Below are 116261 nucleotides of genomic sequence, written 5' to 3' on the forward strand. Positions count from 1 at the left end.
GCCGCCATTTTGAAAAACTATTTCAAACTTAAAGTAAAGTTCTACTTGGCCGATTGAACTGAAACTTTGTAGGAATGATCGAATCATGGTCCTGACAAAGTGTTGTTATTTTTCAGGTCAATCAGAAATACAATTTGGCTGCCATGGCCGCTATTTTGTAAATACCTATTTCAAACTTAAAAACAAGTTCTAAAATAGGCCGATCGCACTTAAAATCGGTCTAGGAATGATCAGCTCATGGTCCTGACAAAGTTAAGTTAACATTATACTTAACTATTTTTTACTCAAATTGGTACATATTTCAACAATAAAAATAAATACTGTAGGACTCAGGTGACCGTTAAGGCCCATGGGCCTCTTGTTATGTATCAAAATAACTCCAAAAACATTCCTTTGATTCACAAAACAACTGCTATCGTCATAACAACCACCCTGCAGTTACTTGGAGATCATTTGACCACATGATGTATATTTTGAGTTTGTGTGAGTTTGGACTTGAATGAGGGAATTGGAGATTGGTAAATTTTGGTCCAAATGAGGGAGGCTTGACAGCTATGCTTTTTGTCGTATGCACTTGAATGCCAAACCTCCCTCATTGCTGACTTAAACCAATGACCCTGATCTTTTCTTAAAAGTAATTCCGTGTTCATTATACAATCAAAATTACACAAGGTTCTAAGTTATCAGCCATGTCTCTGGTCAAGGGTAACTGGAGTTTGACCACTGTAATATGCTTTATCAAAACAACAAAGACACGTTACCAAGGTTATGGTGTGCAAATACTTACTGCCATTTTCTATTTCAATATTTTTGTATCAATTCAGCGAAAAGACAGCCGGTGTATGAGGTTTTAGAGTGGGTGATGACACCTCAGTCCATGGTTGCATGAATGGCAGACATGTGTTTCCGGTTTGTTGTCGTAAAAAACAAATCTGAAAATTATTTGTTCAAAGCATTTTATATGCAATCTTGGTGAATGCATAATTATCTTACTCGAAAGAAATCATGAACATGGCAAACCTTTGTGATTTTACATGTCGTAATATGCTCATTTATGATAATCAAAATGGCGCTGCCCATGAGGAACACGGTTTTCAGAATCTTTTGGAGAAAAGGGTTATCATGTTGTAGGTTTTCGACTGGAAGCAGTTACTTTCAGCACGATTTAGTGAGGGTACGCTTCGCCCCAAGTCCTACAGGATATCTTCATTTGGGATCATTAAGAACAGCCTTTTACAATTATTGCCAAGCGAAATCCCGCAAAGGAGTCTTTATTTTGAGGATAGAAGACACAGATCAGGTATAAATGTACATAAATAGTTCGAGAATTAAAGTAAATACAAACGAAGTTAAGCAACAAGCTAGACCACGCGTCTAAATGAGGAAAGAACAAATACAGAGGAATGTCGTTACTGTAAAAACTACTCGGTTGTTAACGACAATTAGAAGTTTTGTTAGCTTAACTTTGGTAATGGGTTGTTTAGGCCTAAATTCCGTTCGCGCTAAGGGTTGTTTCGCCTTAAATCCCGTTCGCTCTAGGTTGTTTCACCCTAAATATTTTTTTTAAAATTTATACGCTAATATAATAATTAATATTTAAATATGTCAACTAAACTTATCAATTACTTTCTACATTGGTGTTAGATATATTTCATGTAGAGAATGTGAGAGCTGAGTCAGGTTTTCACAGCTGCTGAATCACTGGTTGACATTGAGTTAAGTCAATGGCTTCTGTAAGATGTATGATCCTTGTCAATAAATTTCTCCTGGACACAACCTCCTTCCGGTTGTGCAATCAGGTTAATTTTCAATAATTGTAATTAACTATTAACATTATATATGTACTTTTTTATACAGTTCTTCGTGATCATATAAATTCCCCTTGGTATTATAGCGGTTCTTAGACTTATTTATGTAACGCTTAGGTTAGAGTCATATTTTCTGTATAGATCTACAATACAGTTATAAAAAAGAACACACACATCAGAAGCGAGTCAGAAACTATTAATGTCATTGACTGCCCGCGAACTGATACGGCTCGAATTTCCGTGGATGGTTTTTCCAATGCTTGTTTAACCTGTCTTTAAAACAGTTAACACATGGAGCCGAGGTCACATGTTCGGGTAGCGAATTCCATGGTTGAAATTTGAATAACTCTGTTACTGAAATAATTAATTGGCAGTTTGATGCTTTCTACTGCGTTTTTTTTAACAGCTTTTAAGAATGTCCCCTTGTTGCTCTGTAGTTTGAACAGCTTGTCCTTATCAAGGCAGTCTATGTTGTTCAGAATTTTTAAGACCTGGATCATATCTGCATGCCCTTTCCATTCTGTATTCTAGTATTGGTAATCCAAGAGTACGAAGTCTATCCGGATATGATCTATCCTTAAGTGATGATACACGCTTAGTAGCTCGGCGTTGAATACTTTCTATAGCCCTTTGGTCCTTGATTTACATTGATGACCAAATTACAGAGGCGTACTCAAAATGTGAGATTTGAATAGTCTGGTAAAGATTTATTCTGGTCTAAACTTGATTTGTTTTTGGCGTTTGTCAGATTGGTCTTATATACTGTACAGGTATGTTCTTGTCAATAATCATAAAAAGGAAATCTGTAAGACTTTTCCACGCCTGGTTTACATCACGTTTATTTACCATTTCCTCTAAGTCTACCTTGATGAGTTCTTCACGGGTGGAGTTGTAGTCGTCCCTGCCGTTTGTCACATTAGCTTAAAAACAAGACAAACACTTTTTTGGTGTGTAATTTTAATGATATGGAAGACCATGCCAAGAAGACTTAATTTGTGACCTAAAACTACTAAAATTAAAAAAAAATACCAAACAATTTTTTGCCCTGATATTTTTGTTTTAGGGTGAAACCAACCTAGTGCGAAACAACCTAGGGCGAATGGGATTTCGGGCCGAACCCTTAACTTTATAACTTGTACAATAAAGGATTCTGATTCCAAAGATTTCAGCATTTCTCAAATACATATCAGTACAACGCCATCATCGACAGTCAAATGGTCATGTTGTGGAAGGAGCTTTCAGATTCTTTGGTAATGTTGTACGTTGGGATGCGTAGCCCAAGTTTCCTCTGGCCCTGACATATGTACACCTGAGACTTAAAAGACATTTTGACAGATAAATTCCACACCAGATATATGGTTCATGGTGGTCAGCGTCTTTGTAAACATAATTCATTGCTTCTGTTGACGCTTCTTCATAGACATTCACTTATTTAGAGATTGCACAGAGGAGGTGTATACCACTTAATATTATATATTAGTAGCACGATGGTAAAAACTGGATTGGATGTTTGACCCAATGCTTATTGAGTCTAGATTTAAAAACATTTAACGTTGAGGAATCTACCACAATTGTAGGGAGTTGATTCCAAATATTTACAATTCTATTTGTGAAGCATATCCCCTAATGTTGGTCGTATACCAAATTTTAGCTCACCTGGCACAAAGTGCCAAGTGAGCTTATGCCGTGGCGCGTCGTCAGTCCGGTGTCCGGCATCAATATTTTACTTTAAACGACTTCTTCTTAATAACCAAAAGGCCTAGGGTGATGATATTTGGCCAGAAGCAAACTGGGATGAAGGGCTACAAAGTTTGTTAAAATTAATGACCTTCACCCATTTTCAAGGTCACTGTGGTCAAATATGTTAAAAACTTTAAACATCTTCTTCTCGATAACCAAACTGCCCAGGGAGATGATATTTGGCCAGTAGCATCCTTGGGTGAAGGGCTACCAAGTTTGTTCAAATGAATGACCTTAAATTATATTCAAGGTCACAGGGGTCAATTGTCTTAAAAACACTTTAAACAACTTCTTCTCAATAACCAAAATGCCCTGGATAATGATATTTGGCCAGTAGCATGCTTAGATAAAGGGCTACAAATTTGTTCAAATAAATGACCTTCACCCATATTCAAGGTCACAGGGATCAAATATGTTAAAATTTTTAAACAACTTCTTCTCAAAAACCAAAATGCCCAGGGTGATGCTATTTGGCCAGTAGCATGCTGGGGTAAAGGGCTATCAAATTTGTTCAAATGAATGACATTCACCTATATTCAAGGTCACAGGGGTCAAATATATGAAAAACATTAAACAACTTCTTCTGAATAACCAAAATGCACAGGGTGATGATATTTGGCCAGTAGCATGCTGAGATGAAGGGCTACAAAGTTTGTTTAAATGAATGACCTTCACCAATATTCAAGGTCACAGGGGTCAAATATGTTAAAAACTTTAAACAACTTCTTCTGAATAACCAAAATGCCCAGGGTGATGATATTTAGTCAGTAGCATACTAGGATCAAGGGCTACCAAGTTTGTTTAAATGGATGACCTTGAATCATATTCAAGGTCACAAGGAGCAAATATGTTCAAAATATTTAAACAATTTGTTCTGAATAACCAAAAGGCTCAGGATGTTGATATTTAGTCAGTAGCATGTTGGGATCAAGGACTACCATGTTTGTTAAAGTGAATGACTTTGACTTATATTCAAGGTCACAGGGGTCAAATTTGTTTAAAATCTTTAAACGACCTCTTCTGAATTACCATGGGTCCCAGGATGTTGATACTTTGCAAGTTGCATCCTGAGATGAAAGGCTATAAAATTTGTTCAACATAATGACTTTGTTCGACTTTCAATCACTGGGGTGAACTGTTTTAAAAAAAAAATAACAGGTTCTTTTGAATGAATTTTAATCATTAATACTGATATTTTGCCTGTAGCTTTAGTTTAGATCACTTTTAAGGTTACAAGTGTGAGATTTATACCAGGTGAGCGATGTAGGCCCATTGGGCCTCTTGTTTTTTCAGTTTTTTCGAGTTCCCCCTCCTATTGAGATTGTCGAGGGCTCCCTGCTTTGTTGGTTAGTTATATCTATGGTGTTTTTATCAGCTTATAGATTTCTACCATATCATGCTCTTAGTCTTCTATATTCAAGTGATGCCAACAAAAATGTTCAGGGTAAGAGAGATCTTTTAGGGATGGAACTAGTTTGGACGTACCAAAGATTTGTAAAGGTTGAGAAACATTTCTTTATTAATTAATACAACTATATAATATATATCTGTCAAAATGTCTAAGTCTGGTATCAGGGCCAGAGAAAACTCGAGCTAAGTGAATAAAGTGCCAGTAGCCAGGGCAGGTAGACGGCGAACATTGGTAGAGCATCTGTCACGAGCTAGGAGGGTCCTACAATGTAGGTTTAAATGGCGGTCTGGCTCTGCATTTCCCTTTCTCATGTTATACATGTATATATTTGATGTAACAATATTTAATTCTTTGTATTGTTTATTATAGACCAGGAAAGTTGAGGGAGCAACAGAGAGTATAATGGATGACCTCGACTGGGCAGGAATACCTCCAGACGAAGGTACACACAATTAAGCCAAAATAAACGTTAGTCTGTCACAAGACAAAAAAAAAGGTCAGTCAGCTAGCCAAATAATTTCATTATATTTTTTCTGTTTTAAAAGGATGCCATTAATGAATTGGCAAATGACATTGGTGGCAAAATCTTGCTGAAAATTCAATTGATAGGATGTTATCATTAATGTCTGTATTTTCTATTGATATTATATGTATATCAAAAAGATGAATGACAAAACCAGCGATGGGTAAAACTCATGTTGCTGTTCCCGAATGCCAATAGTACGGCCACTGCTATTTTGTTTTCTGCTGAGTCTATTCTAATCTTTGGCTAAATTTTTTTTTTTTTTTTTACTAAAATGACCGACAACAGATTCAGTTTCAGAAACATGTGGTTGTTGAGGCAGCAGGAAACCAACATATAGAGTATATATGTGTGAAACTTCAAGTTCAGTAACATATGTAGTGTTCAGCCTTAAACCAGTGTTGGGAACTAGTTGTCAAACAATATGCAATTAATCTATTCTTAGTCTGTCAATGTTTTATTCCCACATCAGGGGAAGGTTTGGGGTAAATTTCAAGTTTGTTTAAATAATTAGCCCTGACCTTCTTTCAAAGTCTCCCAGGTCAAATGTATTGATAGATCATACAAATAACTTCTTCTACAGAACTGTAAGACCTATAGTTATGTTACTTTGCATGTACATTGTTTGGATGAAGGATGTTAATGTTTGTTCTGTTAAATAACCTACTTGGCCTGCTTTCAAAGTTTCCAAGGTCAATTGTGTTAAAAAGAACCTTTATGCTAAACAGTTTAATAGACAACTAACGTGCATATAGTTAAGTTAATGTAATGTATACCCTACCTCTTGACTTAACCAGGTTAATAGACCCCATGGGTCTCTTGTTTTTCAAAACCCTCAATGTTAATGATCTTACAGGGTTTCTGGTAGCTAGCTTCTAAACAAGGGCTTTGTCATCTGAGATTTCTGTTTCTACCACAGGCCCACTGGTAGGAGGCAATTATGGACCCTACATCCAGGTGAGATCAGTATAAATTATAACAATCTTGATTATGTTTAATAAAGTATAATTATAGATAATAAGAACATCTGTTTTATTCAATTGATTTATCTAAGTTTCCAGTTTCTTTTTATAACGTGTATGATATTTTAAATCAGTTTTCAATTCCCAGTAAATTAATTGCAATAATGATACAAAGTGGGTAGGAAAAATATGATATCTAACTAATAAAATTGTGCACTATGTTAATTAACATACAGTTATAGATATTTGGACAAAATAATTTGAGTTTCGTAAGATTTCCACTATCTATCTTGCCTTTACACTCTCAACAATCGAGAATCAATGAAGCAAGACTGACTATACCAGTAGTTTACCTAATAATATTATCCTTTCACTTTGTCTTGTGTGCTAATACAGATGTAGAATGTTAAAAGAACAAACAGTCTCATCATTATTTTCATATTTTTTTTATTGATTTCCCATGTAATACCTGCAGTCAAAACTGACCTAGAGTCCATTGACACCTGTCTATACCGACTACCTTTATATTAGTCTCACCTGTCTATATCATCTACCTGTCTTTTACTCCATCCTGTCTATATCAGCTACCTGTCTATTACTCCCACCTGTCTATATCAGCTACCTGTATATCACTCCCACCTGTCTATTACTCTTACATGTCTCTATCATCTACCTGTCTATTACTCCCACCTGTCTATTACTCCTGCCTGTCTATATCAGCTACCTGTCTATTCCTCCCACCTGTCTATATCAGCTACCTGTCTATGACCCCCACCTGTATATCACTCCCACCTGTCTATTCCTCTCACATGTCTCTATCATCTACCTGTCTATTCCCCCCCCCTGTCTATTACCCCTGCCTGTCTATATCAGCTACCTGTCTATTACTCCCACCTGTCTATATCAGCTACCTGTCTATGACTCCCACCTGTATATCACTCCCACCTGTACCTGTCTATTCCCCCCCCCTGTCTATTACCTGTCTATTACTCCCACCTGTCTATATCAGCTACCTGTCTATTACTCCCACCTGCCTATTACTCCTGCCTGTCTATATCAACTACCTGTCTATTACTCCCACCTGTATATATCAACTACCTGTATATCACTCCGACCTGTCTATTACTCTCACATGTCTCTATCATCTACCTGTCTATTGCACCCACCTGTCTATTACTCCTGCCTGTCTATATCAACTACCTGTCTATTACTCCCACCTGTCTATTACTCCCAACTGTCTCTATCATCTCCCTGTCTATTCCCCCCCCCTGTCTATTACTCTCACATGTCCCTATCATCTACTTGTCTATTACTCCCAACTGTCTCTATCATGTCCCTGTCTATTCCTCCCAACTGTCTCTATCATGTACCTGTCTATTACCCCCAACTGTCTCTATCATGTACCTGTCTATTACCCCCAACTGTCTCTATCATGTACCTGTCTATTACTCCCAACTGTCTCTATAATCTACCTGTCTATTACTCCCGCCTGTCTATATCAACTATCTGTCTATTACTCTGTCCTGTCTATTACTCTTACATGTCTTTATCAACTACCTGTCTATTACTCCCACCTGTCTATTACTCTCACATGTCTTTATCAACTACCTGTCTATAACTCTCAAATGTCTCTATCATCTACCTGTCTATTACTCCCACCTGTCTATTACTCCCACCTGCCTATAACAGCTACCTGTCTATTACTCCCAACTGTCTCTATCATGTACTTGTCTATTACTCCCAACTGTCTCTATAATCTACCTGTCTATTACTTCTGCCTGTCTATATCAACTATCTGTCTATTACTCTGTCCTGTCTATTACTCTCACATGTCTCTATCATCTACCTGTCTGTTACTCCCACCTGTCTATTATTCCCACCTGCCTATAACAGCTACCTGTCTATTTCTCTCACATGTCTTTATCAACTACCTGTCTATAACTCTCAAATGTCTCTATCTGTCTATTACTCTCACATGTCTCTATCATTCACCTATCTATTACTCCCACCTGTCTATATCAACTACCTCTCTATTACTCCCACCTGTCTATATCATCTACCTGTATATCACTCCCACCTGTCTATTACTCTCACATCTGTCTATTACTCCATCTTGTCTATATTGACTACCTGTCTATAACTCCCACCTGTCTATATTGACTACCTGTCTATTACTCCCACCTGTCTATATCAACTACCTCTCTATTACTCCCACCTGTCTATATCATCTACCTGTATATCACTCCCACCTGTCTATTACTCCCAACTGTCTCTATCATTTACTTGTCTATTACTCCCAACTGTCTCTATCATTTACTTGTCTATTACTCCCAACTGTCTCTATCATCTACCTGCATATTACTCCCACCTGTCTATTCCTCCCACCTGCCTATAACAGCTACCTGTCTATTACTCTCATATGTCTTTATCAACTACCTGTCTATTACTCCCAACTGTCCCTATCATGTACTTGTCTATTACTCCCAACTGTCTCTATAATCTACCTGTCTATTACTCCCGCCTGTCGATATCAACTATCTGTCTATTACTCTGTCGTGTCTATTACTCTCACATGTCTCTATCATTCCCCTGTCTATTACTCCCACCTGTCTATATCAACTACCTGTCTATTACTCTCACATGTCTCTATCATTCACCTGTCTATTACTCCCACCTGTCTATATCAACTACCTATCTATTACTCCCACCTGTCTATATCATTACCTGTCTATTACTCCCACCTGCCTATATTAACTACCTGTCTATTACTCCCACCTGTCTATATGATCTACCTGTCTATTACTCCCAACTGTCTCTATCATCTACCTGCGTATTACTCCCACCTGTCTATTACTCCCACCTGCCTATAACATCTACCTGTCTATTACTCCCACCTGTCTATATCAACTACCTGTATATCACTCCCACCTGTCTATTACTCTCACATGTCTCTATCATCTACTTGTCTATTACTCCCACCTGTCTATTATTCCCCCCTGCCTATAACAGCTACCTGTCTATTACTCTCACATGTCTTTATCAACTACCTGTCTTCTACTCCCAACTGTCTCTATCATCTACCTGTCTATTACTCCCACCTGTCTATTACTCCTGCCTGTCTATATCAACTACCTGTCTATTACTCCCACCTGTCTCTATCATGTACCTGTCTATTACTCCCAAATGTCTCTATAATCTGCCTGTCTATATCAACTATCTGTCTATTACTCTGTCCTGTCTATTACTCTTACATGTCTTTATCAACTACCTGTCTATAACTCTCAAATGTCTCTATCATCTACCTGTCTATTCCTCCCCCCTGCCTATAACAGCTACCTGTCTATTACTCCGTCCTGTCTTTTACTCTTACATGTCTATATCATCTACCTGTCTATTACTCTCACATGTCTTTATCAACTACCTGTCTATTACTCCCAACTGTCTCTATCATCTACCTGTCTATTACTCCCACCTGTCTATATCAACTACCTGTCTATTACTCTGTCCTGTCTATTACTCTTACATGTCTTTATCAACTACCTGTCTATTACTCCCACCTGTCTATTACTCTCACATGTCTTTATTAACTACCTGTCTATTACTCCCAACTGTCTCTATCATCTACCTGTCTATTACTCCCAACTGTCTATATCAACTACCTGTCTATTACTCCCACCTGTCTATTACTCCATCTTGTCTATACCAGCTACTTGTCTATTACTTCATCTTGTCTATATTCACTACCTGTCTAGTCTATTCCTCCCCCTATATTGACTACCTGTCTATTACTTCCACCTGTCTATTACTTCCACCTGTCTATTACTCCATCTTGTCTATATTGACTACCTGTCTATTACTCCCACCTGCCTTTTACTCCATCTTGTCTATACCAGCTACCTGTCTATTACTTCATCTTGTCTATATTGACTACCTGTCTATTACTCCCACCTGTCTATTACTATCAACTACCTGTCTATTACTCCGACCTGTCTATATCATCTACCTGTATATTACTCCCACCTGTCTATTACTATCAACTACCTGTCTATTACTCCGACCTGTCTATATCATCTACCTGTCTATTACTCCCAACTGTCTCTATAATCTACCTGTCTATTACTTCTGCCTGTCTATATCAACTATCTGTCTATTACTCTGTCCTGTCTATTACTCTTACATGTCTTTATCAACTACCTGTCTATTACTCTCACATGTCTCTATCATCCACCTGTCTATTACTCCAACCTGTCTATATCAACTACCTGTCTATTCCTCCCACCTGTCTATATCATCTACCTGTATATCACTCCCACCTGTCTATTACTCTCACATGTCTATATCATCCACCTGTCTATTACTCCCACCTGTCTATATCAACTACCTGTCTATTACTCCCACCTGTCTATATCATCTACCTGTATATCACTCCCACCTGTCTATTACTCTCACATGTCTATATCATCCCCCTGTCTATTACTCCCACCTGTCTATATGATCTACCTGTCTATTACTCCCAACTGTCTCTATCATCTCCCTGCATATTCCTCCCACCTGTCTATTACTCCCCCCTGCCTATAACATCTACATTGTACCTGTCTATCACTCCCACCTGTCTATATCAACTACATGTCTATTACTCCCACCTGTCTATATCAACTACCTGTCTATTACTCCCACCTTTTATATCAACTACCTGTCTATTACTCCCACCTGTCTATATCAACTACCTGTCTATTTCATCTACCTGTCTATTACTCCCACCTGCCTATAACATCTACATTGTACCTGTCTATCCCTCCCACCTGTCTATATCAACTACATGTCTATTACTCCCCCCTGTCTATATCAACTACCTGTCTATAACACCCCCCAATCTCTATCAATTACCTGGCTATTACTCCCACACATCTATATCAACTACCTGTCTATTATACCCACCAATCTCTATCAACTTCCTGTCTTTTCCTCCCGCCTGTCTATATCATTTACTTGTCTATGACTCCCACCTGTCTATTACTCTAACATGTCTTTATCAACTACCTGTCTATTACACCCACCTGTCTATATCAACTACCTGTCTATTACACCCACCAATCTCTATCAACTTCCTGTCTTTTCCTCCCGCCTGTCTATTACTTTAACATGTCTTTATCAACTACCTGTCTGTTACTCTGTCCTGTCTATTACACCCACCTGTCTATATCAACTACCTGTCTATTTCATCTACCTGTCTATTACTCCCACCTGTCTATATCAACTCCCTGTCTATTACACCCACCAATCTCTATCAACTTCCTGTCTTTTCCTCCCGCCTGTCTATATCATTTACTTGTCTATGACTCCCACCTGTCTATTACTTTAACATGTCTTTATCAACTACCTGTCTATTACTCTGTCCTGTCTATTACACCCACCTGTCTATATCAACTACCTGTCTATTACTCCCACACATCTTTATCAACTACCTGTCTATTACACCCACCAAACTCTATCAACTACCTGTCTTTTACTCCCACCTGTCTACATCATCTACCTGTCTATGACTCCCACCTGTCTATTACTCTAACATGTCTTTATCAACTACCTGTCTATTACACCCACCAAACTCTATCAACTACCTGTCTTTTACTCCCACCTGTTTACATCATCTACCTGTCTATTACTCCCACCTGTCTATTACTCCCAACTGTCTCTATCATCTACCTGTCTATTACTCCCACCTGTCTATATCAACTACCTGTCTATTACTCTGTCCTGTCTATTACTTTTACATGTCTTTATCAACTATCTGTCTATTACTCCCACCTGCCTATTACTCTCGCATATCTTTATCAACTACCTGTCTATTACTCTCACATGTCTCTATCATCTACCTGTCTATTACTCCCACCTGTCTCTATCATCTACCTGACTATTACTCCCACCTGTCTATATCAACTACCTGTCTATTACTCCCACCTGTCTATATCAACTACCTGTCTATTTCATCTACCTGTCTATTACTCCCACCTGTCTATATCATCTGCCTGTCTATTACTCCCACCTGTCTATATCAACTACCTGTCTATTACTCCCACCTGTCTCTATCAACTACCTGTCTTTTTTGCCTACCTGTCTATATCAACTACCTGCCTATTACTCCCACCTGTCTGTTTATATCTACTTGTCTATGATAAATTGTTATGAAGTTTTACCTGTGTGGTAATGCTGTCTTTTGATTAAAATGAAATAAACAACTGTTAATATGTAAAATTTTTACTCTGTATTTCCAGTCAGAGAGGAAACATATTTACCTGGATGCCATAGAAACACTGCTCAAGGTAAGACGACTATTATAATCGTTACAGGTAAGATATGTTATACTGCTGAAGGTAAGGCTGACTATTATAATCGTTACAGGAAAGATATGTTATACTGCTGAAGGTAAGGCTGATCAATTGTTACAGGTAAGATATGTTGTACTGCTTAAGGTAAGACTGACTATTATAATCATTACAGGTAAGATATGTTATACTGCTGAAGGTAAGACTGACTATTATAATCGTTACAGGTAAGATATGTTATACTGCTGAAGGTAAGACTGACTATTATAATTGTTACAGGTAAGATATGTTATACTGCTGAAGGTATATCGCGTAAGACTGACTATTATAATCGTTACAGGTAAGATATGTTATACTGCTAAAGGTAAGGCTGATCAATTGTTACAGGTAAGATATGTTATACTGCTGAAGGTAAGGCTGACTACTATAATCATTACAGGTAAGATATGTTATACTGCTTAAGGTAAGGCTGACTATTATAATCGTTACAGGTAAAATATAATTTACATTATGGGTGTATTGACAGATGAGGCTAGTACCTGTTCTATGTTAGTGTGTACACTACTTAAGCCTGAATTTGTGAGATAAACAGGACCGTATTTTGTTTCTGCTGTAGAAAGGTGCTGCCTACCCTTGTTTCTGCTCAGAGAATCGACTGAAATTACTGAGGAAAGAAGCTACAAGAAGGAAAGAGATTCCAAAATATGACAACAAATGTAGAAGTTTATCAACGGATGAAATTGAAGAAAAAAAGTCCCAAGGTATTCCATGGGTGGTACGATTGAGGGTAAGTCTAATTAGATAAAAGTACAGTCCTCACGCTGTAGAGTTCATTATGAAACAATACCGTATTACAGTTGTTACCTGTTGTAAAATGATGCTACTCTTAGTCTCCACATGGTGATCTGATCTCTATGTCTGTCCCTAAATCTTCTGGTTGTGATTTCTCAAACCAGATAAATGGCTGAGGCATACACAAAACAAACATATTCTGTAGTCACTACAATATTTAATGAGTGTATTAACCTGTAGTTAATACATGTATGTGTACAAATGTACTTCAGCGCTAACATTTTGTCAGGTTAAATTTCATTGATTTGTTCCATGAACAAAATTGTATTTAAATCCAGTATAACACTGTTAATAGTCAATACATATATAGCACTACCTACCCTGATAGCTTATTAACTGATAAGAAGAGTAACAAATGTGGTTATTTTTTCTTTACATTTTCCTTAGGTCATGAATGTAATGAAATTGAACCCTTGAATTGCCTTATATATAAATTGTGTTTCTTGAAGTTTAGCACCCATATTTGACATTCTAATCCTAATGACATGGTCAAAGTCCACACTAATATATACTGAATGTGAATAAAATGCCTTCTCCTATTTTGGGGTATGTTGGCAGGTTGATGACTGGAGCCAGTCGTGGGACGACAAAGTGTATGGACACATAGTCATTAACCATAATGAAGGAGATCCGGTGAGTAGGATGTGTACCACTTCTCTGTGACCTCCTTCACCTACACACATACACTGTACTGTGTACCACTTCTCTGTGACCACCTACACCTACACACATACACTATACTGTGTACCACTTCTCTGTGACCTCCTACACACATACACTATACTGTGTACCATTTCTCTGTGACCTCCTACACACATACACTATACTGTGTACCATTTCTCTGTGACCTCCTACACACATACACTATACTGTGTTCCATTTCTCTGTGACCTCCTACACACATACACTATACTGTGTACCATTTCTCTGTGCCCTCCTACACACATACACTATACTGTGTACCACTTCTCTGTGACCTCCTACACCTACACACATACACTATACTGTGTACCATTTCTCTGTGACCACCTACACCTACACACATACACTATACTGTCTACCACTTCTCTGTGACCCCCTACACACATACATTATACTGTGTACACCTTCTCTGTGACCACCTACACACATACACTATACTGTGTACCACTTCTCTGTGACCTCCTACAGACATACACTATACTGTGTACCACTTCTCTGTGACCTCCTACAGACATACACTATACTGTGTACCACTTCTCTGTGACCTCCTACAGACATACACTATACTGTGTACCACTTCTCTGTGACCTCCTACACCTACGCACATACACTATACTGTGTACAACTTCTCTGTGACCACCTACAGCTACACACATACACTATACTGTCTACCACTTCTCTGTGACCACCTACACACATACACTATACTGTCTACCACTTCTCTGTGACCTCCTACACCTACACACATACACCCTACTGTGTACCACTTCTCTGTGACCTCCTTCACCTACACACATACACTATACTGTGTACCATTTCTCTGTGACCTCCTACACCTACAGACATACACTATACTGTGTACCACTTCTCTGTGACCTCCTACAGACATACACTATACTGTGTACCACTTCTCTGTGACCTCCTACACCTACGCACATACACTATACTGTGTACAACTTCTCTGTGACCACCTACAGCTACACACATACACTATACTGTCTACCACTTCTCTGTGACCTCCTACACCTACACACATACACCCTACTGTGTACCACTTCTCTGTGACCTTCTACACCTACACACATACACTATACTGTGTACTGGTCCCACACCACCTACACACATACACTATACTGTCTACCACTTCTCTGTGACCCCCTACACGCATACATTATACTGTGTACCATTTCTCTGTGACCACCCACACACATACGCTATACTGTGTACTGGTCCCACAGATCCACTATACTGTGTACTGGTCCCACAGATCCACTATACTGTGTACTGGTCCCACAGATCCACTATACTGTGTACTGGTCCCACACCACCTACACACATACACTATACTGTCTACCACTTCTCTGTGACCCCCTACACACATACATTATACTGTGTACCATTTCTCTGTGACCACCCACACACATACACTATACTGTGTACCACTTCTCTGTGACCTCCTACACCTACACACATACACCCTACTGTGTACCACTTCTCTGTGACCTCCTTCACCTACACACATACACTATACTGTGTACTGGTCCCACAGATACACTATACTGTGTACTGGTCCCACACATACACTATACTGTGTACTGGTCCCACACATACACTATACTGTGTACTGGTCCCACACATACACTATACTGTGTACTGGTCCCACACATACACTATACTGTGTACTGGTCCCACACATACACTATACTGTGTACTGGTCCCACACATACACTATACTGTGTACTGGTCCCACACATACACTATACTGTGTACTGGTCCCACACATACACTATACTGTGTACTGGTCCCACACATACACTATACTGTGTACTGGTCCCACACATACACTATACTGTGTACTGGTCCCACACATACACTATACTGTGTACTGGTCCCACACATACACTATACTGTGTACTGGTCCCACACATACACTATACTGTGTACTGGTCCCACACATACACTATACTGTGTACTGGTCCCACACATACACTATACTGTGTACTGGTCCCACACATACACTATACTGTGTACTGGTCCCACACATACACTATACTGTGTACTGGTCCCACACATACACTATACTGTGTACTGGTCCCACACATACACTATACTGTGTACTGGTCCCACACATACACTATACTGTGTACTGGTCCCACACATACACTATACTGTGTACTGGTCCCACACATACACTATACTGTGTACTGGTCCCACACATACACTATACTGTGTACTGGTCCCACACATACACTATACTGTGTACTGGTCCCACACATACACTATACTGTGTACTGGTCCCACACATACACTATACTGTGTACTGGTCCCACACATACACTATACTGTGTACTGGTCCCACACATACACTATACTGTGTACTGGTCCCACACATACACTATACTGTGTACTGGTCCCACACATACACTATACTGTATACTGGTCCCACACATACACTATACTGTGTACTGGTCCAACACATACACTATACTGTGTACTGGTCCCACACAATCAATATATGTAGTCCCTTAGAATTTCACCATTACCCTGTGTAACTGAATTCAAGTTAAATCTGTGGTCAGTTTATATATTGTAATTTTATTAATAAAATATTTCTAGAGTTATGATCTACTGCATTTTACTACAATTTTTTATCTCCTATACCTATACACAAGCTTACAACCGTTATGTATGTATATTGATTACTAGCCTGATATTGGCTTAAAACTATAGTAAAACACGTCAATGGTATAACAAACCCTTAGAATTAGCTTGCTGTTGATATCATGAGAATCTCATATATATTTATACTTCGACCTCTTTACTTGCAAAGGTCCCTCCATCATGTGTTTGGCCCATGCAGTTTTTATTTTTGATATTCAGAGTTATTTTTCCAGGTACTGCTGAAGGCAGATGGGTATCCCACCTACCACTTTGCAAACGTTGTGGACGATCATCACATGAAGATTACACATGTGCTGCGAGGAGAAGTAGGTCAATAGTTCATAGGTCAAAAAGGGTTGATCAGATGTCATAAAGTAGGGCACAGAAGTGAGTCATGTGATTAATGGAGTATTTGGTCATTAGATGATAGATCAACATCATCATTATTTTAATAAATTTTATTTACATTTTTTAAGGAAGAAATTTAAAGTTATTTATATAAAGAAATGAAATATGTAATTTTATTGTCTTTTATTTTGTGTTACTGTTTATACATGAACCTTGCTGAAATACAGTGTAAAATCAAATGACAAAAAACATGATTAGGGGTTTCAAAGAACTTGGTCAAAACAAATATTTTGCTTACTAATCATGAGTGATGTCAGATACACTCTGTTCTGTCCTGAGCACAACAAAAGTGTCATTACCATAAATTCATTTCGTGGAATGTCTACTACATTTCAGCTATAAAATAATAGGAAATTTTGATCATTTGATTGGCCGTTTTGTTGAGTTTAACTTAAGAACTATGATGCACATCTCTATTATTTTCAACTTTCTAAAGATATTTATTACAACAGGAATGGCATTCCTCGACCCCTAAACACCTGGCCTTATACCAGGCCTTCGGCTGGGACCCACCCGCATTAGCTCACCTTCCTCTCATATTGAATCCGTGAGTATGACCCCTCTTCGTACGGAAATATTGCATAATCACCTAAGTCCAGATTGTCTATAAGATAAAATGCAGAAATATTCACATAGTCTTATTGTTTACAGAAATGGGACTAAGTTATCAAAGCGGCAGGGAGATATCGGTGTGGACTATTTCAAGGTAATACTGGATACAGACTGGACTTTGATGAGTGTTTTTTCTACATTACCTAAACATTTCAAACACATTTTTAAATCTATGGTTTTGATACTGTATGGTTCATGGTCCTGTAAAAGTAGAAATTTTAGCTATGTGAAAATATTTAGTGGGGCCGTGGTGGCCGAGTGGTTAAGGTGTCTGACCATCTTGATCACTATAACCCTCTACCATTTGGTTGTGCGTTCCAGGCCTACATGGGGCAGTCGCCAGATACTGGCCGCAGGTCTGTGGTGGAACTCTGGCTTTCCTACACCACCAAAACACAGCATGTCCTTAAATGACCATAGATGTTATTAAGGCGTAAAATGCAAACAAACCAAACCACACCAAGTGAAAATATTTTTGTTTCATGTTGTGTTTATCATATGAGCAAGAAAAGTTCTCCACACGCGAAAATCTATTCATGTTTCATATAGATTATACATTTCTAGAATATATAGGCTTCTGAAGCATTGCCAATGCAAACATTTCCACATTGCGATCAGTTTAAAGAGTCATAATGTGGAAATTTCCACAGTGCGATCAGTTTAAAGAGTCATAATGCAAAAGTGTCCACATGGTTATTCAGAAAAAAGATGTACACCTTTTATAGAGTATGTATACAGAAACAGGTTTATGACTGAGATACTGGACACATACCATCAGAGGTCCTTTTACCCTTGTTTTAATGTAACTGGTTCCTTCTGAAAACGCAACAATCTATTTCTACAGCCAGGATGGATTAGATTTCACCTCACATAAATTGAAGTGCCAGTTAACTTAGGCCATGGCATGGTGTTCAACCATCTTTCTCTCATTCCTGTGCATGATAGAACTATTCAGGACAAGAAAGGGGTGTAACAAATGTCTATCTTGCACCCATTTAACATGGTTGACAATGGGACAATGGATGTGGAAATAATAATGCTGCTTTGTGGTTTTTGAGCTTTTTCTGGTGATTGAAATGAGAGAAAGCTACTTATTCATGCCCATGGGTGAAGGGTAGGGTAATTCCAGCCTCAGGATTTTCAAATTGGTGCTAAACCCTCGACAAACCTCTGGTTTTACACAATATAAGTAAAACCCTTGGGTAAAATTTCCCGATCCTGCACCACTGGGCATGAAAGAGTCTTGTGGTATCTATTCAGTATTATGATTTTTGTCCTTTGGATTTCCATGTTGAAAGGCTATCAAGTTTGTTTCAAATCTTGAACCTTTTTAAGGATACAAATGTCAGACATGTTAAAACTTAATTAGTCATTAATATAAAAATGTTCTTATTCCTGCACTCATAAAGTTTAGTGCATTTTCGAATTTAAATGGATTAGCACTTTTATACATCAACACACTCACAATATATCCAATATCAAACAATAAACAGAAATTTCAATTAGCAAAGTCTTATTTTATTGCAATTGATTTAGTCAGAAAAGCACATATTCTTCGTCCTCTTTTTAATAGTTCCCTTAAAATTGAAATTTGAAGTTGTTAGCTAACTTTGTTGTCTGTTACAGAGGAAAGGATACGCTCCATTGGTGCTGTTAAATTACCTCACTTTGACAGGAGGGGGGTTCAAAACGTCCGCCACATATCCAGTCTGTTTCCCTCTGGAACAGCTCATACAGAAGGTAACATGCTGCATCTGATAATAGCTTCTGCTTAGTGTTACTACCTGTATGTGGATAAATATTATAGCCGTACTGTTTTGGTTGTTTACAGTCTCAGATAATAAATATGTGTTTGCACGTCAAACACCTATTAACTGTTGAAAGTTATGTTATGGATATAAACCTCAAACTGTCCAATAAGTGAGAGAAAGGACAAGTGTTGAGGCTCGTTCCTTCTCTCACTTATTAGACAGTTTGGGGCTGATATTTAACTTAAAAAATAGTCCCCTCTGAGTGCCTCTTTTGCTGATTCTTTATTGGGGTTCACTGACCCAATTAACTTATTGGACAGCATAAGGTGAACCTATTGTCACACTCATGCAAACCTCATGTATGATTTCAGATGACATCACAACTGTATTTTAAGAGTGTCATATATATATACCTGCTGATAAATAAATGAAATAAATACAGCTTTTGTACTGAAGACAGCTTTCATAAATTCGGCTTCTTTTGAATCATTCAGGAAATATGTCTACATTATTTATATGTGTTTAGTGTAGACTAGGTTTGACTTATTACTGAGTGTGAGCTAGTCCTTATATAGAGGATATACCACGTATACTTTTCATCATAAAAGCAATCACACCGTCTAATGTTGTACATGATTCAAATAAAAAAATATTTCATTCTTTTAACAGTTCCATTTAAAGAATGTGACTTCCCATTCTGGTCGACTAGGCCCACATAATTTAGAAATATTGAGCAGACAGTATTTACTGGCAAAGCTTGAGACAAAGGAAGGTGAAAAGGAGCTTGTTCAACATACTATAGGGCTGATCAGAGACCACTACAAAAACAGGTACCTATCTCTATGTAGGGACTTTCCATCTTCCCTGGCTTATGTAAAGTCCACTGCAGTCATAGCAGTATAAATGGGACTAGGATTCCCATGGTTGTGACACAATCTGTATTGTGATGTCATAATGTAACATTGGAGATCACAAGCTGGTATCTGTTACATTTGTAGCTCAATGAGCTTATGCCACGGCGCAGTGTCTGTCGTCAACTTTTTACTTTAAACAAAATCTGCTGAATAACCAAGAGGCCTAGGATGATGACATCTGGCCAGTAGCATGCTGAGATGAAGGGCTACCAAGTTTGTTCACATGAATGACCTTTACCCACTTTCAAGGTCACTGGGGTCAAATGAATAAAAAACCCTTTAAACAACTTTTTTCTGAATAACCATTATGCCCAGGGGATAATGTCTTACCATAGCATGCTGGGAGGAAGGGCTACAGAGTTTATTCAAACAAACAACATTAATCGACTTTCAAGGTCACAGGGATCCAATGGTAAAACAATTTTCAAACAATTTTTTCATAATAACCAAAAGGCCCAGGATGGTGGTAGATGGACTGTTGGGGTCAATATTGTATGTTATGGATCATTGTATCTTTGAAACAGTTGAGATCCCTACCCCATAACCATATATAGTATTGCTGAGCATCAAGAGATAAACACAATCATGATGTAAAAATAGGCCCTGGGGTATTTCCTTACCCCTAGGGACTCAGATTCTGAGTTATATCTTTGAAACAGTTGAGATCCCCACCCAATAGGCATTGATATCATCGCTGGGCATTGAGAGATAAACACGCGATTGATGTAAAAATAGGCCCTGGGGACTTTCTCCACCCCTAAGGAGTTAGTTTCCGGGTAATATCTTTGAAACAATTGAGATCCCTACCCCATAACCATATATAGTATTGCTGAGCATCAAGAGATAAACACAATCATGATGTAAAAATAGGCCCTGGGGTATTTCCTTACCCCTAGGGACTCAGATTCTGAGTTATATCTTTGAAACAGTTGAGATCCCCACCCAATAAGCATAGATATCATCGCTGGGCATTGAGAGATAAACACAAGATTGATGTAAAAATAGGCCCTGGGGACTTTCTCCACCCCTAAGGAGTTAGTTTCCGGGTAATATCTTTGAAACAGTTGAGATCCCCACTCCATAACCATACAAAAAATTGCTTGGCATGAAAAATCTAATACAGATATGCTACAAGAATTGGCTTTGGGGTCTGGCATATTCCCTTGGATCTCATTTTGGAGAATATTTTTCCATTATTGCTTAGATATTCAAGTGAACGATACAGGCCCTCTGGGCCTCTTGTTTTTAACACTCAGAACACTTTCGTTGATTATATGTTGTTAATTTTATCTTTATCATTTCTCATAAAAGACCCACTAGGTATGGTTTTCTTTCAGAAAGGAGTTATCAAAGCTATAATCATGCTGTAACAGTTTCCTATACTTAGTTACAGTGTACACTTAGTTGGCAGTGGTACAGGGAACCTTAACCCTTTCACCACTGTGGAGCACAATGGACTCATCCAGATAGAGCAATGGTAGAGTCTAGTAAAGTTACCTGGGGTGAAAGGGTTAAATAACCTTGATGTATTATTTTTCATGTAAACTGTAGTGGTGTTTTAATGAGCATGTCATTTATGAATATTCATGTCAATGATTTCCCCTGTTTCAATTGGCTAAAAAGTAAATATGTACCTTAGGGGGCTTGAAAAAAGTTAATTCTGTGATAGAATACATGATGTTTTCATGACTAATTCTTTTTCAGATTGTCAGATGAAGAACTGGGGAAGCATATTTATGATGAGGAACACATCTGTTATGTGCTGAAATGGGCCTTACCGGTAACTATTAAACAGTTTCTATGTTATAGCAGAGAAAGCAATCAATAAGCAAAGCCAACAGCACCGTAGGTGTCATAAGGTGGTCAATTGTATATCTGGACGAACAAATGTTTACAAATCTGTTTAAAGCACTGTATCTAGAGCATCTAGAGTATGCTGGAAGTGTTTGGAGTCCACACAAGATTATAAACATAAAAAAAGATAGAAAATATCCAAAGAAGATCTACAAAACTGCTCCCTGTTTTTAAGAATATTAGCTATAACGAGAGACTACACTGGATCCAAATTTGGGGAAGAGTCTAATCGATTTCGCTGCACTTGGAAAACCTCTGGGACGCAGTAAAAAATTACTCAAACAACATTACCATTGAAATGTTAGAAGACATTACTTTACTCAGAGAGGCCTGGAAAAGTCTCCCTCAGGATGTTATTTCATTTCATATTATGTTTAATGTTGAGAAAAAATTCTGGAAAGATCTCGAGATGAAATTTATCATACACCATTTTATAAATAGACTAAATTTTTCTTTTACAACAATGTATTTCACATTATATTGATGTGGATATAGAGGCAGTGATGCCTGGTTATGCAAAAATCCTATTAAATCCTATTAAATCCTATTAAACAAGCTCTACAATAAAGCAGATCCTGTATATACCCTTTGTGTATATGGTCTGAATCGTAGTAACAAGTCCCAGTAGTCTGGTACACTGTCTGCTGTCAGCCATTTAAACATTGAACCAGTTCACTCATTACATTTCAAACCAGGTAAATCCAACACAATTTATACTCTAATTTCACTTCCTTCCTTGCTGTTTCTTAGCCTCTTTTTCCTTGCTGATTATCTACCCTTCTCACTCATTGTTGAAAATTTCTGTCAGATTGCATTGAATATTCTCATAGAGTGTACCTGCCCTAGTTTATTTTCTATTTTTTTTATTTATTTTTTCATTTTAAGTTGATATGTCTGCATCTTGGTAAAATGATATAAGTGCTACATTTTGTTTTCAATTGCAGGAAAGAATCACAAGGCCTGAGGATCTCCTTGGAGAACAATTCATCTTTCTGTGGGAAATGCCTGATAAAACTGATATCGCCGACTTCTTAGAAAAGACTGGTGCAGACTGTGGCATAATTTTAAACGCTGGCTTGGAAGTTGTTAAAACCATGGAACAGGTTGACGTTGAAAGTATTCATACAGCACTTATCAAGAAAGCAAAAAGTTCAAAAATTGGAGTGAACAAGTTTATGCCGGTGCTGAGATATGTCCTGTTTTCTACAGTGGTAAGCATTTTTTCCCCCATTCATCATCAAAGTTTTCAATCCTGATGAAACCTCTGGCTAAGTTTGTTGTTAGTATGTCGGACACAGGAAGAAACTATGTATACTGGTGATGGGTATGCATGCTACAAGTACTACCCCTTACCTTATTAACCCTGGGCAGACTGTACAGCAGATAGTATAAGGCATCATTTACTTTGTTAGGTAAAACACTCTTACATTGGTGACAAAAATCATTTTCTTTATTTATCCATGATTTTGCCTGAAGATCAGCGTTTCTTAAAAAATGTCATACATGTAAAAAAAAATAATCAAATTTTCTTTCATGTAACAATAACCATTACTAGTTTGTAATATAAGCACACACATGTACTGTAATACATACTGTTATTTTAAATGAATCTAAAAAGAGAGTAATCTGGACTGTCTGTTATTTTAAATGAATCTAAAAGGAGAGTAATCTGGACTGTTTTTTAACCCCCATTGCAAGTCTTAACGATTTTTTTGTGTGTTTACTTAAAATTGTCAGAATTTAGAAATTTATCAATTGAAGCTTGCATTGTCCCCTATTCCTGCAGTACATGCATTACTGTGGAAATATTTTACTACTCTACAGCTGATCATGTGATGTGGAATTCAATTGTCCCCATGCATGCATGAGTATCCAATATTGAATTTTTGTATTTGTATATCGGTAATTGTTTCATTTTGCATTACAGGAAGGACCAAGAGTTGGTGAAATAATTTCTGCTTTGGGAAGGAAACAAAGTTTGTACCGTCTACAGCGGGCTTTAGACCTCATTGATACCAGTGCTGTACAGGGATAACAGATGTTATTGATACCACATCTTGATCATATTAACCCGACTCCTGTTCATCATAGTTGTTTACGCCTGTAACACTCACTGTGAAGTCGTAATGCTTCTTGGCTGTTCATTGACTACATACAAATCATTGTGACGTTGCTCCCATAGTCAGGATGGGTACATTTGCCGTGTGTCTGCATCCTTTTCTTTAAGAAGCCATCATAATCAAATTTACTAAAGTGTCTGTCGATTTCTAGAGTCATGATATTTGCCTTTAAGCTTTCAGTGGTAGATGGCTATCAAGTCTGTCCTCAATTTCAAAGTCACATGGAGTCATATGTGTAAAATAAACACAATGACTTCTCAACAGAACTATAAAGCTGTATATAGACATGCTATTTGTTCCAGGGATGAGTGTAGTTGGTCTGGGATGTCTAGACAACCCTTCTCATTTCACATATAAGAATAAGAGAATGAAACCCTCCCTCCCACCACCACCACCACCCACCCCTTAAAAAAGGACTACCATTTATCAGCTTTCTAGGAGGTCACATGGAGTCAATATGTAAAACAAAAATCAAAGCAACTAATGCAGAACTCTGAGGCTTGGAGAGACATTTTTTTTGCCTTGTAAGTTGGGTGGAAGATTACCTTTGATACAGGTCACAGATCTGTTAAATGCATTAAAGTAACAAAAAAGGGAAGAAAAGAGGGTTATTTTTTGAGAATTTGAGTCTTTTTCATGTTAAGTTTTGATGAAAAATAAAATATACAATGACAGTTTCAAGTCTTCATGTATTTTTTTCTTGATATTTAAAAATCATTCAGTCACAGTTATCATAATGCACTTTATATGTGATTAATCAGTATAAAGCACATAGGTGAGTTTATGCTGTGTTGCTTATGTCATGGTGCAGCATCTGTCGTGCTTAAAGCCCAACAAAGATTAAGAACGAAAATGACTGATCTTCTTTCAAGGTCACAGGGGTCAAAAGTGTCAAATAATTCAAACAACTTCTGAAGAAGAACTGAAAGTTATAGAATCTTAATATGTGACAGGTAAGAGTCCAACAAAGTTTGAGAACGGAAATGACCTTGACCTTCTTTCAAGGTCACAAGGGTCAAAAGTGTCAAATAATTAAAACAACTTCTTCTGAAGAACTGAAAGGTATAGAATCTTAATATGTGACTGGTAAGAGTCCAACAAAGTTTGAGAACGAAAATTCCCTTGACCCACTTTCAAGGTCACAGGGGTCAAAAGTGTCAAATACTTAAAAACAACTTTTTAAGAACTGAAAGGTATAGAATCATATTATTTGATTGGTTGCTTCTTGCTTGGCTTGCGAAGATGAATTGTACCTGAAAAGGAATACCTTGGTATTTTGGTTAACATTGATGAATAAACTAAGCAGAAAATTACAGATATTTCAAATATTTAAGAGTCATATGAGGTTCAGAATAAGTTTCTACTCCAAACCAGCAGTAGTTTCTAGTTTCTAGCTTAGAAGAAATATATTTTAAAATTGACCAGGTCATGATGATCATTTTGGGCATCTGATCCTGCCGTTAGTACGCCCCAGAAACAGGAGTTGGCAAACAAACAACATATGGCTGTTGGTGATTTGATTTTGGCCGCTTAATGATTTTGATACTAAATATTAAACGTCATTATTTACTGTCTCGGGACGTTTTATTTGTAAATATTATCAACTTAGCTGATTGAACAAGATTAGCCTTTCCGTTCACTTAACCTGTCGTTCCGGGATTTAGTAAGTCCCCATCACGAGTTCCACGTCAATATATGGACTTCCTGTTTCACTTTCGGCAAGATTTGACATTACTCGCAAGTGGACAGTACTAGGCCTATCGTGGAAATCTGGAAACGTTGAGAAGTTGGACATGTCAGCGATAACAAAGGCGAGAATCCGGGTTGATGTGGTTAGTGACATCATCTGACCATGGTGTTGGGTCGGGAAAAGAAAAATGGAGCAAGCGATGGAAATTTTGAAAGATAAGTACGAATTTACCATTCGCTGGGAGCCGTTTTTCCTCCGATCCGATACACCTCCCGAGGGTAGACCCAAACCGGCAGCCTACATGGACCCTTCCAACCCAAGGTATTTCATTCAGTGTCTGAATCGTGTCTGTATGATGAACATATATCTAACCCACATATTCAGTCAATAGCAGATGGTAGAACTTATGAAATAAACATACAAACAAATAACTATTGCACTGCAATCCATATTTTAAAGCTTACTTACGTTATAAGTCAACATAGGCTATAAAAAAAGTATAATGGGTAAAATATTTTTTCAACACTTGTCATGCCGTATTGTCATGATGTTTCGTCAGTAATTTTCCTCAAATAAATGACATTGGCATGATTCAAGCATGATTTTGTGAAAGTTAATTTCTATTACTGTAAAAGGTAATATAATTAACCATATGAGCATTACCATAGTCTACTCTGTATTAGCCCAAGATTTCCATATCAGCCTGAGGGGTTGAAGGCCTGAGGGCTGATATGGGTCGAGGGCTAATATGGAGTAGGATATGGAAATGATCTTATGTTAAACTTTCATCATATACTGCTCTAGTGTATACGATAAATTTATATTTCATGAGCTTAACTATGATCACATTCTACCATAAACAGAATAGCAAATACAGACAGATATGCAGTGTGTACACTACCAGTTTGAGGTGGGATATTTTCAGAAAGGTGTTGAACTGGAAGTTTAACCGATACGTTATACTGTTGGGTAGATATGGTGCATAACGGGCAGATATTGGTAAGTGCCAGATGTGGCCTATGCACAGCTATCATCACACATACAAAACAACCCACACCATGCATACAAATTGATAATTAATTTCATCTCATAATGACAAAATGAAAAAGTTATTTCTGTGTAAAATTTTAAAACTTGTCTTCCAGACTTCAAGGCCTGATAAAGGCTGGAGCTGCTGTAGGACTGATATTTGCGAATAAGAGCCCGATTTTTCCGAGCACCCTAAAACCTCATGCATTGATGGAGTTTGCCAAAGAAAAAAATGATGGAGTCTATCAAAATGACGTTGCAGAAAAACTGTTCAAGGTTTGACATTTTAAAAATTTAAAGCAAGAACAATCTTGATTTGATAAATACTTCAAATTAAATAAAGTCAAATTAACAATACAGACTTCAAATTGGGTGATGAATCTGGAGATGTAAGTTGCACTAAGGCCTGCATCCTTCTAGAAACTTAGCCTTCTTACAGGTCTTTTTATAGAAATTGAAATGCTGGTCATGTTCATCCAGTGTGTCTGATGAAAATGTTAGATATAAAGTGTGCTACAACATTTTGAAGGATGAAAATGTACAATGAGAACATTCATATATAAATTAATTGATGACCAAATTGCTTTCATACAGCAATTGTCACATACCAGTACTTAAGGAGGCTCCACCCTTTCACAATTAACCAGCGGAATTGATTGAAGCTTTCACATAATGGTTATGCAACTATGTAGAGGTGACTTTGTGAAAATCTAAGCATTCTGATAGACTAAGGATTTTTTGGGAAAAAGTATGAAAAAAATGGAGTTTTCGTCAGTTTTAATATTTTCCATTTTTAGCTCACCTGGCCCTTATGGCATGGTGCGGCGTCCGGCCAGCTTCAACTTTTTACTTTAAACAACTTCTTCTCAATAACCAAAAGGCCCAGGGAACTGATATTAGGCCTGTAGCATGCTGGGATGAAGGGCTACCAAGTTTATTCAAATGAATGACCTTGACCCATTTCAAGGTCACAGGGGTCAAATGTCGTAAAATCTTCAAACCACTTCTCAATAACCAACAGGCCAAGGGTAATGAAATTGGGCCTGTAGCATGCTGGGATGAAAGGCTACAAAGTTTGTTCAAATGAATGACCTTAACCCACTTGCAAGGTCACAGTGGTCAAATGTCGTAAAATCTTCAAACCACTTCTCAATAACCAAAAGGCCAAGGGTAATGAAATTGGGCCTGTAGCATGAAGGGATGAAGGGCTACCAAGTTTGTTCAAATGAATGACCTTGACCCACTATCAACCTAATGGCTTTGTTCGACATTCAAGGTCACATGCGTCATATGTTTAAATCTTTTAATAGGTTCTTATGAATCAAACACTGATATTCTGCCTGTAGGTGTATTTTAGTACACTTTTAAGATTACAAGTGAGATTAATACCAGGTGAGTGATGCAGGCCCATTGGGCCTCTTGTTTTGGTGTGTGGCATCGTTCAGAAAAATAACAACAATAAGATAATGAAAAGAAGCATTGCTAATTAACCCTACAAATATTTTATTTATCACAAAATTCATAAAACATGTCAACAAAGAGTTTTTTATTGAAACTGTGTGGAAAAAAGTGATAATCTGCTAAAAGCAAACAGGACGCAAAGATTCATAAAATAATCAGTGGAAAGTACAACAAAATATACACAATGGCTTAATAATTAATTTAATTTGCATTTTACTATCACTTTGATCATGGCGAGAGTTGTCTCCCTTGAAAAAAGTTGGAACTTTTTGCAGAGGGATACAATTTACACAGTGACAGTTATCTCTTTAAAAAAATATCATTGATGGGAAAAAAATAAAAATAAAATATCAAAAGTGACAATTTATTGTTCTTTTATGGAACCAAGTTACTCTCAATCATTTACACTTTGGACATCATTCCACAGCCTGGAGCGCATGGTATTTTTACATATCGGGCACAGATATGTAATCTGAGGCTGTTGCATGGTATGGTATGCCATCCCAGGTGCACCCACACATGCATTTTCATAGGGATCTTAATATTTTTACAAAAAACACTATTTCAACAGAGTCAGTGCACGACAGTTATAAAAACAATTTAATTGACAGAGCGTTACTCAATTGACAGCGAAAATCAGAACCACCCCGAGCTTGTGAACCTGTGTTAGCATGTGATATACACATGTGAGGTCGGTACACAAAACGTTTGCATTACATGTGCTTCATAGATAACCTTCTGAAAGTCGTCTGGTCTCACGTCACTGTCTTTCCGTGAGTCAGTTTATGTCTTTGTATCAGAATCTATGTGTTTTTTGAAGTACCTGTGATTACACTTTTCCCAGTTGAATAAGTCTCGATATCGGGTGTTGACATATCATCGTCATGCACATATACTATTGTTTACCCGGTATAAGTATAATTCACACTACCCATTGAAATGCCCGATACGCAATACGGAAACAACGACACAATGATAAGACAAGAAAAACATGCGTATTGCGAAGGGTGGGAAGTCCTTAGGTAATTTAATAATTGATGGTCAATTCATATTTTTATAAATTATATTCAGATGAATATTTTATTGCACTTTATAATTACAAAGGTAATTTTATGACAAATAACAACAAGAAGTTGACTATAACAATAAATTGAAAATTAAAAATGTGGCAACTGCCTTCGAAGTTCAAGCACGGCCGAGATACCTTTGCTCAAGGGAAACAACTCTTCATTACACTATACACAAACACTAGAGCTAAATACCGCATCTGGGCAGAGATGATATTTGATATAACTATATTGTCCTGTGTTACAGAAATACTTCACAGATGGAGATATTCTGGGGGAGGAGACACTGCTGGGTGTGGCCGAGGAGGTTGGCTTTGAAAGGTCAGAGGTCAACACTTACTTAAATGATAAAGATGCTCTGGAGAAGGTGTTCACATCAGCTTTAAAATGGTCTGCACAAGGGATATCAGGTAAACAAATCTTATTTCTTATTTAGTTTTAAAATGATAAGAAGTAATACATTGTTGTACTAGGTTAAGTGATGGTTTGTTTTATGTCGTCAAAAAAGTGTAGCAGGACTGGGCCTGGTGACGGCTAGTGATTAGGTAGCTCAATGATTAGAGTGTCTGTCTAGAGTTCGCCAGTCCTGTCAGTGACCAGGAAGATCATTTCGTAAGAGTGCAGAGGTACCTGGTTCAAATCCTGGTCTGATCTTGTTTCATTGGCCATTACTCATATGACAACTTATATCAACAGAGATACCGGGGAAATGATATCATTAACAAGAGAAAGGGGTACTTACAAAACCTGAACCTAGAATCGATATAGATTTGAAAAGTGGAATTTGAAATGTACTGTGGTACATATCAACTTCTCAATTAGTGAGTTATTTGAACATCTGTATTACCCATTATTGATTTTTTTCAACTCAACAATGTCATATTTCATTTACTTTATTAAAATCCTAATCTGTTTAAATGTTTACTTCTGTTCAGGTGTGCCAACATTCTACTTCAATGGGAAACAAGTGTTTTCTGGAGCCCAGGAGACTGACACCTTTGTGAAAATGTTTGACACTGTTAATGAAAGGTTTCCGCTACAAACCAACAGTAAGAAGTAGGCTATGTGCAGAACAGGAAGAAATATAAAACACTACTAACATTGATTTACCATTATAATCAAAGGATAAATTTACCATTATAATCAGTACAGAAGGTCAGTAACCAATGCTTAAGTTCTCTGTTCATTAATTACTGTGGAACATGACTTTCTCAATCGACGGGAATTGCATTATTTGGTCCAACATGACAGTGTGTTAATAAACCTAGTCTTATTGTGGTCAATGGAACCTAAATCATTTCGTCAGACAGTAGAACTACTCATTCATGATATACATGAGGGAGTGAACTTTAAAGTCAAATGTTGGTCAAGATTTAGTTTTTGCTGATGATGAAACATTTATGACACATTCATTACCACCTTTGCCAGTTGACTACATTCTTGGTTAGATGGAAGACACTGCAATGCCATGCTACTAAATATTGATGTACTTTTGTGTCATATTGTCAATGTTGTAGATAAATACAAGGTTGGTATAAAGTTGATGTGGTAGACACATGACGGGCGATACACTCAAGTTAGTCAGTTATTGCCTTGATGACATACATACCCCTTACCTTTCATTCTTACTCTGTATTTATCACACGAATACCGTGCTTTGCAATGATTGTACCCATGTTATTCATCACACATTTTCAAAATTAAGACAATAAACATAATGGTAACAAAACATCACAATTGAGACGTTCGGCTTGAAAAGAGATGGAAACAATGACAAAAGGATTGTTGAGAGAGAAATAAATCGTGACATTATTATAGAATACGAACATGTATTAATGGAAATCATGTCTTATCTTGAGTTTACCAAAAATAATGATGATGGATTGGAAGCTTGCTGTGATAACGGTTTATTGTAGAATGTACCTAATATTATTTTGTAATTTTAAAATAAATTATTGTATATATCTGGTTGTTTGGTGTTTAACTAAATTATTTAACCTGTTGTCTCAGTAACAGGTTGATGTAAAATGTATATACAACCAAGGACAGCTCATCATTAGATCAACACCATACCCTCATACATGTGTTCATTTTGAATTGCTGAAAAAAAAGAAAAAAAACAACAACAAGGGAATACCATAGTGTCATTAAAACATTAAATTGAACTCAAAATTGATGAAGGAAAAATATTAAGAAAGGAAAGATTTACATCGAGGCCCTTGAGGACCTAGAAGAAGAATATAAGACCAGGCGTTCTGGTAGAATCTTGTGCTTCATCGACCACATCCGCCATTTCAAACTAGGTCAAATCAAAAGTTATTTCACATCCTCAAAGTGAGAACCAAGGTAGTGACGACAAAACAATAAGGCAGTCTAATGAAAATAGTCTCGGTAGTCTCCACCAACCTGCATCTCAAAAGCCCTGTGTTGTACGGTTGTCTATCAGAGGAAATGCTTCTACGCCTCCTTCCTTGTCTTCAATTAGCATTTTGAAACATCGACGTTTACTCACCGCTGTCGACGTCATACCATTAGTCTACGACTACTATTGACGCATCTACTTGTGTTATTGGTACACACTCCCGCTCTGTAGCATGCGGGCGTTGTCTATCCATCAGTGTTTCAATCTCTACCTGAGAACACAGTGGATTATATTGGGGCCAACATTGGTGATTAATCACTTTTCACCAATGGTTGGCTTACAATGTACTGTCCTCCCTCTTCATTCACACCCAGCTTGATGTTGTCAAGCTTTCCTGGTGGAGCCGTGATATTGCACTCTTACACGACCTTATAACTGAACAAATTCTTAACAGACTGAAGGTAATCATCTGGACCCTTAATCTCTGTTTAGTTCTACGTCGTCCCTCTGTGTATCCCGAGTTTCCTCTGGCCCTGACACAAGACTAAGACATTTTGACAGATAGATATATGGTGTTTGGGCCCCACACCAGACATCTATCTGTCAAAATGTCGTAAGTCTGTAGTCCGACCCAGAGGAAACTCAGGCTACCCTCCATGCTCTCTAACTCTTCCAACAATTCTTAGTTTGGTACATCTCCATTACTTTAGTACTTTTAGATTCTCTACCACCGTAGTCCAAGCTACCGTGTCCTCTGGCGCTGTTAGGAAGTCATGCAGCTAATTGATGTCAGACCATTTTTGGGTCCACTAGTCTGCTTCTGTGGTAATGTTCATTCCCATCAGAGAGTGACCGACATAATGTAGCGTGTCCCGATGTCTTTCTCTAGGAAAAGAAAGGCAAGGGAATACGCTACTTTGTGTGATATGAAGGTCAATATTTTTGATTATGCTGATTAGAAATGGTGTCACTACCCGAGTTCTTGATACGAAGACGCGACATTACTTGAATTCGAACTAGATTTAAATGGCGGGTGTCATAGATGAAGCAGAAGGCTCTTGTCCTTCCGGAACACCTAGTGTTATTTTCATCGTGCTTTTTCAAGGATCTCGATGTAAATCCTTTCTTTGTTCATATTTTGCTCTAGGTTTATCGATTTCAAGTTCGAATGGTTTTGTTAACACTTGGGTATTCTCTTTGCGCTGCTATTTCCCCTAGCCTCTTCTGTGATGTTGTATAGTCACCCACTAACAATCATAGCTGCATTCGGTTGAAGTAGACTCTTGGCATCAACTGGAAATGCTCTGGGATGTGGCAGGCTGTAAGATCTAACAATGTAATTGAATGATTCCCTTTCTTGACATATGTTTCACTAATGAGTTGGCAAATGATGCTTGTTTGAGCTAACCACCAGGAGAAGCCTGTGATCGCTCTGGAATCGAAGTCGACATATTTGTTGGCCACCGTTTACATAAGCAATCGTTCTCTCAACATTCAAAAGAAACAAAGACATTCTGAACTGTTCGAATTATTGTATTCGTCTTCTTTCTCAATCAATGGTAATGTCCTCATCTAGATTATAATTATTCATCGAGTACAAAAGTCGTCATAGCAAATGTTGGAACTTCTTATATAACTATGAAGTTTGTCTCCGGCGTAATGAAGCTCATGTCCTCCTGATACACACACAGGTGCTTGAGGTTGGAAAATATGTGATATGTTATCTGTGGATACAAATTAGGCTGAACGGAGGCATTATACATCTATATAATGGGTGATATTGACAGGCGCTTACTGTTTCCGGGCGTATTCCACACATCTGCGTCCATGATGAGGTGGTTATATGGTTCGTCAATTTTTGACAGATTATTGTGACAAGAGTGCAGTTCCCTTAATAATAAGAAGAATCCTACATTTACCGAAAGTGTATTGACAATAAGATTTGATGAAAGAACATCATAACCAAAAGTTCCGAATTGAGAAGATGAAGAATCTTTTTGCAGTTATCTTTAATGCAATCTAGTGGACCTGTTGAAAAAGAGCCAACTCCCAGAAGTCAAAGAGTGATTGTGTCGAAAACAGATTTAAACAAACACTTTAGCGACCAAGTACAGGTATAAGAACGCCTGCCTGCATCATGCCAACGCTTAACTAAGATCAATGGTCCAGGAATCTTTGAATTAAGAAACTGACACCCAACTTCCCAATCCGACATACTCCTGACATTTTCAGGAAAAATGAACATTTGCTGTCTGGGAGACGGTTAGGTTCTTTAGATTTCAAAGTCAGTGCAACCTTTCATTGTCTTGTACAATAGTGTTACGGTGGACGTGTTTCAGACGTAGCGTATAGCTTAACACGTTTTAAAAAATAGAAATGAATAACGATTTGAAGTGCTATTACGTCTACACGTTACTGACGAAGTCGGTGTTCGATCGACGTGAGGGGGTAAGTGGGCGCTTACCAGGCCCTCGGAAATTCTTAATCCTGCAAAGTCGCAGCGGCTGTGGTCCACGGAACGGCGTTCTTAGTGTACTCCCCGCTGCCCTCCTATGATGCTGATATTGAATTATTAATGATTATCAGTCATTCAATGAAAACAATGGCCACTTTTTTCCATTTCTTCTAAAATTGCCTCACGTATCATAGTTACCTGTAGATACGTTATTCATCTACAGCTCATATATCATATGTCCATGGAGTGAGCAGATATTGTTTATGCATGAAAACTCCGCAAAAATCCAATACACATACGTGTCTGGTACAAGTTCGTGTTTTTTTTTTGGTACAGATAAAGAAGTATAAGTTTTGTCATTATCACTTTTATTTATTTATTGTAGACGTTTTAAATCAGTACACGTGTGTCTTCATACAAATGTTCTCAAACGTCAACTTAAATTACATCGTATTTCATACAATTCAATTCTAATCCAGTATTTCTTGTGTGTGACAACATTACACCGTACTAAGTATTTCATACACTGGCAGTAAAGCACCCTAGAAGCCAACGTTAACGGCGTGTAACAAGAACAAGAGGTATACACAAAATGGCACACGATGTTTGTACCAATTTCATTCCTAATACAAATATGTATGCAAACATGGAATTTAGTATAAACAAATTATATAACTGTTACATAACATCACTATATACGGGGTGCGTTATTGATCACCTTGTTAAACATGTTTGCAATGGGGAAACAAATCTAATAGAAGAAACAAATGATTTCGGTATCGTCTGAAAACCTTGCAAATGATAAAAGGTAAATTATCGAAACTCATGTCTTGTTGATTATCATAATCTGACTTAGTTTTTTTTTTATATAAGAAATGTTAAGTACTTAGAAGACGTACAGACGCCATGTCACGACATAAATTAACATTCACGTTGGTTGATGTATCGACTGATTACAATAAACTCATCACTATAATAACAGTAGAACCACGTTAGACTGGATACCTCATTACATGGATTATACAACAGAAATTGTCCCTGAATGCAATGGTTCGGATAGCTTGTCCGATTTACAAGGTTCTATTGTACACAAGGTTTATATAGTATATTAACGATATACATGTGCCAATGTTATATACATTTGAACATTTTACGTATAAATACTATAACATAAGTGATGTCAGTATATACATATAAGCTTAAAACATATTCACTTCATGTACTCAATTTTTCATTACCCTTCTTAATATACACAACAAAAGAAGCTAATCATACGATATCTTAGCTTCAAACAAATAAGAAGGAATGCATAATACTTCTGTTTTCATAGAACATACTATAGATATAAACATTTATTTAACACATATTATACATAATTATGTTTAATAAGTTCAAATGAATGTTAGTTAATTTGTATGCATATTCAATATATTTTGTATATATTAACAAACGACTAGTAGGGTTATTAATTAAGCGACGCTAGTAAATATGCAGGTCCTCCAAAACTATTCATTGCATGTATAACATTTTTCATAACAATTCATAAACGACAGAAACAGCTAAACCATACGATGAGTTAGCGTCCAGCAACAAGTGGCAATACTTCAGCGTACATAACATGAATAAACGTTTGACTGACGGAACGGCAACATAACTTAACCCTTTCAACACTATAGACCATAATGGACTCATCCAGATCAATGCATGGTAGAGTCTAGTCCGAATTATTCTGACGTTTTATCGACTTTTTTCATATCGGTCTGTCGTCGATTAACGACGTTAATCGACGACAGACCGATATGAAAAAAGTCGATAAAACGTCAGAATAATTCGGACTAGGTAGAGTCTACTAAAGTTACATAGGGGTGAAAGGGTTAATATGTAATTATAAATGGAATGGTTTATATTCAATTATGCTATTCTTTAATGACGGAAAGCAATAAAATGATGGATGGGGCACAGATTCTCATAACGTATTAGGTCCTCTTCCGAGATCTATACAAATGATATTAAACAATTAAACAAAAATAAAATATATGGGAATGGATAAAGAAATGAAAAACAAAAATGTCGTCTTTTCTCTGAATAATGACAAAGCACAACACTTCTGAAACTAATTTCATGTAAACATGATTATGATAACATTAAGTACAAAATTAGTGTATACTGTATAGTAACAAGGTCAGTGTTGATCAGATTTTATATATATAATTTACATTTACATTCACAAAAGCCGTACATAATTGATAAATTTTATAAAGCGACAATAAGTATACACAACTTGGTTGTCACTTGATAGGTCAATACTCAAATCAGGTTTTATGTCTTAAAACTAATTACCAGATCATTATTTATCCGGATGAATAATACTTTCTTACATTAATGTGTTACTGAATCAAACTAATGCAGTTACAAAGTAAAATAGAAAATGATTGAATTAATGATTGAACTTTTCGAAATGCTTAAATTATTCATAAATAATATCAATTATGATTTTTAAAAGCCATATTACATGTCTTCATCAGTTTTCAATGAATGGTTTTGTGATTATTCGTTGACTAATTTAATGATCCATCGAAATAACACTTTGTTAATCCGGACACTTCGGTAACAGAATTAAAGATTAAAGAAACGGCACTGGAAGTTACAAATACTTATTAAAATATAAGAATAACAATAAAATGTGGATTATTGAGATTCGGATAACGAGGTTCTACTGTGTCATGTCACGAAAATATAATAAATTAACATTGAAACTATAGCGCATTAACATAGAAAAACAATCATTTACACTGATAATATAACTCCGTATTGATAATATTACATTAACATGATTTTTTCTATGAACATTTATAATGTTACAATAAAATGCATTCAATTAACATTTATAATGTTATAACGAACCATAATCCATTAATATTAACATTAACATCACTATAAAAATAATCTGTTAACATTTACAATGTCACTATATAATCTAATCTGCTCAAACGAAATGTACTAAATTAAACTGTCTTTGTCGGCTTGCAACTTGACTCAACATATTATCGTTCCATCATTGTTATCACATATGTTTTTACTGACGAAGAACACCGTGGACCCTGGACAAGGGAACATATAGGTGGTACCGAAGGAACACACGTAGAAGCTGTGACAATCCCCAGGGACGGGGAAGTACTCATTGTGTCGACCGGGTTTACAAGGGTCGGCGTAGATTTGGGGCGTTGTCATGCCAGCTTGCGTGATCGGCGGCGAGAGTGTCGTTCCGTCTGCAAAGTGAAGTACATATCATGTTTTAACTGAGATGCACAGTACAATATGAAGAGAAACATTGTACAAATAAAGTACTTACCAACAAGTATTGGTCTCTAACCAAACAGATATGTCGTCCTTGTCTATTGATGTGTTTTTGCAACATGCAATGTGTCTTTCCTTGTTGGTTTGCTATCAAAAGCAAGTAGTGTCGTCCTTAACTATTTGTCTGCTATTACAAAAATGTCGTCCCTCACCTTTGGTCTACTGTAACCAACAAGTTACTTCGTTCTTGATTTATCGCATACACTTACAGTGTTGTTGATGTTTGTTTTCGGGCGTTTCAGTCATCAGGAACTTGTATAACGTAATATAAGCTCTACTGAGATTTTTTTAAGTACACAATCATAGCACGGGATTTGGACTATATCGTTGTAAAGTTACATTCAAGTTCAAGCACAATCTACTTACTTCATCCGATGCTGATACAAATCTCTTTGAGGATGAGGGAGCAGAAATCGTGATGTTGATTAACTTGAATGGCCCCGTGGTTTTGAAGTTTGAATTTGAAATGCTGTAGTAGTAACTGTATAATTACATATTGTACCTTTTGATGTGACCATTATAATGACTAAAAGGCGGCCCAATGTCATGTGATCTATATACATGCACACTATTAAGTAGAAATTATATGTTTTAAATTACAATACCTGTCCATCAGAGTCTCGACCACGTGTTCCGTGTCCCGAAAAGGAAGAGACTTTCATGCTTTATATACTCATAAAATACTGTAAAAATGGAATTTCTCACGTTTTAAAATGTTCATGTTTATGTTGTGATCCTTTAAACTGACCTCGATGTGGACGTTTCTTTGTTGGCAACTGTTCCGAAATCTACATTCAATATACTGTAATCTGTATATTGTGTTTCTTCTATTTTAATCAACGCGAAAAACTCGTGCATTTCCACACCACCATAATTTCCATTTTATATATGAATGATGGCCTGAATGCTCTGGTCACATTATTTTAAGTTTTTCTTAAATCACGCTAAAGAGGAACACTGTTATTATTTTATAGCTAGGATAATGACGTTACAATCATCAACTATTTTAAGTCTCTTTCGCATCGTAAAGGACATTTAAAAGGCTAACACGGCATCAATATCACTTAATACTTAAACGCATTGGTGTATCAGTGGCATTCCTATACTTGTGTTGTACCATTGCGATGTTATTCTTCCTTCGCCACCAGCTTCATCTCACCCTTTTCTTCAATAGCGTTCGGGATTATAAAGCAGTAGTTATAATAGCATGTGTCTCAGTTCCGGAGATCTTTACTTCTGTTGGAGATATTTCACACTGTCATGTGGATCCCGAGACTAATCTGCTCGGGACTCCAATGTAACCGTAAATGAGAAAATGTGCAAAACGCCTTCAGACAAAACACAATATTGCTATCAAATGTAAACACTGCTATTAATATACTACTGAGGATAATATCGTTGCACGAAAACATTGTAGGGTTTTAGCTTTAGTCTGCAAGTTTATTTTGCTTTAGAAACCTACCTGGATACTAGTATGTAATGTTAAACGTAATACACAAAGCAACATAAAAAATTCTATGACAGAAATTCCCAAAACGTTTTGTTATGTACAGTAAATTTTAATGTAAGTTGTTAACATTTTATTAATAATAAGATTTTATTCTCTTTGATTAGCACCACTTCTCACTCATACCGATAACCTACATCTGCTGATTTGTAGATATTATGGAGTAAAATCACCACAGAATTACCCCTCCTGTAACAATTGTATACTACAGAGTGTTATACAAAATTACCTTATTTCAGAGTTATCCCAGTACTTCTCGGTCCGCTGATATATAACGTTTAATAATGATAACAGTGACCTATCCAACCTCAGTGTTACTTCCTGTAATAGATACTTATAGATCTAAACTATGACGTTCATAATTCAAAAACTATCGACGATGCGCGGTAATTCGTGTGCACTAACGTAACATTAACATTAAAAGTGTCTGGTTTTTTTTTAAACCTTGTCACCAAACTGCGGACAATGGAGTACATGTTTGGTTGTACTACTTATATCATTTTAAAATCACCCAAACAAAATGTTGTTATTCAATCCAACTTTTCGCGAATGCATCAAACACACACACGATCAAATCTGTCTGAAATAATAAATCCTGCCAAGATTAGAATGACATTTTGTTGATTAGATTTTGTCTCGTGCCATTAACATACGATTATTATCGTGGTTCAATTTTATACATATATCATATGTTAAAATTTACCATTATAATTATCTTATGGAAAAACAATAAAAATGATAAATAATGATGAATCAATATAAACGGTTTGAATAAGTCGATTGAACTTGGACATTTAAGCATGGCAGTGTATACGGAACAGAAGTGAATACGTTTGCTAGCTACTCAGTCAGAGATAGCCAAATTTGATAAATATATGTATGCACATATTAAACTATCGATAAACAAATATTGTAACAGCGATAATGACCGAACGTTAGTGTTTCTCTGTCTAATTGGAAATGCCATCCAATATCTATAAGTCGGCTAACATTGCCTCATTTTTGGAAATGCCATCCAATATCTATAAGTCGGCTAACATTGCCTCATTTTTCACAAACTGTGTCTTTGTATTTAACACATGTAGTCCTGCCCAGAAGTTTTGTTACAAACGTTTAATCGACAGAATCCGTCGACAAGAGAACATATGTAGCATAACACGTCTCGAGAACAGTTTTTATCGATGGAATAAAAAGGATTGTTAAATGTTTCTCTCTGTCGGAGACTATGCGGTACAGCTTGGGTCTTCAATACACTTTTCCTGAACAGAATTGAAGGACATTCCAGCGGGACAATTGAGCGGCACTGCTTCCTCCAGCATACACACGACGAAATCTCTACACGTGGGGCCGCGGAAGTAATCCTGACCAATCGTCGTGAGTCCCTTGCATGGATCTGTAATCAAGGTCACACGAAGGTAAGCCGACGATTAATCAAACTCATATAGGAATTTGTCCGCCATGCATAATGCTTTGAGTATACCAGCCATGTCCAGCGTATATGATGATCTCCAATATTCGGATAAAGCTGCATTCATGCTCCTGTTGTTTCTTCTTCACCATGTATGTATGTTTATATGATGTTATTATAAATATAATTGCTACAATCGTTAGAAAGCCATGCTTATATATGATCCAATGAATCAAATCTTGTAATACTTTATAGTCATCACTTTCTGCTTCCTTTGACATATATTTGATGTTACTCCATTCATGCAATTAATGTGCTTATATAGCCTTTTGATATATTCTTCTATAGCACATTCAACAAAATTCTTCCATTACAATTCCAAATTGTAGTCTTCAATTGTGATTCACTTTTTTCCTAATTCGAGTATATCCTCTATAATTGTATATTGCATTTTTAGGCAAACCATTCCGTAGAATTCGTAGTAGCTGACATCACCGACAACCATTCCATGAAAGTGACCCCCTCAGCAAAAACTGAGTATCATTGTTTGACATTACTTGTTTACAACTTCACGGCATCACACACGTACCACTGGCCGGAGTAAGGCCACATACAGTGGTACAGACATTGTGGATAGGTATACTGTACATGTTATGTCTACTATCCGTTCAGCCTCGCCAGAATTTGTAAGGATGATCCACTTAATATGTCTCATTATTGACCAAATATACAGTCATTAAGGAAACGGTAATTTCTGCATTCTCTTACTGTCCATACAACCAAGCCACGTATTAATGAATATAAAGAGGCTTTAAAGTATATATGTTAGTATATCATACATATGTATTAAGTTAAAGTTGAAGCAGCATATTTATGACATATAATCGCAGCGGAAATATGTCAAGATTACCTGTAGGAAACCACAACAGGTTCCTTTTTATGTTTCCTGGAGAACACTTGATGCCATTCATGTATCTTGTTTATGCAGATAAGCCATGCTGTTTTTTTCCTTATTATAAATACGCTTTGTCATTCATGGGTATAAATAAGCTTTGTCATTCATGGGTATAAATAAGCTATGTCATTCATGGGTATAAATAAGCTATGTCATTCATGGGTATAAATAAGCCATGTCATTCATGGGTATACATAAGCTATGTCATTCATGGGTATAAATAAGCTATGTCATTCATGGGTATAAATAAGCTATGTCATTCATGGGTATAAATAAGTTGTGTCATTCATGGGTATACATAAGCTATGTCATTCACACATGTTAATTTCAGATATTAACCTATGTCAGTAATAAATATCAAAAAGCCATCGCATTGGATATACATCTTTTGGTATACAGTGTATACGATATATTCGTAAAAAAATAAATATAGATGAACATTATTTATGAAAATAAGACAAAAAGTGTATTCTTTAGCAAACTTTAAAATGTAAATTAAAGTGTCAAAGCTTTTATTTTATTTTCAACAAGTACATTTCTTAGAAATGGTGATCAAACGCGCAACGAATTAAACTTATTAAAATATAATCTCAAATATGAGAGATGAAAGTTAAAATAAGAATTTTAATTTGGAAACGCATACAAATTAATAAGGAATAATTGTCGAATGCATGTACTTACTAGATGACGGCGCCCCTGGTGTCTGTTCAGCCGAAACTGTTTGCTGCTGGAAGATCAAGGACTCTTCGAATACCGCCAGCGGCCCCACCACGATGGCGATTTGACCATTCACTGTTGTCCTAGGAGCGTTTTCTATCAGTATCCCGAATATAAAGTCCTTCAACGTCTGATCTTGATCACCTCGGAATTGCAGAAGGAAATTTATTTTGTCTGGAGAATTTCTGAAATGCATTGAAGTCATTTTTATTATCATCGCATCTTACGCATCCGTAGCTTTGAAAAAGTATGTTACTACAGTGAAACCATCGTTAGTTCTTACATATATATACCCAGTGATGGGTTTGTTGAACAAATTATCATTTCTTGTTATTTAACTACAAAGTCAAAAGAGCTACTATATAGCCTTATCAATCCAACCACCCTCGTTTCCAGACAAAATAGCAGCATGTATAGGACATTTTGAATAGAAAAACAGAAGTGAAGTGTTCAAACACCGCTGTGACTGGATATTGGGGCCATCAAGTAAGGTATTGCTGATATACCATCATATTCCTTGATATTGAATCTTCAACAGCTTTACTTTATTCCTGTCAATAATGAGATATGTACATTTTTAATATTTTCCAATTATTTTCCAATTAAACACGCATATGTATTATTTAACGCGTGCGATTTACATGGTCCTGTGTTTTTAGTATCAAGACTTACGTGAACGATTCCACGCTGCAGCGATAGTATTGTTCGAATCTGTCTCGGTTTTGATAAAGATTATTCAGCTGTAAAAAACCCCACATGTTTACATAGATTAAATGTAAATACAATGATAACAATTCTATATCATATATCTGTACATGATAGTAGTATGCTATGTTTTGTTAAAATTAACGTGTGGTTTGTAAAATGTATCTTGATAACGGGCATCACATTTAAAGTAAGATATTTCTGGTAATCTTCCTGATGATGGGTTACATTTGTGCCTTAAAAGTAAAATGTTGTTCACTTTTGCAAATTGACTTTAACATGACCGGGTAGTTGATTGTATCACTATTCAGATGCTATTGTCACGGCACTCCTATAGTCACAAACGGTACAAGAGAATATCCGAACCTATTTTTATCTTATCTTCTTTTGCGAAGAAATAAATGAAATCAATAATTCCAGCGGATGTCTACTTACGTAATCACAGAACGGGCCTGACAGAGCCTGAAATTCTCCCGAATTCTTATTCTTCAGTTGTTCAGAGTAGGTCAAGTTCAGCAGTACGAACGAAATGTTCACAATGGTGTTTACTGCAAGCAAAAGTATTAATTTGAACAAATTCCTTATGTGCAATGAACATAGGCACTATTTATAAGATATAATTCACGTCTCCTAATCTTTTTTAATATCTCATTCTAGATTTCTAAATAGCTTTTTCATATTCACCTTTAATTACGAAAACATCATTAAAGAAATACATCTAAACGTTTTGTTTTTATATAGAAGGTGGAAGTAACACACACAGTTGAAGAATATATAGAATATTTATCATTGATCATTGAATTGTTTAATATGTGAATATCTGTATACCAGTTATGTTTTGCTTTATCTTTTCTTACTCATAACTGTAACATAGGTGTTTAAATAAATCTGACATTAACAGTCTTAAACCTACAGTGTCATGAGTTCAATGTGCTTTTCAATATTCATGTTTTTTCTATAAGGCAATGTTTAACCGGTACTTGACATAAATTTCGACTAAAATTTACTCTTACAGCATGTTAGACGTCGTTGTATGTCTGAAGGAATGAATGGTGACCAACGTGTATTTTAAACTTACTATACAAACCATACAAAATCGTTCTTCAAATACGTTCCTTAAGTTCTGTTTTTCATCTTATTTACCTGGACTCTCCGTTGTCGGCGGTATCATTGTGGTGAGATAGTCGGAGATGTTGATGGCAATATTTTCCCAGCCTCCACCTAAGTAAACGAGCTGTTGACCAATGAACATCATGTCCTTGTTCTCAATCAGGAAGTGCTGCGCCTGGTCACTTATAGTCTTTAGCAGTAGGCTCTGTGGAATCTCGGCCGTGCCATTGAACACGGTCTTAAACGTGAGAGTGTGAGGGTCCGTCCCACTGTGAGTAAAATAGGAAAACTGTGTCTGATGGTTTTTTTCTATGATTCGCCAAATTGAAATGAAAAGAAATCGAGGAGATACAAAACCAAAATACATAACATGAGCCCCAGCAAACATATCGGGAATGGAATGCGATGTAAAATGAATGACTGATTTGGACAACGGGAATGTTGGATATATGTTCTATATCATGTGAATTTTGGGATGCTAGATCGGAATAAATGTAGTCAATATGCAACAAACGCAGGAACCGGTAGCAGTATCGAGAGAAAAAATATACAAAGCCACCTGGTAGCGACGCTAGTGGGTTATGATGGTTGTAATGGACTGAAAACGTACCCAATATTTTCAATGAAACATCGGTAATATCTGTCCCGCAAACTGCTCTGGCGGAAGAAATTGTCAATCTGAAAAAGGCATCACAGAAAAAACTTAATATATTTCAAAAGGTATCGATACAAGATACAGAGCGATTTTCAGCAAATTGCAAAATAAACGTCATTCGACCACGATCACAAACACTTATTTTCAGTTTACATTCAGATGGCTTTATTTTCACCGGAAGTAAATAACCACGTCTAAAATCTGTTAAAATTTTATATTTAAAGAACTTACGTCATCGCAGAACACATCCTGGAAGTTCACGAAGAGATCTGACTGTGGATTACTGTATTCATTGGAGTATCCGAACTTGTGGATGTAAAATGTGGTGTTGGACAGCCATGCATCTGCAACAATGAGTTTTACATAGGTCTGAGACAACACAGTCAACTGCTTTTTATTTCTTTAAATTGTTTACCTCAATTTCCTATATCAGACCTTTATCACGTCTTAGAGATTTTGTATATCCGTCTTGTCATTGTATAACACTTGCAAGCGTAGATACAAATATCTTGTTGTCAATAAAAATAAGACTATTTTATGAAACAACATCCGTATGGCTCTATTTCTCTGCAACTAGTGATAAGGGAAAAAGGTCAATTATTTATAGATGAACTAGTACACGGAAACCACTGATCAATCAGATTGAGGTATGATTCAATACCAAGAGGAAGATTTCCGATTTTATCAATCTCCAATTTGATATTTCAATTTGATAATTGTTACCGGTTTACATTAGGTTAACACAACCTGGACACTCACCGTGTAAGATATACTCCCAGCTATCGTAGTAGACCAATAGATCGCCCACCAGATGGCCAATGGCGTCAAAGTACCGGAAACGGGGTGCGTCTTCGAAAACAATTCCTGCTACATTCTGCTGATAGTTTGGTACGGACAAGGTTCCGCCGAATTGAAGGACTGCCGTGATAGTGACAGGGTTTTGGCTGTAAAAGTTAATTTCGTATATTATTATCTGAAGCTAAACGAGGACAAAATCTGCACTCAACGTCGAAACGAAAAAACCATTTAGAGGAACCAAAGATACACGGAAATTATAAACAACGAAGGCGAAAGCAAGTGCTTTGGAAGTTTCAATGTTTACTGTATCATAAGCACTGGCTATCTTATTTTCTTCCAAATTATCGAGGAAAGTAGTAAGGTCAGTTATCATATTCAAACACAACCAAATAAATCTTAAATCACAGAAGTTGGAGTTCTGGTCAAAGTGAGCACTGAGAGTGCTAATACATCTTTAATTTTCTCAATTGTCAAAGTTAGTTCGAAATTCCACTCACCCGAATGACTCTATCGCACATGACTCATAAGTAGGGAACAGATTCGGGTGCATCTTAATCAGCTGTTCTATCTGCAAAATACACAAATCGACAAGGAATTGTCAGTTACATACATTTATTTTTTATAATAAATTCCACTACAAGGCCATCTATTAAACGGCAAAAGTGCTTGTTAAACGTAAGAGATAATTAACCAGACTTCTTGGTTTAACCGTTTCAGTGTAAAGATTGGCGTTGTTTGGATATGTGCTCATGTATTACTATCATTCATTAGCGATGTAGTAGCACACTGGGTGCTTCCAGTTTTACTACAAGTGTTTGCCTTTACGAACAATCCAAGCTTATAAAATATTCATACTATGCCAAAATATCATAATAGAATTACAGAGCAAAATANGGGGGTGGGGTTGCATATCAATCGCCAAATATATCACCACCATTAATTCCTATGACTAACCACTTGATTAACATTTCATTACAAATCATGGTTAAAAAGAGCCGCAACTCGTGACGGTTTCTTATCAAGAGTATCTAAGTCTCTTGGTTTTTCATTTCAAATGTTAAAAAAGAAGAAAGAAATTGCACAGATTCTGTTTATTCCTTCATTTCAAGAAAATCCAAATAATGTATAGGACGACAAAAGTGACCACAACATTATACACAAAGCATCTGACAGATAATTGTACACTTACATCTCTACAGAATAATTCTGCGTGACCCCTAAATGCGAATGAGTTTGAGTCGGCGAGGTCGGAGGTCCAGGTTCGGTTGAGGACCCGGAAGGTGAGAGGAACTCGGGTAAAGTCCGTGTAGTCCTGGTAGTATACCATGTAGTCTCCAATGAGGTATCCGAGGTAGTTTCCGAATCGGGTCAAAGGTCGCTCACGTAGGAGAATCTCGTAAAACATAGCGTGCAGTACCTGTGAAGGTCTTTCGCCTTCGAAAGTAAGGTCAACACTGGCTCTAACGGGGTTGTTCCTGTTCGGGAAATCATTATAACATAATTGCTTTAATTATTATGTGAATTTACAAACTGTATGTTAACTATCTGACATGGCTATGGTACAATGCATCATGCTATCGTGGATCATTGCAAGGAAACATTGGTCTTGTGAATATACCAGCGTGGTTATAAAATGTCAACTGTTACACGGTATGGTCTGAAGTGCGGAATCAATTATACTGAAATGTAATGAGTTGATACAGATGTAACATATATATTTACATATGTTTCGGAAATCTTTTGACATACATTTTCACTGTTTTGACCTCTAGTACCACTTGATGAGTCTTGAATGGACGAAATTGCCAGATGTTTCAGTAAAAATGGTCGCTTTATTTTTATTTTTACACTTTTTACACGACTTACAATTTTATTTTAAATAGGTGTGACATTACTTCGTACTCGTAGTGGTAATTTTACTTACGAAAATCGGCGAACTTTACATTTGACGTATTGTGGGAAATCAAACGGACGCCTCTTCATGAACCTGTCAATCTGGATAATAAGTTAAATTCTCTTTAACCCCTATGATAAGTTGAAGTTCAAAGAAGCATTTTTCTTGACATTTTAATACAATTTGCGCATAACACAAATAGAGAAACTGCTAATAAATTATGATAAACCAATAACCATCAAACACAATTCATTTTTTGGTAGCCGAAAGTATTTGCTTGTTTCCTAATACTTTTTATTGATTAGCGGGAAAAGGTTCCAACATTAGTAAGAAAAGATGTATAGACAATGAAAAAAAAAAAAAAAAGTAAACATCTATGAAACAAAACTTACATCACCACAAATACTCCGTTCGACCATTTGGTATTCAAACGAGTTCGGATCTGCAAGATTTTGTGAATATGTGAGATTAAGGAATCGAAGATCAAGGTTCACACCAGTAGTAGTGTAATTGTCAAAGAAAAGGAAGAGGTCTCCAATCTCTACTCCTAGGGAGTCTCCGAACACTACCGGGGTCTGACCCTGCATAATGTAGGTCCATACGTCATCACGGGTCGCACGCGGCTCGTTACCTCTGAACACCAGGTCCCAGGCGATTGACACCGGGTTGTTACTGAAAACACAGAAATATATCTAAATAGCTTGTATTTTTGTTATTGTATTTTTGTTATCAAAGAGCTATGCTGTATATGCTTACAATCAGTAGGTAATGCATAGTTTCTTTTACAAACAGTACAAATTGATATTGCAAGTTACCAACATCATGCATTTATGCATAACTTGTCATTGTGCAATTCAGGTGAGGGAGAAAGAAGGATAGAAGGACACAAAAACGCATATAATCAAATAGAGATATTTTCTATTGCATAATACACCAAAACGATAATTTGTTATCGATAAATTGGTTTTAAAAACGCAATCTTACCCGAATGATTTAACTTTGCATTCCTTGAAGTTCGGAAACTGTCCTGGGTTGCCTCGCAGCATCGTTTCAATCTACCAAACACAAATAAATCTGTCAAACTACTGCATCATTGAAACAACTATTTTATCAAAACATATTAGTGGCGCCTGTATCGACAAGATAATTTAAGAAGGTTTTATATAAAAGTTATTGATCAATTCGGTTTGTTGATTATCAAACTGTCTAGACCTACTTCACTGCAATATCTGGTGTTGTTTGTGTAATCGCTGGTTACGCATTTTAGACGTCTATTCAGTTTAAAATACAGTTTATACTTTAGAAAATAATGGATATGACTTTGACATCTACCTCGTTACAGAAGGATCGAGCATGCCTCTGAAACTCAAATGAGTTGTTATTGCCGAGAGAGGGTGTGTAGGTGAGGTTGAGGACGGGGTAGGAGTAGTCGACAATCGTCTCGATGGCTGCAATGTAAACATACAGGATTAGATGTCACTGTTCTTAAAGACGAATAGTTGAATTATTTGCATAGATAACGAGTCGAGAAGTCGGGTGTAGGAACACAATTTACATATACTTATGAAAAGTCATTAACTTCAAATAGCCAAAACCTCATTTTTTTTATATATATCCAATTATTGCACAAAATAATATATTTGTGAGGGAAGTTCTCGTTAGATGTTTGTTACTTACAAATCTCACAGTCCGGCCCTGAGTAGAACACAGGACAGAAGCAGGAATAAGACCCAAAGTTGTTGATACAGCTTCCGTCGTTGAGACACGGATTCTGTAGACATTCATTGACGTCTGAAACAGGAAGAAATAACACAGGTAAGGTATATATCTTCTTATATATAGAACGTAGTTAATGAATATCACGTACATCACTATATCACGTGTATTTTGTTACTATAAATAAACAGTCATATAGAGAAAATGCTAACTCAAATATATTTCAGCTCGCTGACATCTGACCTAATAAAGAAGACCATTTACTTATTCCACGTACGCAAATGTATGCTAGCATATGTGGTAAAGTTCTGAAATATGAAATAAAGTGAAATTTCAATTTCAAAAAATATAATTCCAAACAAAATCAATCGAAATAAAAAAAACTTAATCATAAGAGTCTCACAGTAAAATGTAGTTTGGTAAGCTAAGTTTAGACTGATGTAACAGACTAACATACCTCCCATACAGGTCTGTCCATCACGTCCGGCTGGACATATACAGGAGTAAGAGCCTGGCTGGTTGATACAGGTGCCGCCAAACCGACACGGACTGTCTAGACATTCATTCACATCTACATGGGTAAATAAAATATGTTTTACCCTCAAATCATTAAGTATATCAAATAGGAGTAAAATAGTATCAACATGTGATTGATAAGCATCAATATTTTACATAGTCTTGCAACTATTTACAGAAAGTTATATAATGCGGAAAGTTCCGATGATGTACGGTTTTGCACGAATAAGCATAATCCTAGAACAGCAGGATATTGTAAGGAGATTGCTGACTTACAAAATGCAGGTAAAGAAACATACATCAAAACAAAACGAAAAACTTTATTAATCATCAATCCTCCACCCCACCCTTTACTCCATCCCAAACGTGACGGATTGCATACCGATGTCACATCTGTCACCAGTCCATCCCGTCGGGCAGCGACACGAGTACGACCCCACACCATTTATACACGTCCCACCATTCAGGCATGGAGACTGCGCACACTCGTTTACATCTACAACAATAACACACCGGTTGTATAGGAATGATTGATAACGGTTTGGAAGCAATCTGGCTTGCAAAACGAAATAGGGAATCAGATATACACAATATTGGTTAAATATTAGAGTGGCAAAGTTTACATAACTGTGAAAAAATAATAACACACATCTTATCGTTTCTATTTAACTTCCCGTTTCCATATTGACATAAGAGTAGAGCCACAGAAAGCGATTAAAGGTGTTTACTGCTTCATTAATGTTTGTCTTTCTGGCTGAACTAACTACAATATGAATCCGTATCGGTATTACATTACTGCTTTAAGTTCCATTCCTTCCAGTTCAAGACTTTTTTGCCATAACTTCGGCGTAAAATAACACTCACCGCTCTCACACTGCTGTCCAGTAAACCCAGTGAGACAGATACAACTGTAGGATCCTATCTCGTTAATGCACGACGCTCCGTTCTGACATGGTCTCGACAAACAGTCGTCTACATCTGTATGGAAATAGCTATTATGTAATTCGCGACACATGTAATTACTACGAATATTGATATTTACCAATTAGCCAGGTTTCAACTACCTTATTTCCTCGGCAATATGTATGACAATATAAACATGTATCAGGGAGATGTAAATATTTATGTTATTATGCATGGCCAAGCACAAGTTTAAATTCGAGTGTTGACATCAAATCACACCTTTACCCTAAAGTCTCCTTAAACAGGAGATATATAATGTTTAAAACATCAGATGCAAACTACTCATCAATGTACATGACAATTATTTATAGTTCAATAAACCGACATTATAAATTAATATTCATGAATCAATGAGACTTCAATAAGACAATAACACTTAGTTTGGAGCAAACTGCTACACCGACTTTCTTATTTATGAACCAATAAAGACGTGAGAATGCGTACCTCCGACACAGTTGACACCTGATCGACCCTGAGGACACTGACACAAGTAAGACCCCACGGTGTTGATACATGTACCTCCAAACTGGCACGGACCAGAGAGGCATTCGTTCACATCTAAAACACAATTATATTGACATTCACTTGATTATGCATTGTACATTTGTATTTACTTTTCTAGAATGTCATTATTTAGAAATAAAACTTCTCGATTATACGCCATTCGGATGGACTTATGGTCATCCTATTCCTTAAAGTTATGCTGAAAGAAAGGTTGTTTCAAAATGCTTGCGTAGTTTAGAACTTCGCTCTTTGTTATCAGAGATATAAAAACGCAGCATGATATTGAGGTTTGTACATGATGTCGATTTACGGTGTGAGTTAATACTAATGGATACTGTACCTATTTCACAGTTGTCTCCCGTGAAACCCGACTCACAAAGACACGTGTACGACCCTAGTGTATTCTGGCAGGTGCCGCCATTAAGGCAGGGTCCAATTAAACATTCGTCTATGTCTGAAATCAAAAGTCAGGGTGTGCTCATCAACTTGATACAAAAAATAATGAAAACGCTTTGATATATCAGTATATTCTTGTAGGCCTACAGGTGCTTTGAAAGTTATTCGTTTTCAAGAAAGGCCAAAACAAATATTGGTTTTCATCTAATACAGCAAGCAATGAATAAAAAAACACCATGTATCATCTTTTTATCACATCAATACACCTGCGAGCTAAAATAAATTGCAACGAATATTTCAACAATACAAAGTATGACTTAATGTACCTATATCGCAGTTATTTCCGGTCCATCCCGTGCGACACTGGCACGTGTAAGTTCCCTGAATATTGATACAGAGACCGCCATTCTGACAGATGCCTACTTCGGAACACTCGTTGTAGTCTGAAGTGAAATATAACAAAATATACGATAGCGTCAGAAAGCGCAAAACAACTTTGAAACTAAAATGAAGAACAAGTCAGGTGTTCTCTAATGATAAACTTAATTTACACGCTTCAGCGCAGGTTATGAGGCAACGCGTCAAAACCGTGAGAGTATACTTCCTGAAGTCTCTTCAGTGAACCGGTAGGTCAGTATTTGAGTATGCTAGCGAATCAAATGCCATTATCTATAACATCTAGGGTGCTTATTTTAATCGATTATCATCTTTCCCTACATAACAAACAGACATGCCAAATTTTGGCTAATCAAATTTCATAGATATATAAAGTTCTGTTAAAGAATAGACCACTCGACTTCGGTCGATATACGGATATCAGTGTTTACACAGGCAATGACTCACTATATTACCATTCAAACTAAGTAGCAGTTTTTTGAACCGCGATTGTCTTACCTAGTTCACACCTCTGTCCGTCCCAGCTCTTTGGACAGATGCAGTCAAATGTACCGGGCAGGTTATTGCACGTCCCACCATTTAGACAGGGATCTTGTAAACACTCATTCTCGTCTGAGCAATATGGTAAAAAAAAAAACGTTTGTGTGAACAGTTTTTGTCCTATTGTAGAACAACACATGAATTCCAAATACAACTAACTGCCATGAATCATACATAGAATAATGTGCAGTATACTTTTGAATTTCATAAAAAATACCTTATTCTGTTTCCAAAAGATACAATGTATTTAAAAAAATGTTTATTTAAAATACTTATTTTTAGCTAGGTTTACTTTTTCTCTTTTAGTTAAATTAGCGTGTGTGTCTTAGAACAAATATAAACTAATTGTGATGTAGTAAAAACTAAATAAAACTGACCCTCAGTACAGTTTGTGCCGGTCCACCCAATCAGACAGCGACATGTGTAAGTACCGATGATGTTGACACATAGCGCCCCATTCTGACAGATACCGGGGAACAACATACACTCGTTTCGATCTGAGGAGGAAATACAGACAATAAATATCGACAATCGTAATGTACGTGATATCAAGGAATAAGTTTCTTTCCGACTTTTCCCCGTAAAAATTTTGTTTAATCAATTATGCAAGTACTAAAATCAGTATTTTAACTTATTTACAGAAAGAAACACGTTATTACTTATTTAGCGGACATTACAAAGTGAAAATTCTGAATTTAAATGAAAGCAAATCTGCAATTTCGAATCGCCTCAGTAGGCCTGTCACCATATATATTTGATAAATTTATATATACAGGCATTTGCTGTTATAAGAATTAAAATTATGAACATCGGCAATGCAAGATAAATAACGCTTAACCTTTCACATTTATGTATGTTATTTCTGAAAAAATAAAACTTGAAAACCCCCATTTAATTGGCTAATAATAATAATTTAATTAGATTGAGTATCTTACCTAGGTTACAGACTTCACCCGTATAACCGGGAGGACAGACACATGTGTAGCCTCCAGCTGTGTTCACGCAGGTACCGCCATTCAGACAGGACATGACATTACACTCGTCAATATCTATAGGAAACGTGATGATTGTTCAGTTATATGATTATGAGAGCATTAACAATAATTAAAACGCTAGAAATTTATATTCAAAAATGTGTTAATAATAACCAACGAACTAAAATCATATTTAAATTCGTCACATTGTATATTTTTTTATTTGCGTGTTTTCTACATGAGTAGGTTTATTGCGTAATATCAAAGTAACGTTAGCTTTAATTTTTTCATCCTAAATATTTGGTGTAGAACAAAACCCCCAACACAGATCAGGATAAAAAGCCGCGAAACTTACCAACATCACAGAACTTTCCAGTCCAGCCTCTCTCACACAGACACTGGACAGATCCTGGAGTGTTGATACAGCGACCATTGTTTTGACACGTGGCATTCTTACATTCGTCGATGTCTTTAACAAATATAAGGAAACATTCTGAAGTTCTTACACCAAAATTGATGTCTAGGTTATCAATTTACTACCGACTATAAACCAAACAATATTGTTTTCACATCAAACATCCAGATTATTTTACTAGGTCTGCCTTTACTTTGTAAGATTTTTTATTTATCTATTCATTTTGTAAACATATTTATGAATATATACAAATATGAAATAGAAAACGTTTGTTATTCCCTATTATGAACTTATCATTCTTATTCGCCAAACTTGCTCCAGAACTGACGATTTGAAAAGGAAGACAACTTACCCTTGAGACATTCGTCCCCGTACCAACCGGAAGTACATTCACACTTGTACGATCCGGGTAAGTTTCTACATGTACCACCATTTTGACATGGGAAGCGCAAACACTCATCTTCGTCTTTAAAAAAATTAAAATATATTCATTACTTTCATTGTTATTCACTAATATTCCTTGTGATTTATCTCGCCTTCACTACAAAAAATCAGATCGAGGTTCTACGGAATTACCAGAGATTTTCAAATAAAACAAAACTGTTTTTACTTCTAACGAAATCGATGTTCTTCTGTATTTGATACGTTCGAACTGGATTAACAAAAATGGAATTCGACTTTACCTCAAAAAGCTAAGTACACAGCAACACGTTCATTTCCAGTTATTTCATTTATTATGAAGAAAATTTACTATAGGTTTCCAAAATGAGATGGCGTATTATGGAATGATCTTTTTGTACCTGTTCCACACCTATCTCCAAGCCAGCCTATTGGACACTGGCAGGAGAACGAGCCACCACTGTTGAAACACGAACCTCCGTTCAGACAGGGCATGGTCAGACACTCGTTCACATCTAAACAGCAAGTCATTGCGTCATGTTTAACACGTACTACGAACATGGTTATTCTAATATTCACTTCTTCTATGGTTATTTTAATGCTTACTTAATAATTTTTATCTTTATAAGTATTACCGGCCATTTTTGATTGATACTGCAAACCGTGGTTTTATTTAATATATCACTAACAGGATGATTTTCTATTCAGTGCTATATTCTCAGTTTTCCCAGTAGGTCTATCCTCGAATTTAAGACTATCGGAGACAAGTAACACACCGAACTGAAATAACCTATTAAGAATGTTACATATTAATATTGAAAGCAAAATATTATGGAAAGATAATTTTATCTTCAAGGGGAAACCTTGTTTTGGTACGTACCAATTTGACAGTTTTTGCCCTCCCAGCCTGGCACGCATGTGCATTCATAATTCCCAGGTCTGTTATAGCATGAACCGCCGTTCTCACACGGGTTGAACTGGCACTCGTTTTCATCTGAAATCAATTAATACAAAATTTAATAATACAATTTTTTGGATATTTATCCACACATTTCTTCCGAAAAGTGACCTGCGTCGATGGATATAGAAATCATGTTCTCGACATGTCTAATGTAGGAAAATGTTTATTAGAACTAATGATTGCCTGAAATACTCACGCCTATAATTGAATGTTCTAGTTCTACCATATAGTGACCACCTTTAACTAATTGAAGATTTTGTCACGAAGTTGGGTTTATGCAGCACAAATGACAGACTATATATATTACATAATAATTAATAATGAATCACTTAGTTAAAGTTAAGAGAAGGAAAACTTAGTTTGAGGAGAGTCCGAGAGAAAGGTCCGAGCAAGCCATTGATTGAGCAGCCCCCATCGACAAAGCTTGTTCGGAAAAGGGGGAAAAGAAGGGAAGTGGTAAATTATTATGTAAAGTCTGTATTCTTTTCCTACTCTCAGAACCATGTTTAATCAGTACAAGGTGTCTTGTTTAATATATGTGACGATGGTGTACTTCGTATAAAACATATTGCTTATGACATACCAATTTGGCAGTTCTGTCCCGTCCAACCGGAAGTACACTGACAGATGTAGGACCCGTCCAGGTTGCGGCACGTGGCGTTATTGTAGCACGGATTGTTCACACATTCGTTGACATCTGAAAAACATAATAATATATGGTTAATTTTTAAGAACTGTACTTCTATTTGTATAGTACACATTATGTATCGCACATAATCTTACTGTTGCGAAGAAGGTATTTCAAAATTTGCTCAAATTAAGTCTCTCTTGATTTAAACGGTTTGACTGGTTGCATTATTCTCAATTAATCATTTGTTCATGATCGTTGTGAGACAATTGCAATTATATATATTCACACGTTTTAAGCTTTATACGCAATAGTCGGCCATACAGAATCGAGGATCTATAACGGAATGTAATAAACACACATTCCTCTCATCTTTGAACTTGGGATATGTATTGTTTTTACGCAACTATACTCCAAGTTTAGCTGAAAGTCATTCATAGGTAACGGAGTTATTGTCCAAAAAGGAATTTGTGACAGAACTACTGAGGGAGGGACACAAGAACTGAACACAATACAGTGGTAGAGTGAGAGTGAAAGGATGTCAATGTTCCACGCCAGGTGTAGCGTTTGTTTTACTGATACAATACGTACCTATGTTACAGCTCTGACCGGACCATCCTGGGGGACACTGACAGGTGTAGTTACCGGCTAGGTTAATGCACGTGCCTCCATTGATACATACACTGTAATCCATCTCTGTGCACTCGTTGATATCTGTAATCAACATAAATATGTGTTGAAAAGATGCAACGAAAAGTCGAATAACAAAACATTTAACGGAATGTATTTGTTAAGGTTACCTTTACAATATAAACATTTTTTATTTCGATCACATCTAACAATAATACTTCAAATACCTAGTTATACATTATTGTAAAAATTCATGATCAACAAACGACAAGCATACTAGAATATGACTATAAATATGTTTTAAATAATATTAGTTACTAAATGTGATGTTTAGAGACCAGACTTACCTATTTCACAATTCTTGCCTTTCCAGTAATCACCGCACCGACACAAGTAGGATCCGTCAGTATTGATACATTGACCGTCGTTAAAGCAGGGTATATTGAGACACTCATTTGTATCTATAAGAAACAATAAACAGCTGTACCAACTGCCTACTATAGTCTGTCTAATCAACTCTTTTTTTCCCGCAAATACTCGATGCATATGCAAATGTATTTTACAGGGCATTTTATTTTACTACTCTTGCCAATTTGGTCCAAAGCAACCCCAGATACCTTTATAACCGAGTACTTATACAACTCAACCAAACGTCACCTCGCCGTGTATTTAACACATTTAGTATTCTAGTGATTCTGTGTTTTAGTCACAGTACCAGCAAGTACTTAAATTCAGTTTTTAAAATGAGATATTTTAGAGTTTTCTTGGAATTAGGAGACATATGGTAATGACGGTAACTCCGAGTCCACAAACTAAATTCTTTAAATATTTCTGTTCTGCTTCATTCCATATAAATTGTTTAAGGGATGGATGTAAATATATAGACATATATTTCTAACATGATAATGTTCTCATATGAAAGCATAAATGAACGGATAATATATCAATAAAAATGGCACAAGGAATATTAATATATATTTATTATACAATTTGTATATTAACTTGTAGGAACGTAGCCTTTCATCATCGCTGATATGTTTATGCTAAGTGTATTCTACAGACATACGATATTAACTTTCAAAATTGACGATATTGAAAAATTATCTTAATTACCCATGATCATTTTTTACAAATAGAATAACAATGTTATCAATTATGACAAATCATAACAAATGTGCTGTTCTATGTAAACACAGCAATTCAATAAGATATACAACCGAAACAAATACAAGTGGTACTATATGCGTATTTAAAGCCTGTGTCTTACCATTTCTACAGTTGGATCCTTCTCTTCCCGACATACACTGACAGAGGTAGGACCCCGGCGTGTTGATGCAGGAACCACCATAGAAACAAGGGTTGTTGATGCACTCATCCACATCTGCAATGTACCATACAATAAGGATGATTGAGGCACTTATCGACACATAAAAAGAAGTGTAAATCTACGTTTGATATATTCTAAAGAAACACTAGTTGTTAAAGTGGTATTTCAATTCATTACGGTAGTTGATCATTTCTTTAAAAATGTCTTCATTCTCGTTCAAATAATTCATATTTTGCTCATAAGGCTACAGATATAAACTATGATACGTAATTAGGGATTGTTTCATGAAAGAATGTGCTCACCTTTTGTGCACGTGCTTCCAGTCCAGCCTCGTGCGCAGTCGCAGTAATAGGAACCACCAGTGTTGGTACATTTGCCGTCATTTGTGCAGGGTTGTTGTTCACATTCATTTTTGTCTGTATTAAATGAGTATTTATTACCATATGGTTAGCTTTAAACATTGACATTGATTTGTATACACAATCAAAAGGCATCCAACACATAAAACGAACCAAAAAAGGGATTTAAAGAATTCATAGTTGTCGTTAATGTAACAACGTTAAAATAAGGTTGGCTACAAAATGAGTTGATATCAAAATGCAGTGAACCCAATCTGCACAACCAGACCTACCTAGTGAGCAGTCTGGGCCATACCAGCCTGACCTACAGAGACACGTGTAAGATCCGTCGTTGTTGATGCACGTGCTATCATGTTGACATGGTCGTGTGTCACACTCGTTTTTGTCTGCAAAGAACACCAGTCTCAATTACAAGTTAACTTCACAAGTAGTATGTAACAGTTAAAAATAATAATATCCCAAACACACAAACAAAACATCTAACATTTATGTGTTTGGTAACGTTTTATCATTTAAACTGACCAATATACAAGGCTTAAAAGAAGCATGACGGTACCAACACATTAAACTTGTAACAAATGTTTAACTTACCCAAGTTACAAGTTGGTCCATACCAACCGACGGGACACACGCATCGGAATGACCCAACTGTGTTCTGACAGGTACCGCCATTCAAGCAAGGAGCGCGAATCTCGCATTCATTTTCATCTTAATAAAACACAAGATATGATTTTAATCCGTAGTATGTTTCGTTATATTATCCTAAATAAAATCTGCAGTTTGCTTTAATATACAATCTATTATTCACGCTTCTGGAATTCGTTATCGAATCTTCTTAAGATAATATGTTTATCCAAGCCTCAATAAGTAACACGTACATAGAATATACAATTTGAATGAATTTTGTTTTCATCCAACCCGGTCAAATGTACATGCTCATACTGTAGTTATTATTGTTTAACAAACTGCTCAGGATGTAAATTACAGGAGCCTTTCTACTTTTACATCATTATTCTAAATTAAACAAAAATCTATTATGATATTGTAGGAAACAATAACACAGGAATCTGTTATATGTGCCCTGAAAATACTTACCAGTTTCACAGTAGATACCGTAGAAGCCTGGTAGACAGTTACATTGATAGGAACCGTCTAGGTTAGTGCACGAAGCATTGTTCTGACACGGAATGTTCCGGCATTCATCAATATCTGTAAAAGTACCAGTATAATTACATAAAATTACAGACAATTTATACGTCTGGTTAGAGTGAGTTCCAAACACTATGACAAATGACTCGCATAGCATGCATTTTTGTTTTTGTATTATTCCTATTCTACTCTGTATCATTACCATAGTAAACGCGAGTTGAACACCAACTTAACAATATAAGGAGTTCATATTTTAATGAACCTTCAGTGACAAGTAAGACGGTATCTTTGTATCAGTAAACTGTAGCTTGTGCCTAGTTTGTACCTTATAGAGTACTCCTGTGATATGTTCCCAAAACAACAAAAACTGCCTGAATGTTTTCAAAACGTGAGTTCTAGTTAGAATTCCTTTCCGGTATATCTCGTCTTCTTCGTCTTGTTCTATTTGATGGGTCAAACGGTCCCTTTGATCACATTTTTGCAACAGTTTTATCGATTTTGAGTTTGGATTACGGTTTTGTTGAAACTTCGGTATTCTCTTTTTTTCATGTGTCATCAAACGATTGATACCAGATTTATTGAGTAAAGAACCACACAGCATTAAATGGTATACAAATCAGTGTATATTAATTGAAATAGAACCAGACTTACCGACTTCACAGTTCTGGCCGCTCCACTGGTCCGAACACAGACACTTATAGGAACCGATAGTGTTCTGACAGGTCCCGCCATGCATACAAGGCTGTTGAATACACTCGTTGACATCTGAAAGACATACATGTATGGCTCATCAGTATAGAATAAAACTCAATAACCACACACCAAAGGCAGAAATGTAGGGAAACATTTATTAAGCTTCAATAAATGGGGCAATACATGGGGATACTTCCTTTACCGCTAAACCAATTTCCTTTTCATTTGTTTACAGTACACAAATCTTGAATCATTTGTAAAATGATACTCACTTTTAAGTGTATCATCCCTAAAAAACTGCATTTCTTGTTGCATGATTCAGAGTCATGCGCAATGTCAACAAGCTGCTAAACACATAATGGATAATTACCGATATCACATGTGGGTCCTTGCCAGCCCTTGGCACACTGACAGCGGAATGAGCCAATGGTGTTTGTACATGTCCCGCCATTCAAACACGGAACTTTGTTGCACTCGTTATCATCTGAAATATATTGGACACAATTACACATCAAATCCACTTATTTACTTACATATTAAGTTGATCAATATAATTGACAATCTAAATTTAGATGTTTAATACTATACACTGTTATTCACAGACCACTTCCTACATAGTATATCCAACAAAAATAACAATAATGAGTTTTGATGATAGGAACATTTAACAGATAAGAGTTAAAGATTTTTTTTTTATTATGGCTATGGGTGCACGATACACGCAAACGACTACAAAATACATATATATCACCCATTCTCTGAGAGCCCTTCCGCCATCAAGTGTTGTACACAAGTCAGCCATAAATTTACCATTTTTACACAGAGGCCCTCTCCAACCAACAGGACATTCGCAGAGGAAACCTCCTTCAGTGTTGATACATTTGCCGCCATGGTCACATGGTCTCTGGGAACATTCGTCTGTATCTGTGCAATAGAAGCCAACAAGTAACTGATTTGTAAACTTCTAACTCTCTTCGTGAAATGACTAAATCACGCTGTCAGATGATTATGCGTTCGTTATCTTAAATAAATCAAAGAAGTACAATGTTAATCACTGAACGAGTTATGAGAAACAGAATCTGAAGTAGTTGTTGTGACTAACCATTGTTACACTGTGAACCGGACCATTGAGTAGGACATATACACCGGTATCCTCCGTCATTGTCCTCACAGGTCGCCCCATTGTAGCATGGATAGGCACCTTCCAGGCACTCATTGATGTCTGAAACAATCGCATTATGATACATAATCATACAACGCCTTCAGAGCCTGATCCGTAAGTTTACGTCACAGTAAACAAATGTTATTATGAATGCTTTTTGTCCGACATAAAGTAAGATATGCCATGTAAAACTGTGTATGGAGTACGCTGAACTTACTTATGTCACAGAAAGCTCCTCTATAGCCAATGGTACAGATACAACTGAAGCCGCCTTGCTTGTCCTGACAGGTGCCATCATTCAAACAGACAGAGGGAGATAACAAACATTCGTCCACGTCTGCAAACAAGATAATAAAGCACACCTTGAAACAAAAACACAACGATGAAACAACTGAAGAAGTCTGAATAATAGCTTACAAAAATAATTCCTATTTTTGAACTTGTTTGTCATGTATGAACATCACAGGACAAAGTCGAGTGAAAAAACATCTACAGATCAACACAAATAAATAAGTCTTTGATACAGCAATACATTAAAGACTTTTAATGAGCGACGTAAATCAATGTACTTCTAAACAGTGTTTTTTATTTTCTTCAATAAAAACAATCGTATCGTGCACATCGGACTGCCGTGTTTACATACTTATGCCGCAGTACTGTCCGAGCCAGCCTTCAGTACAGTTACAACGATACGATCCCATGATGTTGACACACTGTCCTGCATTCTGGCACTGGATCTTACTACATTCGTCTTTGTCTGCCAGAACAAGATTGTACATTATAACAGTTATTTTAAACAATAAAAACTTAAATTAATAGCAAAACTTGAATTTCAAACTAGTAAAGCTGACAGTTTGTTCACTGATCCTGATGCTGACCAATACTCCGTTTACAGCAAAGATAACTATTAGGGACTGATTTTCTTCCTCTGGTTTTTTTTTATATTTGTTATATTTCTTTTGAATAAAACAAAAAAGTTTACTTAATTCTTTACATTTGTTTTGAGTAGTTATATTTACAACGAACAAGAAACAAGAACTGTTCTCTGCTACTAGATTCGGTCCTCTAATGCACGGGATTCTAATTAACAATACGCCTTGTCAACTTACATTAACTCCTTTTCATCTCACTTGGCGTTTATTATTTGTAAATTTATCCATACAGAGTCTTCTTGTGTTAATGGAAAATTAATGTTTAAGATTCAGCCAAACCCCAACATTCAACATAATATCTTACCCCCTTCACAGTTCTTTCCAGTCCAACCTTCAGCACAGACGCACTCATACGAGCCTGGTAGGTTGTTGCACGTGCCTCCATTCATGCAAGGATTGTTCGCACATTCGTTGGCGTCTACGAATAATAAACATTTGACATTAAATCTTGAATAAGGTGTAAAATAATTAACTTGTAATGCTGAAGACTAGTCGAAATAATTACAAGTTAGAAAAATTCATATGTACAAGTCACAGAAGACGTTGGTTCAAAATTTACTTTTTACTGAAATTTAGTATCAGTGTTGTAAATCTGACTAGCTTTAATTATGAATTCAACTGGTGAATTTGCCTTCTTCAGCAAAGCGCATCCATAACTATTGATGGATGTATAACGGCTAGAATTGGAAACGCTTATAATAATATCGAGGGATATTAAGAATAAAAATAGAGAGATATATATGTCATATATTAGTTTTTGGAAGTTAGTAAAATGAATGTATTTTAAAGCTCAAGAGCAATTTTATTGATAAAATTAAACTAAAAATCAAAGTAATAGCCAAGCTGGTATTAAATCTGTAAAACAATAATAAAAGATATCTTGAAGGTAACTCACCGATCTGACAATCAGATCCGTGCCAGCCGGAGTCACAGTCACACATGTAGGAGCCAGGCATGTCAGTACAGGTACCGTGGAAGTTACAGATATCGATCTGCAGGCAGTCAATCACGTCTGGGGAGTAAATCAAAAATTATGTATTGTTTCGTTAGTATAAATACTTCTCAACAAAGTATACAAATCCCGATAATTCGGTCTTATTACAAAACTTCAACCGAAACAGTTTCTTAAATGAGGAAAAAGCATTATTATTCGTCAACTTAACTAAGGCACGAAACATAGTATTTTTGCACATCAGAAACAAAAAAATGATGGGGATCACATGGAGAACCTCAATAGAAATTAAACAGTTATGGATTTTACCATGACAATTTATAATACAATTATAAAACGATTCACTGAATTGTTTTCAGACAAAAGTCTATATCTTTAAAAAAAAAAACACCAAAAAAACGATAGACAATGAATGTTACAGGTTGTGAAGAATAACTTATAAACTGATGATTTGCGTGGGTGAAATGGATAAAATACTGTGTAATGTTATATACTTTACGGGTTCCTAATCTCTTAACAATTTCTAAATATCCTCTTTTACATTTTTTTTGTTTTATAAAAACATTCTGTAGATACAACAACAGCAATGAGACTTACCCTGTTCACAGGTGGGACCCTGCCAGCCGTCAAGGCACACACACGTGTAGTACCCCGGCTTGTCCAAACACGTCGCTCCGTTCCTGCACGGGTTTCTCCTGCATTCGTCCTCGTCTACAGTCAAAATATACACCATGTCACATTACAAATGGCATTCTTGATGAAATGACAGCAATTTCAATGCATATATGAAATTTGCTAACGATAGAACCTGCTTAACTGAAACTCGTAGAAGTCTTAATGATAATTCGTTTCCTACATCTATAATAGAGTTGTAAACATATTGCAACAACGTGAACATATTGACACACGTTGAAATAATGTATATGCATTGACTACGCAAAAATATGCAAAGCCCAGATGGTTAAGTTTAAAGTTTAATTAAGATTTCCTAATAAACAGCATTGAAAAAAATCAAAAAATCTCGTGTTTAAGGAAAAATCAGAAAAACATTTATAGCTTAAATGTGAAACTAATATTTTACACAATGAATTGATGGTTCTCTGTTTATCTATTGACAAAGAAACCCCAACTAAACAATCAAAATCCACTGCTGCACACTGGTTTAATGTTGAGTCGACATTAGTCGACTATGTTTGAGGTTTGCACATTTAACATAAAAACTGACCATTGCTTGCAGTAGGTAGATACAAAATTACGTTTAATCAGGTAACAAGATTGTAGGTATTTTTGAGCTTCACTGTTTTGTTAAACTTACCAAGTAGACACGTGGGTCCATTGAAGCCGTAAGCACATGTACATTGGTAAGATCCCGGGGTATTGTCGCAAGTTGCGTTGTTATAGCACGGGTTTTCTACACACTCATTTAGATCTGTAATATAGCACAATAACATTTCAAAAATAAGTTATACAAATGTTTATTACTATCAATTATATAATATAATGTTGTACAATGTTGTACATATTAAGTGCCAACGTTTAATTATATGCACTAGATTATTTTTATATCAAAATTTTCCTCATTGGGCACCTATCATTAATGCCAGTCCGAGCGAAACATTTCCTCCGAAGCTTTTCTTGAAGAGTTATGCGCTCACTTAAACGAGTCATAAATACATCCTAATGAAACAAGAAATCGAGGAGAAAATAACGGTAATCAGTTTGATATTTCAATCACATTCTAAAAGTTAAGTAACCAATTTAATATAGACTGTAGGCGTAATGGACTGACCATCCAAACAGCTTTCTCCAGCCCAGCCAGTCTGACAGCGGCACGTGTAGGACCCGTTCGTGTTGATACACATACCACCATTGAAGCACTGCACCTTCTGACACTCATCCTCGTCTGCAAGGAAGAATGAAAAATAATAGAAAGATGCGCAAAAACATAAATACCTAATCGGAGTCGATACGGAAAAAAAAGAGAACAGAAACTTAAAATAAATCATGAACAACGCGAACAACAACTGCGATACCAAATGCTCCAGAAGAGTAGATGAAACACAATTCATACTCTTCCATATGATTTTCAACTCTTTGGTTTATATCTATATTAATGGATTTATGGCTTTCTATTTTGTTTTATTAAAGTTCTGGGGTATGAATGTATTAACAACATGGCCTACCTTCCTGGCAGTTTTTGCCGACCCATCCTTTGGTACATTCACATATATAGGACCCTTCTAGGTTACGGCACTGGGCTCCATTCCGACACGGATCCATCCCTGGACTACATTCGTTTGTATCTAAATACACGATATTATTAATCATCAGACATGATATATACACACATATTATCAACACATACAAATATGTATATCTAATACAAACTACACAGTAACGGTGACTATAGTAAGTATAAGAATTTTATATCGTCATACGCAGTATCAATAGGTGACTGGAATGTTATGCATACACACAATTTGCTTGCATTGTCTTAGACTTGTGCCATTTTGGTCACACTTCTTAAATTAAAAAGAACCCTAAACAACGAATAATTGTTCTTTATTGGACCCATATACTTGCTATTCTTTTTCTTTATTATCATTTTCGTTTTAAACGGTAAAAAGCGACGAATATGTAAAGTAGGCATCCATTTTGAATTTTATGAAAAATAAACTAGGTTTACAAATATCAAAGTCTTTCGAATGACGTTAATGATAACGCATGCCGGCCTCCATCTAATACAGCATACACACATCATACGTATACAATGGACGATTCGTCTCATTAGAATTGGTAACAAAGAATTGCAGAATGAATACCATTATACGACTAATATAAATAAGGGTGTTTCAGTTAATACTTAGCGGACACAGAAGAAACCAACTAAAATCTTTATTACCCGTTTGATCCTTATATTTTACTGTTCAGTATTTTATTCTTGCCTTACTTCCGAGTCTCTCTTGACACAAACTCGCCCTTTTTCTAATTCTCTAGTGCCTGGATTTGTTGAGTATAACAAACACCAAAGAAAAAATATCGTTACCTGACGACCTTCACTTACCGTTGGAGCATATGCGTCCACTCCATCCCTCAGGACAGTAACACATGTAGCTCCCGACAGTGTTTAAACAGGATCCGTTGTGGAGGCACGGGTTCGAGTAGCACTCATTCGCATCTGAAACATAATTATAATACATTTTACATAATTTGTGAAAGAGTTTGGAGTGTTTCCAACTGCTATACAATTCATTTATATTACCAGATACTTTTGATTTTGATATATTGAAAATATCAATTATCTGATATTTGGATTCCAATGATATTTTTATCAATAATATTGAAGTCTAAAATCAAGGTTTTGTGATCAAAACGTTTGCCTTTAATAAGTGTCTACTTCATATGATATTTATCTATTATGTAAGCAATTGTTGCAACGGACCTTGTCGGCAGTCTTTGCCTTCCCAGCCGGGAGTACAGCGACACTGATAGGACCCGGCCGTATTGATACAGCTACCGGCATTCAGGCAAGGCACACTTAAACATTCGTCCGTGTCTGGTAGAAAACACAATTATGTCAATTGTAAATGGTACGTATGTTATGCTCGTAACAAGAACATATATTCATAAAACCGTTTCGATACGCAAAACCTCACGGTTAATGTTCAAACCACCTTTTTGCGAATCTTTTAACAGGATAAATAAATGAAAATATGACACGGGAATGGAACTCAAAAATAAGTTTAGTCTACGTACCTACAAAATAAGTAAAAAAAATACAATGTACACATGATATGTTTGGAACACAATATCTGGGTCTAAGTATGAAACAATTTGATCAAATCGGGTCCCGGAATGTCATGATCCTAATCTTTAGCCTATGCGATGCATAATCATAACGTTGTGCTGTTTCTGATATCCGTAAACAAGGCTCAGTAATATTTCAAAGCCATCATATTTTAAATAATCTGATTACCTGAACTATCTTTGTAACTACTATGAACAATGTTCTTAATACTAATAATGAATATGTGAATTTTTAATAATGTACAATTATTTGACTTCATGGAGAACACTTTCAAGTTAGCTACATCGCTTACTTCCATTTATATTGTGTTAACGCTGGCAAATTGCATGTGGGAGTTTTGACCTCGCGGACAGTGTTCAGTATACAAATATAGCAAAAATGAATTGCCCAAGAATTGTGTATTGTATTGGATTTGGAGCATACGTACCTGTCATACAGTTGTGTCCTTCCCAGCCGCTGGGACATCGACAGTAATATGATCCGTATGAATTGATACAGGTGCCACCATTAATACATGGGCTCACTCCTTCACACTCGTTTACGTCTGCAGTTGTAAATGTATTTAAATAACTCCAAATCTCCTCAGTAAAATGAAGAAAATATGTACCTTATACAAATACTTCAAGAAAATGGTGGATGCCAAAGGCATGTTTGACTAAACAGCCAGCTGCAATTGGTCACCAATATGAGCGCATACTATGTGTAAATTGGTATATAAAGACATGCATATGTTGTTAGTCTAAATACAGTTTTGATATCTTTAACAATTTGCTTTTTACGAAGTAAAATGGAAGAAGCCATCTGTCACATTGTCAACACAAAATAACAAGGTCGGACTCGAGGTTGATATGAGAAGACAAGGACATTCTCTAATTAATTCTACCCAGAAATTTAATCTATGTCCAAGTAGCATATTAATCAACGGGATGCATCTATCGAGGTCATTCTGACGAAGACCTGTAATATAGTTATGGATACATGTGGACTGAGACCTACCACTCTCACAGCGATCGCCGGTCCAGCCCAGAGGACAGAAGCACTGGTATCCTCCTACAGTGTTCAGACAGGTAGCGTTGTGGAGACAAGGATTGAACTGGCACTCATCCCAATCTATAACGATAACGACAAATAAGTGAACATGTAAGAATTAACCTTATGTTATAGAACAATATTAAATAACAAACATTTCTGAATAAAGGTATTTTATCAGTCTGAGATATGAGATTAAAAACATTAAACTAAACAACAAAGTTGTAATCGGATGATGGATGGCATGGTCACATATTAACTCTGGGCTTTTATTTATTGCAATCTGCATGTAAACGAATCAATTATGTACATTTCACTTACCTACATTACATAGACTACCTGTCCAGCCAGAGGGGCAGACACAGGTGAATGACCCTCTCGTGTTAATACAGGTGGCGTTGTTGTAACAGGGTATCACGTTACACTCGTTAAAATCTGATCGTAAACAAAGAAATAAATTGATTACAATCAAAGTATTTAATGCTAAGATTAAAAACAATTCAGTAGCATGTTTCAAAGATATAAACAATTACAAATGTAATAACTTATTGTACTAAATGCTATTATTAGCATCTTACAATAGGATGTTGAAAAAAGTGAATGATTATTCTACAAAATGTGATTTTATAACATTTACAATATGATATTGATCTGTAGATCGATTTTTCTTCAGAACGGATGTCGACGGTCGTCTGTATACACAAACAAATTATTCATAAATGATGTATCATTTATGCATTGTCAATATTTAAAAAAGAGTAACAGGCAATATGTTTTTTACCATTTTCACACTCCGGTCCGGTCCAGCCATATTTACAGGTACACATGAAGGTACCATCGAGGTCCTGACAGGTGCCGCCATTCCTACACGGGTCGTACAGACACTCGTTCTTATCTGTAATTTATAAAGCCGCAAGCTTCCGTTATTAGGCGTAAATTATATTTCTATTCAGTTAAATCATTCAAATCGGTTAAAAGTTTATAGGACTGTTCAGCTTAAACAAGTCAACGTCAATTTCTTCTAAGCATAGCAGCCGCTAATTCGTGCAAAATGTTGACACTGGAGATTGTGATGGACGATGGCCGCATAGCACAATTATCCACTTTTCCGTTAATGTACCATCGTAACCGACTTTGTATGGACATGCAACTGACCACATCAGGTGGAGATTAAGTCATGTTTGAGAAATATGTCTATGGAGTTAGATATGTTTAATTACTATCTTTGCAGCCCTTGCCTATTCAGACATGCGTACTTACAGTCTACGCAGTCCTTGTCTCATTGTACAAAGACATGCGTACCTACGATGGTACACTGACATGCGTACTTACTGTCTTTGCAGTCCTTGCCTGTCTATCCAATGGTACAGACATGCGTACTTACTGTTTTTGCAGTCCTTGCCTATCCAGTCCATGGTACACTGACATGCGTACTTACTGTTTTTGCAGTCCTTGCCTATCCAGTCCATGGTACACTGACATGCGTACTTACTGTTTTTGCAGTCCTTGCCTATCCAGTCCATGGTACACTGACATGCGTACTTACTGTTTTTGCAGTCCTTGCCTATCCAGTCCATGGTACACTGACATGCGTACTTACTGTTTTTGCAGTCCTTGCCTATCCAGTCCATGGTACACTGACATGCGTACTTACTGTTTTTGCAGTCCTTGCCTATCCAGTCCATGGTACACTGACATGCGTACTTACTGTTTTTGCAGTCCTTGCCTATCCAGTCCATGGTACACTGACATGCGTACTTACTGTTTTTGCAGTCCTTGCCTATCCAGTCCATGGTACACTGATATGCGTACTTACTGTCTTTGCAGTCTTTGCCTGTCCAGCCCATGGTACACTGACATGCGTACTTACTGTCTTTGCAGTCTTTGCCTGCCCAGCCCATGGCACACTGACATGCGTACTTACTATCTTTGCAGTCCTTGCCTATCCAGTCTATGGTACAGACATGCGTACTTACGAAGATATTAGCTATGTGTACTTACTGTCTTTGCAGTCTTTGCCTGTCCAGCCCATGGTACACTGACATGCATACGATCCGTCGGTGTTGACACATTGGCCGTTATGTAGACAGGGTCTATTCAGTGAACACTCGTCCAGGTCTGTGACAGGCAGAACCATTTATTAATATATAGGTAACATAAAATGTATATCTAATACATTGCAGTCGATTGTAAATGCTTGAACAACAAATGTCACTGTGAGATAAACTTTTTAAAAATCTTCAAGACGAAAATGAATAATGTTTGAATTAATGTGATTGAACATCATTTTATTATAATCATTACATTTTTTATGTTGTGTGAATCACACAGAACATTGCACACTCGGGCTATTTGAGTAACAAGAGGTATTCGAGTTAACGGGGTTGAACTGCGGATATGAAGATATGTTTAAGTGACAAACCTTGACTACAGTCTGTACCAGTCCATCCGGTTACACACTGACAGTTGTATGAGCCCACTGTGTTGATACAATCTCCTCCGTTACGACAGGGTAGGGTCATTACAGAACACTCGTCAACGTCTGGAATCAAAATACGTAAAGCAACTATTATATCGAAACTATAGCTATAAATTCCTTTAATCAAAATAGTCCACGTCTTAACATTGCTCTAATATCATACAATAAATAACACTTCATCAAAATAAAACTGTTGATATTGATAAAGAAGTAACTCAAAATATGATATGTTGATGAAGCAGCTTCCTCCAGTATCAGCCAAAACCTCTTATTGCCCAATGATCAAACACAGAAATGTCTCAATCAAAATTAACTTTGGAACCAAAGTTGAACTTTGACCTTACCGTTCTCACAGTTGACCCCTGTCCAGCCGAGTGGACACTGACATGTGTAGGAACCGAACAGGTTGATACAGCTGCCGCCATGTTGACACGGATTCATGGTCAGACATTCGTCAATGTCTAAATGACAGCTACTTCCGGTAAATCCCGAGGAACATTCACACCGGTAGGAGCCTTCCATATCAACACAAGTCGCCGCATTCAGACAGGGGAACTGTAGACACTCATTAATGTCTAAAACAGAAAGCTTCATGTAATGTTGTTGCCGCCAATGACGTTGTTTAGTTGTTTCATTGCTAAATTGATGTGGTCAATATAGGCTAAACAAGTCTGATCAACACAAAGAATATAAAATACCTATACTGTACACCGGGAACCTTTCGACCAGTCAAATGTTCGCCCTACGCTGATGAAATATGTTTTTGCCAACTGTTAAATTGATTACTCACATTAGATTACTGTTTATAATGTTGCTTACTACTGTTCACTGTAATGATAAATTCACTCTCGCAAAGCGAGAGTTAAACTGCAGCGAAAATACAGTAATAAATACGTAAATTAATAAAAATAAGATACACTCCATATGTATAATTTATAAGGCCATAACCGGTCACAAATCACAAGGAAAATAACAGATATGGACTGTACATGGTAATTTACATGATGTTGAACTCACCTTCCTTGCAGAGCTTGCCAGTCCTGCCTGGCGGACAGACACAGTAGTAAGAGCCGGGTGTGTTCCGACAGGTTCCTCCGTTAGAACATGGGGCAATCAACTCCCTGCATTCGTTTACATCTATAAATAGACAAACAATGAGTTCATTTAACAGTACAAAAAATCAGGCAGAGGATAAGTCTCAAAATTAACAATATATTAGAAACTTTATTATCCGTGGGAGCGGTGAGAGAGAGGAGAAAGAAAGAAAATAGGGAGATCTGTACTTAAATTTACGATTGCCTCATAACAATATTCATCTGTTGTGCACATATTGGTTTGCCTAACCTTTGACACATATGCAATACACTTCCCTTATACAGATTACTAAGAAATTGGAAATATCAATTTATTTTTATGATGGTGAGAATATGACGTAGTATATGTTACCCTCTCCGCAGACCTGTCCTGTCCAGCCACCCACACAGTTACACACAAAGGAACCATTTATATTGTTACATGTAGCTCCGTTCAGACACGGGTTCTGGAATCCACATTCATTAAAATCTGTAACAAGATATATCAACAAATATGTATACCAACAAATAAAGGTTTTAAAACTGTTCCTTTCGAGTTTTATTTTAGTGTCAAATCATCGACAGAAATTTGAATAATCGCATTTAACCTATTGAAGAGAATTGGAACTAATCAAAATTTAAATTAAATTAAAAGTCCGGCATTGTGACAGCCTTCATTTTCCTTCCCATTTAATGTCCTATGCTTTAATGAAATAGCTTCCTTTTAACATACAGAACCAATTGTATATTAATTTAAGGCCTACCACACAATCTTGTCTAGTTTTACACTTTTTACAGTCATTGACCCACTGGTACAAAAATAAGTTCTAAAATACGAAATCAGGAAGAAGAGCATATTAAAATTTTGCATCCATACTGAATCTTCCACAAACCTTGTTCACAAGTAGTACCGGTCCAACCCGCAGGACAGCGACATGTGTAAGATCCCGGATTATTGATGCACGTGCCGCCATTCATACACACCATCGACGACTCGCATTCGTTAAGATCTGTCATATGTAAGTATATATATTGATGATGAATATTAATATAGTCATATTACCCATGCACAAATAATGTACAGTCAAATTATAAAGAAAACTTATTCAAGTATTTTTTTTCATATCTGTTAATGTGGTGTAATTTGATATCAAACGCATACATAATCAGCTATTTAATACAATTGAAGTCACGTAAGATAAGCATAAGTTACATATCCACAGAAAATCAGACAAGTTACATAATCGATAGTCGTATGTACAAGAAATTGAAATTGACAATATTTTGTTGTAAATGATATGATGGAGAATTTTTGCCTTTTTGAAGGTAAACATGTTCGATAAATCATTGACCAGGTAAGAATGGTACCTACCTCTTTCACAAAGGTTACCCGTCCAACCCTCGGGACAATCACAGCGATAAGAACCAATCAGATTCATGCATGTGCCGCCATGGCGACAGGGATTCGTCTGGCACTCATCCTCGTCTGTAAGTGAAAGATTTGTTTTCCTTTCCCATTTTTTCATATATCACAACTTATCGCCAAAACAACCTTACAACAAATTGTATCAGTCAAATAAAATAATTCAAATATTTGAATTGGTTCATGTAAGAGACTGCGTTATATTTATAAATATATATATATATTTATAATTTGGAACATAATTACTACATTGATTGTATACGAATTCATGTTTTATATTCAATTTGTTTAGAAGTAACTTGCACGGGTTCGGGAAATCGGAGTTTGGGAGCATTGCTATTGTTTTATCCTCCAGATTTTTACCAACATGGCTCAGTGTTACAAATACGTAAAAGTTTGTACGTACCGACATCACAGTTCTGACCAGCCCAGCCACGGGAACAAATGCAGGTATAGGCACCCTCCATGTTGACACAGGTGGCACCGTTCATACAGGGAGCAAAAAGTGCGCACTCGTCCGTATCTAAAAGAAGGAAATGATTGAAAATTGTTTACTTATGTACACATTTCGATTTCTAAATTTAGTTTCTGGTTAATTTCGATGCTGGCCATTCACTGATAATACTCTAGGTCAAACGAATAATTCCTGAACTCACCGTCACCACATGTAGGGCCTCCTCGACCAGGAAGACATGAACAGTCGTAAGATCCATTGGTGTTCACACAACTACCTCCAAACAGACAGGGCTCTGCCAAGGCAGCACACTCGTTGACGTCTAGGGTAGAAATGAAATTCTTATCATATCTGTCGCTGATTGTTAGCACAAAATGAGATGTTTTTATGCCCCAATGCAATCATATATATAATTCAAAAATGTGGTCGAATTTTGCTTTCTAGACATAGATTGATCAATAAACATTAAGATAAAATGTATACGAAATTTCGTTTTTTAGTTCCATAAAACATTCATTTATTATGCGAAACAATGTTTAGTATTTTAAAACTCCACTACAATCGTGTTGTTTTGCATACTTATATTGCCAGTTTAGAAACTTATGTGATTGCTAAAATAGATATTCGACTTTTATTACACGTGGAAAAACCTTATAACATATGATTGCAGACAGCCAATCAAAGTGAAGACTTTTGCAAATGTGTCATATGTAAGCATAAATAAACGCAGATATTATATAGGAATACACCTACCTTTAGAGCAGTTCTGTCCTGTCCAGCCCGTCTTACAGTTACAATAATAGGAACCTGGGGTATTGATACACTTCGCACCATTAGAACAGGGTTTACGTCCACACTCGTCTATCTCTGTAACGAATAGAAAATAGTTTAAGTAATATGGTAAGTAAAACATCACCACATTATAACATATACAGAGGGCAAGGTGAGTTACGAAAGGGTGACTTATTACAAACGTATACAGGACCCATCATTTGTAGTAAGTCAAAGATACGTAAATCGAATAGTGGACATTGCAATGACAGCAAGCCGCACGTTCGTTTAAATAAAGATATAGAATACATGTCGATAACTTTAAGTTGAAGGCAAGGAACTTGAATGTGAAGAGAACGTGCAGTAATTCTGTGTTCTATACAATTTAAATTTATGCGAAATATAGCACACAAGTAGAACTAAATGTAATTATTTACATGTCCTGACATTTTCATGAATGGAACGAAGAATTGTAGCTGTACACTAGAGAACCTGGTATTCATCAATTACGAAATAATTTGTTTCAACCAAAGACAAGGGTTTGTAAATGTTACAGGTTTGGCAGGGCACTGTGTCAGTGCATCACCAAACTATCTTTATTGTGATATCAGATTGTTGTTCTTATTTTCAGAAGGAACCCACCTTGGCCACAGTGTCGTCCAAAGTAGCCGAGGGGACACGCGCACCGGTAGGAGCCTGCAGAGTTGATACATGTCCCTCCATTCCGACACGGTTGCAAACTACATTCGTTCAAATCTAGAAAACACGAAAGTGATTACATCGTACGTGTTTCTGATAATAACAGTGATACGAAAAAATATGGTTTATGAAAAAGGTAGATATTCTGCTGAAGAAAACAGAAAAATATTCAAGACTCAACATACAAGAACAAAACTGCAAAACCTATGTGATCAAAATTTGAACTCAAGTACACTTTTCTATCTCTGCAACATGCTATATTTATAGAATAGGTTGGTCATAACTTAATAGGCGTGACTACGTTTACACACTGACCTATACGACAGCGCTGACCAGTCCAGCCAGGGTCACATTGGCAGGTGAAGGATCCCGGGGAGTTGACGCAGGTACCATTGTTATCACAGGGATTGATCACACACTCGTTTACATCTACAAACAGTTATAACAGTAAGGTATAGGTAAATACAAAGATTGTTTTACTTCTTTTCGTCTAAAGTTTGAGTCAATATTTTGTACTTATACCTTCTCATATTGATAAAACTATTAAAATATTCATTAAGATAAACAAAACGGTTAGTACTTAAGTATTTCGATTGCATTTTATATAAATAGCTTTTTAAATGCATACCATTTATAGATTACTCGATCATTTTAATTATCCATCCGGGTAAAACTTACTTATACGGGTCCCTTAACCTTTTTAACTTATCAGATATGTCTTGAAGTCCCTACACGATACATGTGGTATCTCGTTAAAAAGTTACCATTAATTACATTAAATCAATTACAGTATTATATAGAAATTTAATCAGAGTAACCAGTGACACCTTACTTTAAATATTAAGGTAATATCTGAATAATATCCAGTCAAATAAAATAAAATGTTTTGTTAAAAAGAACTTTTGCAAAATTGAAAACCCAAAACCTACCTCCAGCACATAACGGTCCGCTCCAGCCCTCCCCACACTGACAGACGTAAGACCCTACCGTGTTGATACACAGGGCGTCGTTCATACAGGGATTAGTGAGGGAACACTCGTCATTGTCTACAAAAGTTACAATGTTAAAACCTCAACCATTTTGGCTTTTGTGGCAGATGCGAGATTAATTCAAACCACAACATGTTCTAGCAGGAGATTATATCCTTAATTCTGATGTTCTATATTTCCGGTAATGGGAAAGACTGAATACATATTATTTTCGCAGAGAAATGATACGTTTACACATGTTGTTTGGTTGGTGTTGTGACGAAATTATCCTAAAAATATCCGCATACAACTTTATAAATTGAACAAGTATTGTTTATAGTTATTCCTGTTTATCCAATGTATTAGGGGGATTCATACCTATCTCACAGTTGGATCCGTGGTAGCCGGGCGGACAATGACAAACGTAGGATCCGGGGCTATCCTCACATGTAGCTCCGTTAGCACATGGGAATTGTAGACATTCGTTTACCCCTGTCAAACGAAATACTTTGTATACTTTCTTTATACGAAATAAACCGCATTCATCAACCTGTTTTATCATCACTGGGTGTTCACTGTTTGTCCTGCATTCGAAACAAACTTGATATTGTTCGTGACATTTCGCTTTGAGCTATAAACTTTACAATGACTGAAAGATATGTGTAGGAAAAGATAAAGACTAGCAAGAACCGATGATTTACCATAATGAACCTAATCAACGCGATGGACGTTTTACAGCAACCCAGGTAGAACAACTGGATTATAAAACATAACGACTTGTTAAAGCTCACGTACCTGTGGAACAGTTTAGTCCTACCCAACCTAATGGACAGGTGCAGTAATAGGATCCGAACGTGTTTACACATGAACCTCCATTCTTGCAAGGAGCAGCGTCACATTCCGGAATATCTATATTACACATCATCAAAAGTAATAAATATCTTATATTTCTATTAGTGATGTGTAAGGGTTTATTGTGAAATAATAGCTAATAAGTTATTTTAACTTGAAATGGAAGATTTACAATGACCAATCAGAAACCCGTACTTTATGTAAAAACATTAACTTAAAACAAAACCTCGTTCGTTCGACTGGTCGAGTTAAATCGGTTATCAGCAACGTTGTGTTGTTGCTATATCCAGATTGTCCTTTACAAATAGAACATGTTCAACATTCATTTTTTTAGATAAATACCAAATGTATTTCAAAACAATGCATGAAAATCAAAGAAATATCCCTCTCGGTGAAAAGCATTGTTATTTACCATTAGTATCTCCTGATGACGTGAAAAGTGAAAAATGAACTTACAATTCTAAAGGTTAGACACGGCCAAATACTCAGACACGCCGTTGTATCACACATCAACTCTCTATTACTCATAAATTCTAAAATATTTCAAGTCATTGAATCGTTATTACTCACCAATTCTACAGTACTTTCCAGTAAAGCCCGGCGGACATTCGCAGTAGAACGATCCGAAAGTGTCGAAGCATGTCCCGCCATTTGCGCAAGGGTTTCCATTACATTCCTTTACATCTGTTACAAGAAAATGCTTAAATAATAATATCACTGATTATCTTGACATGCCATTTATTACTTATTAGAACAAAAGACTAAAACAGTACTGATTTAAATATCACATGTGTGATTGTTGGCTGTATTAATTTTACCTGTTTCACAGTTGGTTCCCATGAAGCCCTCCGGACAGTCACAGCGATACGAGCCCTCTAATTCTACACATTTACCGTCGTTTTGACACGGGAACGCAAGGCACTCCAGAACATCTAGACGTAAAAATATCCGTAAATACACGAAAAACTGAAGGTTCCTCCGGAGGCTTATATAATATGTCAATATTGTCTTTATGATTGATGTTCCAAATTATCGACATTTCTAGTTATCAGTTTTTGAGAGTGATACCCTGATGTTGTAAATGCTACACTTTATTAATTTACACTATTACTGGTGTTACATGCAATAATAGAAACAATTGTATTAAAAATAAGTTTAAACTTCTAAATAATTATAATGTGGGAATAGTGAATTGGACGCATCGCAATTACCTTGTTTACAATTGGGACCTGTCCAGCCAGGAAGGCAGTTACAACTATAGCCCCCGTCTGTGTTGATGCATTCTCCTCGGCTAGAACACACGCCCGTCAAAGTATAGCACTCATTGATATCTGAAATGTATATAAGACATAAAATTAATTTAGGGAAACAATATAACGAACTTGGATAAGTGGTAGTGAAAATGTGATTAACAATAGTATGTATACTGTGTTTCTAACTGTTTTCGAATCGAGTAAGCGAAGATTATATAAAGTGTGTTATAGTGAACACTGTCAATACAAATTGTCGATACGTACAATACTTCCATTCGAAGTATATTAGTCAATTTCTTTAGAAAGGAATATAGTGGGTTGTTCTTCAAGGTTAGGATTTCTGAATCCTACCGAATTCAGTTATATTGAGACAGATCACTTTGTATACCTGGTGGATTCCACAATCGGATACCTATCATTATAGAGTTACTGGGTACGTCGGAAGTTTTATCTTTGATAATTTTTTGTTAAGGAACTTCAACGTTAATTTAAAATGCTTCTATGTATGATTATGCATCCTCATGACATTAATTTCAAACTGAAAGTCCATCAAGACAAACACAGGGAGTAAAGAGGTATCAGTAAGGCGAGATATCACGAGAATCCCGTAAATACGGAGGCGAGACATCACGAGATCTCTCGTAAATATGGAGGCGAGATATCACGAAATCCTTCGTAAATACGGAGGCGAGACATCACGAGATCCCTCGTAAATACGGAGGCGAGACATCACGAGATCCCTCGTAAATAGGGAGGCGAGACATCACGAGACCCCCGTAAATACGGAGTCGAGACATCACGAGATCCCTCGTAAATACGCAGGTGAAACAAAGTGATATTATTGGTAAATACGGAGGTGTAAAATACAATTTAACATAATGTTGATGTTCGTACAAACTTACCTAGCTGACAGTTTTGACCGGTGTAGCCTGGTAGACATATACACTTGTAGCTACCTCCCACCTCCTCACAGGTGGCGCCATTGTAACAGGGGTTCATTGCACACTCAAGTTCATCTATACCAAAAAATGCAACGCACACTTCTTAATCATTGACTTGTTACTTTCATAATGACGGCATGTCTTGTACCCGATCGGTTTTGAAATGTATGGCTATATGATTTAATAAACACAGATCCATGTCTATGTCTTCCTTTACTAGTTCAGATAGATATCACACTTTTATCTTTACTTTTTTAATAGTTTCGCCATTGGCGTCTTCAGTAATAAGATTCCATTAATCAAAAGATGCAAACAATTTGTTATGAATGCAATAAACAGTTTTTCCTACCTTTTGGCAACATCCGATAATGACCTCATACTTTTCTCGTTACTATTTGTTCATATAAAATTAAACAAGCGAGAACCATTCCTTTTCTTCTCTCTCAAATGTTCATCAAATTTAAATTACTAAAACAATTAAATTTTTCACAAATGTTCAAAATAATAATGAGCATCATACTTTTTAAAGCAATTTATCTGAATGCGTACCGACAGTGCAGTTGTCTCCCTTCCAGCCTTGTGGACAGCGACATCTATATCCTCCCTGAGTATTGATACACGTCGCTCCGTTAGCACAAATACCTTGGTATTCTACGCACTCAAATACATCTATAAATAATATAAATGGGTATGTTGAGCAACAACACTATGTATTCTTTTTTATATAAAGTAGGAGAAATGCTGGTACTTTACTCGAAATAAGTAATAAATGTTAACACAACCCCTGTATTTATAGCATAACTTAGAAACAATTTTGCTTTTAATAGGAACGAGCGGCTGGCCAGAATCACACTGGGGGCATATGTAAATTTTGGATTTGTGGTCAACCAATACTAACGCAAGCATTCTTTTAGGGAACAATGTATTCAAATATTTAAATGTTTTGATGATGAGGGTTCGGATATTTGGCTTTCTAAGTATATTGATAAAATTGCTAAATCCGATGGTAAAGTCAGTCTCGACGCTATTTTTTGTAATGAGAGTTTGAATTTAGAATATATCCCACTTAACCCATTTACAGTTGGCTTTTGTAACGTATGTTCCTAGTGTTCTGAATCAACGTCTTAGAACTAGATTTCAATTTGCCATGCAAGACAGACCTGTATCCTGACGTTACCTAATTCGCAGTATTTCCCTGTCCAGCCAGTAGGACAGACACATCGGAACGATCCCTGAGTGTTGAGACAGCTAGCATTATGTTGACACACATTCAGCGTGCACTCGTTGATGTCCACGTCACAAAGGTCACCAGTCCATCCTCGGTCGCAAGAGCAGAAGAAGGATCCCGGAATGTTGACACAAGTTCCGCCATTCTGACAGATGTCGGTCTGTCTACATTCATTTACATCTGTCAACAGCAAAAACGGTGATAATCTTTAATTTGTCAAATCAACAGGCAAATACATTTGTTTCCAAACGTATAGCGCAACACTTTCTAACGCATATATGGAGTTAAGTACAATCTTTTAATTGCTAAGGAAATATTGGTCAACAAATTTATTTATTTATTTCCAATTTAAAAGACCACAGGGTCCACTTACAGAATGGATGACAACAATACAACACAAGTATAAAATATCACAGTCAGTTCGCATGCAGCACATACTAAAAGATACTCATATGCAAAACAAATGGAATTAGTGATAGCAAGTATTCTTTAACCGTGCTTTGAACTGCTTTGAGGAATCAAGATAGTTAAAATTACATTGAATCCTGTTTCGAACACTACTTTCTAACGTGTATTCGACTTCTCTGGCAGTAAAAGTGATTGAAGCGAATCGATCGTAGACTACGATCACTGACTAAAACATACATTTACCTGACTAATAGTAAATATGGACAATCAAAAGCACTATTAACACATTTGTAAGGAAATTCACTGTCTAAAAAGTCCCGCCTATATTCGAGGCTAGGTTAAAATGCCTACAAGTGTCAGCTTAAAATTAAATAAATGTAAAGATAATTCGTTTAAATAATCAATAACATAGATAGACAGTTTCTACCAACTTACACTCCATGCTAGGAGTAACAATATATTGCAAGCTCATCGACAACTCTTACCGAATTCGCAGTTTGTGCCGGTCCTGCCAGGTACACACATACAAATGTAGGAGCCGGGAGTGTTCACACATGAACCGTCGTACAGACAAGGACTCAAGCTGTTACACTCATTCTGGTCTGAAAAATACATATAGATGCGATTTTTTATAATAAGTGTTCTTACCTGCAAGCTATTTATCCTAACTCTTAAGAATTAGCGATATTTGCAAACATGTTTGAGTTAATCAAATAGAGAGTTGTTTTTGTTACTGTTTGATACTGGTTGTATGGTCGTATATATATGATAACGTCTTTAACAACAATAATCTGTTGGACTCTGTTTGTACCATTGCACAGATCATACTTATAACTGGTGTTGTCTGGTTTCTGATAGTTTTCTAAGTTCAATTTTCCGACATATAACGAAGACATTTGGAGAACTTGAACGTGGTATCGAACGCATAACAGCTTATTCGGAATCATATCATTTTTTGTAACAGGTGATGTTTCCGTTTTGGATTTGAATTTAAACGGCAATAAAGGACACACCGGTTTCTCCACTCACCGTTCTTACTAAGACTGGATCACATTTATAAAGACTGTTTAGTAACGCATTGTGTCGACTTACCGTCCTGACAAACACATAACGACATTTCAGTCATACATTGTATCCATTTACCGTCCTGACAAACACATCACGACATTTCAGTCATACATTGTATCCATTTACCGTCCTGACAAACACATAATGACAATTCAGTCATACACTGTATCCATTTACCGTCCTGACAAACACATAACGACAATTCAGTCATACACTGTATCAATTTACCGTTCTGGCAAACACAAAACGACAATTCAGTCATACATTGTATCCATTTACCGTCCTGACAAACACATAACGACAATTCAGTCAGACATTGTATCCATTTACCGTCCTGACAAACACTTAACGACAATTCAGTCATACATTGTATCCATTTACCGTCCTGACAAACACATAACGACAATTCAGTCATTCGGTGTATCCACTTACCTTCCTGACAATGTTTGCCGGTCCAGCCCATTGGACATTTGCAGTAGTAGGAGCCGGGAGTGTTCTCACACTGACCTCCGTTCTGACACATGTTCACTTCACACTCGTCAACGTCTTCAACAAAAAGAGGAAATTAAGCATGTGGAAGAATGCAGAAGTTATAATAAAGTTACAGTTAGGTATACACATTATTTACTGATTTCCTTTTGACAATATACATAATTATACATGAAATATTAAAGTAAAATGTTCGTTATGTTTGTAATACCAGTCAAAATCAAATCGATAAATATTTTTTTGAAAAGAATCTTTACCCTATGTAGTAAATTAATGAACGTATCCCTAGAACGCAACACTGAAGGCCTAAGCCACTCACCGTATTCACAGAAAGCTCCTTTCCAGCCTGGAGGACAGATACAGTTGCTCTTGCCTTGTTGTGTGGTCTGGATACAAGTGGAGCCGTGCTGACATCTGTTCAGTAGGCAGGGTATCATAGCTGTGGACGAGGGAAAGGTACAGAATCATAGTATCATAGCTGTGGACGAGGGAAAGGTACAGGATCATAGCCATTAACAAGTAAAGGCACCGTGGAATGTAGCTGTGTGGACAACCAAAGTAATAAATTGGAGGTAAAAAGCACACCCCTTATCAAACTTTTTTTTGTGATGGCTCTGATAGCCTGAACAACTTGTTTTACACTAAAAACTCAGACTGGCTTCCATTTCATTAATAGCTGACATTTTGAAATGGTATTTTTCAATATATAAATAAAACAGTGTCTAAAACCTAAAACAGATTCAGAACATATGCATCTGGAAAGTAGGTGTTCTGTATATCTTACTTAGTGAAGTGGTGGCTTCAGGGAAGGCTGGTGTTGTCGAGATGTGGGGATGTTGTGAATGATCCTCCATGGTCCAGTTGGACGGCTTCATGTGCACCTTACAACTTCCGGTTTCCAGGAGTAAATTGTCCAACCGGAAGTAGTCCTTCCCTGCAATCACAGACTTAGGGGCGTTCACCTGCAGGATGTCCACCGACAGACCCCCCAGACTGGGTGTGAAGGCGTGACTGAAGTAACTGCTGAACGTGATCGTCTTGGGTGATGACTTGAGGCTTAAAACAAAATATTGGATACAAACATTATACCATTATACCATTCCTTAAAGTAGGTGTAATAACATACATTCATAAAAATACATTCCATGTACGCTTATTTATCTGGTAATGCAGATATTATAAATTGCCACAATGGAGACATATAAATACTCAATTGGTCAACATAACCTTCTTAATATTAATATTTCATCGTAATGTTTGACATATACAAAAAGAAAACATACCCGAAATTCATTATATAACATTCCAAGAACTCGGAGTTCAGTACACTGGTGTTATAGTACTTTCGTACCTGTAAAAAGTTAAAAATCAAAACAAATTAAAATATACTTGGAATACAGTTTGTACAATAATGGGTTATCAATTCAATATCTAACAAAAGAGAAAGGCAACTATACTTTGTTTTTTATTACTTCTCTAATTGAAATTCCAACGTAAGGAGGTTTTTTAAATCAAAGAAATGAGTGAAATATTGTTTAAGTTAGATTTTTTTTAATCAAAGTGGAAGATGACATCCACTTTTTAACATCGCTTTATGACATCAACAAGCCATTTTTCTTTTTCGTGACCGCTTGTTAATGTCTTTTAAGACACCATCATAACAAATTATCTCCCTTGGATACGTTACGCCGTCGGATTACTCTGCCTTAACCATTTCACAGACCCTTCTGTTGTTCATATGGATACTTACATCACTACACAGACTCTTCTCCTGTTGTTTAAACGGATACGTGGCGCGGTCGGAGTATTCAATAGGTAGAGTCCTGTTGTACAAATTGCAAGTCAGCTCCACCTTCGTCGCCGCTAAAATTACAACATATATCATAAGCACCATAGTAATCGTAGAATCAATTAATTTTGTAACAGTTATTTGAAATTAAGATTCTGAATTAATTTCTAATACCATTGACTTAACATTGGTTTTCTTAATAATTTATTTACCTTCGATTTGGTAAAAATGTTATAACACATGATATATAATTTATGGTAAACTTTTTCTGTAACTTCGTGTACTTGTTTTTGCATTTTCTAATGTGTTATCATGTTCTTAAAATTAAAATAACAAAGAAATGAAAATGACTAAACCAATTATATATCACATATATTACAACCAGTAGCAAATTAATTCATTGTGACATCAATTATGCTAAAATGAATAAAAGATTTTGTAGCTTTCTAATATTTTAACTCGTACTGCGAATTCGAACTTCTACATGTTCTCAACCCGACGATAAGCGAAATAATAAATATTTACAATACACAATGGTGGTCGTTGCAGGCATGGTGTTAGTCGCTGTCGGAAATATATTGATAGTCTTTGTGTCCACCGTGTAATTTGTGACTTTCAGGTCAAGGTCAGACCTGTCCCATATAAGCTTCAGATTCCCGACATCCACCAAATCAAAGCCGTCCCGATTTTCATGAGGAGCAACATTCTTGAATACATGTGTGATGTCATCCCGTATGTATTCTCCGTTTGGAGCCGAAAATGTTAGATGGAAGTTGACATTACTTGGGAAACGTCTACAGAAGAAAAATGCTTAGCATGAAGTTGATGCAATATATATATATATATAACATCAAAACTGTCTAGTTTTATTAAATTGATACAATGTGTCGGACTTAAACATGCTATAATTGTTTACTTACTCGAAGTAGTCGATCTGACACTGCTGCAAATGTTTGGAAACGCTGGCAGACTTGAAATGACGACGTAACTGGAAAGAAATTGAATATTGTTAAAATCTATTTCACCTGCGCTGCTTTTTAAAGATTAGCCGAATGCCCAAATGATATAATTCACACAAATATTCAATTCATTAATATAAGTAGGTAATTACTTTACCAAAGTATATTTTATGAAATCATCTGTCGCATTTCATTTGTCAATTGAAGTATTTCTGCTCATCTTGTTTAAGCACGACTCAAACATATTGTTTAAAGTATATCATATCAATGATTTTATTACTTCATCACAGAATGTAGACTGGATTTCACGGTATCGCTGAGAGTTTGGATTGGCTAGATCGCTTGTGTATTTGAAGTCGTAGAGTCCATACGTCATGTTGGCATAGGTGGCATCTAAAAAATACAAAAGAAATGTTTAAAATTTTGTTTTCATATACCAAATATTAGCATTACACAAACATTTTGAGTAAAATGGATTTAAAATGGATTTCTTTTATATCCGTGGTATATTTTCATCATAAAAGTCAGTTTTTAGGGAAGATCTGGGCGGCACTGCTAGTTATAACATTTTGTGTAACAACATATTTAAAATAGTGTTATATGCATTACATACTGAGCTGTCAATGAATCTGCTACGATCACCGAGCACGCCAACAAATCCTCTATGCAAAAGGTTGATTGTTTGAGATAAACAACAATGTCCACTTCCTATAGGACTTCTTAAGACCAACTGATCATTTTTCTGCTCTTATCTATATCCACACTCTCTAAAAAATTATATATCAAAGCTACCTAAACATTTATACAAAGAGTTGCAGTGAGGATGACCTACCGTACACAACATAGACCGTGGAGGTCCCAGAGTTTCCAGGCATGGTTAACGTTGGCGTCTCACTGACATAAACGGTCTTCGTCAGAGTATCTATCTGCATGGACGTAGTCAATGTGGACTGGGCGCCCTTCGTCGGCATAATGGTGGCCTCTGTTCGCCATACGATCTTGACCTCTATACCCTCCAGGATGACCAGAAGGTCGCCGACTAGGTAAGTCTTTAGCTTGTCTATCTCCGAGTCTTTGTCGTCAACTATAAACTCGGGAGCGTTCTCTTTGATCAGGGATATAAAGTGGTGCACATTGAATCCCCAGGGATGTTTAAACATCAGGGAAAACTGACCCTTACTGTAGCTTTTCCCCTTATCTGGTGGCCTGAAACAGCAAAGTTTGTAGTGGCGTTTCTTCGAAATATATAAAGCAGACATTGGAACATATACAAGAGAAAGTAAGCCGTTCCTCCTGTTTTCTGCCTTTCTGCGACTTATTACCTTCCGTTGCTAGTCTCCAATTTTTCATTTCAAGTCAATTTTATTGTACCAAAATGTGAACAAATGGATTAGGCACAGGTATTGCCTATAAATGCTCTTTCTCTTCACCTTTAACATTGCCCACTTCTAAAAGATAGAATATGATGAAGCATCAACACTAAATATTCCGTAATGGTAAACTTTTATTGGTTTACATGTTTGAGGTGGCTAGGCCGACCGTCATCACAATCATTTGCTGGAACTGTACTGTTAGTACTTCGGTATCCACCTCAGATCCTTTGTGTTTGTGGGTTGTTGAATTCAATAAACCAATGCTTCATTTTTCAACATTTATCCCGACATTATTATGAGTATATATTTTTTTCACTTTTCAGTTCCTATATCTTTGATTAGGACATGTATGGACGTGTTCCGTTATCTTGACATACCAAATAATCACCTCACTTATTACATATAGTGCTTAAGACAATGTAACTTCTAGCAGCTGATAGTAAATATCAGCTCATACCTTATACCGTTGATTTTATGTTGTCCCTTGAAATGTTTAATTTCATTGTATAAAACATGTATATAAAATTACATAGCCGGGAATATTTACTCACAGGAAGCCTGTCATTGTACATGTTTGAAAGGAATCTTTCAGGTCACTTCGCACATAAAATGTTTCCAGCTGGAAAGAAAGAAAACGAAAAATGAACTATCATCATATTAAAATATTCGTCCATTGAAATTGTTATTTTGGGTGTTGGCAACTTTGACGTTATCTTATAGCAAGTTTTGTAACCTGAGATGATGTTTACACTGCCTGTATTGACATATTTGGGTTTTTGTTGAGCTATTTTTCCATGGGACCATAAAAGATTGTTTTTATAAATGATTAAGTGACATACATTTTTACAGAATGCTCGTGCCAGGCCGGACGCTCGTGCTGAGTTAATGTCCTTGAGATTGTTGGTGTATGTAAGGTTGTACAGATATACGGTCAGTTCTGCTATCATGGTCTGGTCAGCTGTCAACACAATCAAATTCATTAATAATGAAGATAATAAAAATGTATTATTTAATTTTAACGTTTTATGATGACGCTGTGATATGTAAAACTACACAAGAAATATCTACAAATAATGATACACAGTCCTTACTGCTGCTACTGCATATTTGAAAAGCACAAAAAAAGAGAGTTCTAAAATGCATGTATATTATATGGCACAAGCCGTCACGAATAGAGATCCTTGATAAAGGTCAAAGGGCACACTAATTATCAAGTTAAATTGTAATAACTTTAATGAATTGGTGTGTATTACCAAGCCGCCTTAGAAATGGTTTTATCATGTTTTCTTTGTTGGTGTCTTTTTTTAATATTACTTAATAAAATTAATGTTTGAACATAGCCAATGTTGTTTACGATCAACTGAGTGTGCGCATGCGTAGTTAACGTTACTTACGAGCCGGGGTGCTTGGCGTTGGTTTTATTGTAGTGGTAGAGGCTGGTCCGAGGTCAATCCCTACGTCTATGATATCAACGTTTCCGCCATCAAAGGGCTCAATTAAAAGTGTTCCGATCATCCTCAGTTCGATGTCATTCACTCGGATCTTTTTGGATTTATCTTTTATCACTTGTATCACGTGATTCTGCATGAGTGGGTATCGTTTACCCTTAAATTGCACGTGAGTATTCACTGTGACGGGGTTATTTCTAAAACATGATGATCAAAACATGTATAAAACGAACATATGATACATTTTATCAATATATCCAATTGTATATAATGGACTAGCAATAAGGGAACCAAATGATGCAATTTATAAATAATTGAATAAAACAAAACATAACTTACCCAAATCCTTGCACCTCACAATTATAATACCGGTGACTAAGCAGGCTTGTGCGGAAAATTTTCTTTATCTATAAATACAAATGGAGATATGAATGGATATGAAATAATCATCTACTCAATAAACATATAAGATTATGTTTGAAAGAAAAACAAGCGACTCTGAAAATTAAAATCGGTGTGAATGGTATATAACTAATGCAGTCAGGACACGTTCTACAAATTACCGTTTAAAATATTGCCACAAAAGTATTCTCTTAAAATAGAAGATATCAACTCACATCCTCACAGAATGGCAGAGAGTGACGTAGATATTCGTTAGAGAAGTTAAACGCCAGATCATCAGTCCACGTCAGGTTAAACACGCGTACCGTCAGATTTATCATCACCGCATCTAAACAAAAAACCATATGATCCTCATTGTCAATAAGATAGGAAATATTACAAATGCATGCAGCAACATAGTGGAATATTGTTGATATATTATTTCGTCATCATTACAATGTTCGTGTAGTTATTGTGTCAATGAAATAAAAGTATGACTATATGCAATAATATCTCTTTTACAGTTAAGGACAAAAGTACCGAAGTTTTTCATTTATTTATTGGAATAGTGTATACTCATTCAAAATACATTGAGAACTATACCTATTGTCGTTAACATACTGGAAATGCTGTGACCGGCGTTACTTATCTTTGGTTTAATATCCTTTCTGTGATTCCACATTCTGCTATGAATAGCCTTACTAACGGTCACATGTCTTATACAGGGGTACCTACCCATACCATCTCTCTATATTTAAGGGAGTCCCATAATGTTTGATCATCTTTTCTTGCAGTTAAAATCAGCAGTTTGCTTTTCCCCCCACATTGAATTAAATCATACTTTGAATAATGACGTAATACTCTAGCCAAATATGAGTCGTTATAATAACTATTTAGACATTTCCAGATTTAGCCACGCGCCACGAGATTTTCTCCGTGAAGAACAGGTGCTAAGTTCCGTACCTATGACACCGTAATCCGGGATTGGCGTCGGCGGCATGGGAACCCTCATATTAGTGATATCTACAACAAAGTCTCGTATCAACATCACATGGAAGCCGTCCTTAAATCTCTTTCTCGTTCTGTCTCGTAACGTCCGCATTATCTCCCCTTCCGTGACGAGACCCGCGAAAGACAGGTCGAAATCCACCATCACAGTTTTCCCGCTTTGTGTCCTAGAAGAAAGAGTGATAGTTGTGATATTGAGATTTGTTGAAGAAAAGAAGCATGTTACAAACAATAGATTTAGTTGAATGCTTAAAGTTAAGATGATCAATATACTGTAAATTAATAATGCTTATTTTTAATCCCCGAGTCAATTCGAGATGAGAATTCCTGATATTGAGTCAAGTACATCTTAACAAGGTATGTATTCTTGCAATTATTCATTTTGCGAAATAAATTCTTTCGTTGACATCGTTTTAAGAAAAATAAAAATATTCATAAGCGTAAAATTAATAATTTTAGAAAAGTATATAACATAATGATATTTAAACGACTGTAGCCTAATTATATCATTTATTTACCTTTCTGTTAGAGAGTTTCAGCATCGTACATTGGAATTATAATGACATGGTAAGCAACCGGAATGGTAGTGACATAGAAGGAAGCAACCGGAATGGTAGTGACATGGTAGGGAGCAGCCGGAATGGTAGTGACATGGTAGGGAGCAGCCGGAATGGTAACAACAAGGTAGGGAGTAGCCGTAATGGTAATGACATGGTAAGCAACCGGAATGGTAGTGACATGGTAGGGAGCAGCCGGAATGATAGAGACATGGTAGGGAGGAGCCGTAATGGTAATGACATGGGAGGGAGCAGCCGGAATGATAGAGACATGGTAGGGAGGAGCCGTAATGGTAATGACATGGTAGAGAGCAGCCGGAATGATAGAGACATGGTAGGGAGGAGCCGTAATGGTAGTGACATGGTAGGGAGCAGCCGGAATGGTAACAACAAGGTAGGGAGTAGCCGTAATGGTAATGACATGGTAAGCAACCGGTATGGTAGTGACATAGTAGGGAGCAGCCGGAACGGTAATGACATGGTAGGGAGCAGCCGGAATGGTAGTGACATTGTAGGGAGCAGCCGGAATGATAGAGACATGGTACGGAGCAGCCGGAATGGTAGTGACATGGTAGGGAGCAGCCGGAACGGTAATGACATGGTAAGCAACCGGAATGGAAGTGACATGGTAGGGAGCAACCGGAATGGTAGTGACATGGTAGGGAGCAGCCGGAACGGCAATGACATGGGAAGCAACCGGAATGGTAGTGACATGGGAGGGAGCAGCCGGAATGGTAGTGACATGGTAGGGAGAAGCCGGAATGGTAGTGACATGGTAGGGAGCAACCGGAATGGGAGTGACATGGTCAGGAACCGGAATGGTAATGACATGGGAGGGAGCAGCCGGAATGGTAGTGACATGGGAGGGAGCAGCCGGAATGGTAGTGACATGGTAGGGATCAGCCGGAATGATAGTGACATGGTAGGGAGCCGCCGTAATGGTAGTGACATGGTAGGGAGCAGCCGGAATAATAGAGACATGGAAGGGAGCAGCCGGAATGGTAGTGACATGCTAGGGAGCAGCCGGAATGGTAGTGACATGGTCAGGAACCGGAATGGGAATGACATGGTAGGGAGCAGCCGGAATGGTAGGGACATGGTAGGGAGCAGCCGGAATGGTAGTGACATGGGAGGGAGCAGCCGGAACGGTAATGACATGGTAAGCAACCGGAATGGTAGTGACATAGTAGGGAGCAGCCGGAATGGTAATGACATGGTAAGCAACCGGAATGGTAGTGACATAGTAGGGAGCAGCCGGAACGGTAATGACATGGTAAGCAGCCGGAATGGTAGTGACATGGTAGGGAGCAACCGGAATGGTAATGACATGGTAAGGAACCGGAATGGTAGTGACATGGTAGGGAGCAACCTGAATGGTAGTGACATGGTCAGGAACCGGAATGGTAATGACATGGGAGGGAGCAGCCGGAATGGTAGTGACATGGGAGGGAGCAGCCGGAATGGTAGTGACATGGGAGGGAGCAGCCGGAACGGTAATGACATGGTAAGCAACTGGAATGGTAGTGACATGGTAGGGAGCAACCGGAATGGTAGTGACATGGTCAGGAACCGGAATGGTAATGACATGGTAGGGAGCAGCCGGAATGGTAGTGACATGGTAGGGAGCAGCCGGAATGGTAAATGACATGATAGGAAGCAACCGGAATAGTAGCGACTGAGATAGGGGGCAACTAAAATGGTAGTGATAACTGGGTAAGGAGGCAACTGGAATGGTAATGACTGGGTAATGGGGCAACTGGAATGGTAATGACTGGGTAAGGGAGCAGCTGGAATGGTAATGGCGAGTAAGGGGTCAACCGAAATGGTAATGACTGGGTAATGGGGCAACTGGAATGGGAATAACTGGGGAAGGGGGCAACTGGTATGGTAATAGCTGGGTAAGGGGGCAACTGGAATGGTAATAACGGGGTAAGGGGGCAACTGGTAGGGTAATAACTGGGTAAGGGGGTAGCGGGGATGGTAATAACTGGGTAAGGGGGTAACTTGAATGGTAATAACTGGGTAAGGGGGGACCTGGAATGGTAATGACTGGGTAAGGGAGCAGCTGGAATGGTAATGACTGGGTAATGAGGCAACTGGAATGGTAATGACTGGGTAAGGGGGTAACTGGAATGGTAATAACTGGGTAAGGGGGGAACTGGAATGGTAATGACTGGGTAAGGGAGCAGCTGGAATGGTAATGGCGAGTAAGGGGTCAACCGAAATGGTAATGACTGGGTAATGGGACAACTGGAATGGTAATGACTGGGTAATGGGGCAACTGGAATGGTAATGACTGGGTAATGGGGCAACTGGAATGGGAATTACTGGGTAAGGGGGTAACTGGAATGGTAATAACTGGGTAAGGGGGGAACTGGAATGGTAATGACTGGGTAAGGGAGCAGCTGGAATGGTAATGGCGAGTAAGGGGTCAACCGAAATGGTAATGACTGGGTAAGGGGGCAACTGGAATGGTAATGACTGAAGTTATACGCCTTATTATACAACAAACACCTTTTAAGAAACGATACTTCAGATCAAAAGAAGCAATTACAATATCAGTACTTACCCCAGTATGCCTGAACACTGGCAGGCGATAGGATTTGGATTTATTCTGAAAATGGAGACAGCAGGAAAACATTTTGATTTTTATCATTTTCATAGGAGACTTCACAGGGTAATAACACCATCAAATAACTTCGATATTTAACAAAATAATATCTAATGAATTTAATAATTAAAAATCATGTTATTGAATTATCATTATGATATGAAAAAGTGTCTTACGAACATTGTCCGTTATTTCAGTGTGTGAGAGATTTGCTCAATTATCACCTGTTACTTACGTGGTAAAGAAAAACTGTGTTATTTATAGCTTTTAATTTATATGTCATTTATTATTACTGCTTGTATAGCATCGAATGTAAGAGAAGAATGCCAGTGTCTCCTTACTCTAATAGTAGACTGGATGAACAGGTGTTGGAGATGGCTAATTATTATGTAATTGTATAATTGTTCTTTTTACATGTGACACTTTAATAAACTTTTTTCAATCGAATTTTTTTTTTGTAATTAATCATTATTTATTTTTGTTACCTGAGAGCTTTTACACTGCAGGCCCGGTACTTGTCAGAAATGAAGCCGGCATTCTCAAAGTATTTATCCACCTATAATACAAAAGGGTCGTCATGCTAACGGGTTTATCCACTGATTTCATACACATTATTATACAGCATTGTTTGACCTTAAATATCGACACATCCGAGAAATACGTAGTCTACCACCTCGTATAGTAACTAAAGATAATCATTATTTTTTCATATTCTATTTTTATTTTTTCATCAAATTCTATTTTTATTTTAACAGAAAGTGGTAAATAATATTGTACAAGGAGTCTGTTTAAGTATGACATCGTTGTCTTTTAAGATTAATCTTTTTTCCGTTTACAATAATCTCTGCTTTCGTTCTTTGTAAAAAAAAAAAAAAAAAAAACTGAATGCAAACACGATCTGTACACATACACCTAGGGATGATAGCAGTTACATGTACGGTTGTATCTATTCTGACGTTTTATCGACTTTTTTTTATGTCGGTCTGTCGTCGATTAACGTCAGAACTCCGGACCTCTATAATATGCGGGAAATATGCGACCCGCGCCCGGAGCGCACTTCAAAATGATATTTTAGAAACAAATCGTCACTTTCACACACATGTCGCACATGGATCGAAAGATCTATTCTTTATGCACAAGATGAACATACATAACATGCCTCAAACAACCAATACAATCACTAAAAACATATTTTTTCAAATTTACTCTGTTTTACTCTAGTTTTTTGATAGCCCCGCCTTCTAATGCCACGTGACTAAAATCTCGCCGGCCTACGTCATAACGTTGGGAAATACCTTCGGTAACGCGAGATCTCGTCAAGTCATGTGACATTGCTCATGGCCTAATTTCCATTAAAAACATGGGTTGGTATAGAAAACGTTGGAAAATACTTTTCGTAATGATCTTTGAAACATGTTATTGATACCACCTAGTGCATAAAGAATAGATCTTTCGATCCATGTGCGACATGTGTGTGAAAGTGACGATTTGTTTCTAAAATATCAGTTTGAAGTGCGCTCCGGGCGCGTGTCCCATATTTCCCGCATATTATAGAGGGCTGGAGTTCTGACGTTAATCGACGACAGACCGATATGAAAAAAGTCGTTAAAACGTCAGAATAATTCGGACTAGATTGTATCGTTCTTTATATGATAAGGTAAAAACAACCAAATGTAAAGAGTACTAAATAAAGTATTCTTAAATATTCGGTTATATACGGTCCTATACTGGTATATATCATATATTATCAGGTGACTAAATAGTGGGATAATCAGATTAACGCAAGCTTAATAGTGTGACAATTAAAGTGAAGTGCAGGTAGTGGCTCAAATGTGGTGACTAGATAGTGGGGCAAACAGATTAACGGAAGCCTAATAGTGTGACAATTAAAGTGAAGAGCAGGTTGTGGCTTAGTCAGAGGTGCTGACTAGATAGTGGGACAAACAGATTAAAGCAAGCTTAATAGTGTGACAATAAAAGCGAAGAGCAGCTAGTGGCTTAGTCAGAGCTGGTGACTAGATAGTGGGACAAACAGATCAACTGAAGCATAATAGTGAGACAATTAAAGCGAAGAGCAGGTAGTGGCTCAAAGGTGCTGACAAGATAGTGGGACAAACAGATTGACGCAAGCTTAATAGTGAGATAATTAAAGCAAAGAGCAGGTTGTGGCTCAAAGATGGTAACTAGATATGGGGGCAATCAATTAAGTCGCGACTTGATAGTGGCAGAGGTATTCCAGTAGTGTTAGGATAGAGTGAAAACATATTAGTGGTGAATGGATATTAAGAAACACCACAGAAGAAACATCAGAGAGGGATGGCTGGATAATGACCTATCCTAATTAATGGTAGTGGGAGGCTAGAGAGGAAGTGACTTGATTGGCTAGGCTGTAGATACAAAAAAAACCTGAATTTATCTTTTATTTATTCCATTCCTATGGATATCATCATCATTGCTAGTTTCATATCAATTGAGAATATACACGTTATATGTTTGTTTCTTTACCTTAGAACACTGACCTTAGATACACTACCACAGAACACCCTTACCCATCCTATCATTGACCTCGTATTACAGGAATCATCATAAAACTCACGATATATAATATTATTAGTGATGTCACGAACAACTCGAGTGATTCTGACCAATGAGCGTGCCGTTTAGATCCTGTCGTGAGATTCCTGTGTGACATGTTAATTATCGACCATGATATGCGTCACTTGGTCCACTGATCCGTTTCCCAGGGGACGTTTACGGCGTTGTTATTGGTGTGGTCATTGCTCGGCAATAATTCGGCCATCACAATACTACTAATCCATCAAGTGACCAGTCAAGCACCCCCAGCTTTAATTGGAGTCGTTACATATATGTACTACTGTCTGCAAATTTATGCTATCAATTTTGGTTTTGTTTTATTATTATTTCTTAATTATATATATATATATATATATATATAAAATAAAAAGTGATTAAATGTCCATGTGAAGGAAGTAAATATAGAAAAAATAAAATTAACGACCGACTAAAAAACTATATTCTTTAAGAGAGTGTTTCATACACTTTCATATTTATAAGGTGTGTCTGTGTGTCTGACGGGTGCCACGTCTGGTTAAGTAAAGGCACCGCCACATTGGCCGTGTGTGTGTCTGAAAGAGGTAAACAGGGGCCATGTTATAATATCAACACACCTCATACAGTAAACAATATATATATATATATATATATATATATATATATTTTAATTAACGACTTCAACTTTTCAACCAAAAAGTCGGTACCTATCTAGCTAATACACAATCAAATGTAGCAAATATCGTGGCATTCAATTTAAAAACGATATGAAGAAATATGCCTAATTATGCTATTAACACGTAAAAAAGAATCACCTGCCTGCAACATTGCTAGATTCTTACCTCTGAGCAGAACGGGTCTGCTATGTTCTTGAAGTGCGCAGAGGACATGTTGGCCATTTCCGGGTGCCACGTCTGGTTAAGTAAAGGCACCGCCACATTGGCCGTGTGTGTGTCTGAAAGAGGTGAACAGGGGCCATGTTATAATATCAACACACCTCATACAGTAAACAAAATATATTATAACCTGTACAACACACCTCATACAGTAAACAAAATATCTTATAAACTAACAAAACACCTATAAGTAAACACGGCATCTTTAAAAGTGCACAAGATGTGAAGTACACACGATATCTTATAATCTAGAAGAGATATCTGCATAATATATATTATTAATTGCTTTAATTTTAAATTGCTCGAACTAAAAAAATATTTGTGATATATTTTCCCAATAGGTCATTCGTTGCACTATTTTTTTTAAAAAAGCCATGTGATAAAACCAATAGTCTAGAGGATATTTACAACGATATTTCATAACGTTTATGGTATGCATCCTTATAAATATGAAAGTGTATGAAACACTCTTTGGAAAATATATAGATATCTCATACACATTTTTCAATATGTAATAAACACGAGATCTTTCTTATATACTTTGTTCAAGCGATAACCCTTAGTGTTTATAAGATATCTTATGCAGCGAACAATAAAGTGAGATATATTGTTTGTTCGTTACTTTTACAACGATTAATTAATGGGACATTTCAAGTCGATTAGTTCTCAAAATTGAGATGTTTGATACAAGTGTGACCAGTTAGGTCAAACAACAGGAATATATATGTAGGTACAATGTATAATGTAGAATATAGAGTGTCATGCTGTTGATATAAGACGGTGTAAGAGTCGGGGTGTGTCAAAGGTTATGCGAGTGTGAAGATTGAGATTTGATTACCACGTAACTTACTTGGACTGTAGTACCCAGGAGCTAAAAGGTAAAGAAAAGATAAAATGATTAAAATGTAAATCCAGTTTTATACTGAGCCTTCTTAAGCGAGTTATATTTCATCACTACATCTCATTCGGGTAAGGTTTAGGGCCCAAGGATAAAACACACACGTTCCTGCCACATAGTGTGATTAACATGCTGGGTAAATTTACCCCACAACTACGTCTATATAATGTGTACCAACACGAATCTTACCATATTTAGTGAAACAAACGCGGTAATAGTATGTTAAAGTCTGTGATAGTGTAAGCAGGGGCGGGTCCAGAATTTTTTCAGAGGAGTGTAACCATTCCAGATTTGCATTTACTTTCTGACGCATGTGATATGAGCCAAGACATGTTGCACAAAATTAAGTTATTTTTATTATACCTTTCTTGGCCTTGTTCTTTTTCAAGGGTCTCTATTTAAATATTTCCTCAATTCTTTTTTGCTCGACTTGTTCCAGTAAAATGCTTGAGTTAAATGAATCATTAAGATTACTTTGTTTACTTATTTCAATTTTCTAAAGAAAACAATATCCAAGTTTCTAATAAAAAATATACTACAAAAATGTACAAGTACTCAGAAACAGCTGTAATAACCCGTACGATTGTGGTATTAGGTATGTTAATATGATCTCGTTTAATATATAAGAAGTCTGAGGTCCTCGACACAGATTTTCGGGAACTCTCATCTAGTCATTGTGTCATCTTCCAACTCATCCTTTCGAGGTGGATACATTATAATCCAACAACGACCATTCATCAGCCCTACCACACCGCGGTTCTACCTCTACCTACCTGCCAGCGTCCTGTCACGGTTCGTGACCTCTAGACAGGGTCAAGCCCCGATGTCATACTGCACTTACCGCAGTCACAGCAGCGCCTGACCCCTAACGTTAACGGTTAGATTACAGAGAGTGATATACATTAATTATACACACACCCTGTGATGTCATTTTGTTTTGGCATAGGCGTGCATGTCACGTGAAGTGACCACAGCGTTGTAATAACGCAACGAATAAATCACAATGTTCCATTGGTTAATTTAAATATGAATATATTTTTTTGCCTAAATCATGCAGAAGCGAAACTTATTATATGTTATACCACGGACTTAGAATCTAATTCCGTGGTAATACATACTTTTGTGTGGTTAAAATTTTATATTGTTTAATAACTTAAGAACTCTGATCGATTGAGGTTTTATTTCTTCCTTTCAATATCTGTAGTTGACGTATTAATACAATTCGCCAGAACTACTTCTGAATTATTATCTTCTTTTGTTGTAATATCTGTGAATACTGTAGACAATAATTCAATCGCGTACTTCGAAAATTGTATTGTTTTGTAAATAAAGGTTGGAAGGCTCGCCATAGTAAAGTTGAGTAGGTTACAACAATTGGATGTCCAGCCTTTCGGTCCCAAGCATCACCGATGAGTCCTAGAAGGACGAAACAGCGGTGTGATGCTGTGTGGTTATCGTTTGCCATGCTGTATCTAATACCAAATGTATAAGGTACGGTCTCATCCACATTGTATGTGTCATAGTTTCATCTTTCATAAGCTCGTTAAGTAACGGATACATACTTTGTGATGTCACAGTTTGCCCTGTCTTGTGAAGTCATAGTACATGTACTTCACTAATGTGTTTTATATTTATTTATCGTTGGGAGGGGATTGAAGGATTATTTTGTCTTGATATTCCATAACAAACAGTAACCTGAGTGTATCATATTAGTATGCTTCAGATTAGATCTGGCCCTGTGGACGTTGGGTCCACGGAATACACCTGTCCCAAAGACAAGTGGGATGATAAGACGGCGAGTGACAGCGCGTGCGATACACCTTCGCCCTCGGCCTATAACAAATTTGAGCAGTCATTTCTCATTGTATATCCGAGCCGTTAATTTTTCACCACCAGACGGCGCTTCAGGCTCTATAACACATATAAGACTTTTACAGGTGATGCCACCTTCCGCCGAGGTCAACCCTCTAAAAATTTCGTAGCCTCCCTCGATGTTTATCTGTTACCTAGATCTCTCTCGTAATACCTACCGAGTTCTTCACTCTCTCTCTCTGACCATAAATTACATTTTTCCCTTCTTCGGCTTAGTAAACTCTGACTGCGTATAAATTAGCGTATACGCAATGGAAAAAAAGGCTCGGCGGATTGATACATGTTTCAAATATGGCGCCTTCTCGCTTCAGCGAGATAACCGTTTGATGACAGTCATTGTTTGGTTCCCTCAACATCCAGAAACATAAAACATAAGTGTGTCAATGCGTGTACATAACGACCGTTATAAATAAATAAGAACGTTCGAAGTGCCACTTATATTACCTAATTAAAAATTTCAAATCGATGAACAGAAGAAAAATAAAATAGTGTTGTTTACCCATATACCGATTTGTATTCACTGGAACTATAGTATCCTAGCAACCACTTCTACCGTGTCTACCATCGTAGCAACCCGCTTTGACTGTTTTCTTCTTTGTAAAGCATTTGTACATTATTGATGATGTAAATATAAGGATTGACCTTCATTTTGACGGTATAAACGTTATTATGAACGCAGTTGGTAACGAACATATTCTTTATTCTAGCGCGCACCATAAAAATGTTTGTTGCCAACTGCGTTCAAACTACCGTATACGCAGTCAAAATGAAGGTCAATCCTTAAATTATTAACATTTGGTGTGATTGACACCACGCGGCATTAATTTTCTGACGTAACGCATTATTGTGACTTCACATCTTCAATGAAGTAATATTTATAGATTATCGCACTATGTTTTTAGGGATTGTCGTGAGATCAATTTTCTCATCGCGAGCACGTGGATAAAACTCGAGAGGCAAACCGCAGCTGGACTCGAGATTTGATCCACGTGTGAGCAATGAGAAAACTGTTTGAACGACAAACCCTGAACATACTGTGTGATAAACTGTTTATCATCTTTTTACTACTATATCATATATTACTTCATTTACAAAAGTCAAGTAAACACCAAATTTTCCAAACTCTTTCTAGACTCAATGGTCATCGATAGCAAATCCTCGGCCTGTGATAAACGTAGACAAATAGAAGATTTAGGCGGAGGAATACCATGAACCTTAAAACTATGTAGAAAAAGTATTTTCTAAAAAGATCTTATCGTCATTGTCTTTTCCATATTCACATTTACGCTTAAAATGGTGTTTTTATTCTAACAATGTATTTTCGTAACTTTTCGTAACGTTTACAGGTTTATGACGAACTATTTTCTTGCGCGGATCACTTTTGTGTGGACACTATTTCCAGTTTCGAACGTCACCTGGCCCGAGCAGACGTTCTATATTGAGAAAAATGCGTACCCAAGTGTTCGGAAATGGGAAAATCCGTTCTCAAGTTCTTCTCAAGTTGTTCTCAAGTCGTTCTCAACTTCTTCTCATCCCGATACCCAATGATAACTGATTTACCATGCTACCGTTAGGTAGTACACTTTATATAGATGATAATATATATTCTGATCGGAGAAGTCATCCTAATATCATCTACTCGTTGAAGATTGTAAATTATCTTTGAGAAATCACTCACCCTATCAGATATTTTCAGATATAATTTTATCTCATGCCAACAAGGGGCTCCTGGAAGACAGGTATCAGAACAGTCCTTCGGATAGGACTCAAAGTCGCAGGTTCGTATTTCAATGCAATAGCAAAAATCTCTATGCGGATCAAAAAAGGATAAGCTAAGATCACTTGCAAACGTTGGATGAGCGAAATAACACCAATAATCCGAACGCTCAGTAACTATACTTACCGTCCATCAACAGGAAGTACACCAAGAGTCCCACACCGAACGCTATAAGTAACGCTCCCACAAGTAACAGGAGTACTAAACCGAGTCTCTTCTGTTTGTGTCTTTCACCGGATTTCAATTTCCTTTTGCTGTTTATTGATGAGTCACTGGCTGAGGTATTGTACATCTCGTTTCCCACCGCTAACCCCGGGCCTGAACCCAGGGTATTGTGGTTATTATAGTGATGATGGTGACGGTGTTTTTCTGTTCTGTGATAATTTCCAAATTCATCTTCATACCCGTCGTTGTCATGGTAGCGTCTCTGTAACTGGAAGAAACAATAACGTATGATAAAAGATGAAACGTGTAATAATATAATTGATTACAGAAATTATAGAGAGTATACAATTAAAACACTAGTAAGGATGTGATTTGTTGGCAGCTCTTTTGGCTTTTCAATTTACATTCCCATTGTATTACGATTGTATGCAAGTAAGAACACACACCACTTTTTCAAAGAGAAAGTTTTCGTGTATTTCCGTCATTTTTTCACAGTTACTATGTGCAGTTATTATCACAGGGGACTTAATCATAGAAAAAAATATCATCGAAAAATGATGATCAGGGGAGATAATCCTGGTCAACGTTTGACAGGGAACTTAATTAATCAAATGATGATCAAAGGAAGTAATTATGGTCAATCAAGTCAATCAAGGGTGGCCGGGTGGTGCAGTGGATAGTGCACTTGCCTTTCACCAAGGCGACCGGAGTTCGATACCCCGATCGGACGTGAAAAAGTATGGGGCCCACCTGTGGGTTTTCTCTGGGTACTCCGGTTTCCTCCCACAATAAGATGCGCTCTAACATCCGGGCCAACAATAGTGATTAATATAAGTTGAAATAACTTGTTTCATAATTGTTGTAAAATATATAAAGTTTATAATCAAGTACTATAGAGGAAGTAATTAAATTAGTACTAGGGGAGGGTATTTATGGTCAGTGATTGTCGATGGGAACTAATTAAGGTAAAGTACTGTAGATGAATAAGTTGATTTTGATTTCTGTTTAATGTATTGTCAACAGTGTGAGTCTTTTGTATCAAACATTATACAATTATGGACTTTTGTGCTGGTGAATGTGATGTGATATTAACCTGAAAAAGTTATATTGATCGAGGCCCGAGGTTAATATCACCTTTCCAGGTTCATATCACATCATATCTACCAACACAAAAGTCCATAACTGTTTTATTATATGCATCAACAAAAAATAAATAAAAAGGACATGCACTGCGTGTTCCGTGGCCTTATTTATGTTAACAGCCTCTTTAACTTCGAATAGTTTTGATTTTTTTTTCAGATTTAACGGAGGAGAAACGTTCGCCAGCAGCCATCTACTGTTATCGTCTGACAGATCGCGTTCAGGTCTAACTGTGCATGCGCTATGACAGGTTCCGGGGAATTTCCATATAAGCTATATTTAAAAATCGACATTCACCAGATAACCAGTCTACATGAGTTTTTTAGGACTGGTCACGTGTATAGGATCCGACCAATGTGATTGCGAGAAATTTTCAAGCATTTAATAAATATTTGTTTTTTAACTTGCTATGCATCCTTCCATTGCAATAAATTGAAGAAGGCAAATGTTGTTATGAGACTATAACAACATTTGCTATTGTAACGTCATCAATCTCTATTGTGACTTCATCGATTTCATTGTTGTCAAGACTTAATTTGCTGTTTGAAAACTGTTGAAAATAACTAAATGAGGCATAATTACTCTATCAAAATGTAAATATAAGCAATGAATGTTTTAGCAAATGATGTTATGGTCCTATAACACCCATTTCTATCTCTGACAAACTTACATAAAGCCCTACCGGGACTTATTAAGTTTGTCATCAATAGCAATGTGTGTTATAGGACCATAACAAAATTTGCTTAAACATTCCTTGCTTAACCAAACGACTTCTTCGTCAACGCATCAAATACCAACTGACGACACTTGTTAATGACACACAAAATACAAACTAAAATAGGACATAATAGAGAAGCTAGAACGTTTATAAAAACAGTACACACTACTGATCAGCCATTACCCTTCCATATGATAAGTAGGTTCTGAGAATGGAATCTCTTAATAAATTCTCTACAGTATGAGTCTGTCGTGGTGTTATAAATACATAGATGTTCTCTGTTGTATTTAGGCAGATAGGCAACTGCATTTACAGTATCCTGTCATTGACATGGACGCTATCCTCCCCCTCCCCAGGTTACAAATATCAAAATATCAAAGAATTTTGTGTATCCTCTGTTATTACATTTCCTGTGATGTTCTATACGTGTATGGACACGGTGTAAGACATGACATATTTTCCTCAGGAAGGCCATTACAAGTATTACCTGTCAGGCAAATTAATGACAAACCCTACGTCAGACGGTCCTGTGGAGTGGTCAGTGCATAATTCATTATGTGTGAGGTCAGGTGAAAAATTACCGTCAGACAAACGCTCGTACTTAACACAACCGGTGTTAGGCACAGAACAAACTCGAAAATAAAACTATACAGATTAACGGAACCGGATATTTAGTATTAAAGTAATTACATGATAAGATTCGCCTTGTTTTATTTGCGGAATTTGCAAGAAATACATCATTTGTAACAACAGCCTTTGGCGAATTTTGACTAGGTTCCCATGCTTTTTTTTTTATCAAACACAAACAATGTAAATGTTCTACAATAATGACACGAGTCTGGAAGTTTTTTTTAGAATATATTTCAGTGTATGTACTCGTGTTGTATTTGACGGCTAGATGACCCGATAATACGGAACACGAGGTCCGGGTTCGTTTCTAGTGTTTATCTTTGTATCGGTAAAGCACTTCCCTGACCGTGTAATGTTTCACGTGAACACGGTGCTACAGTGTAAGGGACCAAACATGTATGTAATACATCGTCATAAAACGGTCGTATACGTTACCGCCGAACATGTATTATGCATGTAGTCATCGGTCAAAACGTGGTCAAATCTAGAGCTTAATCAGAATTCAGTGAGAAATGTCAAAACCGGGCAAAATACAATGTACCTAGCTCGTAGTGGATAGGTTGGGGGAATTGCGTACAACAAAAAAAGAAAGATACACAGGAAAGGTTGAGAAAAAAAAATGCAATACGTATGCTAATAGCCAATACCTATATATATATATAGAAAAAATAAGATTAACGACCGACTAAAAAACTAGCTGCTAACAACGTCGTGACGTCACAATTACATGTCATCATACTACAATAGTAACGTGACGTCACGAAGTACACAAGATTGGTGGACAATTTGGCGTAAAATTTTACTGCGGCCTGTTGAGCCTTGGTTTTAATATTTTGATTAGTTGGTNATATTCATGAATGTGCTGGAGATAAATTTAATGTATTACCTTTGTATCAACTATTTTCATCAGACACTATTTTAAGAGAAACGAAAGAAGACCAACTAATCAAAATATTAAAACCAAGTCTCAACAGGCCACAGTAAAATTTTACGCCAAATTGTCCACCAATCTTGTGTACTTCGTGACGTCACGTTACTATTGTAGTGTGATGACATGTAATTGTGACGTCACGACGTTGTTCTTTTGAATAAACCTGAAGAGCCATGTGAAGGGTGAAAGCAGCTAGTTTTTTAGTCGGTCGTTAATCTTATTTTTTCTATATTTACCTCCTTCACGTGGACATTTAATCCCTTTTTATCATTATATATATATATATAGAATAAAAACAATTTTTTCAGATCGTCCGCTAGGCCTTTCTGCCTTCTAGGGCTTCTTCAGGCGGATTGATGTTTATTTATCACCGTTGGTTACATGACGTCATCAATATTTGTATAGTCAAAAATTTTAGTGACGTCATAAATAAACAAGCATAGTGGCGTCACAAACAATACCAAGACAAAGAAAACATCTACATACAATACATTGCAAAAATCATTGTGCATTCAGGCTGGGTTTGAGGACTTTTATAAACATATTTTCTTTAATTTCTCTTGCAACTACATCGTCGCTATTCAGTTTGTAAATACTGAATATATATATATATATGTATGTTAACGTTATTGATATGATTTTTTTTTTTTTTATATTTTAAGTTTGTAAGTTAAATTGCTATAGTTAGTTGGAAACCAGTGAAGCTGTTCACTGTGTTCTTATTCTATTTGATACATTTTTCAAAAGTCCTTTATCTCGGTAAATTGCATCAAATTGTAACATCATGTTCTGTGGCTGCGGTGTTCGGTCCGAGATATGTTACAGTGAAGGAATTCTAATTCTAGAATTTTAATGAAGGTAGATCAGGAACCCTGTATCACAAATGATATAGAATGTTATTTCATCAATATTTCATTGTTTAAATATACGACGTTTCTTCACATATTTCACATACGAGTAGCTCTACTGGAACCCTTTTTGGTCGGAGCTCATCGGTTCTTATCTACAGAGTAAATCAATGATTTTAATTAACAATATTTAGTTCCGAATAATTGGGCACAGTGGATCGCTTATATCGTTAATTCCGTCCTCAGCGTCTTTTTGACTGCCATTGCCGTAAATTGAAGGAATGTGATAAATGTATATTATGTGGCGTTAGTTTCACACATTGAAACATTGAACAACTTTCAGTTGAAATTCATATTGACTTTATCTGCAACGCCAGACATGTGATATTTCTGTTTTATCATGGACAGATGAGATCGAAGAATCTATAACTATTTATGAAACTGCCTATGGGGAAGACTTTCAAAGCGTTCCTGAAGTTACACAAAACCCTACCTCATTATAGCCACTGACAACAGCCTGACAATAAATTAGACAGTGATTGAGATACGAGCGACTGTTGACCGGAAGTACACCTGACTCATGCGTGACCTTCTGACCACAGGGACACCGGTGTTGACGCAATGAGCGTGGCTACACACACCGATAGTGTATGTCCAACAATATAGGAAATTCCAAACGCGTTTTGTCTCTCCATTGCACTTCCGGTTCCCAACATCAATAAGACACTTAAAATGTCAAGTTATTCACGAACATATATTTCTGTCAGAACATCAGAACAAACCTTTGAACATGTTTGCATTTTCTGTGTCGTTTAATTGGTAACTTCTGAGGCCGAACTTAACGACATAGAAGTATCGCCTTCCGGGCCCGATATCCATAAAAACATGATCGTTCTCAAGCTCAGATTCTATACTCAAGCCTAATTCCTTCTTTGGGGAAGAAATGACTCAAATTTCACATTTCTGAAAATGTTTTTTGGGAATATCGAAGATACTTGAAGGCAAATAGCATTTTCAATACCTATAGGCTTGACCTTTTGGCCGTGTCACGAGATATAAGCCATTTATAAGAATAGGTCGAGCTCTTGGGCATAAAAGAAATTCAATGAATATGGGCACTGATCAAACGTACCATGTAGTACTGAAATAATTTGTCCAAAAAATAAACTGCATCACATTTTACTGATGTACGTCACACTTTTGTGAACGTGTGTTCTTATTGCACGTGAATGTTACCTGTAAATCGCTACCATACCACGCGTTGATATCGTCTGCTGTCACGTAATCCATACTGTCAAAGCTCTACTTGTTTCCGCAATTTTCATCAAAATAACTTCCGATTTTTTTTATTTTCTTCTTTTATACAAAAACAACTCACCGATTGTCACGTGACCTTATATGCAGCACCTTTTTCTTTTGTTGGTAAACATGACCATATTTAGAAATGACGACCCACCTTATACACTCAGCTTGACAGCAATGAACCAATCAATATTGTCGGAATGTCCGAACTGATACATTTTAACCATCCCCGCCACCAGTTTACTTCTGTACAACTGTCAAGTGTGGTTTATAGACCGCTATTAAATACACTTTGATTCGGGCAGGTAACGCATGGCCACAGCGATAATTTACGGCCAACTTTTACCTTACATCAAGAGAAAAAATAACCTTGAATATATTTATTTACCTCTTTACAATAATAATAAAAACACAGTTATGTTTTTACAGCACAAACTGTTAGGATGAGGTTTCTTTCAAAATGTATTCCAAAATTTCCTGATAAATGAATTTCAGCAGAACACTGTAATATGCTGGACGTGATGATGAAAACAGATACGATCCAAATTAGGGCGTTTTGAGAATAAAAATGAAATTCGGCTGATATTTAGTCGATACATTTCCTGTAATTTGTTAGAGCTTAATAAATATTAACATTTTTAAAATAAGTTTGATAATGTTAATTTTAGAATGATTCATACCAGAATCAGTCACGAGATTGTAGTACAATGTATATAAATTAATGACCCGGGTCCAGTTTCAACGCATGCTTAGCTCAATGAGTCGTTAATGAAAAGTTTCGGAAAGTGATGTTTTGAGAAAAATCTGGAAAAAAACCCAAATTATTTATGTGGATTATCGTTTTTCTTCCATATTTTCATCCTGAATCTTCCTACATGTAACTTATGTTATAAATCTAAATATTTATTAGTATAATACATTAAAGTTTTACATTAGCTTAAGCTAATCAGGCTGCGAAAACTAGACAAAGGCCTCCAAAAATCTGTGACGTCTCATCATTTAACAGCTGAACGGACGCACTAAACGGTGACGTCCGACACAAGTGACGTGGTCGTCGTCAGTGCAGAAAACGTGTCCCTACTGAAGCTTATCCCTCTTCTAGTCGTGTTAAATATTTGTGTTTACAAAATACTTTTTCTCCTACGACAAGATATAGCATTTCTTGATTTACACAGGTCATCTAGATTAACAGAAGATTTTACGAGGTTTTGATTACTGATTAAAAATCCAGTTTATAGGAATTAGTAAGTTTTAGAAAGTTTTAATGTGTATTTGAATGCGAGTTTGTTTCATTTTTTCCATTTTTGTTTCCATTTTTGTTTGTTTTTTGTTTTGTTTTCTGATATTAAATACTTTGAATATCTTTTATTTATTACCTATGAAACATAAAAAGGCGACAAATCAGAGTAAGTACAAAGAAACGTGCATAGATCCAGAGAAGAAATATGACTATAGAATTGTTACCAACATGAATGTAAACATGCTTAACTAACCGCATGATGTACTTATACATATATGATAATGTTAAATGTGTAGAAACTAGCTGTAGTAAAGTCAGTATCTATCGAAACACGATCCCATCACGAAGTTATAATTCTTAAAAAAAACCTAATGGCGTGTCATATTCCGTTTTATAAAATAAATAAAATAAATATACAACATTTGATATAGCGCCCTATCTAGCTAACATAGGCCACTCTAAAGCAATTTACAGTACATAGATATATAATTTAGTACACTGAATACAATTAGCAGATACATTAATCAATACAATTTTGAGGAATTAGCAGGAGCTGCCTTATCAGGCGCTAACTACTAGTCCTATACCACCTGGCTAATATCTCCCTATGTGTGTATGCCTGCGTGTGTGCTGGAGATGTAATGTGTTCTGTTTGTAGTGGGACCGTACTTCCAACGGTATCATTTACAGTGCCACTTCACTTGAATGCCACAGCACAGATGCCGCAACATCCACCCCAGACCATTTTATACTCCACCTGGGTTGTTGGAGTTGTGTGGGCAGGAGAAAAACACTTTCTCTGAATATTCCATACGTACGACGACTTCGGGGATCGAACCCCGGGCGCCTGCTTGGATGGCCGGGGTGTTAACCACTCGACCAATCCGCCCAATGTATGGTTGTCGAAAGTAAAATATTGACGAACAATACATCCGTACTATTACTCCAAAATAACTTTGTCTTATCCGAAAAAAATATATAAAGAGATCGTCATTTATTGTACTAACTTATCCATGCTGGGCACTGACTAATTTACAGCAAATAGGTCATAGCTTGGATATATCTACTACTTAGCGGATATCAGATGTGTTAAAGTTTTAAAAATATAAGTATGAACAAAATATCTGCTTGCCGACAGGAAGTGTATTCAACAGATACACACGATGTAACACCAAATCGGGGGATTACAACGTGACCTTTACACTCTGGTGACCTGTATTGACTTTTATTGACCTCTCCATTGACGCTTTAACGTGTAACATGACAGAAGCATGAGTAACAGTAAGCAGAACAGCTTTGATGAGAGACTTGTTACTACCTCGTACAAGTCTGTCTAAACTCACCACAGAACACCAGTCTAATGTATACAGAAACAAGACATTGTCTCCAGGCACGACTTCTGAATAATTTTCGGGGTAAAAAGGGTTGTACAGCCAAGCCTATGTTTGTGAGGATTAGAAACGCTTGTACACTCGTCATTTATATTCCAGTGTTATGGTAGTGGTGAGCAATACCAGGGAGACGTCCCTCCACTAAAACTCCTCAAGTCTATTGCTACATATTATTATTTATTTTTAAAAATTAAACATAAATATATGGGTTTTTTTAATTTTTAATTTTATGAGTTAATTTTTACATACCCTGGAATATCCTTAAAAGGGTGCTTACGTTTCATTATATACTATGTTTAAAAATACAATAGAAGAAAATAAAACGTAATGTGTTCTTTATCAAAGCATGTCCATGATAACAATCAAAGATTGATTTTACCGTTATTCACTTCGTTTGAAAGACAAGGTTTTCCAACATTTTAGTTTCACTCAGTTCAGTTCTTTATTACCTTGAACCTTACGGCTCATCAGTTCAAAATAACTCAGACACACATTAAAATTAGCAGCGGTAAATCGTACATGAGGCCGTTTCAATGCATGGCAGGTTTATGGAATATATCTATGTTAAGGTGAAGGTTACCACGGCATCAGGTATAATCGCGAAGAAGAGTTCCATCCAGAGATGTGTTTACATTGAGTACTCTCCCTTCTATATAGAATATGAAACAAACCAAAAGGAGTGTTTCGGACTTCGAGTATATGCCCTGTCAGGTTTTTCATATGCTTTGTTGCCCATAAATTGGACGCACATTTTCATAATGTACTTGTATAATTCCTGTATGGCAACTTTGGTAAGTGTAGACTTTGCAATGTAAAGGTCCCTTCTTCGACCCCTTATATTTTAAAACATTCAAATTTCAAGCAAGTATCATTCTGTAAAATGTTTATGTAACATTTCTTTTGAAAAGTTACATACAGATAAGTCCAGTTGTCAAAATAATAATCGATACCTTAAATGAAAATATACCATTAAAGCATAGAGTTGTACATTATTTCCTATTTATTTAATTGGGTCATACAGGTCACGTTTGGCTGGATGACGCACTCTCTTTGGCCAATAGTTAATCACCGTACATAGGGTCAGAACCAATACACTTTTCGTTTCATTTTTTACAACTGAGACTTGCACCACAGTGAATTTATACATTGAATAAATATGATATCATACCTGTTCCTATGATTTGTGTCAGAGCTTATGATATACGCTACCTTACACATTTTAATGTAATTTGTGATAGAGTTAAGGTTGTATGCTACTTTACACATTACAAGGATTCATCTTACGTTACAATTCAAACTGCGAGTGGTGTCAGTAGCGTTAAGGATACTACTAGTACCTTTGATTTGTGTTAGACGTACACAAAATTGTTACGTTAAAATCATATCTGTGACTTGTGTTAACTCTATTCCCCCTTCGAGAATTTCGTTAAATCCGTATATCAGTAAAACAATTACTTGCGTATTCCAAAAACACTTTAAAGAACTTTCCCCCTATTAGTAGTATAATTATGGAACAGTCTTCCAGAGGACACTGTATCAGCGATATCAATAAATACATATAAAACAGCCTCTATAAACACTGGGTTGATCAAGAGCTGAAATATTTACATAGCTAACATAACCTGTTAAACACGTATTGTCCATACCCGAATTTTCATATATGTGTACATGTGTGTAGTTTTACATGTTGGAGTCCGGTGAAGAGGAACATGCAGATCCTGTATCGGAAAACAAACTTACTTTTACTTGTTATTTATAACAAAAACTCTCATAATCAGTTAGTTAAGGAACTCATTATCAGTTAACTCAGTCCAGGTCTTTGATGATGATAATTAAATAATTAATGAATTTGTTGACAGTAGGAAATGGCTTGGTTTCCTACCGGAAGTGAAATAAGGTCCTAATCCACGGAAATGCGAGAATTGTTCTGTAATTTTATCTTTTTTTTTGTAGATAAATATCGTTAAGCATGTTTTAAACCCTTATTTTGGTAATGTAGGATGGCTCTGTAATTTTGGTTTGGATTTAGAAAAGTTCTTTTTCACAAATATATGACTGTCCCGTCAGGTACTCATGGACACTGGTCAATCGGCCAATACATCACGTTAAGGCCATCAGACAGGGTAACGAGAGGAGACGGCGACAGGTACGGTAATAAAGACGTAATGACGTATTGACAGGTGACAATCCGTTGAAGACATATCGAAGTGTCGTTGGCGTTGTCCGGATTACCTCCTGGTCCCGCTCAGAGGTTGGTTAGATTTAACAAGTGCTTAGGGTCATTTAAAATGTGAATAAGAAGAAATCAAGAACATCTTATATCATTTCAGTGTTATAGGCTGTTTCAGACAAGTAAAATTGACGTGTTTTAAAGATTTATTTTGCTTTGAAAACCTTGGACTCTTTTTGGTAACAATTCGAATATTTTACTAACCACTGACTTAAGTTAACCATGCTTTGAGCAACTGGGTCCTAGTCGATATAGACTCTGATTTGTTATACATAACTTATATAACAGTATGATCAATACCTTCTGTTTTTTGGCATATTATTGCAAATACATGCATCAATACTAATCTATTTTTGAAGTTGTGTTTTAGAGAACCCTTTTGTACAAAGGTCAAATAAAAGTTTATTGTGGTATAGTATCAGGGTTACATCCAAAAGTACGGAAAGGTATGCCTTTTGTTTTTATAATTTTCAAGAAAAAACAGCTTTGGATTTGTGAATGGAGCATAAATTCTAAATTTGTCAACGTTTTTATCTAAAAAAAAAATGGACACAAAATCTTTCTTATTAGCACGATATGTATAAACTAACTAAACAGGCACGTGTTTTATATGTTGCTGTTCGTTGTATGTATAACGCGCATTCCCGTACGACCATTTAGTGTAGTGTACAGTTTAATATTGAGACATGTTCTTAGTATCGACACATATTCAAGAAAACGTAAAAGAGCGCAGCAACCAATACGTATGGTAGTACAAACTCCGGGATGACAAATATGTTTGTTTTAATATATAGAAACAAATATGATCATATATATAATGGAAGACTTTGTTACAAATAAACTGTCATGAGTTTATTTATTTATTTTGCTTTGAACGATTTTTTCTTTATGACAATTAAAAATGGAACAGATGGATCAAATGTGTTTAGAAAAAAGTGGTTGAATACCAAATATGGTTTTGTCCGAAAGCTCATGTGTTGTAAATATAAAAAGTTGTCCAGAAAATTTAACGATTTTTTTGGCCCTTTTTTTACACATATTATACTATTCCTATGACCATACAACACGATCTTAAAAGTTTTTTCTATTCAATTTATCTCCAACTTCGCATAAGTTTTGAAATATGTCGGAATTTTTCTCCGTATAAACTGCTGAACACCATCATTGTCCTTTGTCGTGAAAGTATATAAGCACGAGTAACTTAATCATGTACTTACAGAATTTCCAGATTTCCAATATCCTTCTTCGGAAGGTTTAGCGACCGTATCTTCTCTCATATGGTCAATCCAATTCGGAGTGCGATCCATTTTTCGAGACGAAATAAATATAACTTAATCAAAAGCACAAACTACTGCACATAATCACACATCCAACATGTTAGTAAAATAATTCGAAAATCACATATTAATATCTTATCCGCGACGGTTGCGTGTCTGTCCTTGGGACTCTAAACCTGCAAAGTAAACTATTGGAACAGCAGTGGGACGACTTCAATCGCCAAAATACAGCATAACATACTTTGCTCCGTTTTAACCACAAATGACGTTCGACGGGAAGAAGATAAATAAAAACCTACGCGCTCCTCGTGACTTGAGGATGAGTATATTAATAGGGAGTTGTCCTCAGTTTCTCCCTCACAGATGTCAGCGTTTGAGTAACCAGGCCTCTATGTAACATAACCGTCCTATCTTGTCTTCGTCGCCTTCAGGGGACGTAACTCTCCCTCTGCTGTAGCGCGTGCTCGCTCAGCCGTGACGCAGTGCCATTGTTTTTGTGGCCCCGGGGATGGGCATACCTGCATGTAGCGACGTGAGAGATCTAAGGGCCGAACTATTGCTCAGAGCGAAAGAGACATCTACACTAATCACCATATAGAGACGTGTGACTGTTAACCAACGACAGGTGTACGGCTTAGCAACATTTACTTCACAAAATACCATAATCTCTTAAGACACTTTTATAAAACACTGAAAAAAGTAGATTCCTTACTGTGGACCATGTAATTAAATAGGACATAAGCCCGTGTGCGGACTAACATTTTATGAGAAATATTGCAATTCTTATATTTGTTATTAGTAGGCATACTACTGTTAATTTTCAAAACCTACTCCAACTAAAATATCATTATAGTTAAAGGGGCTGGTCGGGGGAAAAAATCTATAGTTGCTAAAATGGTATATATATGTTTAAAATACTTCCTAATGAAAGATAGCGATTTAAATTTTGGTGAAATTCACTCCCTGGAAGTAAAAATTATAGTTTTTAAAGGACAATAACACAAAAGTATGAGGATTCAAAAATCTACCAGTGTATTATATACTCATCCAATTTATTTATATTCTTGGTATTTCTCCGACGTCCGGTCCCCTATTGATCCAGCCTTGATCACAATTGGAAGAACCAACCACTTCCTATATTGAGGCCAAGATAATTTAACTTAACAAGAAACTCACACTCATTTAACATATATATGAACATAGTATACCAGCATTAAATAAGAACCACTAGCATGTATATACCTGAAACATAATACAATGTACAGATAATTGTTAATTCATGAACTTATATTAACAGAGCTGTAACATTATCAGCAACGGACTTGCAAAAAATAATCATAAATCATGTTATTACCAATTATATCAACCGACCTTTATTTATATAACAGAGCTGACAGCAGAGGAAATGTAAACATTCCTATAGTCAGAGTAAAATCTGTGTATCTGTGTATCTGTGTATTGACTCCCGGTCCTTTCTGCCAGATCTAGACTGGATTACCTGCCTTAGTTCTCTCCGCTAGACTGCTGTCTTTGGTACTAAGCCACCATCTTGGTCAGAGTCTTGACCAAACGATCGCTGATTGGCCAATTAAATTAATGTAATTCGTTCCAACTTTGGAAATCCCTCTTTTTTTACGCTGGAAACTTTAATAGAAGAATCTTCGATGTTGATTAGAAATCATGCAGCAGTAAATTAACGTCGCTGTTCTATTGGCTCACTTGAAGTGAAAGTACCGGTATTATTGGTTGTCTGCTTCTTAATTTGTACCATCGACATGCTACCAACGGTATGTTGAATTAATTTTCCAGAATCCAAACGGAATGTTGTAAAGATTTTTTCAATTGAAAGTCAACTAGTTAGGAGCAGTCGTAATAAACTGAATTGACTTTTCCACGAAAATTGTCATTCGTAATCTTGGAAAGGAATATAAAACTGTCTAAAATCAAAATGAAAGGATACGTAGCCATGAACTGTTGTTTTACTCCAGTAATGCTTTCCAATGGAAGTTAACGATTTACCTTTAAGTAAATAGTACCAAAACGTTAAACTATATTATGTAACAAATTTGTCGGTTTACACGAATACATTAAAACTAAAATTACTGATTCCAAATCGATGGCGTGAAAGGCTAATCCCGAAGTGTCGTGCTATCGGACGGCGGCAACCACAGTCAGTACGAGTTATCGTTCTTCGCACTTTGTTTTATATTTTTGGCGTGTGAGACCGATAGAATTCGATATTTTTTTTTTACTGACAAAAAGTATTACGAACATGTATCCATACCTAAACACGTGGATTTTTTTTTTATTGCGTCATAACATGCAGCGAATATTTATTTGTTAGTATTATTTCTAGTGGAAGTGCTTCTTAATCACAACAGGAGCTAATACACAGGATCATATTAAATCATATAATTCTATTTAATGTGGTGTTATGCTATGTTACATTGAACATTAAATGTTTAAACAATAAAGATTTCTGAATCATACATAGAACGGTTAAGTCATGTTATATTTAAGCAATGAATGTTTTAGCAAATGATGTTATAGTCTCATAACAACATTTGCCTTCTCAATGCATTGTAATGGAAGGATGCAGAGCAAATGTAAATATTGAAGCATGTCATTCAGAGAATACATAGCATGACCAATGTTGTTCTATTAGAAATGCCCCACTCAGATTACTATGTGGTTTCATATACTGGCAATTCATTGTCCACATGTAAAAGCTTAACCGGAAGCGGAAATAAGAAGCATTTTCACGTTAGAAAATTAACCGCGAGCAATATTGAAAACGAAAAAATAATGAATTCTCCATTTTCACGAGTAAGACAAAAGTCCTAATCTCTGACTTGCTATTTAAGATATTAAATTGGGTTGAAATTTTCGTTTTTTTTTTCAATGGATACCGAAGTTATTCTGACGTGATGCAACTTTTGTAAGTAGCTCCATATCTTCTACTCCTCTGGTGGTGAGGTGTTGGATGAAGCGAGACATTTGAATGACATGTATAACTATTTCTCTCCATACCCTCACATGTTTGCGGTTGATGGTGATAATCTAGTTATAAACAAGGGACTATCCTCAGCACTAGCAGTAAGTATGTACAGGTATGTATCAGGATACGTCTCGGTTAGTGTACACAGTTGTACTTAATATATAAACAGAGATAACATGTAGTACCAGTATCGTATATCTAGACTAAAGAGGCTTTGTTCCCTTAACTGCGTCCACAGAGTATTTGTCATGCTTGACTGTAAATATAACTTCTGACCGTGACAGATAACCTTTTTTTTCGAAATAAATCTCTCTCATGTGATTGCTTCCACGTTAATTTGCATCTCAAAGGGAGTTAACTTGAATCATCCTTACAGAATAATTTGTATCTGAAGAATATCTTGCATATGAAAGGGAGGTAACTCCAACAATTCTTAATATATTTAGTTCGTATTTTTTGCCAATAATTCAATGATACATATAACTAAGGTCAATTTAGAATTTCAGGATGATGTTTAGAATATAACTAGGTTGGTCAAAATAACGAGTCAAAAGACAGCAGATCTGATTGGTACAAGTCGACAACTATCAGTATAAATCAGTAGAAGACAGGAAATTAAACAGAAGGAGGTCTCTAAGAGTTGTCTCCCTTGGAATATTATGGTAAGTCGTGATAAAAAATACAAATACAATGGTCAAGGTGAAGTACATGTTATTCACATGTTAGACGTAGCAATGACGCCATATAGGTAAAAACCTGGTAAGATATGTTACAATGACGTATGACAGGCAACAACGAGGTAAGATTTGTAACAATGACCTTAGACTTCGGCAGGGGGATACCGATCGATGACGTCACATGGGGGAGAGCGGTTCTCGGCAGGGG

At 36.6% G+C, this 116261-nt stretch overlaps 4 protein-coding genes across 4 annotated transcripts in view; 2 read left to right on the forward strand and 2 right to left on the reverse strand.

Moving 5' to 3' along the window:
• Window positions 1–922, reverse strand: part of LOC110442902 (mitochondrial import inner membrane translocase subunit TIM14-like) — an 8096-nt gene extending 7174 nt beyond the window's left edge. The window contains exon 1 of the mRNA XM_021486769.1: window positions 788–922. Coding sequence (XP_021342444.1) covers window positions 788–793 — 6 coding nt within the window. The 5' untranslated portion in view covers window positions 794–922. The remainder of the gene's footprint in view (window positions 1–787) is intronic.
• A 144-nt stretch (window positions 923–1066) lies between these two features.
• Window positions 1067–25318, forward strand: LOC110442991 (probable glutamate--tRNA ligase, mitochondrial). The gene is made up of 14 exons (XM_021486916.1): window positions 1067–1300; window positions 5329–5401; window positions 6402–6439; window positions 12717–12764; window positions 13384–13554; window positions 14178–14252; window positions 17216–17308; window positions 17843–17937; window positions 18042–18096; window positions 19629–19742; window positions 20423–20583; window positions 22372–22447; window positions 23466–23732; window positions 24449–25318. Exons 1-14 carry the CDS (start codon window positions 1067–1069, stop codon window positions 24554–24556), a joined length of 1608 nt encoding a protein of 535 aa, XP_021342591.1. The 3' UTR covers window positions 24557–25318.
• Window positions 25319–26318: 1000 nt separating this feature from the next.
• LOC110442998 lies at window positions 26319–31856 on the forward strand. The gene is made up of 4 exons (XM_021486930.1): window positions 26319–26652; window positions 27477–27636; window positions 30136–30298; window positions 30824–31856. Exons 1-4 carry the CDS (start codon window positions 26519–26521, stop codon window positions 30946–30948), a joined length of 582 nt encoding a protein of 193 aa, XP_021342605.1. The 5' UTR covers window positions 26319–26518; the 3' UTR covers window positions 30949–31856.
• Window positions 31857–37623: 5767 nt separating this feature from the next.
• Window positions 37624–100801, reverse strand: LOC110442906. The gene is made up of 99 exons (XM_021486785.1): window positions 100633–100801; window positions 96810–96830; window positions 95906–96018; window positions 92978–93048; window positions 90948–91668; window positions 89872–90893; window positions 89280–89491; window positions 88553–88665; window positions 88275–88342; window positions 87882–88132; window positions 87327–87445; window positions 87039–87106; window positions 85947–86320; window positions 85395–85507; window positions 85076–85143; window positions 84681–84949; window positions 84117–84229; window positions 83650–83717; window positions 83151–83422; window positions 82686–82805; window positions 82310–82423; window positions 81295–81411; window positions 80351–80581; window positions 79723–79842; window positions 79135–79248; window positions 78191–78310; window positions 77798–77911; window positions 77550–77663; window positions 76923–77036; window positions 76506–76619; window positions 76089–76205; window positions 75475–75588; window positions 75103–75216; window positions 74443–74556; window positions 73892–74011; window positions 73642–73758; window positions 73185–73298; window positions 72706–72822; window positions 72186–72302; window positions 71757–71876; window positions 71084–71314; window positions 70683–70802; window positions 70262–70378; window positions 69042–69155; window positions 68582–68695; window positions 68228–68341; window positions 67659–67775; window positions 66866–66979; window positions 66488–66601; window positions 65607–65726; window positions 65213–65326; window positions 64739–64852; window positions 64021–64134; window positions 63367–63483; window positions 62776–62889; window positions 62183–62296; window positions 61757–61876; window positions 61480–61599; window positions 61188–61301; window positions 60748–60861; window positions 60336–60449; window positions 59631–59744; window positions 59127–59243; window positions 58808–58921; window positions 58479–58592; window positions 58117–58230; window positions 57197–57310; window positions 56811–56933; window positions 56175–56288; window positions 55511–55624; window positions 55032–55145; window positions 54584–54697; window positions 54172–54285; window positions 53778–53891; window positions 53220–53339; window positions 52801–52914; window positions 52233–52349; window positions 51851–51964; window positions 51451–51564; window positions 50908–51021; window positions 50426–50539; window positions 49985–50098; window positions 49489–49602; window positions 49144–49259; window positions 48796–48866; window positions 48204–48483; window positions 47842–47912; window positions 47107–47392; window positions 46415–46485; window positions 45879–46063; window positions 45351–45463; window positions 45075–45142; window positions 44498–44733; window positions 43790–43902; window positions 43322–43389; window positions 42614–42834; window positions 40799–40962; window positions 39525–39531; window positions 37624–37974 (listed from the first exon to the last, which is right to left on the reverse strand). The coding sequence occupies exons 1-99, from the start codon at window positions 100796–100798 to the stop codon at window positions 37742–37744; spliced, it is 14154 nt and encodes a 4717-aa protein (XP_021342460.1). The 5' UTR covers window positions 100799–100801; the 3' UTR covers window positions 37624–37741.
• Between the last annotated feature and the right edge of the window lie 15460 nt (window positions 100802–116261).

Source organism: Mizuhopecten yessoensis, unplaced genomic scaffold (genome assembly GCF_002113885.1).
Source record: "Mizuhopecten yessoensis strain PY_sf001 unplaced genomic scaffold, ASM211388v2 scaffold1945, whole genome shotgun sequence".
NCBI classification, from domain to species: domain Eukaryota; kingdom Metazoa; phylum Mollusca; class Bivalvia; order Pectinida; family Pectinidae; genus Mizuhopecten; species Mizuhopecten yessoensis.

Coding starts and splice junctions, on each gene's coding strand:
- LOC110442991 (XM_021486916.1), top strand. CDS start 1,067: ATGGCGCTGCCCATGAGGAACACGGTTTTCAGAATCTTTTGGAGAAAA. Junction 1,301..5,328: donor GGATAGAAGACACAGATCAG/GTATAAATGTAC, acceptor TGTTTATTATAG/ACCAGGAAAGTTGAGGGAGC. Junction 5,402..6,401: donor AGGAATACCTCCAGACGAAG/GTACACACAATT, acceptor TTTCTACCACAG/GCCCACTGGTAGGAGGCAAT.
- LOC110442998 (XM_021486930.1), top strand. CDS start 26,519: ATGGAGCAAGCGATGGAAATTTTGAAAGATAAGTACGAATTTACCATT. Junction 27,637..30,135: donor TTGCAGAAAAACTGTTCAAG/GTTTGACATTTT, acceptor CCTGTGTTACAG/AAATACTTCACAGATGGAGA. Junction 30,299..30,823: donor GTCTGCACAAGGGATATCAG/GTAAACAAATCT, acceptor ACTTCTGTTCAG/GTGTGCCAACATTCTACTTC.
- LOC110442906 (XM_021486785.1), bottom strand. CDS start 100,798: ATGTACAATACCTCAGCCAGTGACTCATCAATAAACAGCAAAAGGAAA. Junction 62,297..62,775: donor TGGAAAGAACTGTGAAGGGG/GTAAGATATTAT, acceptor TTGTTCTGGCAG/ACAAAGACGAATGTAGTAAG. Junction 52,350..52,800: donor CGGACAGAGGTGTGAACTAG/GTAAGACAATCG, acceptor ATTTCACTTCAG/ACTACAACGAGTGTTCCGAA.